At 45.0% G+C, this 144,179-nt stretch overlaps 2 protein-coding genes and 1 non-coding gene across 4 annotated transcripts; 1 reads left to right on the top strand and 2 right to left on the bottom strand.

Annotated features, from left to right (window-relative positions):
• Positions 1-8,886: 8,886 nt before the first annotated feature.
• LOC135373658 (U6 spliceosomal RNA) lies at positions 8,887-8,992 on the top strand. Its single transcript, XR_010416536.1, has one exon. It is a non-coding gene; the product is annotated as a U6 spliceosomal RNA (small nuclear RNA).
• Positions 8,993-23,087: 14,095 nt separating this feature from the next.
• On the bottom strand, positions 23,088-46,335 carry LOC135373645 (uncharacterized). 2 transcript variants are annotated; one of them, XM_064606743.1, is made up of 5 exons: positions 46,278-46,335; positions 45,140-45,269; positions 42,353-42,454; positions 38,074-38,106; positions 23,088-23,346 (listed from the first exon to the last, which is right to left on the bottom strand). In XM_064606743.1, exons 1-5 carry the CDS (start codon positions 46,319-46,321, stop codon positions 23,227-23,229), a joined length of 429 nt encoding a protein of 142 aa, XP_064462813.1. In that variant the 5' UTR covers positions 46,322-46,335; the 3' UTR covers positions 23,088-23,226. The 2 variants fall into 2 exon arrangements, with proteins under 2 accessions (XP_064462813.1, XP_064462812.1); XM_064606742.1 differs by having other exon boundaries at positions 45,140-46,334.
• Positions 46,336-46,638: 303 nt separating this feature from the next.
• LOC135373656 (uncharacterized) lies at positions 46,639-115,824 on the bottom strand. The gene is made up of 11 exons (XM_064606753.1): positions 115,796-115,824; positions 108,526-108,538; positions 100,976-101,061; positions 100,299-100,370; positions 100,163-100,210; positions 92,953-93,095; positions 86,150-86,212; positions 84,977-85,128; positions 84,653-84,693; positions 55,136-55,253; positions 46,639-46,720 (listed from the first exon to the last, which is right to left on the bottom strand). Exons 3-11 carry the CDS (start codon positions 101,022-101,024, stop codon positions 46,639-46,641), a joined length of 768 nt encoding a protein of 255 aa, XP_064462823.1. The 5' UTR covers positions 101,025-101,061; positions 108,526-108,538; positions 115,796-115,824.
• Positions 115,825-144,179: the final 28,355 nt, after the last annotated feature.

Raw genomic sequence — 144,179 nt, forward strand, 5'->3', positions numbered from 1 at the left:
CGCGTGGCACAATAGACAGTCAATGACGGGTTGCGGTCTGAGTTCTTCTGGTGACCCACGATAACGGTGGACTTCAAACTTCAGTGAGTTTCGGCGAAAGCGATGTCTCTGAAGCGCTGGAGAGAACTGTGTCTAAATAGGGCGTTCAATCGCAAATTAGTAATGTTCAAACACAAGTGAGTAAAACGGAGTAGAATGGTCATAGCAACAACAAATTTGGTTCACAATCAACACCGGCCACGAACTGATACTTGTACACTTACCTGACGGAACGGAAAACTGCTGCCGCCGCTCGAAACATACAAAACCCTACAGCACAACAGTCACGGTATGAATACAAGTGATGCTTGATCACACACTTCTATCACACAGCTTAACCCTTACGACGCAAAATGATATCCTCCTTTGTTCTTTTATGGCCTGCAAAAACGAGAATTAAATTAGCAGAACCAACACCGGCCACGAACTGATACTTGTAACTTACCTGACGGGACGAAGACCCCAGCCGCTGCTTGAAACGAACAGCAAAAACCTACTGCACAACAGTCATCGTATGAATATAAATGAAGCTTGATGACACATGATACTTCTATCACACAGCTTACCTCTTACGACGCAAAATCATATCCTCATTTGTTCCGTAATTGACGAGCGAACGCTGTAATGAAACATGTTGCAACCGTCCCAACCAGGTCCCCCAAGGTCGCCATTTTCCCATGTATTTGTTCCTATCCCGATGCGTGCAATGCCGGAGGCCGCCCTTAGATACCCCATTGTTACCAGACGTTGGCTTGCGTGGAATGTAGCGCGCTACAGATCCAGTTGAAGCACAATCCAAGCCAGGCCAAGTAACCGAAGGAGAAATGGAGGAATGTAAACCACTGTTCGAAGCTACAACCATTTGTGCTCGCTTCAAAGAAAAGAATGTTCGAGAGATTGTGGAGGCCTCCCTAATCTCCTCACTGGGAGATAAGTGTGTTAGTCAAACTTCTTTGTCCCTCTTACCAGTCGAGATTGATTATCTTGCAGGAGACTAACTTTTGTTGCAACATGTTTATCCTCACCTTTATCACTATCTGTGTCCTACTTTCTTGCGCCTTTTAAATGACATATTATCAATAAATCCTTTAGTTGAGAGTCTGCAGTTCCGCTGTTGTGTGTTTCTACCGTTGTGTCTTCGTCCTCTCTTTGGCTGCAAGATTTTACTCATGACTCATTACTCATGAGAAATGGACGACTGCAGCGCCTGCGGCGCCTGGTACGACAGGTACGCTATGTGATGCACGCAGCCGTGCACTAGATCCTTCCGATCGCTCAACACGTTTAGAAACGGCACCAAAAAGTGAAACACGACAGAGAAAGTTGTTATACGCGTTTTATTTGGACATATAAAGACTAGATTCATTCACAGAAACAACAAAAACATTTTGCGCGCTGAAGTGATCCCGAACGGCAACAGTGGGGTATCTAGTGGCGGCCTTCTTCGTTCCACGCTTTTCCGAGGTGAGATTGGGGGACCTGGTCCCAACGACATTCCGATGATGCTAATGGCGATGACTCCTTCGTGATGAGGCGAGGGCGAGGCACTGAGGCGCAGAATCAAAATGTGCAGCAAACCTGTCGCATGCGCATGATCCTGATGTGGTCGTATAAGTTGGAACTATATTGTGTACTGAACTGAAGTATAAATAATACGAGGAACCGTCTTTTCAAAGCCATCGAAAATGTATTTAGTGTTTTAATATGTAGTTAAAAGGTGGCAAAGTTGCGTTCAAGCTGCTACATTTAAGTATAAGGTCAGATCCAAATACCGCTTTGTTCAGAGAGCCGATAACACGGACCTCTCCACCTCCCAGAATGGTGTACACCCACATGGTTTTTTACAACATACCCAGAAATTGCTCATATTACCCAGCTTGTCTCCCAATGAATAGAGCAGTATGCCTATATATACATATACCCCCTCCCCCCTCCCTATGGGATGCTCGGTGCCCCCTTGAGGTCGACCTCTGTGAACATTACTGTCCGATAATGCAGTAATTGATAATACGGAATTCATCTATGTAAAAAAAAAACGGTTGAAATAAGCCCTTCCTACATAGGCGCATACAAAGTCCACAAACTGTCAACAGCGACATCTATATACCTTGTCCACAGAAGGTACACATAAGGTAGTTCAAGAGATTGTAAAAACGATGTCAATAGCAATTCCTGTTGACTTGATCAACAAGAAGTTAAAGTCAACACACTGTCAAGACAGGAAACAAGAAGTCCACAAGAAGTCTGAAGAAAGGAAAAATCAATTTTAAAAAGGGTAGTCAAATGGGTTAGCGAGGACACGTGGGATGTGTATTCGTTAGTCTGTGTGACCGACGTGAAGACTGCGAGACCACTTTCAAGAGACCCTGACCTTGTTCAGAGCTATGTCGGAAAGACATTCGACATCGTCTGGAAAGACGGAGAGGAGTCATCGCCAGCTTTCGGTCAGTTCAGTTTCGTTCCTATTGGTACGTAAAAAGTGAGATATTCATGCATTTGATGTTATATGCACTGTTCTTTTCTTTCTTTCCTCATTGCATAAGCATAAGTGAAGGCCAGCATGGCTGCCATGTTTGGCCATATTGTTGGCATTGCTGGTTTCGCATTTTATGCAGTGCTTTGAGGCTGACATGGCCAGGAAATGGCGCAGCATGAACCAAGGGTTATTTTTGTCCAAGGAGCATTTTATATTCACGATAGTCATCGGCACACCGCTATTAAGGCACCAATTGTATATTTACCACTGCATAGTGCTTAGTTCTGCTCATACGTTATCTGTCAGAACTTGCTTAGTGTTCTAGCTCTTAATTATTTTATAGGCGATCAGCGCAAGATGGAAACGAGGTGCACAGAACTGGCGGCAATGACAATGAAGGGGCAAACGCAAGAGGTACATTAATTTATGTTTTTCATTTCACGCTACATGCTTATCTGGAATGTGTCATTTGCATTAGCATGAAGGGGGCTGTGATCATGACCATGAAATGGAGGAACTCAAAAAGGGCTTGGCAGAGCTGCAAGAGGAAAACAATGGACTGCGTCAGGAAAACGTACAGCTGCGGGAGGAACTGGCTAGCACACACAACCAACTGAAGGACAAGAAGGCCCAGGGAGGTATGACCTCTTTTTGTGACTTATTTCGCTTCTGCTATACCGGGTGTTTCAGTTAAGTCCCCAGGCTAAATACCTTGCGAACGGGTGCACCAGTCGAATAACTTATTTTTTTAGAAGTATCTGTCTGGTACCACCTACAAGCTGTGCACTGTGTAAATGAGTGGGAGGAGCTCATTATTTAAATATAAATTCTAATCAGTTACGTCGATATTAAAATGGGCACTACCGCTTTTGGAAACTTCAGCAGACACCTTTTAGAGAAAATTCTGCCACCGAAGCGGGTCATTTCTTGCTGTAATTAATTTGTTTTGGTTTGCATATTTTTGTCGCGGCTGGTCGCAGTGAAGTGCAAAAGGGTGTAATTGATTGGTGTAAGGACATACCTCATTGGTGGAAAAGTGAGTGGAGTAGGTGTCCTTTTGTGCTTCTCCGCGACCAGCTGCGACAAAAATATGTAAACCGAAACCAATTAATGACAGGAACAAATGTCCCGCTTCGGTGGCCGATCTTTCTCTAAGAGTTGTCCACCGCAGGTCCCAAAAGGGGTAGTACCCATTTCAATACCGATAGCACCCTGCTTTAGAAATAATGTTTTTTGACGAAATTCATTTGAATTTTTATTTAAATAATGAGAGCTTCCCACTCATTCACATGGTGCACAGCTTGTAGGCGGTATCGGACAGATACTTGTAAAAAAGAAAGGTTTTGGATTGGTGGACCATGTTCGCGAATTATCTAGCCTGGGGATTTAACTGAGACACCCTGTATGGCGGCATTGATTAGTGCTCGCAACATTAACCTGCACTGTTACACCCAGATGCTGTTTTGAAGATGATTAAAAAGCTGCGCAGGTGGGTCCGTACTGCTAGCAGCTCCACTAATGGTCGGCCCCCCGCCACGGTAAGTTGTCATTTCATGCACGTAATCTGCAATTTTTGCTTCATGGCCGATTTGTCTTCAGTATTGCAGATAGGACTGTACGAATATTACAAATTTTCAATATCAAAGAATATGCCTCTTTTCTTCGCCAAAAGGAGGAGGAAACGCAGCATGAGATACATCTTTTCCGATGTGCTGTTTGCTACTATATTTTCATTCATGTTAGTATTATAGCTTTCAAGAATGGTGATGCTTTGTGAATTTCTCTCGTTTCGTATGTTTTGCAGTTAGTATTGTTTCCTACTTAGTATTGAGGGGGAATCACTTCTGCGCAAGACAATAGAGAAAGTTTGTTCGCACACCGCTCAGAAACAGCATAAAATATCGTAAAAACAAAAGTACACGCCTGTTCGCATTGCTTTACACTCGTCAATGACACATGTAGAATTCCAGGACTGATTTGTATTGAGCCCGAATTCGCAAATATTTTAGTGTGCGACACTCTATCGAGATGGCAGCACATGGTCGAGACGCACCAAACTTTAATTTATTAAAAATCAACGGCTCAACCTTGTACCCTAACAAATATGTCACTGACTAGAGAAAAGCTAAGAGAACACACAAGTACCAATTTTAAGATGACAGTTTACAGCGCTCACGTGTCTTGTGCTGACGAAAATTGCCCATAGATTTATGAAAAAATGATTCCCCCTTAACATATAGCCAGTAGTCCTCAAAACCCTTCTTTGCACACAAGAAACACTTTTCAATGGGTTAACTTGCCTACTTTTCCAGATTTTATGAATACTGCGTACCATTTCATTCAGCATGATGCCGGATGAGAGTCTACTTTTCTCCAAACGTTCTCAGTGTGTCCAAATTTTTCAGTTTTCTATGTGTCTTCACTGTATACAATTTACATAATATATCAATGGTGTAGTGCTTACAGAGTTCGTGCATGATGAATGCAAGCATCAGGGTTTGCCCTAATGTCAAAGACATATAGTTAGCTAATAGTGCGTTTCTCCACCTGAAGGAGGACATTGGAAATGGTGTCCATGTTGGCATCAACACAGTAGAACGCCTAAAGGCTACATACATAGGTGCGGCAGCAGCCCTAAGCTTTGCCCACAACCTACTAAGGGCTGTGTTCCAAGATGATGAGCTGCTTGGAAAATCACTGTTTGGATTGGAATCCAACTTGTGTAAGGAGAATGTCACCGAAGCCGTCTATTGACCCACGGAGACGAGACGCTGCCGTTGGTATGCATCTCTTCATTTTATTGAGGAGAAATATTGAAACAGCAAGAGTGCATAGTGTTTGCTGTTTTGTCTATTCTAGGAGGTTACCGATGCAATTACTGTTGTAAAACTAAATTATGACCATAGGAAGGGAGTTGCCTCAGTACAGGAGCCGCCGATATTCGAACGATATTTCTGGGCACCATGCTTATCATTCGCATGGTATTTAAAGGGTTGGGTGTGACGTGTTAAACGTTCATGCGGATTGTGGGTCAACAGCCCGGAGTGAAGAGAGGGTCGGTACAGGATTCTACGGCCAGAGTGAATGGCTGCTTTGTTAGAGTCTGTAGGGGATTGTGTGAACAAAGTGATCTTGGCTCCAGACCGGTTACAGAAATGGGAGGGTCATGAGCACAGGGACGAAACGGGACAACAGGCAAGAATTGGCAAGCGTTCCGAAAGATAAGGAGGTTAGTGGTTTTGTGGGGAAAACTTCAGAGCGAGCAAATTTTTTTAAATATATATTTGTAATACAAAATTGTGGCAAGGAATAAAGAAAGCAAAAAGCAGCGGCCATGCAGAACATAACAGATGATAAAGGGGACAGAACAGAATAGGTATGAGCATATTTCATTTGTGAAGTGTTTCTAGGGTGCCTTGTGATTTGTTGATACCGGACGGGTGAAGAGTGTTGAACTTCTATATGAGATAAGACTCCCTATCACGTGTGTCACGTGTGGATCTGAACCTGGTTTCTAGAAGATATAGTTTAATGTTGTCAAAATTGTGACCAGGAACGTTAAAGTGTTCGGCTACTGCTTTGGGGAGTTTGTTGGACATGTCGGTTAGGTGTCCGGTAACGCGGTTGTTCATTTGTTGGACGGTTTCACCAATGTATTGCATAGAGCAGTCGCCGCATTCAATGCAGTATATGACATTGGAGCTTGTGCATGTGAATGCGTGGTTAGCGGGGTGGGTGTAATTGCTCACAGTACTTTTGATGGAGTTAGCGTGTTGAACGTGCTTGCATGTTTCGCAGCGCGGGAGGTTGCAGGGTCGTGTTCCAGTGTACTGGGTTTTCGTTCTGCTGATTTTGGCATTGACCAAGGAGTCTTCTAGGTTTTTTGTGCGTCGGTATGTGACCTTTATTGTGCCAGCCAGCCAGCCAGCCAGCCAGCCAGCCAGCCAGCGAGCGAGCGAGCGAGTGAGTGAGTGAGCGAGCGAGTGAGTGAGTGAGTGAGTGCATTGTTTAGTGCAAGTTTAGTGCAAGTGCATTTGTTTAGTTACTCACGTTCTGATTAGGGAGAGTTTACTTTGCCTCCCTACACATGTCATATCACTACAATCAGCTCAATTGCAGACAATAACCTCTTTAGGGCAAGGAACCCCTCTAGTGAGAGAAACATATCGTGCGAATCGAGAAATAAATTTGAAAAACTGACGAGGCGCCAGCGTTCCGTGATTTAGTGAACTGTCGTTTCACCATAGACGATGATAAAGAATGACGCTTTTGAGGTATCTTGCGATCCCCGCACAACCGTTTTGGTACCAGCATAATGACCCCGAAAGTACTTATCATTATGCTTTTGGTGTGCATGATAGGAGCCTCTAACTGCAAATCTTTCGGGGTGCGAGAAGGCCCATCATGGCCCCGGCATAGGTTTGTGTATAAGTGGGTTCCGCTTGAGCGCAGTATGTCACTACTGTCACTCTCTGCGGTATTGCTCATCTTATGTAAGATGTGTTTGCACGATGCGTGGTCGCATGTCTTACCCCCGGGACCAATTATTTGTGTGTGACTTTCACACACAAATTGGTGGTGGTGGTGGTGGTGGTGGCGGTGGTGGTGGAGGTGGGAGGGAAAACCACCACTTGAGTTACTACATTTTCTGCTTTATTAACACATTATTTAGTTTTACTGCAGGGATTCAGTACTTCAGAAGTGTATCGTTATATTAGTCATGTACTTTGATGTTATGAAGGTTCTTCAATGTACAAGGTTCTTAAATATACCTGCAGTATCACTTTTGAAAGGTGTACCTGATGTCAATCTGACGGTGCATTCTGCTGACGGTAAGCTTTGTTAAAAATTATTTAAAGATGCCATTTGAAAATGGTCGATATCAGCCGTCGGTAGCACAAACAGAGCATACAAGTCCCGATATGCTCTTTTTCTAGAAGGAGTTTTCCAGTGAACTGCGAGAGGTGCTCTACCTTGACACGAGCACCTCATGTACAGGTTGAACAGAAAACATGTTATTGAATACTACTACTACTACTACTAATAATAATAATAATAATAATAATAATAACAGTAATAATAATAATAATAAGTAATATTATTATTATCATTTAATATTATTATTATCATTATTTTATTCTCTTCATTCAAATGATTATATCGATGTATATATATATATATATATATATATATGATTGGCGATATGATGATATATATGATTATGTTGATGTATATCTGGGCCATGTTAAGATTGAAATTGTAAAGCTCGTTAAGACGCTTGGTGTATATTTTTCCGAAGACCTATCCTGGGAGTGCCACATATCCCATGTAGAAGTCAAAATATCAAGGTCGATAGGACTTTTGAACCATCTGAGTCATGTCTTGCTTTTGAGTTACTTAGTTACTTGAGTAATTGTATACAAATTACTTGTATACAATTCACTCATTTCTTCGGTCTTGCGCTACTGCCTTTTAGTCTGGGGCACAGGAACGCTGAGAGACATAACTAGCTTACTGACCCTACAGAAACGTGCAGTGCGTATAATAGCCGATGTACCTTACGATGCACACATACAGCCTTTGTTTACCGCTTTCAAGATAATGAAGATAACCTGTATGTACAACTATCATATGTTCAAGGCTTTTCTAGTTGCCACACGACAAAATAGTAATCATATGTTATCCTTGTTTGCGTACGACACTTGTCACAACGTACTCGTCGCTGTGACAAATGGATGATACCCAGGATTAGGACTAACTATGGCCATCAGTCCCTGTCTTATACCCTTCCGTACGCTTTGAACAGTTTTCATACCCAGAAGATATTTATCAATGACTTCTCTTTTTCTTCCTTAAGATCGTTGTTTATTTAATTTGATATTTCGGGATAGCAGCTCAATTTCTTGTTCTTTTATACACAATGTAGTATTGTGCATATTGTATTATGTAGTATTGTGCAGTATTGTACATACCGAACTACACACATTGTAGTATTTTGTCATGGTTGTGTTAATTTTAAAGGTTAGGTAGTTTAAAAGTTAGTTTTAAAGTAGCGTTCCATATTTCGTACTACATAGATGATTTTGTTTATTTGCTGCATGCCGTCGCGACAATCATGTTAAAGGCGTAATGCCCTTGTCAAGCAGCCTCGTGCTGTTTCGTGCTGCTCGAGCTTCCCCCTGATTGTATTCTTTATGTGGAAGTTGCAATAAAGCATCGTTTATCGTTATCGTTAAGTAAATCTAACGTGTTTACTACAGAACAGCTTGTTTGAAGTTAAGTCCTGATAATGATCCACCTAATCTAACGACACCGTCACCTTGGAATCACGTCCCTCATCCCAGTATAAATAACGGATCGGGGGGCCCAGGGTTTTGCTTCCAAAGTACATATACCAAAATTGGAACGATAGAAAGAAGATTAGCATGGCCCCTGCTCAAGGACGCGACGCAAAATTGTGAAGCGTTCTACGTTTTCTTCTGAACGGTCCGCCGAAGCCAATTGCCAGATGTCTTTCCCGAGCCCCCGAGAGAAAAATATGGCGTTCTTCTTGTAGTTTTATATATTTAATTTTATCTATTTTCTTTGTTTTGAGTATATATAGGTATCCGGAGGTTTTTGAGTAATAATTAATAAGGTTAAACTTGTTACTGTGCAACTAGAATTTGTCTGTTCTCCTTGTTTCCGGTTTACTTCGCAGTTTTTTTTTTCTTTTTGAATCCAATGCAACTAATACATTCAGGTGTTGGTCGGGTTATTCTTTCTCTCTCTCTTCCTGTTTGGCATATTGGTGAAACCTGCAAACATGCCAAAACGAAGTAACGGAATACCACTACACGCTACTCCACAAAAAAAGTAGCGCAATGCTGGCGTCGCTACAAGCTTCAAAAGTAAGGCAATACCGCTAACAAAAGTTTCAAATCAATATACGGCTCTGGCGTACCTCAACTCGATTTCTTCAAAGATTTCTACTGTAAGATTTCTTCAAAAGGGTTCAGACGAGAGGCCAACCTGGACATCCACGCGAAGACATTTTTTTTTAAACTTTGGCTCGTTTTTCGTGAAAGACCCTGTAAAGATAAGGTTAAGAGCGACTTCAACACGGAAACGCGAGGCCCTAGAAATTATCGGCTCTCTCCGTGTTGAATTCATAAAAAAACAGAAGCGACCTTTTCCGCCCGACCTAGCCCACCATCTCGAGTCAGGCGCGGCTGCGTCGCCTAGCAACGGGACGTCAATCTCCCATCTCCGGCGGAGAAGAACGCCCAGCCGATCTAGCTCGCAAAGGAGAGCGGTTCAACCCGGTTTTGGATGGAGGTGACTCAACATGGACGGCGAATTCGTGGAAGGACGTGATACCATCAGCCACGTGATACCATCGGCCCAATCACGCACGCCGAACGGCGGCTCCAGCGCGAGAAAGAAATGCGAAACTCTCTACCCCTAGTTAGTGGCTCTAGTTTGGTAGACACACTGAAACCGGAACAGATCGGTAGGGGAGAGCGGGTTCCACGAATAGGCATTTGTTTGACCTATTGAGAGAAAGCTAGGACCGATGGTCGCGTCCCTTTCAGAGACCATCGTAATCCCCGCAAAAACCGTGGCTTTCGGGCGCGACCTTGTTCGCCACTCCCTTTGCACGTAGTTCAAGTCTACGAAGTTCGTGCCGCTTTCGAACACTATGACGTCATTTGTCTACAAACAGAGAGAGAGAGATATATATATATATATATATTGCCCTGTTTCCTATCATCCTTGTCAACGCATAGAGCAGGTATGATTGAGACCCGATATAGCGATGCGGTAACTTTTACAAAGGCCCATCCGCCTGGCGAAGTGCTTGCACTTCTACCCTTCGCCTTTCATCCCCTCGGCACGGTACGGATAACACCTTGGGACTGGGGGCTAGGCTCCGTGGTGGCGCCACTCACCAAACATCAGCGTACGCCTTTCTTAGACTTGGCTAAGTGAACTAAGTGCTTGTCTGACATTTTTAGTGCTGCTCAACACATTTGCCAAGCAGTCTCACGCAACCAGCGAGCAACTTGTGCTTTCCTCTTTAGTGCCTATAGGATTAGACACTTCGAACTCATCAAAATACAATTGTATCACAATTTCGGGGCTTTGTGCGTCCTTTCCAAATACCCTGTGTTGTTTGAAAAGCTCCTCATCGCAGAAGTGGCTCCGAGATGCCGTGACTTTCATAGCATACATCGCGAACTCTGGAAATCAACTGGATCAGTTCAAGAATGGGAACATATGCATAGCTATCTGCTTCGCATGCGCCTGGTATCTGCGGCAGCCTGACAGTGGATGGTTCTACAAACCCCAAGCTTCATTTCCAGTGGTTCTCTCTTTCACGCCTGCTATAAATGATCCTCATTGAGTTTTCACTGACTTCCGAAATTTCATTTTTGTATCTAAATAACTATTCAACCAAATCTTCCGATATCTCACTGATTGTGGAGTCTGGAATTTGCCGGGCTTCTTTCCACTTGAGCAGGAGAAAGGATAATTGATCAACAGCGCTCCACATGCTTGGTTCTTCGTCAGAGTGTCTTTCATTCGGAATCTCTTCCTCGACGTCGCCTGAATAATCGCTGTCAGCGTAGTCCTGCAAAAACGGTCGACCACAAAATCTTGTTGTTCAGTGCCAGTGAAGAAATGCTTGTGGTGTCTCCTTGCATGTTTACTGAAGGAAGCATAACGCTTGAAACTTTGTGCGCAGCCCTCGAGACTACATATCCAGCCTTCCTCACTGATGTATACGAAAGCGAAATGGCGAAAAAGGGACTTGACAGAAGCCCAAGCTCTTACATAGCATTTTGTGCAGGTGTATGTATTGACCTCTGAAATTTACAACATAGGTTGTAAAGTTACAACATAATTTGTTGAGTTTCATAATTAACTAATAAACAATTAGTGAAAGTTCCACATGTTAACTTGAACTTCAATAGACACAGGGACTGGCATACTTTGGTACCGGCACTGTCACAGACACAGTCAGGAACGTCAGAACAGGGAGGGGGGGGGGGGGCGCAAAGCTCCGGTTTTGCCCCCTCCCCCCTTCCACCCACCAACTCCACACACTGACGCCTATCACTCGAATTGCGAACTCTGCGACTTTCAAAAATCGTCGACGGCACGGCGAAGAAGGTTGATAACTGACATAAGACGCAAGTCCTGGCTTGATGACGATAAGTTTATCTATTAGTACGCTGTGGCGACTTTTTCGGGAGTTTTGATTCAGTATTTGGCACGTTGAGATGTTTCGGACCGCACATGTCTCTGGACGGGTATGCTGTAGCCAGAGAACAGTGACGAAATAGAAATATATGAAGACTAGTATGAGAAATGGTGAAGTAGAGACTCCTTCAGCAGGACAGTACTGCAAGTTAAAGCATGTAGGAAGACCAGCTTACCTGGAGGCAGGTAAATGATGCATTCACACTGGTGTAAGCTTGTAACGGGCAACGTTAATTTCAGTCTGGGCACGACGAAGCAGGTAACAGGACGACGGGTCCAGTGTGTTTTTTCCCACCTGTCATCTGCTTCGTCGTCCTCTCTCTAACATCTCCTCTGCATCATGCATGCAGGTTCATGGTAACGAGTATGGCGGGCTAGAATGCTGTGCTTCTGTGCGCCTCGCTTTCCTTTCAGTCTCTCCACAGTCTAATCTGTAGCTTAGTGAAAATATTGTAAAGATCAATCAAAAGAACCAAGAATATTGTAAAGATCAAGAAAAACCAAGTGTGTGAACAGGAGGACTCCTGCTCTTCTTGTTGCATTATACATGCCGCCTCATTTTGCACAGGTGTTTCACCAGGATCTGCAAGATTTCATTGATCTTGAGCCGGACGAAGTGATACCAAAAGCTGCAAAAATCAAGATTGCTCACAAATCACGGATCACTACCGCCACCACGGTAAATTTCAGAATTCGTTTCATAATGTGGCTCTTTTAGTTTATATTGTTTTGAGATTTCATCATTGTAGCATATTACTTGAAGGCCACGTCAGAAGAGCAGCACGCAAGATTTTGAAGACGCAGCACCTCTGATGGTCACGGGTCGACAGTAAAGCACTATTTCTGAAGGTTATGCACCAATTACTGCATGGTTATCAAAGTGTGCAACTTTTGTCTAAGTATCAGAACAAAGCTTACTTCCGGCAGTTTTATTGTTTTGAGTACCAAGTGTTGACATTTTTCAGGCTTGTAGCTTCCCTCGAGACAGCGCACACGCCACTGCAGGACCCGGGTGATTATAAAAAATTCGTCATTCCCGGCTTGGGTAACCAAGAAAGTGTCTTGTCAAAGGGTACTCCCATAAATGGGAAAGCAAGACGCCACATCGTTTCAGAGCTGCTTCAAGCGTGTGCCAAAATTGCATGGTAAGCCACGGCAGCTTAGTCTGCCATCGCTGCTAAGTGTGCTACTCGTATGCTATCAGCATTAGGATTTCTTTTGCTTGTATCTATAGCTTTTTACATTAAAAAAAACGCCTTTTTCTGTTCAGGTTTCCGTCTCCATGCGCACGACAGGGCGCTTGATCTACTTTTGTTGAAGTACCCCCACTTGATGGATACTATTGGAACCTCGAGGGGTACGTTTGTTGTTCCTTACTGAGGAGACATTTAATAGGACTCTGTCAGATGGATACTTCTGACTGCTGTAGAAGTTACTAACTTTACTTATGCTTCCTGTATCTCGCGAAACTTTGTTTATCTTAGCAATTGTGGAAAGAGAACCTGAGGCGAAAATTCAAAAATGAAAGAGCGAAGCTCGATCCAAGTGAGGAGGGAGTGAGGAACATTCGCGAAAAGCATAAGTAGAAGACCAATCCCTGCAGAAAAGGAGAAGATGGGCCAGCATCAAAGATTGTGCGCTAAGTATCCCGCATATGTGTGTGTACAAACCCTCTCATTCCCATCGTGTTATATACAGGGTGTCCAAACTAACGCGCACAAACGGTTTAAAAAAAGACGATGTGCTCCATGTAAATGAAAACCGCTGGGTGTAAACGCAAGTTCTGTTCCCGAACCACCTCTGATATTCTCATTGCGCATAACAAACTTGCAAACTTTGAAATTTTTCACTGTAGAGCTAAGGTGTAGATTGGAAAGTTGTAGAGTGTGTTGAGAAACCGCCATCGCGACCGTTTCCGTCTATGTACGCCCCCGGTTGGCGTTTTTTCCTGCTGACAAAGAAAGCGCGCGATATACAAGAACGTACATCGCCAAGGCACCCAGGGAGCCTTCACATGAGCCTGTTAACTTAGTGAGTTCACTCGATCTGTGCAAATGACATCTACAGATAAATTGGGACAGGCGACTGGTAATATTACTCTGCCCTGCAGTGTTGGTTCACGTAAAGCGTCCTGTCTTCGCTAAAGTAACCCCCCATTTTTGTTGTGTTGCTTCGGAGTGTTCTGCGATGCATAAAATCAGTAGCTGCGAAGAACGAGGTACGCTGGTTAAATGGGGGCGCGTGCCTCTGAATGGCGTCCCCTTCGCAATGCCCTCTGCTCTTTCACTGGGGCACAGCAGAAAACTTGGAGGTGGGCCCGGCAGACCCGGCGGGCCCGCCGTGGGCCCGTGGGTGGGACGGGGCGGCGGGATGCGTTCCCCGGGCGCTTTTGTAAATTTGATTGTGCGGCGCTTACGTGACTCACTGAAATAACAATAAAAAATGCATGGTTCCTCTTGATAAACTTCCTCTTGGAGGGCTAATTTAGATTCAATGTTATGCTAAAAGTCACTTTAGTGCTCCATTAAACCTGTTGGGGCAGTATTAGTCGGGGCACCTTGTATAAATAACCACATGCAATGAAGTATGGTGCAGCTATTTGTGCCGTCAGTTATCATTCACTTCTACTGAAATTGCGGAATTGTAATTTTTCCCCCCACCATCTCCTCCTGAAGTTGTCTGGGCTGTGGTTAAGAGCCTCCTCTCGTTGCACGGAGAGCAAGGGCGCGCTAAACCAGACACGCGTAGGACAGCAGGAAGAACGGCATTTTTCTTGCCACCTGGGTCGTGAACACCGACTTGCATGTGGCAAAATGGAGTGACGTCGGCAGATTCTATCTGGTAGGATACAAGAGCGAGCTTAACTGGACAAATTTCGGGGCTGTGTTGTGATATTTCATGAGGATAAAGCTAAAAAGACGGAATAAATCCATATCAGGATGTGACAAAAGCGTAATAAGATTAAATGTCGTGGACCGTGAGCCTTTGCCGAGTGTACGTTTTATTACAACTTTCTGACGTTACCAGGACATTCTGTAGATGCAATTTCAGGCCAGAATTTTTAGTGTACCACTTGTATGCTGCCATTTGCATTGCACCGACTGACACTGTTGCTTGTCTATCGTCTTTTCAAAGAAATAACAAGCAGTCTTCTGGCTGACCTTTCCAGGATCGTTGAATACATTCTCCCTTGTTACCAATTGAAATCACATACGATCCCTTCGCACCAGTCTGATTTTAATTCACACGAAGCACATAACTTTATTTCAGAACATGGACAACCTTGGAATTGAAGGTGAAAATGGCACCACCATACAGCAACACCAGGAATGGTTACTAACATCAGCGCCCGAGGAAACGGACCACTACAAGGAAAGAATGGTGGTTACAGCAAAGGCAAGGCAAGAACATATCAAGTCCCTGACAGTCCAGGAGACGCTAAACATCTATCCATTCCTCAAGAGTCAGACAGCGGTTAGTATTCCTTGTCACGGGATCCTCAATGAGCTCTTTCCTCAGTTACAACAATGTGTATTCTCTGATTCCAGGCCTTATTGGAGTTCGAAATACAGAGAGGAAACTGGTTATGCCAATCCCGAGTGGGTTGACGACCGTAACAGCCTTCATTAATGAACATGGAAGTGAAGAGGATATCACTAGTGTACAGTATACAGGTAAGCGTAATTCGTTTTGTATAAGTACTACCGTGAGCATTCAGGGAACACCAAGTGTGTGGTAAACGGCCTCGCACACGACTTGTGGCGGCGCCCAGTGCACGATTTGAACAAGAAATCGGTCGAGAGCGGCGATGTCGTGTTTTAATGTTACTGGGTAGTTTCATTTATAATCGACAGGTGCCCGCCGGTCACATTTTTATTTCTTCACATTTCTTTGGCCGAAAGTAAGCGAAACTAGCTGGACCGCGGGTCCGCGATATCCCGTTCTCCTTCTGAAGGGGGTTAAAAAAAGCGCACATTTTTTCGGGCTAAGTTTTTTCCAAGTTTGCGGCGTTGTATCTCTGGAACCGGACGTCGCCCTCAGACGGCAATTTTTGTCACCATAGAAGGGGTGCATGCGTCTCACTTAAGCTAAAAAAAGTTGTGAAAAATGGCCGAAACATATCGGGAACAATTCCCGAAAACGCTCCGAACTGCATTTGTTGCGCAAATTTGCGGGGTTGTTACAGAGCCGCCACATGTCCGACGTTCAATGAAACTGATATTGGATGAAAGCTCATTTTTTGCTCTTTCGTTTGGTATGCGGTTTGTCACGTTGTGGTCATTTACAATTTTTGGTACGGCGCTCTAAACGAGAGGGCCTGCGAAAGAATCGGGTTTTTGGGGAGCGTTTTTCTCAAAAACCCCAGCTTCAAATTTGTTAATATTTTGTGTGTACATAGCTTAAACATCCATCTTTTACCACGTTAAATAAAAAGTCTGCTTATTTGACTCCTAGGGGGCGCGAAATATTTTTAGCTCGCATACTCGCGCGCTCTCCGCGGAAGGCTAAGCGAACGGAGAGTATGCTTCTCTTTTCGGCTGCGCTTTTCTAAAAAAAAAAAAAAAAAAGAAAAAGCTCGAAACCGGCAGATATTTTCTTCAAACACAGTGTTGACACTTCTCTCACATTACAAAATTAAATTTCTGCTTATTCCTACAGAGCCCGCGAATTGTTTTAGCGTGTCTAGTAAATGACTTCAGAAAAGTGATACGAGCACACAAGTTTAATGCATGAGATTTCAAAACAAAAAGGTAAGAGAAAAGATACTTATCTAACAAGCTAGTAATTAGTAGATATAGTCTTATTTATAGATGCTTACATACAACATTGTCCCCCTCTCTCGCCCATGTGTAGCAAGAGCGGAGCTTCGGAACAGGGCGAACGACTGACCACTCGTTTGACTTCTTTGCTTCTCGAAAAGCATCGACGTCCCCACATGAAAGGTATAAAAGAGTAATCCTTTGAAGTTTTGGCTGTAATTTCACGACAAGATCGTTTGCTGTTTGGATAGCTTCTGATGAAGCCGACCGAAGGTTGTGGAGTGAAGCAGTGTGCTTGACGACACCACCGATCCCGTCACAGGCATTTTTACCATGGCCAGGTGCACTGAACAGCCACTTCGTAACATGACGAGTTCTCTGTAGCTCGTAGAACTGGAATCGGTTTTTGAAGTGCGCGGCGGCGCCATTCGATACGTAAGAACATGTACTGTACAAAGGTCCAGTCTCATCCACGTGGTCGTCGATTTTTCTGATTGCCAGAAGTGTCAAAGCTGTGTCGTGCTGCATGTCGTCTGACACAACAGCGAAACACTTGGAACCGGAGAATGTGCTTACCACGCAGGTAAATATTGTACAAGGACCGTTCTCGGCTCTGTCCAGGCTGGCTCTTTATGAGCGTCCAAAGTATACGTCTGTTTTCAAGTAGAAGGAATCAGTCGATGACCACACTCCCACGCTTGGTTACGTGGAGGAAAAAAGGCAAGGGCAAGCAACCGCAACCTTGCCTCCCGTTCTCACGCTTCCCCATGAAGGAACTCACCTTGAAAGGATTAACCTTCAGTGCCATGCGACGGGAAACATACTTGTCCTTCATTTGCCGCATTACTAGTGGTACCTACATTTGCTTTTTGTCGGCACTTGTGAACGATGTTTCGACCATGCAATACGCGTACGGTACAGCTCTAAAGAAATGAAACAAAGACAGAGTGAGAGAGAGAGAGCGGTTTTGTGTACCTGTTGAACAGCCAAGAGCTTACAGTGGGGACGACGTTGAAAAATAATTCGCGGGCTCTGTAGGAAGCAAATAAGCAGAAATTTAATTTTGTAATGTGAGAGAAGAGTGTCAACACTGTGTTTGAAGAAAATATCTGCCGATTTTTTTTTTTTTTTTTTTAGAAAAGCGCAGCCGAAAAGAGAAGCATACTCTCCGTTCGCTTAGCCTTCCGCGGAGAGCGCGCGAGTATGCGAGCTAAAAATATTTGGCGCCCCCTAGGAGTCAAATAAGCAGACTTTTTATTTAACGTGGTAAAAGATGGATGTTTAAGCTATGTACACACAAAATATTAACAAATTTGAAGCTGGGGTTTTTGAGAAAAACGCTCCCCAAAAACCCGATTCTTTCGCAGGCCCTCTCGTTTAGTGCGCCGTACCAAAAATTGTAAATGACCACAACGTGACAAACCGCATACCACACGAAAGAGCAAAAAATGAGCTTTCATCCAATATCAGATTCATTGACGTCGGACATGTGGGGGCTCTGTAACAACCCCGCAAATTTGCGCAACAAATGCAGTTCGGAGCGTTTTCGGGAATTTTTCCCGATATGTTTCGGCCATTTTTCACAACTTTTTTGAGCTTAAGTGAGATGCATGCACCCTTTCTATGGTGACAAAAATTGCCGTCTGAGGGCGATGTCCGGTTCCAGAGATACAACGCCGCAAACTTGGAAAAAATTTAGCCCGGAAAAATGTGCGCTTTTTTTAACCCCCTCCAGAAGGAGAACGGGATATCGCACAGACCCGCGGTCCAGCTAGTTTCGCTTACTTTCGGCCAAAGAATAACATGTAATTTTCCCGGGAAAAAATAAAAATGTGACCGGGGGGCATCTGTCGATTATAAATGAAACTACCCTACTTTTATGTATTTGCGACGTTCTGCATGGCGGGCACGAAGTCATTTACCCTCCGCTCGGTGTTCACGCTCATAATGCTCACGGTAGGACATCCACAAAAAAGTCAGTCAGGAGCGCACAAACACACACGGACGAAGGCACGCAGACGAACAACTAGAACAGTGCGCTAGTGTTGTCTTCTGGCCTTCGTCCGTGTGTTTGTGCGCTTGTGATTATGAGTTACCTATACCAACTAGCCCACCGTCTTTCATGGCTGTATTCTATTAGCTTGCACAGCGCATATACTGATTTACGTCTGAGTTTTGACATGGTAGCTACTGACAACATAGTTTCTGAAACATTCAACACTACCCAGTACCAGCTGCGTTATCTATATTCGCCTTTTGTTTTCTGTGCCAAACAAATTGATCTTACCCCACACATTCATGTCACGGCACCGAACACAAGCATATTCGTGTGTTGGGACACTTGAACTCTTTCTTTTTCTGACCGCATAGCATGGTATATGCACTTACAATATTTATGCTGAAGTCGTAAATGTAAAACCAATTGCCGGCTCGCTTTATGACTTTCAGATGACACAGTTGCTGCAATTGCGCTGCGCTGTGGAGATAGCACGGATACACTATTCACTAAGGTGTGTGCTATTTATTTCAAACTTTATTTAGCAATGGAGACCCACAATGTCACCTGCTTTCATTACCATATCTTTCTTTGTGCTATACTGTGTAATACAATAATTTCAAAGCGACGTCCTACCGCTTCATCCAGTCATCCTGGAGAAACACCGCAGCTACGAGCTCTATGTTGACAGGCAGCTGGTCTGCGCATGTGACGGAGCAGCACAAGCCGTTTCTGCTTTTTTGCTACCTTTTGGATTATTAACATTGTCTACCCTATGAAGGCACTTAACACATTAACATTTATTGAGATAGCGCTTGCTGGGCTCTCCGAAACAAAACCAAGGGTAAAATGTTTGGAATTCATTACCTTTGGAAACCATTATATGACAACAAAATAAATATTCTTGTAAAGTTGCCAATTACGTTTTGTAGTTTGTGCTTGCCATCGATCAATGATACATGGTTCGGGCGTGCGTTTTGGTGTTCAAGCAACAGTATAAAATAAGGTACTGCACAAGCATATATCAACGCTGATGCACGTAACAACAAGTGGTTGTCAAGGCACATCCCAAGCATATCTCATGTACACCATGGAACACCCCATGTTACGTACAGCATGTTACGCACCATTTTGTACGCCCCAAGGGGAATAATGCACACGCTCGAAGAGGTATAATTTATGCACGTCTAAGGTGTGCATATATACCTTCGCCAAGATATCGTTTATATACCCTCGGGTATTCATATATCCCTTTGCAAAGGTATAGTTTATGCACCCCTAAGGTGTTCATGTATACCTCCACGGAGGTATAGTTTGTATACCCCCTATATATTTATATATACCTTTGTCGAGGTATAATTTATATATCACCAGAGGTATACTTCCATGAAGGTATAGACAGTATATGCCTTAGGCGGGGGTATAAATTCATGCCAAAAAAGGTACGAGTTATTGCACGTCCGATTTATACCATTGAAACAACCAGAAAACCAAGAAAATGACTTATGGCGTAGATTACTTAGGGAATCTTCGAAGACAGCTACACGTGGCTATTGAATCAGCAACCCATCCTTTCTGCACATTCCTTCTCCCCGGAGACTAAGCCTTGGGTACCACTAAAATTTTGTTCCTTGTCTGAGAACTCATCTGTTATTTGCGCCTCGTTGTCTGCTGAGGTCGTCAGTATGAACCAGCTAGTCTGCGCCCTTTCATTATCATCACGGGACGTGCCGGTTGCATTGACCTCAGCTCACTTGCTGATTTGCTAGCACTACCAAACAGTCAAGGTGATAATCAGCCATCAACTCTGATTGATACCGAAGCTTTATTGCAAGGCAATTGCACCAAATACTACACTACGTTTACACAGCTAAGCTTGAAACATTGCTTACAGGGTGGACTTCCTTCGTAGTTGCTTACGTTGAGCGGCAGATCTGAAATACTAAAATGCGCGGCAGTGCACACACGCGTACATTCTTATTGTCCTCTGCCGTTTGTCCTCGGCTTGTCGCCTGTCCTCCTGACTCAGCAACGAAATCACGACAAAGGATGTGGTATATCGGAAATATCTCGTTCCAGAACTGCGTATATTTATTACAAAGCGAGCTTCTCTGTGAAGCAATAGGTCGCTCAGATAAACACACTTCTGATATAGTGAACTAGAATTAGAGGTGTGCTGAGCGATGGATAGTAGGCTCACGAAGCCAACTTGGATGTTTTTCAGTCTGCGCGGGGAAGCTGGCAGTTCATCATCCGTATATCACGCATTTAAGGAAGATGGATTGTCTGAGTGAGGCCTCCACTATTTTTGATCATCAGCATACAACATTAACGTTACACAAACAATCTTAACAAAGTTTAACACCGCATAACTTCATTCAATAACGATCATCACATTTACAACAGAGACAATTGATACATTGTCCCATCGCAAACAAACGGCTCAACGGCTGACTACTTATGCTTACTTATGCTTACGGCTTATGTCTATGAAGGTTAAGCATGACCACCTAAAGTATCGTTGACAGAAATAGCTCATCGCGGCGGACGCCGTCAACTCTTTTCATGACGAAAGATAAACATTGTTATCTGCTAGCAGTGACGGTGCCATGGAGGGACTGCCATCCCCCTCAGCGAGGAGAGCAATATATCGGATGTTTCAGTTAAATTCGCGAACCGGTGCACCAATCGAATAACTTGTATATTTGTATTCTTATATAATTACATATGTTTATCTTTTTATAAGAATGTTCATTTGTTAAGTATCTGTCTGACCCCTCCTACAAGCTGCGCTGAATGAGTGGGAGGCGGTCATTATTTAAATAAAAATTCAAATGAATTTCACGCAAAAACATTATTCATGGCGCCGTCGCTTTCGATGTGGCTACTACCCCTTTGGCACCTTCAGTGGACATCTTTTAGAGAAAAATCTCCAGCCGAAGCGGGTCACTGCAGTAATTAATCAAAAGAAAAAAGAAAAATGTGTTTTTATGTTCACGCGCAACCTTCAAAGTTGCGCAACCGCGCAACGGTTCAGTTCTAGTTCAGCTCCAAAACGGCGTTTACGGTTGCGGTTTGGTGCAGTTCCGGTTCGGCCAAAAATAACGGTTAGTAACAGTTGAGGAAAAATACGTCGCCACACCAGCATTGGACAGCTGTTTCGGCCTTATTGGGCCTTCATCAGCAATGCGTAGGTGGGCGACGTTTGAGCGACTGGCGTCGGAAGGTCACGTGGAACGTGATGTCCTCCCGTCAGGGTGAGTGACTCACCTCTGAAAGCCCAGTGCGAAGCCAGTAAAGTATCAAATGAGGAAAAATAGCATACGCTCTTTGGCTGCATGTTGAACATATGTTTGTAAGTCCCAAACGTCGCCACACCAGCATTGGACAGCTGTTTCGGCCTTATTGGGCCTTCATCAGCAATGCGTAGGTGGGCGACGTTTGAGCGAGTGGCGTCGGAAGGTCACGTGGAACGTGATGTCCTCCCGTCAGGGTGAGTGACTGTTAGTAACAGTGTTCGTTTCAGATTGGTTCGACTCTCTGACACAAATAGTCTCAATAAACAAGTGCACGGTTCATAATCTATGCATGGACGTAGGTAAGTGGGACACTTACACTTTTTGTCCTCCATGACGAAGCAAAAAGCTCAGAGGAAGAAAAAAAAGTGCAATGAACCACTCAATAAGTTTGTGAAGGGTACCTGTTATCAGGGCGCAAAACTATTCCACTAGTAAAACCGCGATCTAGCACGTTGAGTCTTCTGACACGGTCACATGAAATAGCTGCTTTGTGAGCTGCACAAGCAAGCTGCTTTGAAAAAAAAAAGAAAAACTTCTACACTGAAAATAGCCACACACTGGAATACTGAGGTCGTCGTAGTTCGAAAAAAAAAAACGCTTTGTGTGCGGCAATCGCATTCTGTCAAAGATCACGTGCCCGGCTTGAATCGAGGGGTACACGCCTGCAATGCTTCGCATAGACCACTAACACTAGTCCACCTTACTGCTGACGTCATCCGAGGAGAACACAGGTTTCCAAGCGGACGATAATGCTGGTGGGTGACGTCATAGTATCCTGCTCCGGACGAAACACCCTAGTACGGAACTTTTGTTTTTTTTGCTCTTCGCATTTCGGTCATCATCATTGTCATTGTCATTGTCATCATTTACGAATTAACTACCAGCGCAAAAAGCATTAGTTTGTTGTATTCGGCATCGAGAAGTGCTCCGTGTTCGGTGTGATGCTCACCTTTACAAAAAAAAAAAAAAATCCTTGCGGAGTCTCCCTTTAACCTAACCCAACCGAACCAGGTGTACAAGTGACAAGTGTTATTGCGTATTTAAAACGCGTAATGTGTCATGGTTATCTCTGTCCTGTCGTTCGCCTTGACATTCGCAAACCAAATTTAAAACCATCCGGATAACCTACACTTGCAAAGTAGTTTGACGGCACTCAGAGCGCGTGATGTAGGATAACCATCCAAGAATCAGCCGCGTTTTGAGTTGCCTCCAACTTTACGCAACCTCACGTTATAGCTCTTGTAGCACAGTTTGAACAATTATCGCACAAGTGGCAAATGAGCATCAATCTGTTATAGAGTGACATATTGAACAGCAATATTGAACACAAGACAGCGGCAGCAGCCACTTAGTCGAATCGAAGTACCAAGCACGACACGACCAGGTAATCTGGAGCAGATGAACGTCATGTCATGGATATTTAGCACAGGCATCCATTTCGTCGTAATGGCTGTCTGGTAGGTTCCAGTTACGACGGGACAGCGCTTTTATCTCGCTGTATTTCTTTGCACATTGCTTCAAGAAGCACAGCTGTAGGAAAAAAAGGAGAAACGATTATTGTTTAGCACGGAAAGTAGAGCGACTTTGTCCATTATGACATTCCGGTTACCTGTGACAATTCGTGCGTAAGCCAGACGGGGAGGTACCTTAATGATAGGCTTATGTAACATGCTACATCTCTAAAATCAGGGACAGAAAACAATTTGGCGCTGCACTCAGGAGCATCTGGCTACTGACCTATATTAGGGAGCACTCGGGTTTTCGCCAGACAGAGAGATCAGTGCACTAGAGCGATATTCGAATCTCTCACGATGCGTGACAGAAAAGAAAGCTGTCAGTGCACTTTGCATTGAGCTTCAACTACGGGAGATTGCCTATCTAGAGGCTTCTCCTGTGTAGCCAATGTGCCCTGTATTCCCTTGTTCCCTCCCATTACCCTTTTATTTTCCTGCGGTGCACAGCATAAACTTCAGCTGTTACTCAGCGCCTATGTTGTGTCGTCGATGGTTGCTGCGCTGTGTTGTTGCGTTCATTAAACAGATCGCACCATGGACGTACACATAGATGAACGCCTGTGTCTGAATCCAAATCGCGGTCCAATAACGTGAATCGTATGAGAGTTATTCAACTTTAGACCCATCGTCATTTCAGCTGAGTCGTTGAAATGAAAGCATCGGCACGCGAATTCGCTTTGTTTTTTCCTTGGCAAAAATAAACATACATGTGATATACGTAGAACTGTACATGAAGACATGCGACGTTGTCCAAACTCACTTGGATAGCCAATGACTTTCCCGTCGTGTATTGTGCGCTATTTGAGTACAAAATGCATCTCCGCGGCTATATGAATCATGAACCTTCGAACATTTTTCTGTTTCGTGCCACGCAACCAGGGATTGTGACGGGAAACAGATGCTGAAACTATGAACGGTATCTACCTGAATTTCATCGGAAACAAAAATAGAAACAGAAATGATAATGGTTTCGTTACTAACACCAGAAACCGAAACAGAAACAAAAATGTATTTTCATTCGTCTTACCAAAATCGGGAACAGAAACGAGAACGGAGCCCGACACCGAAAGAGCTGAGGCACAAAAACAACCGAAATACATCCTGCAGGAACGGAAATCGTTACCAATATTTAATCACCAATGAATGAAAACAGTAAGGAATACAATAAGCGGGGAACTTCGAGGGACAAAAAATGGAAGACTGGCTAGTCGCTGACGGCCGGTAATGACAAAAGCGGCAGTCCAGATTATATCAACATTTGACCAAGATTGATAGTGATGGATAAAGGTATGGAACAGCCGGCGTTTTATGAAAGGCATTAGCTCGGTAATAGGTAGTACGAGCTTGTCTTGGTAGAGCGACTGATTTTCCTGAGAGACTTCAGTGGCAAAGCGTTCCACCGAACTTGCGTAAGATTAATGTAGAAAATGAAAACTAACTTCTTGTTAACACAATCATCCGTGATCGAAGCCATAAAATGACGTAAATTCGTCACGTTAAACTCGCATATATTGCTAATCAGCCTTAGATGGTGTTCCGCGGCGAGGAGAAAAATGTACAAGATAAGGAACTTTCCTGATCTCTAAGAGAGCTTGGGAGACAAGCGCGCGAAAATTCTATTCTGCTCCGAAAAGGAGGTGAACACAACAGTGAGTACTGAACTGTACAAAATAGATGCCGCAGGGAATCGGAACCGACTGAATATGGAACCATCTTGCCCCGTAATAGAGTGGAACTCCTGTCGACCGCGCCATGTCAGGCACAAAAAAATTAATGACGGTGTCGCCCAGCTGGTCGCGTGATGACACAGTGGTGGTCCAGATGATATCTTCATTTGGCCAGGTCATATATCGATGAATAAAGGTGTGAACAGCAGGCGTGCTACCAACGCCGACTTTTATTCAAGTTAGTCGTTATAGAAGATAGCATTAAGACTTTAGGTTCGTAAAGGGTCGAATTAAAGAGCTAGTACATGTCGATGCGTCGATTCTGGCCTATGAAGTCTAGTGGCCTAGTTCATCGCTTTTATGAACACCACGGTGAAAGTGATGAAATGTCAGAGGCAGTGATGACGACGATGATGATGCTCACACAATGTTCTTTTCAGTAACAATCACTGCACATAACGGCAAAGGTGACTTTCTTGAAGGCCAGCTAAACCATACGGACAGAGGTTAGAAGGAAAGGCGGGGAGGAAGACCAAAAGAGGAACTGAGGAAGGAGCTGGACGGAGCTCTAATTTCTCTGTGGGTGGCCGCAGGAAGGCATACCGAATCAGTCGAGGGAACGTAGCGTATTTTTAGCTGGTGAAAGCAGGCGCAATTTCGAAACCAATTGGCAACGCTTGCTCCGAGCTTCCGTTGGCTACGGATTTTGTCACAGTGTGCTTCAGTCGAGGATCGTAGCCAAGGCTAGTTGAGGCAGTTGCGTTGGTGTGGCGGTGGTGGGGCAGTCTGGGATGTGGCATCCACCCATCGAGATTCAAACTTGTTCGACCGCGTTCTGGCGGTAGTGGATGGTTCTGCTGATCATTTTCGAACTTCAGTTTCGCTGAGCCTCTCATTTTGTTATATTCAGCCTCAGCTTCTTAGTATTTCTCTTAAATATATTGAGCAACCAGGCTGTACTGAAAAAGTGTTGTTACATGTATTGCGCGTGTTCTCAGCAGGCAACCAAGGTCCCACGAACGTCCTCAGGAAGCACAGAATATTGACCCACAAAGGCGAAGCATTGCCAGGATTTTCCCCATATTGGCTGAAAGTTGACACAAAGGCTCCATATTGCCGTGATAGGCAAGCCTGAGCGATCAAGACACGTAAACAAACACTAACACGAGGACTCAAAACCAGCAAGACGTTTAATATATAATAACGAACTTCATGAACATGTAGATGGTGCGTGGGAAGACAGAGAGAGGGGGAATATGGAATTGAGGACAAAGTGAGTTGAAGGAAGGTCAGAGGAGCCGCTTGAAGGCCGGGTGGATAGATACAGACGACACACTAATACAATTATCCACACTCTGTATGGCCAATGCTTCTCTCAAAAGACGTTTTCGCCTGTCTCGTTCCCACGCCAGCACCGCCGTCTGGGACCATAGGGGTTGACCAAAGGCGTTAAACGATCTAACCTGAAGTTGTTCCTAGAGAGGAGACGGACCCCCATCTCCTTCGACATAGCCTTCAAATTATGTGATATCTTGTGGTAGTACGGAACTACTGCATTTTTTTTCTCTTTTTCTTCCATTAAACATTTCAGGCGAACTTGAAACGGTGCAAGTAAATTGTGCTGGATTAGCTTAATCTCGTAGCCTGCTCTTTGTAACTTGGCGGTCTGTAGCTTGACAGCACTGAACACGATTTGGAGTAAGACTTGGTCAGGGCACTGGTTATCAAGGAATTTATCAAACTATTTTTCACCAACTTAGAATGGCAACTCCTTCTTGGCAGAAGGGGTTTTTTTACTTGAAGCACCATATTGCCAGCAGTGTAAGGTCAAATATAAAAACTTCAATTTCCCGTCGGTAGGATGCTCACACTTTTGGCATACCCAAGAATTTTCCGATTGGCAACGTTGTCAAGAAGAGAATTCGCTTCTCTTCGGTCAGTCCTCCGTCGCTCGGTTCGCAAACCTACTGTGAAACGCCGTGAAGAGCACGTCCATTCATCAACTCTCTCCGTCAATCCTGCAAGTGTGCATCTGTCGTCGCACCTCACAGACCTCTCCAAAACGCCAAAGTTCTGCCTTAAGAGGGCATACCAGCTCTCCGTCCCAATGTATTTCCTATGGAACATATCTGATGCTTTTTCTCGGTAACTATCGCGCAGATTTTGACGCGGGTGATTTCACAATAAAGAGGAAGACGGGATGAACAGAATAATGTTATTAGGTTTCTCATACATGTCGTATGTACTTTACGGCGACGTCATGAACATGAAAAAAATACACAATTTTTCCCCTGCCTCTTTGGACAGGTTTTTATTAAACTTCTATAGCCATTTCGAAAAAAAAAACATTCCATTTACTTTCTCCCGATATGTTTCAGGAATTGATAGATCGTTTTTATAAAAAAGCATGAAATGTGAGTACGCAAAATCACCCACTAAAAGTCCAGTGAACGGCATCATTCTGACGAGACAGCAAAACCGCGCGGACCGTATCCTTCCGCCGAGCAAGCGTGCGCGTGCGCACCGGACGGCACTGCTGGCTCCTCTCTCCTCATTACTTTCCTGGACCGCTGACTTAGGGCATGACCTTGGAGACCAGAACAAAAGCTTACTTAGCTGGCTCGTAAAGGGATTATCGTCTGAGCCGGCATTGTCGCCAACAACCACAGGCCAACAACCGTCTTCTTTTTTCGGTGCGCGTATAGAGAATTGAGATGAGTTTATTCGCTTCACATGAAACGTCAATTTGCCCGATTTTGCCGGGTTTGTGCTTACTCAGACAACTGTCTCATAAGGCTAACGAGAATCTGCCGTATTTACGATTAGTGGAAGGCCGACTTTACAAATATTCCAGTAACGTTCAACATGACTGCCCTGTAATATGAGAGAACTGATGCTCTGAGGCTGGAACAACATAGTAAGGACAAACACACACAAAGCCTCAATTTGCCTATGAAATTAACGATGAAAGAATGAAGTCACTGAAAAGGTTAGCCAGCTGTAGGAGTGGGTGAAGAAGATGTGGGTTCGACCCCTACAGCTGGCTAACCTTTTCAGTGACTTCCATCTTTCATTGCCCTGTAATGTTCGTAATGTGGAAACAGCGATCAAGAGGATTACACACAAATAAATGTTCCTCAGGATAACTGCATTTAGAACTGCCAGGTTTCTTTGTTCTTCTCTTTCTTTCTTTTATTGATCGATTTATTTTCATTTTTATCTTTTTTTTTTTCGTCAACGCTCCACGTGAACCAATAAGAAAAATCGATCAAGCGACCGCTGCACAATTATTTCCGCCCACGCAATGGGCAGCAGTCTTTTCCGGAACCCAAATTCACGTTCGCGAAACAAGGAAAACCAACGACAATGCTCGATTGCTTGGTACGATGATATGCCGTGTTTAAAAGTCCGACATCACTATTTACCACACAAACTCAACAAATTTCGATGAAAAAATGGCTAGGAAGCAAGCGAGCTGGTGAAGATGATGCATGATGTAAAACCCTGAGACTAGGGGACGCGAAGGGACAGACACAAACAGCTGTTTTTGAGACTTCGTGTTTGTGTCTGTCCCTCCGTGTTCCCTAGTTTTTCGGGGTTTTACATCTGGCATGAAATTTCGATGTCTGTCCAAGTCATTTTAGCGAACGAGAGCCACATTTTTGGCTGCTTAGGCTTAGCGGGGCGGACGCGACAGAACAGCACATTAGGTAGTTAGATTAGTAAAAGTTCGGTGTTTGCATTTTCATGTTCATGTTGTTTATTTTTCAACGGGGACTTCGATCCCGTTATTTGAGATACGGCCAATTTTTCGATACCGGTTCTCTGGATTTTCCATCTTTCGACACTTCTTGCTGGTTCCGCGTTGGATGACCCAAAACCTGTACCCGTCGTTCTTTGCACCGCAAACAAAGGAAAGCCTTCTGAGGAAGATCAGGAAAAGCTCCGGGTCACTGGGGATTCGCCACTGAACTAGTGACTCTACGCTGAACCAGCTGAACGAAAGGTCTGGTGTAATGTGAAGTACCCTGCGAAAACCAAGGAGTACTGAAGTTTCCGGGTAATAATCAGCGCATTATGAGACGGAATTCGTGCTCCGAGACCTCCTCGCGTACATAAAGACGGAGTTCAAAGAGTTTTAAGAGCTTCCTTCTCCTTATTTTTTATCTCTTTTCTTTTTTGAATAGCTGTTGCTAAATGCAATGCATTTATTTAGACTGACTGAGTGTAAGTATTGAGCCATCAAAAGGCCGAAAATGATAACGTCGAACTATCAGAAAGCCGAAAATCAGAAGGCTGAAAACGGAAAGGCCAAAGAGACACGGGGTGAGCACTCTAGTGAATGACCACTGAATGGGATGGTGTTGATTATGAAGTTTATAAGTTTTGTGGCTATTGTATTAGAAATCAAATAACTGGAATGCATAGCATTTCGTGCTCGCAAATAGACTAGCCAGCGAAGATGAAAAACAATAATGTACAACTTGTTTACTACGAAAAGAAAGTGTGTGGTGGGTAAACTGCGATAATTGTGCACTAAAAGCCCCTGAAATATAGATGCAAGTAAAAACTGAAACCTAGATAGTCGATGAAGCACATCACAGCCGACCGAGTGTTATCGTTCGCTTTGCGGATTTGTTGAAATTGGGAGACATAGGGTTCTTCTTTTTTCGTTTTTTTTCACGTATTAATGAATAATTAAATCTACATTCCATTCAACGAACAACATTAAATGGATATAGTTCGCTGCATTAGTGCGCTAGCGATATCGTTCGCTGGATGCTTGTATTTCTCTACTGTCGGTGCGACACAGGTTTTACAGTTGTCCTTACATATTTTTCTGTGCCGATGTTTATGGGTTATAAAAGCTCTACACCCACTTATTCAGTTGTTTCATTGCCCTTACAACTCCGCTTCTGCTGAAAATACTGTACATCAACATCATTGTCTGGCCACCACCACCAACAAAAAAAGAACTATATATGAAAATACTGGTATTCCTGTCAGTGGCGTAGCTACGGGGAGGCTACAGGGGGCCCGAGCCCCCCCCCTCCCCTAACTGCCACTAGCCGACCCACGCAAATACTGCAAATCTGAGGAGCTAGCGTGACGATCGCGAAAGTTCTTACAGTTCATGGCGTCTATCCAAGCGGCACACTTGAATCGTTTCCAAAGTATGAGCTTTTCAAAATCCTTCCAATCTCGTGACACCACCTCATTGGACATCACAGTATAATCGTATTGTGAATAAGTCCGACCATACCCACGTTCAGCGAGCGCGAAGTCAGAGCCTCAGGATAGTGGGCATATGCGTTTACTTTCGTTGGTACGAATACAGAAGGTCATTGCGCTCAGTATTCTGTAGCACTCCTCTTTATAACAGAACGCGGCTACCATTTTCCCAACATATCTGCCAGAAATAAGTAGAAGGCAGCAGGACCTTGGAAAATCACTAGTGATGAATCACTAGTGCTGATGGAGAATCGCTTCCTAATCTTACCGCGTTGTCAGTACTCAGCAAAATTTCCGAGAGAGGAACGGAAAGAACAGATGTAATCGGCACAATGCAAGCGGCGCAGCGGGTGCATTTATGTTCCTTGTTCAATGGTTTTACTATGCGTTAGCATCAATGTTAATTTAAAAAATCCCGTCTCCCAACTTAAATAAATAATGTGATAGAGCTTGATCGGCTATGATCCGTTTCCTCAGCTGTTCACAACGGCGCTCCTGTAATTTCCGGGATACGGCGAAATCGTCCCCAGTGGGAACCTAGTTTAGAACCGGGTCCTAGGTTAGTTTTCAGAGGTTTGGTTAGTTTAGGCTTGTTTTTGACAGTCCACCGTCCGCAGTCCATCGCATCCTCCTCATCACATTATAACTGGATATTCCGAAATCCTAAGCTGTTATTTGAAGAAAAGTAATTGATAACGTACAAACATGAGTAAGAAACAACGTAAACAGCATAACAGCATTTGATCGAACGCCGTTTGGTCGAACGCAGTTTGATCGAAGGCGTTTGAGCGACGCCGTTTGTTCGAAAGATGATTCTTCGAAGGGAGTTTCAAGCTCGCAGCGTGTCCTTAGCACCTCTTTTTCTGTAACTTCTGACTCGAACATACGGAGCAGGCAATAAGTGTTCTCTCCTTCTTTGTTTGTTTGTTTTTTGCTTCTTTTTTTTTTCAGCTAAAGAGAGGAGGCCACTGGTTATTTGCGGACCTTCGTCATTCACTAACAGCACAGCTTCTCGCTTTTTACTCTCTCCCATCCGAAAGGAAACTAAATTGAATGGAACAATGCGGAAGTATCCCGTGAAATTGTAACGGGACCCATTACTTCAGTCCCCACTTCACCTCCAGCAATGCGGTAGAGTATCGCGCCCGGCGATGAAACTCCCCACCTATCATCCTGAAATAAAGTTGTTGTTGTATCCCGCGAACAAGTGGGACGCATACCGAAGAAAATGTCTTCAAGTTGGGAGCAGCCAATAGTGTGTGCTTCTTCTCTGCACCCTTTTCATTGCTGACGACAGGGAACGATGATAGTGATATGTACACGAAAGGCACCCGAAGTCTGAATGCTAAGAAGGAAATTTCGCCATAGTATAAAATAAAGATATTCTATTAACAGTCATATAATACTTTAGTTCAATCTTGTTTAGAGTATGCATCTGCTTCAAACGAACCAATAAAAAATCAAACGACCGCTGCCGTTTCGATCAAACGATGTTCGATCAGATTGCTTTGGACGAAATTTCCCGCGTTCGATCAAACGGCTTTCGTTCTTGCGGAGAAGATTTCTCTGGGGCTTTTCCTGGGGATGGTTCTTCCCGGGGACATTTTTTCCGGGGAGGAAAATCCGGCATCTCGGGCAAGCTTTGAATATAGGAAACGACTTCTCGGTGATCATTCCTTCATTTGGCAACTAGCGCTCATATTCATCTCTGGAAACGCCAATTTTGTAATTGCATCTGTGTTGCCCTACAAGAATAGTGATTTTCCTGTCCCACATGATAAGGAGACCGAACTGCACTTTTTGCAACACTCAAACAAGAACCTGTTATGTTGTCAGGTGACCATTGTTAATATCTTTCTAGTCTGTGTCCTTTTATTTTTTGTCGAATCTTCCTCTTGGCGTCCAGAAAAAAAAAAGTCTGTTGGGAATATCGCGACTCCCGCTGCGAGGCCTCGCCGCTCGACCTTCCGTATCTTCCTTGGTTGGTCGACCCGAAGCCTTTATCGCCCTTCGTCTTCTTTGTACGGTTTTGCAAACTGGCACACCAAGGCGAGAAGAAGGGAGTCCCCTGTTACTGGGGGTTGTCGACTGACATCATTTTTCTGAGCCGATGTAATGTGAAAGAAAAAGAAGAGGGAACATAGGGGAACGGATTACTGAAGTTTTCGGGTAAAGAAGTCTATTCTGCGATGAAAATTTTGAAAAGTATTTTGCACCAACGCCCTGTAAATGAATTCAAATATTTGATAATGCTTACTTACCAGAAATATACATACCAAAATGTCATTTTTGCATGAATAATAGAGTTATTATCAAGGTAAATTGCATGTAAGCGAGTACAAAAAAAAGGGAATACTGTTTCGAGCACTAGATTTTCGTGACTTGCACTGTAAGCGCTGTGTGTTTATGGCCTAATTTACAGCTGCTGGTACATCCAGTTGAGAGCCTCCGAGATACAAACATCTTGGGCGAGCTTTGATAGCATATGAAGATACCTTTCCTTGGCCATTTCCTCATTTCTTAATTGGGAATCGCCTTGTCCTCAGACTCACTGCTGGCAACATTCGTTTATAATACCATCTGTGTGTGTACTGCCCATATTGTCATCCGTATTATCCGATCACACTTGTACGTCGGCATACAGTAAGTATGCACTAGTAAAACAATACGAAGAGCAACTAAAAATTACAGACAACAAACACAACAACAACAACAAAATAAAGTACTCATATAGCAATAGGAGACACGCAAAGAGACGTGAATGTCTCGACTCGAACTGCGGACCTTTCGTGTCAAAGTCCGACACTTTACCTCTCGACAAAGAGCGCAAAGGGTGCGCGCCGCCTTAAACTCGCGACGTGAACCACGCACAATGGGGATTATTTCGCAGTCGTAGGCGAACGGCGTGATAAGGACGGCGACCGTGGCACCATCTAGAATCGAGAAAATCGCGAATCGGAGTTCCTCCCCGACTGGTATGGCCTCTTAATGTGAAACCTTCAAAGTTCGATTTCATCTCCGACGTGGACCTCATAGCTTCTATGCCGCAATGTGGCTCCCAAACACATGCTTTCATTGAAAATTCGATTGCCAAGCTTTCCAATGCACGGGTCCCGGCTACTGTGTCAAAATCCCGTTCTGTGGTCGCGGCACAGGAAGAGTTGCAGGCTAAAAACCTCGTCTTGCTTCAAACTGACAAATCTGGCCGTTTTGGTGTTCTCCCGAGAGAAGAGTTCTTAAAAGAGCGATCGGATGCGATTGACGAGCTGTTAGTGCCTTTCATTGGGAACCTTCGAACATTGAAAAGGGATGTTTCGAATATTTTGAATGAAAACGAAATGTCAACCTTGGTAAAGAATATCAAAGGAACTGCGTCTTGCGCGTTCTCTTAAAAATTTTTGTTGAAGGACCATAAACCCAATCTACCCCTTAGAATTGTACTTAATGAAAATAGCACTTGGCAGAAGTTCGTATCAGCGTTCATCCAGAAATCATTGTCAGTTTTAAATGTACCCAACCCCTTATCTCTGAGAAACTCCGAAGAATTTGTCAAAATGCTTTTGCCATTTCATGGTTCTGAAATGTTCCCGATATCGTTGGATGTCAAAGATCTGTACTATTCTCTTAAAAAACCTTTGCTGTGAAACGCGTTTTGGATCTTTTGGTACGTTTCCAGTCTCACGCTGGCATAGCTATAAGTGATATTTTAGAATTGCTGAATTTGTACTTGAATTCTAATGTAACTTGCATAGATGGCGTTTTATACACCCAAAAGGATTGTGTTTTCACAGGTTCGTCTGTTTGCACCATTCCTATCTGAAATCTATTTAGGCTGCCTCGACTTTCATTTACGTGCTTTTGTAAATTCGTCTTTGCCTGACGCTGTTTTGGTGGCTAGATACGTTGATGGTCTGATATTTATGTCTCGTTCCCGATCCTGCTTGGTAGAACTGCAACGTGTGGCTCGTGAATCGTCCCCCAAATTAACATTTACGGAAGAGCATCCTGCCGACGGGAAATTGAAGGTTTTAGATTTGACATTACACTTCAAAGGTGGGTTATGCTGGCACTATGATGCTTCAACTAAAAAAACCTTTCTGCCTAGAAGGAGTTGCCATTCTAAGTTGGTGAAAAATAGTTTGATAAATTCCTTGATAACCAGTGCCCTGACCAAGTCTTGCTTAAATTTTGTGTTCAGTGCATTCAAGCTACAGACCGCCAAGTTACAAAGAGCAGGATATGAGTTTAAGCTAATCCAGCACAATTTACTTGCACAGTTTCATGCTCGCCCGAAAGGTTTAACGGAAGAAAAAAAGAGTAGGTCCGTACTACCACCACAAGATATCACATAATTTGAAGGCTATGTCGAATGAGATGGGGGTCCGTCTCCTCTTTAGGAACAACTTCAGGTTAGATCGTTTAACGCCTTTTTCGAAACCAGAGCCTGGATGTAATGCTGAACACAGAACCATCAAATTTGTTCCACGTGCAAAAAATGTTGTGTATAGAATTCCGTTAGCTTGTGGCTTTGTATACATAGGTCAAACGTCTCAAGGTTTTAACCAAAGGTTGGGCCAGCATAAAAACAGCCCAGATTCAAATTTGTCGGGCCACCTAAGGCTCTGTAATAATTGTCAACCCCTATGGTCGCAGACAGCGGTGCTGGCGTGGGAACCAGACAGGCGAAAACGTCTTTTGAGAGACGCATTGGCCATACAGAGTGTGGGCAATTGTATTAGTGTGCCGTCTGTATGTATCCACCCGGCCTTCAAGCGGCTCTTCTAACCTTCCTTCAACTCACTTTGTCCTCAATTCCATATTCCCCCTCTCTCGGTCTTCCCACGCATCGTCTACGTGTTCATGAAGTTCGTTATTATCTATTAAACGTCTTGCTGGTTTTGAGCCCTCGTGTTTGTGTTTGTTTACGTGTCTTGCGCATCGCTCAGGCTTGCCTATCATGGAATTTATTCACCAGCTAGCCTGCATTTACGCCATTTTGTCTATGCTCCATATTGCAAAGTGTGAGCAGTAATGGGGAAAATGTCGGTCGGCAATGTGGGCTCATATTGCAAAAATTCAACCAATGTGGGGAAAATGTCAGCAAGATATTACTCATGCCCATATAGCTCATGCGAACCCCCTAATAATGAAAATGCAGATAATGGGACGAACCCGTATTGGTACCTGTTCCAAATGGCGAAGTCGCACGGCAATATCGAAATTCGAAGCGTGTGAAGTGCCCTACTCAGCGCGTCGTTACATTCAATAACTTCGCGCAGACTATACACATTGCTCGAAACAACATATCTGGCAATGCCACTGTAATATGCACTGGAACTCTGCTGGTATACCTGCTGTAATGAGTCACCATCTTGCTTGATGACAATCGGTCGTAACCGCAGAATGAAACGAAGCGTTGCAAACGTCGTTTCAGCGAAATCGCGCTAATTATAGAGGGGCGTAAAAACTTTGTAGCGGTGACGAGGATGGATGTGCCTTTGCAATTTCGCTACACCTGCATTGAGTCAATGCATGCCAACAATAATTCCGACATAATTTCCTGTCAAATACTGTGTTTTTAATTCAGGATGTCAGCTCTGCTGTGATTACCTGCTACGTAGAGCTGTAAGGCCATTCGTCTGTTTCTTTAAGGATGCTACGTAAATGCTTTGCAAAGAGAGCAACACGCGAATACTATTTATTCACGCTGTATCGGACGCTCAGACAATGTATGTTTGCTTGCTCCCAACGCTATCGAAATACTACACAGTAAAATAAGACTTACAGTAAAAAAACAGATTGTATAAACATCCTACAGATCCGTATATCTAAGACGACATCCCCGTGATATGAGTGTTCATATCCTGGTCTCTTGGATAGTCCAGGAGCTTCCCCAGCATATATGAACTGCGCTTTATACATCGGAATGCAAACATCCAGAGCGTGATATTCTGTACACAGACATGTGCTGAGACATGTGTTGTTTACTGGGTAGAATCACAAGGTAAATGGCTTTGTGGGATATCCCCTACATGTCACAAAGATATCTGGATATTCAGGACTTTCGTGACCAGGTAGAGACGTTCCAGGGATATTAATCAAAGAGGTACATTTCGTTGAATTTGAGAAACAGAGAATACGAAGAGGACAACACAGGACTCAAACCAGCTGTGAAGCTTTAATGCAGAGGGTACCGGAAAAGTGGATCGTGGAATATCGTTGTCTCTGGCAAGGCTCGCAACCGTAGGAAACCTAAGCAGTCAGAGCTATATTCTTTTTTTTTACAATTTTCTTCCCCACTTCGTTCCCTTTGTCCGTGTTTAGTATGTAACAGCAGAGCTTCAGGTAATTGTGCTTGTTGATTTTGCGAATGCGTTGCAACTGACAACTTAATGCGATAAATTTCCTCACGCCACTCGGCTCCCCAACGGAGAGTAACACGACATAGGTGCTACGTGGATTGGAGACAGACCCGCTTAGAGCCACAGATGTAGAACCGATAACCGTGGCTGTCGTACGATTTTTCTGTTGCTAAGGTGGCCGAAAGTTTGTAATGATTTCGAGTACTAGAAAGGCGTTAATAAAGAAGAAGAATCGAAAATATATAATTCATAAATAAAATAATAAAATAACTGAAGGACAAACTGGAATACTAAGTGCGAACTAAGTGGGACTAACGAAGGAACTACCCCTAAATTCGCACTTACTATGCTAATTAATTAATTTATTCTATCTTTCAACACGAAACAAAGTACAATACCATTTTATGTTTTAGCATTACAACTCCCGAGTTGGAAAATCGTGACAGTCTGATGGATGTGCGTAGCGCCGGAGAAAAACCTCTCCGCTCCCTTCCTCATTCAATACCGGCATTCCGCCGCATCAGTGATGCATTAATTAATCGTACTTCGATTTTTTGCAGTGAACCCGTTCCCTGGGGTAGCAGAATTTTGTAGCAGAAATTGCGTGTGTAAATAGTGCATGCGTAGTTCAGTTGTTTGAGACACTGACAGTGGTCACACGCACACACACAAATACACACGCGCACAAATTGTTCATCAGTGTACTTGTTTCATGTATTTACTGTTTATTTTCACAGGTGCCTGCAGTATCTTGGATGGCGTGATGAAAGAACGGCGGTCTGTCCATGAAGCGTCTGCGTGCTAAGTTGTGATTGTGAGATCATCCTATCAACTTGGTCTCAGTCAACTCAGTAACTGTCTCAGTATCAACTACGTGTGACTATCGACGTGGTGACTCTCTTGATGTTTCAGTGCCCTCTCGTCCTGGAGGTTTGATCCAAAACAGGTCGAAGTCAGGGCTCGAGTATTTGCCATATTAGCGTATGACAGCCGCGTTGACAGATCCAGGAGATTGGTAGCGGACGAGTGCAAGACATTTTAGGCTATCCTGAGGGTTGTGTTACATGTCCATCACCTCTATATTTAGATATGAGTTGAAGGTATACTAGTCGAATGACGATTGAAGGACAGAGCGAGCTCTGGAAGGGACGACGTTTTTCAGACGCTTGAAACGGGTGCGTGAGCTGCAAGCTGTGTCATCAGAGATGAAACGGGCACTTCTCACTAGACATAAAGAAGCTAGGTGTCTGCGTCGTGTCTGCCTGTGTCTAAGCGTGCGTCGTTTGGATTGTTTTTGGAGCTTTGATTAAAAATTTGGGATCAATGTCCTATAGTGCCAGCATAAAGCATTCAAGAGTGTTTGACGATGTCGAATGATGCAGCCAGTTTTCACGAAAGATTCTGGTGCTTTCTGTCAATCTATCTGGTCATGGCGTAGCTAATAAAGTTGGTTGTCCAATTAGAAGATAAACGTGCACGTACCGCATGGTCGTCGTCGAAGCATGCTTGTCCGGACTGAAAGGCAATAACGAAATGTTAATCAGTTTTGTGTCGCTCTCGTCATTTGGATCAGTTCATAGCACACTCAAGGGTACCAAGGAAATGTTTTTTTCTGTTTTACAGAAAAACATTTTCTCTGCCCCATCGTTTGATAGATACATAATCATACAAAGATGGGTAGAAATCCAGCGAACCGGTGGAATGTAGGAAGGGAGTTGCCTCAGGACAGAAGCCGCCGATATTTCGAACAGAGACTGTTCTTCTGGGCACCGTCCTCATCATTGGCATGGTATTTAAAGGGTTAGATGTGACGTGTTCCGTACGGAACCTTTCTTCCCTCCGGGCTGTTGACCCACAATTCGCATGAACCTTTAAACACGTCACACCTAACCCTTTAAATACCATGCAAATGATGAGGACGGTGCCCAGAAGAAGAACAGTCTCTGTTCGAAATATCGGCGGCTTCTGTCCTGAGGCAACTGCCTTCCTATAATCATACAAAGTTCGGCACCAACCCCTGATATGAGAACAGATAGGGTATCGATCATCGCATTTGTTTTCGTTACGACGCTACGCTACGTAACCCTACGCTGCATGACGATACGTCATCCGTAGACGTCTGCCGTGGTCATGGCCGTGATATCTCGCATAGTAAGCTTCCGTATTCGTGCTACATATTTACACCCTGCTACCCCGTTTAATGTAAAACTTCGTATTGGGTTCACATCGGAGCAAATGTACCCTGCTTAAATTGGGGTATGTGTGGGGGTGTATAGTGGGGTATTGGGGTATTGCGAAAATATTCTGGCACAGCGTCGATGTATTGTGTGTACCGGACTGTACTGAAAAAGCGTTCTGACATGTGTTCCCACTGTTCGACATGGTCCAGAACAGTTTTCAGCACACCACCAACCAAGACAGCACACGACATCGGGCCGATATCGGCAGCAAGTTGGGCATGTCGGCCCAACATATCCCTGACACTGCCAACCTGTGACCGATATACGACAGAAGTTGGCAATGTCGGCTCGATGTTGATGGAAAAACGCGACATCTAGCCGACACTGCCAACTTGCGACCGATATCACGCTGAAGTTGGCAATGTCGGCTCGGTGTTGACCGAAACAAGCTACATGTAGCCGACAGTGCCAACTTGCGACCGATATAAGTTTGAAGTTGGCAATGTCGGCTTGATGTTGACCGACACCAGCGAGATGACGCTGACAATGTCAACGTGCGATTGATATCTCACAGAGATTGACAATGTCGGCTTGATGATCACAGAAACGAGAGACAAGACGCCGACACTGCCAACTTGCGACCAACATCCCACTGAAGTTGGCATCGTCGGCTAGATGTTGACCGAAACAAACGACATAACGCAGACACTGGCTTTCCATCGACCTACTTCGTGTCCCGCGCCAAAAGCAAGTAGGAAACACATTCGTTACGTTGATGTAGAGTTAATATTTGAAGCAATACCTCATTCGAGCCTTGTTTGTATGCGTGAGCGAACTAAAATCAGACACGTCACCTCCACCATTTTGATTCTGAGACGAGCAGGGCTCTCGAATTTGCGGAAGCTCGTAAGACATGAAATATATAGTATGTTTTTGTTTCGAAAGAAATGCCGGTACCTTTTGAAAGCTTCTTGCGCTTCGTTTTTTAAGGAGCTTTCGAACTTTTTTTTCGTCTTGCTTTTGGTAATACCGCGCTCATTGCACGCCGTGGGAAATACGAGAGATAAAGAAAACCATCAGAAAATAAAACGAGTAATAAACAATGGTAGAAATAAAACGTAGTTTCCTCGCAAACAACCAGTCTAACGTTGTTTTCATCCCTACGATGGCCAGCACACGAATAAAAATACAAAATTATGTTGGCGCAACATCGGTCACAAATCGGTAGCATGTCGAAATGACATCGGCAGCATGTCCAAATGATATCGGGCCAATATCCTGACCCGACATCGGCCCAACTCTGAGCGGTGTTGCAAGCGTATGTTAGGCCGATGTCGGGAGTGTCGGCAGCAGCACATAAGGTTTTGCCAGGAGTTTCCCCGTATTGGATTAGACTTGGCAATAGGGACCCCATATTGCGAAGTTTGAGCCGTTAACGGGGAAGTGTCGCTAATATCGCCCTGTATTGCAAGTGTGCAATCCGTCCCAACGTCATTCTCTCGTATGTTTAGCGGCACATAAAATAACTTTGTTCTGTTTTTCTAAAAGCGTTCTGGAATTTTGACAGGACAACACCCAAAAAAGACAGCAGCGTATTCGTACGAACGGCACGATTGTTATCACCCAGCAAGAGAACACTGATCATATGTAATCCATGTGTTCCGCACATGGTGCTAAGGCGTCGCATCGCTAATGACGACAACGGTGTAGAGGAACTAGACGCCATATAACAATGGCACCGGGAAACAATCCGCGCCGGTTATGCTGTATTGCGCTCTTCCAACATTTTCACATTGCGGCCTCTGCCAACGCCACCTAGATACAGAAGGTCTGCTTATTACCTCCTCTCCCTCCTTCTCTACGTGGACACAAAGCCTGACTTCGTCTGATTGCGGTGCGCCCTGTTACGAATCCAATAACTCCGAAAACCTATAGACACGAATCTGTAGATAAAAAGAACACTTTCCACAAAGTTACTGACGATAGAAATATGGGACAGTTTTGAGCTTTATTTTGAAGTTTTCCTGTTTACTACGCCTGGACGGCAGTGGTTCATCTATGTGGCTACGACAGCTAAAAGCTTTGATTTGATTTGATTTTTTTTTTTGTGGCGCATTAGTGGCGTTATTAAGTTTTACCTAGGTACAATTTTTGTGCTTACTAAACCAGTGCTAAGTGCTGGGTTAGTAATTAAAATCACAGATCCTTTAAAAACTCGGTATCTCTAAAAAAACATGTATACCTTTTCAAAGGGTACAAAACTTTCATTGCCGAGCTGAAGAGCCGGGTGCGCAGTGGCAAGAAGTTTCTATTGCACGAAACAAAATGACGTTCACGGAGATGCTGGTAGGCTGGGCATACAATGAGGATGTGAAAGATTGAGAGTTGTTCCCCACAGTCACTGCATTCGGGACAGTCTACTTCCCGTAAGAGATATTCATGTGTTAAATAGGTGTGTCCCAGGCGGAGCGACAGGATAGCACCTCATACAGTTGATTGGATGCAGATGGAGGAATAGGTTTTATAGTGCGTAATTTGTTGCTTGTCTGTTGGTCCCAAAAGCTCTGCCAGTGTCTGCTGCTTTTTAAACATATAGCCCGACATCTTTTGATGGAATGTCAAAGGGCGTTATGTCGTATGTTAGGGCAGCAGCAGCTGCTCGATCGGCCTTTTCATTTTCTGGTATCCCAACATGGCAGGGTACCCAGCAGAAAAGTAACCGATAAACTGTGTGCTTGCTAGGTTCCTTGCACGATAGACAATGGGGTCTTTTGTGCAATGAATGCTACATATAGTCTGTAATGAAGTCAAAGAATCTGCGTATATGACTGATGATTTAATACGATTTTGTAAGATATAATTAAGGGCTAAAATTATGGCATACACTTCTGCTGTGAAGACAGACATGGTGACCTTCACACGATGTGACCTTGTAACAGTGCCAGTGACCATAGCGCATGATACCTCGGAAACACCCTTTGAACCATCAGTGTACTCTATGTGGCTGCCAAAGCTATCCTTTCGCACCTCAAATTCCTGTTGCAGTATTGTGTTTCACAGTTTCACGTTTGTTGTATCTGGAGAGGTACATGTTTGGAGGCGCTGCCATGGATGAGTTTTTTACTTGACTCAAGGATGATAGAGTTGTACTCTGGAAAGCCATAGTGATGAACTGGTTGTGACATTCGAACGCTAAAAGAAGACACAGCTGAATGCCTGTTCAAGAAATGCTGTCTGAACGGTGTGCCTTTCACACATTGATATGTTGATTCTTAATGCATATGAAGGAGCCATTTAAAACCTGCGTTGCTCTAAAGACCACTGATTTGACTAAACGTAGTCCTTGGAGACCTACTGGACCCAGGATTTTAAGTGTTGATGGCCGTGCTGAAACGTACACAGCACATCCATAATCCAATTTGGAAAAAAGAGTGGAGACGCTCCCCGGGACCGGTGAAGCTGAAGGTTCGACCGGGATTTGCTACCGCCGTGAAAAACACTGTTCTGATTGGCTACGCCACATCCACGGGTGACAAGGCTTTATCCATCTAGATAGTGTTGACTCTGCCCTATGCACTTACAGTCTGCGGAGCCTTGCATGGACCAAGGAAGTTGGTGCCATACGAGTGTCCCGAAACCCCACACGACGTGGTACACGATTTGCTCACTGTAGAGCCTTTGCCCTAGAACGGTGACAGACGAGACGTGTATTCATCACTCACCATATCATTGTCACACATCACACATGAAAATGACACCCATGAGCATTTTCAGTAAAGTTTCAGAATCAACAGCATTAGATGAATTTTAACGGGACCCGGGTTTGGACTGAACTATAACGTTTTATTTTTAGTTTACTTCACGCTAGCGCCAGGACTTCACGCAGCGCCTGACGCCAATTGCGTGCTTCGGATCAAGCCTGAAATCAAATGCATGTGATTATCCCTACGGCTATGAGTCTTTATTACTCGGCACCTTATGTGGCACAGTTGTGTGGAGTTTTTTAGTATTCTACTTTCGGCATGGATATAAGGACGGTTCTCGCCGAAGTCGGCCTGACACGCAAGGAAATTCCCCTGTCTCGACGGCACAGTTGCAGCGTCCAATGTTGCTCCATAGACGAAAACGTGCTGGGAGAAGGCAATGCATTTAGGACAGGTCCTGGTCGCACGTCACAGCAAATGTCAACCTACACGTGACCATAAATATGGCCGCACCCGTGATCCGCTCGAAAATCGTTTGTAAATAGTCCGTTTACTCTTTTTGTGCACTGTTCCGGGCGTCTTTCGACCTCGGTAGTTATATTCATCCGATAATCTCGCACTAAACACTCAGTTTTCTACATGAGGTCTCCTACTGTTGACCACTTTCAAGGATGCGATGGCGACCTACTATTACACACTGAGTCGATGCGATTGGCTTAAGCTGAGGGGAAATCTGCTACTATGTCTCGGAAGAAGCATCGTATAGTTGACGTTGCCAAAATACGTTCGTCTTCTGGCATGAAGCCAATCGGAATATGTCGACAAGCGCTAAAACGACATGACCTCAAAATGATGTCTATGCTTTGACACCATGCTTAATGTTGCTTCACGCGTGTTTCCTAACGTGGTGTCTAAGCAGAGGCCTCGTATTCTCCACTTTCGGGGCTCCTATCAAACGCACATGAAGGACACATCTTTCAGAGTGTTGTTATAGCTGAAACCGGTAGTACTCCGTAATGAAGCGTGCTTTTCCTGAAGTGCCTTCAGGTGTAGTAAATAATGTACTGTTTAGTGTTGAGATCCGAAATAGCACAGATACAGTTGTGTTGAGAAAAAAGATGTATACATGCCAGGAGTTTTGTTTCTCTGGTTGCGAGGCGAAGGATCCGCCTGAGGTAGACGACTTGCTTTGTGAGTGACGTATTCATTGTGTCAGTGGACCCAAGCAGCACACAATATTGGGCCCATATTGGCTGGTCATTGGCGATACGGGTCCAGTATGGGGCCTGTTTCGCCAAGAGTTTTCCCATATTGGATGAAAATGGGCAATACAGGCCCCATAATGCCCACTTTGAGCCAATATTGGAAAAATCCTGGCGATATGGGCCCCATATTGCCCGCGTACACCCCATATTGACTCAAAATATAGAAAATTGTACGTACCCGTGTTGCACAAATGCCCAAGCAGCACGTCAAGATTGAACGTTGAACCGTGTGAAATACCCAATTCAGGACATCGTTACATCCAACAACTTCCCGCAGATGATACAGATTGTTCGAAACTGTCAACGTACTTGGCAATCCCAATGTCACGTTCGCTAGAATTCGACAACTCAACATTCCCCGTTCTGGAAATAGCCGCCATCTTCCTTCGCTATCCTTTAAGTAAAAAACACAATGTCTGATAGGAAGGGATGGCTCTTCTGTAAAATTAGGTGCTTTCAAGTTGCTGCAAGCAGTGGCGTATGTCCGTCACCGTCACGAAAGTGTTTCGCTCCTTTGTAGTCTCGGAGCGGGTGGGAAATTTTTAGTTCACAGAATATTGCGATCCCAATGAAGGCTTCTGAGGGATCTTTGGCATTGGCAGCTGCGTGGGATTGCTTGTGGCCTTCAGCAAGGCGGGCGTAGTTGTTCGTTCTTTTTGGGCGATGCCGTGTTTTGTCTGCTTTTTTTGCAATCATGTGCAACGTGGATCAATTAGATCCGCAGAAATAAAAAAGCAAAGATCAGAGAAAAGTATTATTGGTGGTGAATATTATACAGGATAATTCTTTATTATTACACGAACGTGATATTGGTTGGTGATATGACGTTGGTGATATTACAGAAATATTGGCAATATTGGCGCAAAACGGGCTTGCCAATATGTGCACCCCCATATTGGCAGCCCACATTGGGCCAATATTGGACCAATATTGGCGTGCTGCTTGGGAGGTATCACTAATCATATGTGAAGAAGGACACCACGGCAATAACTCCACTAGGTTTGCAACACTGGGTTTCCTTAAACCTGAGTATCGGATCTATTCTTTGGTTCTATCAAGAAGCGGTCCGTCTGTAGTACCAGAGTACCTCATCACTAATAGTCTGCTGCTGAGACGCTTGGAGCTCGCACAATACTAATCAATCATTAATACGATCCATCGCTATTAAACGTTAATGCCGTCAATCCTCGTATCTTCTTTTCATCACGCGCGAAACAATTTCCTTGGAAATGCAGTTACCGGAAAATTCAAAACAAAGTATTTTCGCAGAAAAAAGTTCGCACAATCGAAAAAAACAAGCGTTCTATTACTTCCCAGCGCTACGACCTCGTTTACATTTCAACAATTTAAACAACACGAAAATACGAAATATATGATTTTTTCCCGTAGTGATGCTTACCGCTGTTAGTCCATCCATAGTAGCGCTCGCCTTACAGAAATTATCTACGTTGAATCCTACTACTCCTGAAAATGTAGGCGCATTTTGCGTGTCTGTCGTTGTGTAGCATAGACTTCTATTCAAGTCGTCCCTGTAAATAAACAAATTAGCTTCCAGAAATTTTCGTACAGGCAGAGTAGGTACGCTATTGGAAAAGAGCTGTCCCAAAACAGGAACTAAGATGGCCATCTTCAACACTCTCGGAGCTAATCACCATTGAGAGACATTGTTCTGACTTCTTAGTAGTTGTAAATGCGAGCCGTATTTGCGTCTTCGTGCTAAGCGTCTATGCTCTGCTCTCCGTTGAGGGGCATCAGGCAAGGGCACCAGTGGGCTCTGCGACTGGGACAGGCAACATCTGTTGCCCTGAGTTTTTATGAAAACAATGCGGCTATTCAGCAGCCTTCCTTTCATGTTGGCACTCCGACTCAAGACTACATGCCATCATTCCCATCATTCCATGTCTACCTTCGAACGGTATTGCTTACGCGCAGTGTAGAAAACACGTAGTTTATACGTTAATGTAAGCACCTTCCCCCTTCATGGAGGCCAACTGTCCCATTGCGAAGGTAAGTAATCGTGATCATAATCATAGTTCGAAATTTTTTGTCGCCAGACAAGTGCGATCACGAGCGACGCGAAGACGGTCGCGTCTGTGGATTAACGTTGTCCACACGTTACTTTTTTTTTGCTTTTTTCATGTGCCGAAATCTCGGCACATGAGACACCAGATTTAATGTCAGTCGTGGAAGACTGCGTTCTTCAGCAACTTGTGCCCTTCCAAAGAACTTACCATCGTCATCGGCCTGCTTTGAATCTTCCCAGATAACCAGAAACGTCTTATGAACATCCATAAGACGTGTAGTCCTGGATATTGTGCACGTGTAATAGATATCCATTTTAATCCACTGGATATTCCATGGACGTACTATCAACATATAAAAACCATCCACACCGGAGTTCCTCAGCGATTTGTACCCTTCCAAAAAAAGTAACCAGCGTCATCGGCCTGCTTAGAATCCGCTATCTTTGGATCGGCGCTTTGGATACGCTACCGACTCATCCGCTGAGAGAAGCCATTATGAAAGGTGACCCTTACTTATATGCAGGGATGAGATGTTGGTAGCATTGATCAAGATGCATGTCATCGCATTCACTCGTGTTCGCTATCCTGCAAAACGAGAGTCATATGGTCATGTGAGCTTATTGACTGCCTCTGAGACTTCGTGGCGCACATGTGGCAATCTCCAACTGCTGCAAGCGTACAATACTTTCACGTACATTTAGAGCGTCTTGCTGAAGAAAATGACTTGAAAACAACGGCAATCCCGAAATGTTTAGCGTAGCGGAATATTTTTGTGCATTTGTTTTCTTCCTTCTCAAATATTTTCAAATTCTTCCCTGCGCGCATGATACTGTGATGATGCGTCCACCTGTACGTTGACTTTTCTTTATTTTGTTCATTTCGGATCTTCGGAGACCCGTCTTTCTTTCTTTCCCCAATGTGAGAGGAAGAAAGACCACACTGTCGCCTCTTGCGTCCTGGAAAAAATATTATCAGAAAACAGAAAATGCAACCCAAGGTAAGGGCAGTTCAGATAGAGTCACCCCATACACACGCTTTTGTTTTATTTCTGCAAGTTAAAGCTCATCTTCGATGCATGAGGCGGTACTGTGCTCCTCCACCCTCTCACACTGGGGGTGAAGAAAAGACGCGTCTCCGAAGATGCGCAATGAACAGAAAAGAAAGAACATCAAGAAAAAAAGGAGTTCCTCCACAAATTTTTCGCGGACTATGTACCGAACGGATTCTTTATCAAAATGGTAACGATATCATGTCACCGTAAGGAACAGATGTTCTCTTTTGGGACAGCTTCGCAGCTTTTTCAACGATTCTTAGGTAATTAGTCGCTTGACGGTTGAGCAACATATGGCCAAGAACGCCGCCGGCCCAGAGAGAATAGTGAAAGTAGCATGCCTATCGCATATACATATATATATATTGCATATATATAGAGATAGGGGAGAAAAGACACCAGAGATTGAAGTAGGGAGTAGGGGAAAGTTATTTATTAAGCTGGCATTTAAACTAAGGGTCTGGGGAAGTCTACGTTTCGGCGGAAGCTCCGCCTTCTTCGGGACTGAGAGGAAAATCTCTGTACAAGGTCTTTTAAAAGGTTACAAAAGTGTCGTCACAGTTGGTACAATTCCACTGCGAGGCAGTCGTTAGTGAGTCATGTTCTGGAAGATTCCGGAAGGTTCCTGGGTCATCGGCCGGGGAGATTACGTGTCAGAGCCTTGGGTCGCGCTCGTTGAAAACCTGTTGTCCGGGGTGTTCTTAGAGTCATTGTGTCCAGCTGTAAAGAAAAGAAGAAAAGAGGCAGCGGGCACTCCGAGGACATACAGAAAAAAAGTTATCCGGATATGCTTCTTACAGTTGATAGCACTCCTTTATCCTCATTTATTAGAGATTGGAATTTGTAGATCAAGTACGATTCGCGTTGCTCTCTGCAGCGATCGGATGTGAAATTTGACTCTAAAATAAAAAGTGCGACGTTATTAATGGAATGACCGGGTCGACTAAAATGGCGAGAAACCGGGAGGCTACCTTTTTTCGAAACATCTGATCGGTGGTTATTGAATCGAATCCTAAATGAATTTTTACTTTGACCTACATATTGCGCGGAGCATGTTGTACATTGAATGATATAAATAATGTTACTGGAGTTACAGTCAAAGTCGCCATTGATTTTAAGGGAGAAGTTGGAGTTTGTACTCTTGACCGCTGCCGTGCTTTGCATTGATTTGCATATTTGGCATCTTTTACCATTGCATGGATGGCATCCCGCCGTAGGTGTTAATGGTTTGGGAACTTTGGAGTTGACTAGTCTATCTTGGAGGTTGCGGGCACGTCTGTCGGTAACTCGTGGCTTCTCGGCAAATATTTGTCGTGTCCGTTCAGATTGCAGAAGGATGCTATGGTGGCGGTGGAGGATACTGTTAATATTACCCGCGCCTGCACCAAAGGTAAGAACAAGGTTTACGCGATCGCCCTTGGGTTCGTCGTTGCGTTTACCGAATAAGTTCCTCCGGTCTGCTTGTCGTGCTTTGGACAGGGCGTCTCTTACTAGACTGGGTGGAAAATTACGATTAACGAAGGTCTGCTCTAATTCCGCGAGGTTTTTGTTTAGAACATCGTCGTCCGAGCAGATCCTCCTGTATCGGAGTGCCTGGCTATAAGGAATGGCGAGTTTAGTATGGCGCGGGTGGCAACTGTTAAAGGAAAGGTACTGCTGAGCATCAGTTGGCTTTCGGTACAGGTCAGTGGAAAAACCCTTCTCGGTTAAGGTTACTTTTACATCTAGGAAATTAACAGTCGTTGCCGAGAAGGAGTGGGTGAACTTCATGGCGGGGTGTACCAGGTTGAAATCGCGAATGAATCCTTTGAGATCTTCTTCGGAGTGTGGCCAAAGCATGAATATGTCGTCCAAGAAGCGTTTGTATAGACTAGGTTTTTTGTCGCGCACGGCTAGAAATTTTTCCTCTAGTGCACCCATGAAAATATTTGCGTACGTTGGTGCCATCTTGGTTCCCATAGCTGTGCCATTTATTTGTAGATAGTGGCGGCCGTCAAATTCGAAGTTATTATTTTTGAGGATCAAGTTGAGTAGAGTTGGTAATACAGATGGGTCAACCGCGCGATCGGAGTACTTCAGATACGCCGCCTCCGCTGCTAGCACGCCATCCTCATGTGGGATGTTAGTGTAAAGGGAGGTAACGTCTAGCGTTACAAGCAAGCTTGCATTGGGTGGTTCACATTTGCTAAGTATTTCGAGGAAATGGTTGGTGTCCTTAATATATGAGGGTAATCGGGGAGGTATATCTTTATGGAGGTGGTCAACGAAGCTAGAAATTTTCTCCTTGGCGGTGCCGATTGAGGAAACTATAGGTCGCCCTGGGTTTCCTGGTTTATGGATTTTCGGTAACATGTAGAACCTGCCTGGTTTAGGGTTTTGGGGGGCTAGAAATTCATATAGGCAGGAGTCGATTATTTCACGCGCTTTTAGGGATTTTAGGGTTTTGGTGATTTCGGCAGCTATCTTATCTGTTGGATCACTGTCAAGCGGCTCATAGAACGTGTTACAGCCCAGTTGTCGGAAGCCCTCGTTAAGGTAGTCCTGTTTGTCCATCACTACGATTCCCCTCCCTTGACTGCCCTTTTGATAATGATATCGCCACAGTTCTGTAAGTCGGAGAGGCTGCGCTGCTCAGCTGCTGTTAAATTTGGTTTAGTTTTGCGGTTAGATGAATTGTTGTATGCGTCAAGTACATCCCTTTGAACAGCCTTGATGTACATATCCAGGGCTTTGTCGCGGTTGGCATCGTGTGTGAAATCAGAAGTTGGTTTAAAGGGATTCGGATTGGAGTTAGGTTTGTCGAAAAAATATTCCTTTAGGCGCATACGTCTTGCGAAATTGTCCAAGTCAAGATGGAGTTGGTATTCATTTAGTTTAGCGTTTTTGGGGCAGAATGACAGACCCCGATGGGCGTCGGATAATGTCGTGACATTATCCGACGCCCATCAAGAAGAATTGTCAAAATTTTGCAGGTCCCGTGAACAGCTCGTATCGAGAACTAAACACAAAAAACTTGCCAGGGACGGAGTCTGCTCACCTATTTTAGCTGATAATAATGAAACGCCTCCAGAAAGTATCTCGGTAAATAAACACCCGGTCACCTCTACACAATTATTACTGCCCACTTCAACGTGATCATGATGGTGAATTGGACGGTGCGGCCTGTTCCGTCCAACAACGTGTAACTGTATCACAAAACGTTGTGAACTTGTCATCCCGCACCCTCACCGACTCAGAATTCTCACTTCTGAATCGGGGTCTGTCATTCTGCCCCAACAACGCTAAACTAAATGAATACCAACTCCATCTTGACTTTGACAATTTCGCAAGACGTATGCGCCTAAAAGAATATCTTTTCGACAAACCTTACTCCAATCCGAATCCCTTTAAACCAACTTCTGATTTCACACCCGATGCCAACCGCGACAAAGCCCTGGATATGTACATCAAGGCTGTTCAAAGGGATGTACTTGACGCATACAACAATTCATCTAACCGCAAAACTAAACCAAATTTAACAGCAGCTGAGCAGCGCATCCTCTCCGACTTACAGAACTGTGGCGATATCATTATCAAAAGGGCAGTCAAGGGAGGGGCAATCGTAGTGATGGACAAACAGGACTACCTTAACGAGGGCTTCCGACAACTGGGCTGTAGCACGTTCTATGAGCCGCTTGACAGTGATAAAACAGATAAGATAGCTGCCGAAATCACCAAAACCCTAAAATCCCTAAAAGCGCGTGAAATAATCGACTCCTGCCTATATGAATTTCTAGCCCCCCAAAACCCTAAACCAGGCAGGTTCTACATGTTACCGAAAATCCATATACCAGGAAACCCAGGGCGACCTATAGTTTCCTCAATCGGCACCGCCACGGAGAAAATTTCTAGCTTCGTTGACCACCTCCATAAAGATATACCTCCCCGATTACCCTCATATATTAAGGACACCAACCATTTCCTCGAAATACTTAGCAAATGTGAACCACCCAATGCAAGCTTGCTTGTAACGCTAGACGTTACCTACCTTTACACTAACATCCCACATGAGGATGGCGTGCTAGCAGCGGAGGCGGCGTATCTGAAGTACTCCGATCGCGCGGTTGACCCATCTGTATTACCAACTCTACTCAACTTGATCCTCAAAAATAATAACTTCGAATTTGACGGCCGCCACTATCTACAAATAAATGGCACAGCTATGGGAACCAAGATGGCACCAACGTACGCAAATATTTTCATGGGTGCACTAGAGGAAAATTTTCTAGCCGTGCGCGACAAAAAACCTAGTCTATACAAACGCTTCTTGGACGACATATTCATGCTTTGGCCACACTCCGAAGAAGATCTCAAAGGATTCATTCGCGATTTCAACCTGGTACACCCCGCAATGAAGTTCACCCACTCCTTCTCGGCAACGACTGTTAATTTCCTAGATGTAAAAGTAACCTTAACCGAGAAGGGTTTTTCCACTGACCTGTACCGAAAGCCAACTGATGCTCAGCAGTATCTTTCCTTTAACAGTTGCCACCCGCGCCATACTAAACTCGCCATTCCTTATAGCCAGGCACTCCGATACAAGAGGATCTGCTCGGACGACGATGTTCTAAACAAAAACCCCGCGGAATTAGAGCAGACCTTCGTTAATCGTAATTTTCCACCCAGTCTAGTAAGAGACGCCCTGTCCAAAGCACGACAAGCAGACCGGAGGAACTTATTCGGTAAACGCAACGACGAACCCAAGGGCGATCGCGTAAACCTTGTTCTTACCTTTGGTGCAGGCGCGGGTAATATAAACAGTATCCTCCACCGCCAACATAGCATCCTTCTGCAATCTGAACGGACACGACAAATATTTGCCGAGAAGCCACGGGTTACCGACAGACGTGCCCGCAACCTCCAAGATAGACTAGTCAACTCCAAAGTTCCCAAACCATTAACACCTACGGCGGGATGCCATCCATGCAATGGTAAAAGATGCCAAATATGCAAATCAATGCAAAGCACGGCAGCGGTCAAGAGTACAAACTCCAACTTCTCCCTTAAAATCAATGGCGACTTTGACTGTAACTCCAGTAACATTATTTATATCATTCAATGTACAACATGTTCCGCGCAATATGTAGGTCAAAGTAAAAATTCATTTAGGATTCGATTCAATAACCACCGATCAGATGTTTCGAAAAAAGGTAGCCTCCCGGTTTCTCGCCATTTTTGTCGACCCGGTCATTCCATTAATAACGTCGCACTTTTTATTTTAGAGTCAAATTTCACATCCGATCGCTGCAGAGAGCAACGCGAATCGTACTTGATCTACAAATTCCAATCTCTAATAAATGAGGATAAAGGAGTGCTATCAACTGTAAGAAGCATATCCGGATAACTTTTTTTCTGTATGTCCTCGGAGTGCCCGCTGCCTCTTTTCTTCTTTTCTTTACAGCTGGACACAATGACTCTAAGAACACCCCGGACAACAGGTTTTCAACGAGCGCGACCCAAGGCTCTGACACGTAATCTCCCCGGCCGATGACCCAGGAACCTTCCGGAATCTTCCAGAACATGACTCACTAACGACTGCCTCGCAGTGGAATTGTACCAACTGTGACGACACTTTTGTAACCTTTTAAAAGACCTTGTGCAGAGATTTTCCTCTCAGTCCCGAAGAAGGCGGAGCTTCCGCCGAGACGTAGAGTTCCCCAGACCCTTAGTTTAAATGCCAGCTTAATAAATAACTTTCCCCTACTCCTTCTTCAGTCTCTGGTGTCTTTTCTCCCCTATCTATATTCAACATCCTGGTCGTTCGAACCTAAATTTTGTAGCGTATTGCATATATATATATATATAGAACAAATAGGTTAATATATCAGACGGCTATGAAGTTGAATAAAAGTGAAATAATAAGACTTAGACTACAGATTACAGGAACGTTAACAAAAACTAATTTATTTAATGGGCAATGTGACACATAGATTAAAAAAGAATGGTCGACGTTTCGACAGTGGCACTGTCTTCATCAGGACAAAAAGAGACTAAAAGAGACAAAAGAGACAAAAAGAGTCAGGACAGAAGAGAGAGAGAGGACTTTTTGTCTGTCGAAACGTCGACCATTCTTTTTTTAATCTATGTGTTAAATTGCCCATTAAATAAATTAGTTTTTGTTAACGTTCCTGTAATCTGTAGTCCAAGTCTTATTATTTCACTTATATATATATATGTTTATAAGTCCCAAACGTCGCCACACCAGCATTGGACAGCTGTTTCGGCCTTATTGGGCCTTCATCAGCAATGCGTAGGTGGGCGGCGTTTGAGCGAGTGGCGTCGGAAGGTCACGTGGAACGTGATGTCCTCCCGTCAGGGTGAGAAACTCACCTCTGAAAGCCCAGTGCGAAGCCAGTAAAGTATTAAGTGAAAAAAAAATAGCATAGGCTCTTTGGCTGCACGTTGAACATATGTTTATAAGTCCCAAACGTCGCCACACCAGCATTGGACAGCTGTTGTGGCGTCGTCTGTCCAATCCTCCTGTCCAATCCTCGTCTGTCCAACAGCTGTCCAATGCTGGTGTGGCGACGTTTGGGACTTATAAACATATGTTCAACGTGCAGCCAAAGAGCCTATGCTATTTTTTTTTTCACTTAATACTTTACTGGCTTCGCACTGGGCTTTCAGAGGTGAGTTTCTCACCCTGACGGGAGGACATCACGTTCCACGTGACCTTCCGACGCCACTCGCTCAAACGCCGCCCACCTACGCATTGCTGATGAAGGCCCAATAAGGCCGAAACAGCTGTCCAATGCTGGTGTGGGGACGTTTGGGACTTATAAACATATGTTCAACGTGCAGCCAAAGAGCCTATGCTATTTTTTTCACTATATATATATATATATATATATAAAGCAAAAAAATAGCCGAAGCTCTGTAGCTGCACGTTGAGCATATGTTTACAATTTGATCGTGCACTCCCAGCCAGGGACAGCTGTTTCGCTCTACTTGGAGCTCGTTAGCCTGGCGCAGCGCCAGGCTGACGAACTCCAAGTAGAGCGAAACATTGGGAACCGCATTATTACAGGACGTCTTACCTTGCCAAAAAAGAAAAGTTTTAAGGAAGTGTATACCGGAAGTCGCACTGTGTAAGCCACAAGACAAGGGTGTAACAGCTGTGTTTCAAAAACGCTATATTCCTTGTGATGAAATTAAGGAGGTGCATCATACCAGAGCATGCTGGTAGTACAGTTCGGATAATCGTCCCAGTCGAAAAAAAGTAAAGGGTCCAATTAGAAAATTTTCAATTGGATCAAATTTTCGATCAGTTGTGCTTTTGCCACACATTGGACTGAAAATCAATGAACCTATTCAAGAAGCAGTTCGTGCTCCCATTGCATGGCCAATTGGAGTTCAAAGTTGAAATATCTTTGCTGAAGGCAATGCATGCGTTACGGATACGTATTCTTGTCGCCCGCATTGCGTTGAGAAAACAGTTTTTTACAACGAAACACAACAACAACTTTGTAACAAGTACAATGATGTATGTAACTACACAACACAGGCTGGCGTTGTGTTGTTACGTCGCGTCCTTGTCGTTGTGCTTATAAGGAAAGATGACTGCAGTGCGGGTAAACCCGCGGATAGCCGCGGGTACCCGCGCAAGTTTGTTATTTTCGAGTACACAATTCCGTGTCATCGCGGGTTGCGGGCAAGGTGCCGGTAGACTCGCACTGCCTCAGCGGATTACGGAGGTATACCCGCAGTACCAGCAGGCGCAGAACCAACCCGTTGGATTGGGGTGTATGACCCGATTCATTCGAACATTTGGCCCAAAATACTTTACAAGACGTTCCACATCCAATTCGTCATCTCAAAATAAAGTTGTTGTTATTGTTTGCCACATAGGGCTAACTTCGGCTATCTTTCGACACCAAGACTGGTACACTTCGCATCAGTAAGCTGGCAACCATGTCCGCAGTGGCCACAGCGTACGCGTTGGAAAAATGGCTCGCTAAAGGAAGGACATTGTCCTCAGTATCAATAACTCATTTCGTGCCGTCACGATCATGTGGCATATAATTCATATATGAGTACGCATTGGGCTGCGGGTATATCGGCTGGTATGCGGATAGGCGTCGGGATGTTCGGGTACGGATGCGGGTTGTGCGGTTGCGGTACGTGTGCGGGTACGAACTTTCGTGCCCGCACTACCTATAAGGTCATGCTTCGTCGTCATGGACCCCATGGGCAAGCTTTTCTACGCATGTCCTCTTATGTGTATAGTGTGTACTTAGTGTATACTCCACTGAATTTGCGTATTCCCGCATAAAAGACGTACCTGACCAGGGTGTTGGACCACATACAATTTGTAACAGCTAGGTAGGAAAAGGGAGGGTCGTAGTAGATGTTGGGCAGCAAACGTCCTCCACAGGGTCCTGTTTTATCTTCGTACCAGTCTGAAACAAGTGAGCACACTTAAACAATGAAGGACATAATGAAGATATCATGATACTCTATCGACCACAATCGAAGAATCACATATTTCTGTACTAGAACGGCCCGGCAGAGACAGCCGTTGCAGTTCCGCCAGCAATTCACTTCGCTAGACACACCTTGCCTGACGCAGACAGACTCTGCAAGCTCTACACTCTAAATCATGTGACGGACATGTGCCAGTTAAAAAAGCTCCCTCAGAAAGTGCAGCGGGTACACAGCCGTAACCGTCTGGAAACAGCCGTAACGGTAATCAAATAGCAAGCCCAGCGAACCTCATCGCCAAATTTCAGCAGGTACAAAGCCGTCACGTCGGTATGAAACGGCTTTGTGCCCTTTGAATAATCTGTGTGCCACCTGAACCTCGTACTGGTGTGCTTGTTGAATAATGCGTGTGCCGGCTGAATATGCGTGACTTCGATGGAGCGTACTACGTTGCCCCACGCTCCTCAGGTGAGGAGTGACATGGCACAACGTATTCTCCCGCAGTACGTTCCTTCCCGCCCGCTGTCTGCGTTGCAACCTCGCTTTTGAGAAGGATGACACCTTGCTTTTTAAGTACAGGTCTAATGTTTTTTCAGGGTAAGTCAACCTAGCTGTGATGCATCGTACGACACCTGCGTTTCACTCGTGTTTGACAATCGAAGTACATTCTGTTGCAGACGGTGGACGCATTGCAAATGGCGGCAGGAGAGGATCGACTGCATCGGTGAAGCGACGATGTACATTACAAGCGAGGTTAATAGTCGAAAGATGAAAGTCACTGAAAAGGTTAGCCAGCTGTAGGGATCGAACCCACATCTTCTGGATTACCGGTCCAGGGCTCTACCAATTGAGCTAAGCTAACACGCCTCTCCAGCGACTTTCGGGGTGCGTCATCTGAAGGGACGACAAACCAGCCACTCTCTCTCACTCATCCTCCTTTCACTATTACATTTTTGCTTACTGATACACATTCATACGACGGAAATCGACGCAAGCGGCACCTGTTGAACAAGAGATAAACTGATGTTCTGAGACTGGAACAACATAGAAGGGACAGATACAAAGCCTCAAATTGCCTAAGAAATCAACGACGAAAGATGAAAGTCACTGAAAAGGTTAACCAGCTGTAGGGATCGAACCCACATCTTCTGGATTACCGGTCCAGGGCTCTACCAATAGGGGCGCGCGCCTGGAGTTTAGCGGAACGACGCCAGCGCCAATTTCTCCCCTGTCGACGGAAGGCGAAACTACCGTCCCGTGTATGCCGGAGTGTGCTGCTGGACGATTCCACGCGAATTGATCCAGCTGACCTGGTCGGCCCCCACAAAACGATCCGAATTTTTACGAAAATTTTTTTAGCAGTCGCTAATAGTGCAAAACGACACACCACGAAACATTTCTTCCCAAATCTCAATGTGGCGGGTGCTAGACACGAGTAAAGTTCGCAGCGCTGGCGAAAACCGTGCCTGGCGTGAACGGCAGGTGCGGCTCATAGAAAGCACCTAGAACTGTGTGGTTTTCTTTTGCGGATAGAGGAAACTATGCTCTACACAGCATCCAAATCCCGGTTGTCGTGCTGTAATCGGTTCAGGGATACAAAGGCCGGAAGTTTCGCAATTTTCCTCCTACTTCGCGATTTTTTTGTGGACAATCAAACCATTAAACTTTAATGAATATTTTTTTCCTGCCAAGGCCCCAAGGAATACTTCAACAGGAAAAATCGCCAGACACGTAACTTTCACAGCCATTGCAGGAAAAAAAGAGGAAGTATGCGATTTTTCCAAAATTCGCTACAATCGAGCGTAAAACACGCAATGAAGAGGTTGGAAGATACGGCTGAAACCAACGCAGTTTTATAGAACGAGCCTTGCTCTACAACATACTAAAACATCTCGAGGGTGTTTTTTCGTATACAGGAGAAAATGTTTTTTTGTAGTAGAGGGTATTACGACCACAAAAAGAAAAGAAAAAGGCCAACAAAAAAAGCTGTCACCAAACTTCATCCACACGGGCGACTTCCTGTCTTTCGTTCTGACAGTGAAAACCCCGGAGCGGCATAGCTTTTGTAGCGAGGACAAGTCCTGAGCGTCCTATCATCAACTCGTGCACTCCAGTCCAAAAAATGTGTCCCAGTGCAGTGAATATGTCTCTAAACCCTATGGAACGTAATTTCAGTGGGGCTTTGAAACAACAGTGTTGGCACGAGACTGTCCTTTTAACCACTGAAGTCAGTAACGCACCTTTGGCTTCCATTTGAGCATCATTTATCCAATTGTTAGAACATTGCTACAGAATAAAGCAAATGTTGATATTCAAATAATATAAGCCACAAGTTTATTCGGTCTCACTGAGCTCATTGAGGAGATAAGTAAAGTAAAAATAGTCTAGCTTTGGGATTAATTCTGAAAGAAACGAGTCATCCCGAGTGACTACCACAGTCTGTGTCTCCTTCGGACTGTACACAAACAAAACACCCCTGGACAGGTTGAGAACATATAACTGGACTTGGATTTGAGTGTAGTAGCAATGTTGATTCCTTAGTGATACCTGTCCAGTACACAGCTCTAGATATTCTACCAAACATCGCGCACCATCTTCAAAAATAACGCTCCTGTGAAGTATGCTTCTACGTTCCCCACCTTGCCGAATCCACAAAATAGACGCAACATTGCCATAGCTAGGAAAGCACGGCGGCACAACGCAGAAGTAGCCGTTCACTTGCTTTCGCTGGAAACAGCTGCGCCTATGGCCTGGCTGGCGCGAGACGGTAATTACTCCGCCACCGCGAGTGGCGCTGTACGCAGTGAACTTGCACGCCACCTGGCCGAGGCGTTTCACCCTATTCAGCTAAGCTAACACGCCTCTCCAGCGACTTTCGGGGTGCGTCATCTGAAGGGACGACAAACCAGCCACTCTCTCTCACTCATCCTCCTTTCACTCTTACATTTTTGCTAACTGATACACATATTCATACGACGGAAATCGACGCCAGCGGCACCTGTTGAACAAGAGATAAACTGATGTTCTGAGGCTGGAACAACATAGAAGGGACAGATACAAACAAAGCCTCAAATTGCCTAAGAAATCAACGGCGAAAGATGAAAGTCACTGAAAAAGTTAGCCGCTGTAGGGATCGAACCCACATCTTCGGGATTACCGGTCCAGGGCTCTACCAATTGAGCTAAGCTAACACGCCTCTTCAGCGACTTTCGGGGTGCGTCATCTGAAGAGACGACAAACCAGCCACTTTCTCGCACTCATCCTCCTTTCACTCTTACATTTTTGCTCACCGATACACACATTCATACGACGGAAATCGACGCAAGGGGCACCTGTTGAACAACAGATAAACTGATGTTCTGAGGCTGGAACAACACAGAAAGGACATATACAAACAAAGCCTCAAATTGCCTAAGAAATCAACGACGAAAGATGAAAGTCACTGAAAAGGTTAGCCAGCTGTAGGGATCGAACCCACATCTTCTGGATTTCCGGTCCAGGGCTCTACCAATTGAGCAAAGCTAACCTTCTTTCCTTTCGTTATAGGTGACCGTGGGACTGTATCGATTACGAGGAGGTGAGTTACAAAATGGAATACTATTCCAGCATTAACGTTGGAACAATACCAGCGTAATATTCACTTCGGTGTCTTTACAGGTTGTTTCCTGTCTCAACGGTCACACATACGCGTTCAAGATTGCAACTGCTTCTCACATGGAATTGGTGTCTGTTTCCACTTGTTGGACAATTGTTCCTCGGTCATTTCGTTTGAGGAACTGTCGTGTTCCGTGTTCGAAGTTTCGAGGATTGTGTGTTCGGCATTTGGAGGACTGCCTGGTGCATCGGATCATCGGATGGGTTGTGTGCCCGTGCAACGTGTGCTCCATATGTGTGTGTTGGGATTAGTGAACCGTGTATGCTTTCCATTCGGCAAAGGATTATGTACTGGATGCAATTTAAAGGTATGTGCAAGCCAATAAAATTTGGTGTTTCATGTTCGATGTGCTTGGAGCATTTTCTGCTTTTTCTTTTTTTGCGAAGCGTGGAGGTCATTTTTCTGTTAGGGAACTCGAGAGGCGCAATGTGTTTCGCGTATTAGGGGGTACAAGTAACCCTTCGATACGTCCGGTACACTGTGGCTCCTGGCGTCAGCAGGGATGTCGTACCGGTTGCTTCAGGGAGCATATGGCACCCGCAGCTCTCGCAGGCACCGCGTGCCCCTTGAAGACATCTGGCACCTTTTTTTAATAAAAATGTGCCAGTTGATCACACGGCAGCTATCCGTCACTGGGTTTAGAGTGTAGGCAACATTTTTGCATTTCAAATTGAAATTAGGAACTGAACGAACTTGAAGATGGCCACTAGCACCTTTGTAGTGCTACTGAACACTATGGAGACCAGGCCAGGTCAGAGCGAGAGCTCGGGCTGAGCGAGACAAGGCTATTTATTATTCGCGCCTTGATGTGATGGCGCTGGATATGCCGCCACACCTTCAAGTAACGGAGTAGTGCGAGAGGTCAGTGAAATAGTTGCTATCTGTATTTCACACTTTCATTTTATTCTATTTCTATTAGGATGGAATTAATCCGAAACAGGAAGGTTGAGAGGTGATCCCAAACATTTCTCTCTCCCAAGGCCACCGCGTACAAGCAGTATACCCAAGCAGCTCCTGCCTGCTCAGTGACATATATAAATGCTTTCAAACATGAGTAACCCGCACGCTTCTCTCCACCACTACGTGGACTTTTGCCTCTACTCCAGACTACTACTCCAGACTACGTGGTCTTTTGCAGTCCGGGATGAGTTCTACGCTATGGAGGGACGTGACGTTTAAAATTTCCAGCCAATAAACAGACTTCATTATCAGCTGTGAGGCGGATTGGTCCGTTTGCTTCTGTAGAAGTACATTTCGCCCTCCGTCGTTCTGAAATTCAGCGTCATGACATCTCTGACATCTCCGGCTCGACTAAACAATACTAAGCGCCCAATGCCGAGGCGAACGTCAATAGTTGGGCTGGCGCGATTCCCACCCGGTACCTCTCAGATACAACGTCACATGGGCAGCACACTAACCACTGAGCCACACGAGATGGTGACGCGATGCCGCGTGGTTCAATCCAAAGTACGTCAGCCCAGTCGTCCGAACCATTCGAAGGTGACCAAGACGACGACCCATCGCTTACCTGAGATTCGGGAACTGTAGCGCCGTATATTCATTCGCGCTTGCGGTGTTCTGCGTGCTAGAAAACGTGGTGCAAGTGTGATAGCTAAATTGAATGCATTTCTTTTCCAGTTTGATGTTTGAACCGTTTAGGGCTTGAATGTAATATCATTAACATTCATCTAGTCAATTTCCGTAAGTGAAGTAAAATCATTCGTGGAACCCTTGATTATAATGGCAGTTCGGTTTCCGAAAGAACAGATCGACTGAGCTGGCTGTTTAGTACAGAAAGGAACCGTACTAATAAAACACTGAAAAGAAACTCATTACTCTGGGAATTTTTATTGATTTCAGCAAAGCATTTGATTCGTTTTCACACAGGATACTATTACTAAAACTGTCGCGTTGTGGAATCCGGGGCCCGACACTTTCGCTGTCCTCGTCATATTTAGATAATAGGCATCAGAAGGTTGTCATTAATGGCTACTCTTCTGCACTGCAGCGCAAGGTAGCTTATTTGGTCCTTTGCTCTTTAGTGTTTATCATACCATATAGTTTATCATACATGCCGACGATGCGAGCATCTTTTTTCACGGTTCAGACCCTGACGGGATAGTCACACATGCAAATGAGGTACTGGAACGGGTAAAGTATTTGGCTGATCCTAACTGTTTGAACACTAACGCCAGTAGAACTAAGGCGGTTTCCTTCAACGCAAAAACAAGTTCAGCCCTCAGTAAATCTTGAAATAGATAACACAGTTGCCGACATAGTAGGAAATGCAAAACTCTCGGTGTAACTTTTTCTTCTACACTACTACTTTCTTGGTCATTGATGACGTGCATTCCAAGGCATCGCGATTCTTTGGTTTTCTGTATAGATATCGTAAGCATCTAACCAAACGAGTTATGCTACTTTAAAACTCATTATTGTACACACATTTTAACTACTGCTTCTTGGTATGGGAACAACCAAAATGTCCAACCTACATAGGTTGCTTGTGTTGCAAAATAAATTCCCCCGAACTTTGGATCGTCCACCATATAACCACACCACAACTGGTTTGTTTGAACGGTACTCGCTGATTATTGTTAATAACCCGTATCGATATAAACTTTTGTGTTATTACCGTACTGCTCATAAAACGTCCTTAGATAATATCTTATCACTAATTCACCTCAAAGAGCATAGTTATTCTTATAATAATCGCGCCAAGAGGTTTCGGCATATCCCCCAATGTAGAATCAGATATGGTGAACAGAGTGTTCATATATATTGCCTTGCATCTTGAACGAGCCCCTATTGATTCATTTTGACAGTGTCAAAGAAAGATATTCATATTGCATGCATTTATAGTTTACCTTCCACGGATGCTTTTCGTCTCGCTTAACCAATGTCATTTTGTACGGGAGCTGTGAACCCGTCAAGTCGTTACTGCGACTTTTTTTTTTCAAGGCTCCAACCACGACTTAAAGTGGGAATAAAATTCATTCATTCATAATTGGTGAGGAAAGCCCCAAGTCAAAATGACGTCAAGTGAGATCACAGGGTGGAGCTAAAAAGCGACAGAGTGCATTGAATATGTCATCCACATCCAAGCGCCTTTCGGATTTCAGCGATAATAAGTACAGCGAGCTTTCACTGCATAAGTTGCGCTGATATAATGCAGAGAAATGCACACCTTGTTTTACTGCCCCTTTAGAGCAGCATGGAAAGCGGGGAAAAAAGTTCACTGCTTGACCGCGTTGAAATACCCAAAGACATTGCGTCCTATGCGAACGTTTGATTCCCCCGCTCGCGCGAACCTCTCCGCTTAGTTTGCGCCACAGAGGCGCGAGACGTGACTGCAGTTCCTTTTCCTACGTTCGGCCTTCGACCAGTAAAGGCGTTCTCTCCCCCTTACAGGCTCGTCCCTTCAATCGACTATATCATGTTCCCAAAAGCAAGACGCATAAAAGCTTCTACATGCCTTATCATCAACCAGAGGCACCTAAACAGATCACCTTTCGCTCATCATCCGTCCAGTAACACGCTCTGAACACAATAGAAGCGGCCGCAATGTCATTTCATGGCGTTCTGCGGCCGCTATACGCCGGTGACGCCGCGTGAACTGGAGTCCGCGGCGATATGGGCTGGTTTGGAAATCCGCCACTGAGCATCCCAAATGGTCTGACCCTCCATAGACCACAATATGCGATGTGGCTTGGACCCCTTTTCAACAACCGTTCAAATTAGTTACAGACAACGTGTGAGCCTATACAGTTTGAGCATCAGCGCCAATTTCGGAATTTCAGTATTGGGCTGACCACCTCGGTAGCTCAGAGGCTAACGTGTTGACTGGCTGAGCCCAAGATCTGGTTCAAACCCGGCCGAGTGGGGCAGGAATGTGGGGGAGGGAACATTGCAGTAGTAATTATACAACCCAAGCTTTACACAGAAAATCCATGGCAAGTATTGCACTTTTTACTTTCAATTATATTAAAATATTTTTTACTTAAATTTTTTAAACTTTTAAATTGTGCAAAATCTAACTCAATGCAATACTTGACGTGGATTTTATATGTATAACTTGGGTTGTAGAAAAAAAAACTATATAGAAAGGAAGCAGACAGTGGGAAAAAAGTTATTTGAAAATCAACGACACCATCTTGAAGAAATCACGCCGGTGCGGGCGACTGGGGCACGACGGTTGCAGAGGCAACACACCAGATGGTGCCAGCATCGTAGCTCTCTGCGAGAAAGACAGAGAACAACAAAGTACTAGCGGCAAGTAAAAATGGCAGCACTGCTCAACAAGTCTAGGCATGCAAGAGAAAAGGCCTAACCACAGCGTCACCACACAACACTACACTAAACAAGTCTAAACATGTGCGTACAGCGAGAAAAGGCTTAACACGAGCATGGTAAAAAAACAAGCAAACGTCGGTAAATCACTCACCTTTTTCTCCTGCGGCGACGGTGCGACTGCTCTATCCGAGAGCCACTCAGAAACTGAGAGGGCGCGGGGACTGGGTGTTAACTAAACTGGGTGTTAACTTAACTGGGTGTTAATTAACTGGGCGGAAAATTGGGTGTTAAAAATGACTTCTGTGGTGCCTTAAGAGATAAAACAGTGCGCCCGAACCGCGCCCCACGCGAGCCGCGCGCGGGCCCGTTCTCGCTCTCGAGTGAGCGCACTGTTTTATCACTTAAACAGCAACAGAGCTGACATTGTAGTACCCTCGCAATAAATATTATATTCCGGCGACAGCAGAATGTATTGCTTCGTAATTGTATGTATGTATTCGTAATTGTATTCCTAATGTATTGTATGTAAGGCTTCGGGTGTGTGTGTGTGTGTGTGTAAGGCCAGTCCAAGGCGCGTTGATGGGAGCGCACTGCTCTGTTGGGTACCCAAACTTGCAGCCAGCGATGGTGAATGATTATTTGATTTGATTTGATTTAGAGTCATTATTGGCTCACCTATTTAGTGAAAGCCTATGAACACATGTTAAGTGGTTTAGTTTAAAAATGATGAGAGCTACAGTGTGTAGCGAATGATGTTCACATTTACACGTTCTACTCTATAGTATTCTTGCAAAATATATGAGTGCAAGAAAATGAAAGGAAAACGAAGTGAATTCACTCCTGTATAATGATCGCTGCGCAGAAGCACGGCACCGTTTTCTTCGTGGATGTATAGCGAACATGCATTCCTTTCTTTTTTTTGGTTCGCGCCGGCCGAGTGACGATATCCTATTACACCTGGAACGAAGACCTATTGTTTTGCGTTCGCATATATATATGTGCCTTCTTTTGACGATGGTAGGATGATTATTGATAGGATTGCTGACAGGATCATTATTAGGACCTGAGGAATAATATGGATTTATGTGGTTGTGAAAATAGACTGTGTTTATGAGTGTGAAAATGTGAGTGTGTGTCTGTGTGTCTGTGTGCTGGGACCCCACTTGATAAGTAAGTGCTATCTGTTTGCCTTTTCGTGCGACACGAGTGATACATTTATGTACTATCGCGTGAAATAGTTGTTTAAAAAATAAGGGCAGTCGCGTTTGCATTGCTATATCTAGGATATCTAGGATAGGACGAGCGTTTTTAATGGAATTGCCTCGCGAACCTGGTGAAGTCTGTTTTGGGCAGGGTATTTTATGAATGCCCGACGCCGGTCCTGTTGTTGGAGTTTTGTTAGTATGTATCTGTCTGTGACTGACTTTATGGTATTAAGCTGTCGGAGTAGAAGTGACTTTCCCTGCTCGCTTAAGATAAATCGTGTGTCCTTTTTCTGTGCTTTCTTCACGCAGGGACAATGCAAATGAGTATTTAGCATTATGCAATAATTATCTGATAGCAGAAATGAATGTCTTTGTCACAGTTTATTAGCCTGTGCCTCGTTATTTTATTTTGTTCTCTTTTCTCTAGCTATGCGAGCAGAAGTGCGTGTAATTTTTTGCTGCTCTTTTCTTATTTTCTCTACGTTTACGCAGAAGAAAGCCTCCTGGTAAAAGCTGAATATTGTTCTATCAGTGGAAGTGGGGTTGTTTGTTTGATTTTGTTGGGTGTTCGATATCTTGATGACGTAAGCAGTGCTTAATTTCGCAGTCATGGTTTTTTGAGCAGAAATGCTGGTATCTGAGCACGGAGTAAAAAGTCCTATGTTTCTCTGCTCCCTAAGAAAATTTGTGCGTCATTTTCCAAGCAGACCGCGTTTAGTTTACGCGAAATAGAAAAATGAAGTTCCGTATGCTCTATGATTTTCGGTCGCAGGCTTAAGCCCTTTTCCCGATGAGCAGTATTTTGTATGCGATGTCGCATGTCTGAACTTGTTCAGTAGTGTTGCAATATTTACCCTTCACTAATATCTTTTTGCTGTCATGTTGTGCTAGCCGCGTAGCAATAAGCGGGGATTCTCCGAATATTCCTGAGCGGTTCGACCTAAGCTTTTTCCCTGCTCACTTAAGGAAATTTGTGTATCCCTGTCCTGTGCTTTCTTTACACAAGGGTAATGCGACTGGGTATGTGGCATTATGCAGGAATTATCTGGTGGCAGAAATGGGTGTCTCTCAGTTTAATAGCGTGCGCTACGGTTTCTTGCAGTTACAGCTATTGGGACACAAATGCGTGTAAATGTTCGCATTTTTTTTTCTTCTTTCACTGCTTTTACTCAGAATGTAGGTGAGGGGAAAAAGTAAGCATCTAGGTAGAGCAGGAGAAAGCCGCTCGGCAGAGGAAATTTGTTTTTTGTTATATGTTTTTGAGTGTCAGTACTCACTTTGCTTGGTATGTTGATGGAGTAAGCTGTATGCAGTTATAAGTATTTGCGCAGAAATGCTGGTATGTGAGCGTGGAGGAGAAGTTCCAATAAAGCACCACTCCTTGTGCATTCCTGAGCTGCTGTGTGTGCGGGCGTGCTTTTTTTCCTGGTTTACGACGTCATCATGGCATGTTGGGGCTTCTTTAGCAGTGTTGCAATTTTACCCGCCGCTATGATCTTGTTATATTGTGTTAGCCGCTTAGCGATGTCCGGTGACTCTGCTATTATTCCTGGGCACTCCGTCTTAAGCCTTTTCCCTTCCCGCTTAAAGGAATTTGTGTGCCCTCGTCCTGTGCTTTCTTTACGAAGGGACAATGAGGCTGTGTATGTAGCATTATGCAAGAATTATCTGATACCAGACATGAGTGTCTTTTTTTTAGTTTATTAGCATATGCTTCAGTTTTTGAAGCCAAGCACAAGTGTGCGCAATTTTTGCTGCTCTTTCCTCAAATCACTGCTTTTGCGCAGAAGAAAGTCGCATGCTAAAGCTGAGTAGTGCGTTTCTCTGCTTGTTTGTTAGATGTTGTTAGGAGCTCGGTATGTTGAAGTAGTAAGCTGTTATAGGTATTCGTGCAGAAACGCTTGCATCTGAGCGCAGGATAGGAATTCCTGAAGCACGGCACCCTCAGTGTAAATTAATTATTTTGGATGTGAGTCTGTTTCACTGCATGACAAGGCTGAAATGGGAAGAGAGAAAAAATTGGAGTGCTTCATTAATAGCGATGCACCTAATAGGCCAATTATAGTTTCCATAGAAAGTAGAATTTTAATAGGCTCCTAAAATTATAGTTTTGTTGTAGTTTTTCTAAACTGCAATGAAATGATCATTAATATGGTGGGAATGCAATCATGTTCCCGTAAAGGCGTTGTGTCTAGTCCTCCGTCGAGCGCGAATAGGACTTTGCCCCCGGCTTTCGCGCCTTTTTGCTCGCAGGTGTAGCCTCAGACAACGAATGTGTGACCATAGAAAGGGTCATGTATTACACAAACCTGGTTATGATATTGAGTGGTCTCACTTATTATTTTAAAAGGGCAGTGGTAGTTTACTGGTGTTGTGATTCTAATGACCATGATGAGCCTTTGGGGGTGAAAATCGCTAATATGCATGGTGTTTTTTTTTGTGTTGAATTTTGTTGTGAAAATGAACGTTATTAACAGTCTGACAAAGGAAATAACCTTGCGATTCAATAAAGAATAGGAGTGTTTGTCTTTGCCACTGTCTTCTTCAGGCAGGATGTGATGATGTCATGCAGTCTGTAGCAATGCATTGACCGTTACTGGAAAAAAGTGTAGCAATCGAAAAATGGTGTGTGTTGTCCTGGACGGATTTATGATCAGCACTGTTTTTGAATAAGAGGAGTCCGTGTGCTTAGAAATACTTTGATGCTGGTTTTCTTCTTTGTTCAAGTGTTTCTCTTTGCTCCCCCCCTTGTTGTTTGACAAACATGCGCTGACATGCCCTGACCTGTTCTGTCATGTTTTCCTTCTACATGTAGTTTTTTTCAGAACGAACATTCTTGACCATGTCGATAGTGCTGTCTTGAATGGGAGTAGTGCTATCCTAAATAATTTTGCGATTCATTTAGTTCAGAGAGTAACCAGACGGGGGACAGGTGCATGGCTTTATCCAGTCGAGGAACAAAGCGACATTATTCGGTTAGCTGCCTGGCTCTCGGAAAGGATGGACATGTCTCGATTAGCTCATTGTATGTAGCCATTGTAGGTGTTAGGATATTTTGTTCTTTTGCAAGTCTAATTTAGTAAGACTTTGGTAATGAAATGCTTAATTCCTACAATCACCTCTCATGTATGGTGTTTTTCTGCGATAGATCCCAATGCAATCATTATAGTAGAATAAAGGAAATTGGGATAGTGATTCAATAAATAACAGGTCCCCCGTCTAGAGCGTACGCGTCCTCGAGCCACGCAGCTGCATGATGACGTATACCGCAGCACTATTGCTTCACGTGGACCCCGTTCAGAGGAGCATTAGTGAAAAAAAAACAGTGTAGGCCTGAGACAATAGGATGACGTCACGACCAATGAGCATAGCCTGCAGGGGGTGCAGGGATTCACTCTTCGACACTGACGGGTGTGGACGCATTAATTATGTTCCTAGCAATTTGTTGGCCGTTAGTGGAAGGGCGTAGCTTCGGTGGGGTTCTGTCTGCTTCAGATGGGGTGCCGATGTGTTGTTCATCACTGCTGAATCGTGCATTTTGTGTCGAACGGATTTACAATGAGGGAATGTAGTGTACGTGTCCGATGGTGGTGAGTGTTCGCTCTGTTCAAGTGTTTTTCTGTGTTTGCTTTCCTCTGTTGCCCGGCAGTTGTGCGATTTGTCCTGACATGCCCCGACATGCATGCTTTCCTTTGTTGACGCTTTGTATTTTTTCTTTTTGACAAGGAACATTCTAGTCTTGACGATGTCGATAGTGCTAGGCTGAATGGGAATAGTGCTATTCTTAATAATTTTGCGATTAAATTAGTTCAGAAATCAACCGCAAGAGGGACAGATGCATGACTTTATAGAGGAGAAAAAGCATTACGATTCAGTTCCGTGCTTGGCTGTCGGATGGAGTAGGCGCATAGTTATGCGCTCCTTGTTACCCGTACTCTGTGTTGATTTGTTGAGTGTCTAGTCCTCTTCTTAGCCATTGATGGAGTTACGTTTTAGGATATTTTCTTCTTTTGCAAGTCTAATTTAGTTAGACTTTGGAATTCCTACAATCACCTCTTATGTATTGTGTTTTTCTGCAACAGTTCCCTATGCAATCGTTATAGTAGAATAAAGGACATAATCTTGGGCTAGTGATTCAATAAATAACAGTTCCCGTCTAGAACGTACGCGTCCTTGAGCCACGCAGCTGCGTGATGACGTAATACCGCGACACTATTGTTTCAGGTGGACCTTGTCCAGAGTAGTATTACTGAAAAAAAACAGTGTAGCCCTGAGACAATAGGATGACGTCACGACCAATGAGCAACGCAAGAAGAGGGCGCAGGAATGCTCTTCGCTCGTAGCCTCTCGTAGGTGGTCACCGCGGAGGGCGCTAAGGTCGCGCGGGTATGCGTAGCTGCCGCGGCGCGGCGTCCCAGTCAGTTGCTCGCTGGCTCTCGCGGAGAGGAGACGTTCGCTCGGTTGCTCCGCAGTCGCCGCGCCCGCTCAGTTTCTGCCTGGCTCTCGGATGGATGGCTCTCTCATCATCGCCGCAGGGGAAAAAGGTCAGTGATTTACCGATGTTTGAGAGTTCTTTTAACGTGCTCGTGTTAAGGCTTTTCTCGCCTTACGCGCATGTTTAGACTTGTTTAGCTGTGTCCAGTACCAAGCCTGTTGACTCTCGTTTACAGTCGTGTGGCTAGTGGTTCCCGCCTTGTGTTAGCCGCGTAGTGTTGTGCGGTGACGCTGTGGTTAGGCCTTTTCCCTCGCATGCCTAGACTTGTTGAGCAGTGCTGCCATTTTTACGTGCCGCTAGTACTTTGTTGTTTTGTCTTTCTCGCATAGAGCGACGATGCTGGCACCATCTGGTGTGACGCCTTGCAACAAGGTGGCTTCCTGCCTCTGCAACCGTCATGGCTCAGTCGCCCGCACTGGCGTGGTTTCTTCAAAATGGCGTTGTTGATTTTCAAATAAATTAGTTCTCACTGTCTGCTTCCTTTCTATCCCTGTCGAAAAAACTCATATAACTCTCTATGTGAAAAGAAATGAGCAATATGAGAAATATAATGAGCAGTATGAGCAATATGAGAAATACAATGAGCAGTATGAGCAACGTTATGCGCAGTATGAGCAACGCTATGAGCAGTATGTGGAGGCCAATGACGCCGTATATGTGCAGATATGAGCACTGTCACAAATGATATGAGCAGTATGAGAACGTTATGAGCAGTACGCGAAAGCAGCAAACTGTATGTGCAGGGAAGTGAGCACTACCCCGAGCGAAATGAGCGGTATGAGAGTGGAGTGTTCAATGTACAAAGATAATAATTGTGGTATGAGCAAAGGGTAAGCATGAAAACCTACAATTTTCTTGACTTAAGAAGCTATGTGAGGCCGTACACATCAAAGATCAAGGACGCAAGTTATTCCTACCATGCTGAAATGGCACTGAAACCAACCTGTCAGGTGAGAAAACAAGATGAAAATTTGCACTAGTCAAATATGTAGTTTATTATCGTCACATGTCAACTCAACGTGTGAGTGCCACTGTATATATCAATTCGAACATATCGAGTTTAGTATAAATGACACTGAAGGTGGCTTCTTCCGCAAACATACAGTAGAGCAGTAACTAATATACAATTAATTATTACAGTCAATTAGGTTATAATTTGCAACACATTTATAGTGACATTACATTTGTTTACTGAGTGGAGGCACCTGAAGCACAGCTTCTGTGGTGTAATACAAAATAAAAGAATATGCATAGCATGTCACGACTAGCCACAACGTCACAATGCTTGTCTTAATATTCACCCTGGAGAACACTATAACTATGAAGTAATTTCACTGAAGTACTGTGGAAGTGTTTTTTTGTGTGTGTGTGGAACCATCTTGGTTTGCGCCTTCAGAATAATGTATTTAAGTTACCACAGAGACTCGCATAGTGCTGAAAGCATTCTGCACTCGATGCACTCTCACTCGACTGGTACTGTGCTAGATGATTTAGCAAGATGCAGCAGCCTATTTTAACTCATCATGCACAATAACAAATGAAAAGTAATTACACTTTTTTTTACTGCCTTTAAAGGAGCAATGAGGCGACATTTAACATGGCTCGAAATGCTGCCTCGTCTGTCAAGCTGTCCACCAGGAGTCACCATGCAAATATTTTCACTCTGCGGTACAACCGAATTTACAAAAAGCACTCAGGGGAAGCAGTGGCAGACGGTTGACACAATGCGCTTGAGACATAGTGAACGCTCTGTGTCTTGTTTGTTTGTTGTTTCTTCGCAGTACATATGCTTGAGCTGCGCCACTGTACGTCACGAAGTCCTCTTGTTTTGCAATGTGCTCTGTTCACAAGGAAAATAATTTTTCAAACGCGTGCGGAGCAGAGCGCTCTCGCTTTGTGGGTCACCTGTGCTCATCGTTCTTTGGTTTTGGAATTTGTTGGAGAACACTCTGCACCGGGAATCAAACAAAAATTTCTGGGTCACCTCAATGCTCCTTTAATAAGCCACTTACAGGGAGCATTATTGCAAGTTCACCACACAGCCTTCAATCCTGCCTTCTCAAATCGAGATTGTACAACAGCTGGTTGCTGCTCGAGTTGTACACGTTCATTAGCTACGAAGGGTGTTCGGCTTCTGTGTACTTGTGCGTGCTTCCTCTATGCCAAAACCGAGTGCTCCTGAGAACATGTCTCGTAAAGTTAAGTTCTTGCAAATTATCCTTCAATTAAGTTCAGCTCAAAAATGCAAACAGTGTTAACACATGAAAAATAAATTTAAAAAAAAGTGCTTCCACAGCAACTTCACTTAGAGAGATTTCAGTATAGTTAGACAGTATATGGACTGTTGCTGAATACAGTGACTGTAACACAAGGAGAATCCCAGCTCAGCATCAATGCTCAAAACTATACAAAAGAAAATTGCAAATCAGTTTCAGTCTCTCTCAACAAGGTTCGGGAGATCGAAGACATAGCTGGTATGTTCTTGCGGAAAATCTACAAAGAGGCACACTTGTGCAATATCATCAGCGGACAAGGGCTGTAAGCCAGACAGTGGCGATATGAAACACTTTTTCATGTGCCTAGGAAGTGGTGCGACTGGCTCTTCTACTACAATTTCTTTGCATAACAGTACTGTTTTGTGTGAGCTGCCAATGCGAAAGGTCAGTATCCTCTCAATTCTGACATACTCTCCGGATTTTGTCATGCACACACTGCTGTCGGACTTTTCCAGTCGTTTGTACGCATAACTGTTCAGTATAGTGCCATGCAGCACAAAGCGAAAGTACTCATGCGCAGACACAAGGTCAGAACCACACACAGAGTTGAGGGCACTGGTTTCCTCAGCTGTAAATGTGTTGACAGACTTTGGGGCACCAAGGAAGCACGCTTCCCCAAAATATGCATGGCTGTTGAGTTTTTTCTGTCCAAGTAACAACTCACAGAGTTCTTGCACTCTGTTCGACAAAGGCAAGGACAGCATCAAGACGTCTAGCTGTTGCTGTAGAGCGACCCTCTCCAAAATCTGTGCTGGCACGCCATTTGCAGCCTTGACCAATTTCACAATGTGCCCATTTCCTGTTTCAAAGGCGAAGGCAGAGTGTGCCCACAAGGGGCCGAGGTCTCTCACAGCATCTCTTAGGTGCAGGAGCTGGTGTACATTGAAGGTCATCGCAGCTGCACCATACAGTTGCTCCACCTTATGCACGAACTGTTGTAACAAGTCACCTGGAAACAGAGTGAGCCAATATTAGGAATGAAAAGGTACGCACCAAGTGAGCTACACAACAAAGAACAATTAATTTGACAAAAATCTTAATTTTAAATCTTCAGTTAATTAAAAATTTGAATATTTATTTCAATTAAAGTCTTAAATACAGGGTGTTCAAAATTATGCTTTCACGAGCGCTACGCAAACACAGCGATGAGAGGAAACTGGATGATAACTTTACGCTACTTGTGTCAGAAACAGGTGCTGCTAATTATGTAGCACCCCAAAAAATTGTTTATGTGTTTATTTCTTTTTTGAAGGGCACACCGTATGCACAATGTGTTTGTGTCACCGAGTACTCTCTGCCAGTTCAGTATGCAGTCAGCCAGCTTTCATGGCACAGTGTTAATTTAAACAAATTCTTACCAGCGTGACTGAGCGCAGGGCGATCGAGCTTCATGGAAAGAAGAGTTGCAGAGGCCTCTGAGAGTTGTTTCAAGTGCTTCCAGTACGATGTTGGTAACAGCCCCAGTGTACAGGGAAGGGAGTAAAATAACAGCCAGTGTCGCCACTCACTGGCTTTCCAGTCTGCCCTGTCCTGTATGCGGCGGGGCAACCGTGTAAAGACATGAGGCGGGCGGATACTTCTTAGTCGTTTGTCCAGCTTGGAAAGAGTCGTGGGGTCGCCTGTTGAGAAGTAAAAAATTCAGTTCTCTTATCCCGCATTCCAAAAGACACAGGGCTGTAACATTATACGGTCCCATTGTACTATAAACATACCAATGTAAAACTCATTTCCTGAGTTCGACGATGACAACATCAACTCAGTGAGTTGCTTGGTAACACCCAGCAGGAGGCAGTGCATGTATTCTACAGACTGTCCTCGTACCACATCAAAGTGTGGCAAGTTGAGCAGCGCTGAAGGTCCTTTGACCCCATTTACTTGCACACCATACTGGACGGCCCACTCCATGTCCCTCGCCATCATTTCATGAGTTCTTCTAGTCTCTGGAACTCTAGAACAGGGAAACTTTGTTGCCCCTGAAATAAAAATGTATGTAAGTAAGTTGCATTTCATCATTCCCATTCCAACAGTCAAAGCAGGTATATTTGATTATATTATATTACCCATCAACATTTATCACTTGAAACAAACAAGCTTTGGGCACAAATGCCCACCAGAATACTCGTCACTTACCATTTATTCGTTCTCCTCGGATGAGGCACCTCGAGCATGAGAAGTAACCAGTATACTGGTTGTGGTTTTGAATTGCTGCTCTTGCAGGTGCATCCACAGACGAGCACATCACTACCACCTTCGACTTGATTGTTTCGTTGTTGGACCTCCAGGAGACATGCCTGATGCTACAAATTTCAGTAACAAATTTGTCCATGAATAAACTCATGTTGGGATGTGTTCTTCCGAACCAGAGGCCTCCTAACATCACATTTTTGAATCTGTCTTTCGCAGGGAGTTCATTCACAATGAACTGTATGGGCCACACTGACATTTTTGAACTTTTGAAAACGGGACTGCCGTCAGTGTTCATTGTTAGAGTAAGATCAGTTCGTTTTATGACACTACTCTCTCGCAGCTCCCTATAGAGTCGCCCATCTCGAATGTCCCCAAGTGTACCGCCACTTTCATCTTCGTTATTCATGAAATCATATACTTTCGTGGCATTCTTGTAGAGCAGGTGCTGCAACTGCTGGTGAACATCCAGGATGAAAAAGAAGGAACCATCCTTCCGCAGCTGTGACCGAGAAGTCCTCCTGTTGCATACTGAACACTGTACTGTGTCTGCGTTTTCGCTTATATCTAACAAAGAACTACAATCACTGCAGTAGAAAAACTGTTTAGACAGTTTCCTTGCCTTTGCACACCACAGCTTTCTCAAGAGGTACTTTGTCCGTGGGATAGCGTCCGTAACCCCAAATAGAACATTTATTAGCTTAAGCAGGTCGTCCGCTGCTGCCCATGAAATGTTGTGTGAAACAATATAAGCCATCACCATAACAACAGCTTCACTTTTTAGTGTTGGCGAGTTCGGCAAAGTTTCGTTTCCGAATTCTTGGAAAAAATTGAACAGAGCTTCCATCTGACCAGGCAAGAAACTGTCACTAGATTCACTGTCATCGTCCCCTGCGGAGGTACAGCTTTCATCATCGTCGTCACTTGGCGACTGGTCGATACGTATCTCTTCTTCCTCCTCTATAGATATGTCGTCGATGAGTGTCTCGTGATCGTCCCATTCCAAGTTGACCACCTCCTCCGTTGCGGGCGATGGGCAAGCAGCTTCCGAGCTTCCAGAACCACCACTTCCTTGTTGTGACAGTGCACTATTGAGAATGTCAAGAGGGAGATCGTGCGTACCACGGCGTTCAGAATTTTCACGGTAGAGCCTCGTTGACGCTGGAGGATCGAATGCATTACCTGGTGATAGGTATTGCTTTCTTCTTTTCGGGGTTCGAGAATTCATGTTTAGTTTTCAATTTGTACAGTACGATTAAGGCGGATTAGCGACCTGTACAGCCTTTCCAGAGCATCACCATCACATCGCATCGGGTGGACGAACACCGCACACTGTCGGTGAAGCGGAAGCGTTAAGTTTTGTGGCTTCTGTGATGCGGTCTTTTCTTTTTTTCTTTGTGACCCTGTTTTTATCAGTACTTTAAATTTGTACGAAGGTGTATATATCTATATATATATATTTTTTTTTTCATTCCTGTACATACCATAAAGCCACGACTTTAGCCAACTGAAAAGTCAAGAGCCAGTCAAATCCGTTGAGACTTGAGAGACGTCGCCAGTGCGCATGTGTGATCTCTTGCATTGTTAGGGTGACTGGTTAGGCTTAGACCTGGTAAAGCGTGGTCGTGTCTCTGTTACCATGTTAGCATACGTCAAGTATTTTGACGGAGAGAATGGCATTGTGCCTTGCTCCCTTGTAAAAAACTTCACTCCGACAAACGTACGGGACTTCAAGAAGGGCGAAACCAAAAAAGCGTTTTGGTATAGCAAGCGTAACAATGACATGCAGGGCTTCTACGATGCAGAAGTGAAAGTTCTGGCAGGTAACGTATACCACTCCAGTACTATATTGCTCGGTTTAATCAATGACGTTTAGCACGGGAAACGACATCGGGATGAACGCGGGCCCAGGCTTAAACACTCCACTCAACTTTTCACCAGTGTTACTGGAAACCACGTTGTCAGAAACTAACGTCTTTAGAAAGGCACTAATTCACTAGTTCATATGAAACCTTAATCTCTATGTATTGTTGAGCATACCTTGGGGTTGTTTCAATGGTGCTACTGACTGGCAATTCAATGGCGAGCCGGCGTCGAAAGCTGCCAGCGTTCTTGCCTGTGTATTCGAGCGAGCCCTGTACTGAGTAAAGACTGGTTCTTCCGCGTATTGCTTCTGTGTGTATGCTGTTGCTCTGGTAGTTAATTGTCATTATTTCGAATAGAGAACATGGGATCACTACTGCAGCAACTGCAGGAACAAAGACTCCCAGTCCCCACCGGAGATTTCATATTTGACGAGGGAGATTTTAACATGGTAGCGGTAAGTTGCATAGAACAGGAGACATGATTGCTATAGACTAGGTTACTGTAGCAGCACAGTTCACCAAAACTTGCTGGACAGCTATTGTCCTTTATTCTTTCTGAAGCTTGTTCATTGACTTGTATAACGGTCGTGGCAGTTAGCTTATATATCTAAATCATATCGCGCTCTTCTTGTAACGTTTGTTACTCTACTGTAGTGATTTCAGACACAATTTTGATTATGTTGTGGTTAAAGCAGAGTGCACATACAAAATATCTCACATTATAGAATATCATAGAACATCTGAGACGATATGTTGTACAGTGCTGGACAAAAGTTTACGGAAGTTTGCTAATGTCACGAAAACTTATCAGTTGCCATTACTGGAAGATAATAATCTATTTGCGCAACAAAACTGATTGAAATTTGATAAACAGCAGCTAAAGAAAAGATTCCACAAGTTCGGTTCGAACCCACATTCTCCGGATGCCATAAGGTTGCTTGTGGGTTGAGCTACCGAGTTGCCCCGTGTGAACGCCGGCTGAGCCAAGCCAAAGTTGCTATCGCGGGAAGGAAGTCTCTCCGCTACCATAGAAATAATGGGGTGCTGCTAACATGAATTGAGACAAAACAGGCTACAGTAGCATAGCTTTTTTCATCTATTTTTAATCGACAGAACAGGAGAAAAGATTGTGTACCCTTCAGCACAAACAAAAAGAGAAAGGAGGATACGATACTCTTAATACTTTGTCGGCCCCCCTTTCGCAGCAATAACGGAGGCCATGCGTACAGGCAGGGAGGCGTATAGCCGACGGATTAGGTCCACATCTTCACATTGTAAGGACCAGTCGGCTTCTATAAATTTGTAATAAATATATAATCCCATTCTATTCTTAAGGATTTCCCAGGCGTTTTCGATAATGTTTAAGTCTGGGCTCTGCACAGGCATGTTAGCTGCATTACACCGATGTCGTCTAGAACGCATTGGACAATATTGCTTCAATGGACGGCGCCGCTGTCGGGGAAATCATAGCACCCATCCGGGAACGGCCTGTCCAGAGCATAGAGGAGCAGCGCCCTCTTGGTGACCTCTGCTAAACGCAGCTGACACTGCCTGCGCAGAGTCCGGCCTCAAACATTATCGAAAACGCCTGGGAAATCCTTAAGAATAGAATGAGCAATAAACGGACCCCTGTAAGGAGCAACGATGCACTCTGGGAATTTATAGAAGCAGAGTTGTCCTTACTATGAAGACGAGAGACTCCCTTCCACTAAAGCAACTCTCGCTTGGTGCAGAAGAGCGAAAATGAAACCATTTCAAAAGCATTGTTACCTCTACTACCACGGCTTGTCGCCACAACCGCACTCTGCCATTCCTCTGAACGAGTGAACTCGCCCGCTTCAGCTCACCGCTGTTGTGTTTCTACCCAGAGAAAATACACCGCTCGCACATTCCGTAAACTTTTGTCTAGCACTGTACTGCTTGCAACGTACTTGTCTGGAATCCCCGGCCCATGACTGCATAGTCCCCTGTCGGCGGTGTCGCATGCGAAGTGCCTGTAATAATATTTCTACAGGGGGGGTAATCTATAGTTCGTGAAAATAAAAGCCTGCAGCTGGAACGACTGCAACACGTATGCTTGTTTACCAGAGAGGTTGCTGACTTAACCAAAGCTGCAGGTTGTAAAAGCCTTACATTCGAATACCGGCCTGTTTTCCCCCACATGATCAATTGGTCAACACATGGTTCACATTGTACTGCTTGTGACATACCGGTCTGAAATCCACAACCCGTGGCCGGCCTGCGGCCCACGTAGGGCGTCTGAATATTAGCTAGTATTGAGGCACCCTAAGGCAGTGTTTCACACAATGCCACCAATGGGGAGAGATCATCTGTGATACTGGAGAGCTTAGCACATCGTCTGCTAGCATTCTTTCTCTTACGTGCTAGCAGGCGACACCCTAATATCAAATGATATCTTCCGGTTAATGGCACTATGTGAAACTGTTAATGGCGTTATATGGCGACACTGCCGCGGACAGGTGGGCTGGAGATTCCAGACAAGTATGTCGCAAGCAGTTGATATCTATATACCTATAGTAGTCTCGTCTGCTACAATGGAGCTCACCAAACAGTGCACACATACCTGCACTTGTTCCTCATATTGCCATGTGCCTTTAAAGGGACGGTCTCTTACAGCCGGGGCGATTCCGAAACTTAGCCAAAACTAGTTTCACCAGTACTGTACACATACAACCGTGAAGGTTTCATTCGGAATAACTAAGTCGTTTCGAGGAATTTATCGAAACGTGCCGTAAGAGCAGACGACGAAAGCTGCGCTTCCCTCATGCATACGTCACGTATGACGTCGGCCTGCGGGTGCGTCGTCGTTGTCATGGTAATTGTAACTTGCAGAAGTACCTTGGGGTGAGTAATCCCCTTTGCTCTCGAAATGGGGACACTCAGGCATATACCTCTGCGAGCGGAGAATGTAGTCAGAGCGTTGACTGTGGGGTCTCCCATAGTGTGGCGCACAATCGGATACGTGGAAGCTAAGTCACGCGTCAAAAAAAGCTTCCAGAATGCGACGAAGCAGAGCGCTAGAGGTGCAGACAGACGAAGGCTGGTGGCATCAATAGTGAAATGGACGCGGCTGCGTGAAATGCAATGTTGGAGAGCCTGAGATGGCGAAGTAACGACAGTGCGGCGCAGCTACACCTGATAGTGGCTACACACCACATAGAGGAATTGTTCAAGGACTGGTTCAGGTTTCCAGGGGTCTACTGCATAGGCCATGTCTCAACTAGAAGTCATGGCATATACAGTCAGATATAAAGTCTGCTGCACCTTGGCCACCGTCACCCCTGAAGAAGGAGCAAACTTGGCTCCGAAACGTCGGGACCCTCTTTTCTGAGCTAACCTTGGTTGGAGACACGGTCATCCACTTATGCCTTACCCAACCAGACACAGTTGTGCCGAATATGTTCATGTTTGAACTATTTTTATTGTATTATTTTAGCAGGGTACAACTGAGAAACAAAAAGGAGGAAAGAAGGAGGCAGTGAAAAATGCAAGAACTGCTAAGAACATCCAGCTGAAAAGCATCCTTGAAAAGAAAAAGGATGTGTCCGAAGCAGCTGGTGCTGCAGCTCGGGAACGTGTGAAGTGCTTGGAGGCGGAAAACCGAAAGCTGAAGGAAGAATTGGAAGTGTGCCAGCAAAGACTTCTTCACGAAGAAAATGAGAGAAAGAAGTATATGGACTTATCACATGGTTTGACAGAAACCCTTCTGGAAAAAATTGGTAGATGATCAAATGTGCAAGGTCTCTGTTACACAGTATCTTCTCTCAAATTTCAGACAGTATTGCTTCACGTGTCTGTACGAGCAAATCTGGATCGGCTGCTGAAACAACAGTCTCTCTACAGACTGTTGCCATACCAGGTGATACGGCACCTACCTGTCAACTGGACTGCCAGGTGAGTAAGCTTACACAGGTAAAAGGTTATGCGTCTAGTTTCTTTTTTTTTTAATGGGGCAATAAACAGGTATGCAAGGTGCACTTTTTTGTAATGGTTTGTGATACGCTGCTGACGGTGAACATTTTCCATTAATTGTTGTCGCAAAAACCTGAATAATGGCTGAACCTACCGAATATTCACTGCAATGTTTTGCGCTCATGCCCCGCCATGCGATGCCCATGGGACATTAGCCGTGCGTCATTTTGATGTTGTGTACTGTAAACCATTGGAAATTGCGGAAGCTTATACATTGATTTTGTTGTAATATCAGGAAGTTGGGTGAATTCTACAGTCGAGCCCGTTTATTACAATCTTCGATAGAACGATAACTCCGATATTGCAATCGAATTGTTGGTTCCCGTCAGATCTCCCACTGAACTACATATAAACAAAACACGATATAACGATCGCCGCCAAAGCGCTTGCTCGCATAGCGATGGGAATTCTCCTGACGGTTGGTAAAATGCGTGAAAATTAGAAAGCAAGACTGCACCATTTCACTGAAAACAAATTACATTGGCATTTTCAAGAGCCTTCACCTCCGTGCCCGCTAAAATGAGAACGCAGTGCGTTTATACGCGTATGACTGCCGGGGATTAGATGCGTGCGTTGAGAGGCACGCGGAACGAGCTCGTCAGCTGCGTCAATTTAAAGCTAGATAAAATGCCTCTGTGCTCCCACCAAACGTTCATGTTCAGCGGCGTTCTACTTGTGCTGTATGGGATGTTAGTTCGTTTCAGTTAAGTTTTCAATTAAGTGGGTATAAATATATTTGTGTGTGTGTTCAATTAACTGGTTTTTCTTTTTTAAAGCAACCTTTAGAGTACACTCACAGTCAAGATGATTCCGAGGACTGTGACACAGTTCCGCTCTACGCAACGATAGACAGTGAGGTTAGTTGTTGTCATCCTAGTTAACAGTTAGCCTTGATCACGCCTACTTGTGAAAGTTCGTAACCTAGCTGCAGAAACATATGGTTTATGTCAGTCGTTCACAACGTTATTGCTCCATGCATCGTTTTGTAAGAGCCTACCCCCCATTCCTGCGTCCCTGCCCTGCCCTGATCTAACAGTAAAGCTGTTGCACAACTCTTAACTTTTTTAGGGCCATTTAAACTGTTTGGATGTATTGTGTTGGAAGCATAGAGCGTGTTAAGGTGCATAGCAAAAAAACTACACGAAAAAAAAAATAGGGGGAAAATGTTGCTTTGTTCAGCCATCAGTCACGTAGGCATCCTATAACAAATTGGGGACAAACTGCATTTTACAGTGAGGATCTTACGTACATTTTTCAAAATTTAATCGAAACACTCTTTTCTTTGGTAGTGAGAACAAAAAAAGTGAACTTGGCAAGGCGTGCATTTATCCAGTGTTGCTTCGCAAGTCACCTAGAGAGTAAATGTAAACAGTTTGAATGACCTGGAAAATTGCAGAGTTCTATTAAAAAAAATAGTGCTCCAGTTATTTCTGCTTTCACGTTTCAGCAGCACAAGCATTTGTGGATTTTTTTATGACCTGTGTTGTCGATGTGCCATTAAAACTCCAGTCATAATCATCAGCAGCAGCATTCGTGGATTTTTGTTCGAAGCAAGCCTGCATGGCCCAAAAGGAAACATTGTCGAGAAATAGAAAAAAAAGAGATGCAGCATCATTGACCTCATACTTTTCTTTTGTTACCATTGTATAACAGAATTGTTAGTATGATAGGGAGTTGCCTCAGGATGAGAGCTGCCGATATTACGAACAGAGACTGGCCTAGAGTTGTTAATATGGTTGCTTGAACATCCCACATGTACATGGTTTTTGCCCACAGATTTTTATAAAGCTATGATAGCAGCAACGTCACCATTTCTGTTGGCATGTTATGTGTCAGGGCGGACGCTTTATTGGAGCTTGTAATTACCCAAAAACTAAAGCTTTTGTTTTGTTCTTTGACTGATTAAAAGAGCAGGGAAGTGACCCCAAAAATATTTTTAGGTTTTCGCTGTAACGTCTTCTACAATGCATAAAATGAGCTGCTGTGAAAGAACAATGAGCGCAGATAACCCAGACAGCACGTGCGAGGCTTTGTTCCACACACCTTTAGAGAACCCTCCACATCCGAAGAGCGCCGAAGCAAAGCCGAAGGCTTCGTGACTTATCACGGGCTACGGTACGTGACCAGCGACGTCCAACGGCATAGCAGAAACATGTATAAGCTGCGCTTGAACCAAGATGACAAGACAGAGAAAAAAGGCGCCGAGCAGCATCAACGTCACGTGGGGTTCGCCGGCAACTGCCGTTCTTCGACTGTTTATCGTAAATTTTATTGCGCACTGATAATACTCCGCAGATCGGAACTATTTTGCATGGTGACTCCTTGCGGAGAGCTGCACAAATGAAGCAGGATTTCGAGTCACGTTCATTGTCACTTCCATGCTCCTTTAAGTAGATGGCAGCTAGGAAATGTGTGATAGCAGAACTAGAGTCACTCATTATTCAAGTCCATCGTCCTTGTCCGTAACTTGTCGTAGCACCCTAAAAGCGACGGAAATGAATGACGATCAGGTTCGGTTCTGCTGGCTTTCATTTCCTTGAAGACGTAATTAATAAGTCAGTTGCAAAATCTTAAGTAATTAGTCATTCACTTAAACTATTTCTGGCAAGACTGTTGCCTGGCCGCCTATCCCTCCTACACAAATGCCATGTAGCTTCTGGCCGGTTTCACGTCAGTTCAGGCAGGGAGGTCCCATCGACCTCTTGGATTTTCATTATTTTTTTATATTTAGAAGCTCATCGTACATGATGACCAACAGCGGTAAAATGAATAATTTCTACGGAATAGTTTTCGGCGGGGGAAAATCCAGAAAATCCGACCCTGAATTAGAGTATTTCAGTTTTGCCGTGTTTGAACGTGTATATCCGAGTCTAGAAAGATACTACAATGACATTTTTTTATGCTTTAGTATGCCTACAGGCCAGCAGTTCAAGCGCAAATTTTGGCGCGCAGGAGCAGTGCTTTCTGATATAAGAAATGGCGAACGTGCTCTCTAGTGCGGTTTTGTTCCAACGTCGACGCATGATTTCTCTGACTGTAGATATTCCTCACCACCCATATTGGTATCACTTCACTGAGCTTTTAATGCTCTTTCATCTGGTATATATATCGTGCGTGTACCCCCACAGGTATCTGCTGAAACAAACAAATGTCAAGGTATATTTAGAAAAAACGGATTTTGTGTGTCCGTTTCTCGAAAAGGCCCCTTTTTATTTCATTTATATTTTGCCAGGACACGGCCCGATGTTAGACCTTTTCGTCTGCGCGCCAAAATTTGCGCTTTGTCTGCTGGCCTGTAGGCATACTAAAGCATAAAAAAATTTCACTGCAGTATGTTTCGAGACTCAGATATACACGTTCAAACATGGCAAAACTGAAATACTCAAATTCAGGGTTGGATTTTTTGGATTTTTTTCCCGAAAACTATTCCATAGAAATTATTCATTTTACCGCTGTTGGTCATCATGTACGATGAGCTTCTGAGTATCAAAAAAATAATGAAAATCCGAGAGGTTGATAGGACCTCCCTGCCTGAACTGACGTGAAACCGGCCTGTTACAGCTTTTTTTGATGAAGTATCTCTAAAGGATGAAAAAAGCGCTGCACATGTCACGATTTGGTCACAACTTACTTGTGAGGACTTGAAAATGACCTTTCCTTGCCCTTTTTGCAGATCCATTTGGGCAACAACATCTTTATGCACACAGAAAAATTCTCGTGGATGCTACGTTCAAAAACGGATGCTAGGTTTTGCAAAGACATGGCACGCTCCCTTTGGGATCTGGACACGCTCAGGAACAGGAGTGTCACTGGCATTGCGTGCCGACGTTTTTCTAAGATGGGTGCCACTGCAAAGCAACCACTAACTCCTGTGAAACTCCAGGCGCTTTCAAGTAGGTATCCAGCATAGGTGACATTTTGCCTAGAACACAAGATATACTTATGTTGGGGCTGTAGTATCTTTACAATTGCTTGTGGCTGTGGGCCATTAGCAGCATCACTGTAAAGTCGTGGTCTTATGGTGTACTTATAAGGAATGGGGCCACCAACCATAAAGTGGTTCATACCGAGGCTGACTTGGTGAACCTCTCATTCTGCATGGTTATTCCTGTGATAAAATTAGTCAACCATCATTTCATGAACAACAAGCTTTGTCACTCATTTTAATGCAGGTATTGGATATACCAGCCTTAAAAATTGCGATCACACTTTCATATTAAGGGCTGAAGTTGTGCACTGCATCTTAGTGGCCATAATCAACTGCAGATTGCCTATACTGTATATACGCTGTTTAGTCAGACTGTAACTGCCCTAGTGGTTTTTGGCTTCTCTGTTTAAGTGACGGTCTAAGTTCTCTATAGTTATAGTTGGTTTTAGAGTGTATCCTGTACACTGCGTTAACTCTGTGCAAAACAATAAGCAAGCGTGTAATTCATTGTTTCCTGGCACAAACATTTTGTAAAGAATTAGAGAACACAAACTGAATGCATGGCAAGGCAAGTAAAAAATTGTTACATTTATTGTTGTAAAAGTATTGTTACAGCATTTTAATTAGCACCACCCTTTTCGACAGACGCCTTCGTCAAATATGCTACGAACAAGCCCTCCGCGGAGGCCTCCCTGGAGAAGAGGAAGAAGCAGGTGAACAAGCACCTCGCGAGCTTCCTGAGGGATCTGAGACGCGGTCCGCAGTCCGATGACACTTTGTAAATATTGTCAGGTGTGTTAATAAAAGTCCTCTTTCAATATTCCTCTGTCAGTCATTCATGTTAACGGACAATGACCTAGGTCATTGAACCAGCTGGTTCAGTGATGCTCACACATATGCATATGAGGTTTGCACATAAGCTTATGAGAACGTGCTCGTAACCATATGTGCAAATCTCATATGCACCTGGCATATGAGCAAAACCAGATCTGCTCATATTGCTCATATTGCTCATATTGCTCATATTGCTCATACACTTGTATGATTGCTCATACAATAAACACATATATCAGCCTTATGAGCATGCTCATACAGATTAGCTTATGAGTTTTTTCAACAGGGATCTAGTTTTTTTTTCTACAACCCGACTTTTACATAGAAAATCCACGTCAAGTATTGCATTGAGTTAGATTTTGCACAATTTAAAAATATTCAAAATTTTAAATTTAAAATTATTTAAAGTAAAAAGTGCAAAACTTGCCGCGGATTTTCTGTGTAAAACTTGGGTTGTATAATTAATTGTTGTATAGTTAATTGGTTGCAATAATTATTAGTTCTCACTGCCTATAGCACCATGCGTCGGAGGTCGGGAAGCCCAATATGTCGCCGTATTATAGGCCGCCAAGCCCTACATGTAACATAATTGGCCCAATGTTGTCCCTGCTAAGGTGTGGTTATTACTTGCTCTGCCTTGTATACTTACCCCAACTAGTCTGTTGAGAACCTTCCTTGCTGAGGAGCTTTCTGAAAACGACACACGTTAAGTTTCGATGGAGCCATTTTGATGACCATTAGCTGACTTTCGCACTGAAGATCGGAACGATAGCAGCACACCAGCAGAATATATAAACAGAACTATAGCTTTGGTGAAAACCTAGATAGTAAGCACGTTGAACAATGGGCAACTGTTTATGCTAAAACACATTCTCTTGCATTCGGCGTGAAACGACTTGCATTGAATTTTCTTGTAAGGGGTCTGCGATCTAGGAGAGGCATCTTGCGTCGTGTGTTATTCCCTCGAACTCACCTCGTAAATACGTAGACGATGTCGGACTCGTTGACCCCAGGGTATTCAACTATTCTTCCCTTAAGTCTCTCAGAGGTTCTCTCTAAGTCAATTGACTGAAACTGTCTCCCAGGAATTTCCACGAGGTGGTTTCTTTCCTGTTCCTCATTCAGCTGGAAATACACACGGTTAACAAAGTCATGCATGTGTCCCTATGTCATGAAATTCCGTTGCTTTCAATATTTATCATCATCAGTGCCGCCAGTGTGGTCGCTCCGTGACTTAGGCTCAGATTTTTTAATGGGACTGTCCTTCCGCTGCTTTCGTTTTTTTCCTGAGGAACCCACAAAGCTACTCTCGACAGAAGGTAGTCTTCTTTACCTAGTTGAACTCGGCTTCAGTTTTTCTGAACTGCTTCCAGCAGTGAGTCTGATTGCAAGAGTACAGAGCATAACTTTACTAACCGCGGCTTAAAGACAAGCCATCGTCCTATATTTTGAACCTAAAATGTTTAGAATTGCACTACATGGGTTTGAGAATGGACGATTGCAAGAAATCAGAGTGCTGAATGAAGCACGCGTTGCGCCATGGGAGCTTATTGAACTGAGAAAGACAGAATTGCCGATTGTGTTTCAGTTTCGATGACTTTGACACGTGTTAACTTTCACGTAGTAAGGATACCCAAGCTATATCCACTCGGTGTATGCTGTCAAATGTAGCAACATGAACACTAATACGCCATAACAGATGAGGCAGTGGTCGTGCTTGAGCCAATAATGACCTACAAGGCCCTGCTGTAAAACAAGAAAACCGATAGCGTGTCGACGGAAGGCGAGACTTGAAACGAAATGTAGCTCATCAGCAACATTTGTAAATGCGGCCCTGTAGTGTCTGCGAAAGTAATACCAAAGGGGAAGGACTGTCTGAAACTGGGTGGGTTCTCTGTCGGAGCGAAACACGGGTCGGAAACGAAAGTAGCCTTATTTTTGCCCATTAATGATGTACTGAATTTGAAACACAGAACACTGCGATATCAACGCCCCTTGCAAACATGTTCCAATAATTTGTTGCTGCTATGAAATTGCCTTGCCCTCAACCTGGTTTCATGACAGGACCTTGGCTCAGTGGTTGCCCTCTGTATGAATAGGCCCACTAATGCTAATGCATGTCTGGAAGCCGAGTGTAAAATCGTACCACATAGGTGTCGTATACTTTCATCTTCAGCTTGATGTTATTTTCTGCAAAGGCTGCATTGATCTGGAACATAGGAAGAGAGATAGACAGTGTCCGTTAATTCGTATATTATGCAGTGTTTTTGCCATACCCGTCGAATTTTGTCATACGCGTCGAAATTCGTAGATTCGAGCTTCGTAGATTACATAGCGGTAAAAATTACAGAAAAGAATTACCTTCGTCCAAGAATAAGTTCCAACAACATCGTATAGTGTGGCTAATGGCGAGTTCCACGCAGAGCGAAAATCATTTTTCCAACCATTGGGTGGGGTTTAAGCAGTGTTGTACAGCTTGGGGAAAAGAGTGCACGGGACAGCACCGTGCCGCATGTCTACATTGCAGTGACATCAAAACAGGAAACAAGGGCGGACACACATACTGATACATGAATAGAATAGTCAGTCACCCGTTTTTGACTGGGAGGTGTTGGGGTCGAATCCTACCGCCGACTGTTCTGTCTGAGGTTTTCCCAGGGTTTTCCTGAGACTTTCCAGTTCCCCCTGAAGTCGGCCCAGCACGCATAGTAACTCCCCTGCCCCCAACTTCTTTATGCTATTCCCTGTTCACCGGTCCACATCTGTACGCCGCTCATAGCCACAGTTGCTTCGCGGCGCTAACACGGAACAACAAAAAAGTTTCATATTCGACCTCTTCCTGGTATAATGCAGACGACCTCTGCGATGAAGACATGCGCCAGTGCCGTGCATGTCAACTATTGTCTCAAGCTGTACATGGCAGTACCGGACATGGACATATACAGTGGTGGCTCTGTGTTCAGTTTGTGAGTAGAGATCTCGCAACGTTGCAACATTTTCCGCTGCAAATGTGGGTAGCTGTGGGCTCTCTCAGCGACTTTCTGCAAAGCACATAACTGAAAAACAGCAATGAAGCTTCCTTTTGAAGCTTGAACTTTCGCGTGTTGACCACGAGAAAGCTTTTAATTACGTTTTGGAATGCCCGTTATCATTTTTGAATTGTCCTCTACTAGTTGACCTGATTTTTCCGGGTGAACCGAGGTGTACCTCATCTACTTCATAATATGGAAAATACGGGGCACCCAGGACTAACGCGATGGCAATCCTTGAACTTCAACAAAACAAAACAAATAAAATGCGAGGACACCTTGAAATTGCGTGTAATGCTTTGCCAATATGGGTCAAATGTAGGAGCTTACTAGAGAGGATAACGCGCTGCGGGTTTGGCATTAAAGAGGCCATGAAATGGTTAACGCGAAATCTAAGTACTCTGCAGGAAATCGTTCTCATGATCCATAACTATCGTACGACACGATCGACATTTACCCGTATTCAGTACAATGGAGGCGCAGTTACCAGGCAAAAAAAAAAAAAAAATAGGGGTGCGTGACAGCCGGATAGATGCCTTCGAAACACCAGCTGAACAGCTGGCTAACCTTTTCAGCGACTAACTTTCATCGTTGATTTCTTTGTTCATGTGGTCTCTGTAAATCTTTGTTCCTGCTCTTGTTAATATTGTACTGTTATTAAATTACTAAGGTTAAACATTTCCCTATGTATTCCGTCATCGCTCTTAGACTTGTTGCGGCGAATCACCTCATCCCATTGTCATTCATGTAGTTGTTCTTAGGCAACTAATAAATCAATGAATGCATTTCAAGGTTGCATAATACGGCAACTGTTCACCTTCAACCGGGAAACCAAGTAAGTGGTCATTTTTATCCTGTGGTTTATCCCAGATGCCCTAAATCACCATTTTCCGGTTGCTACAGCAGATGCTATGCCCGAGAACACGCACGATCCTCATGACGTCCTCACAGTGTCATCATGTATCGAGCTGTATCCCCAGAACGTCCTAGGGATAACGCTCGTGGACTGTTCTTAATTCAGATTCGTCCTGTGCCCGCCCCTATAGGTGGATAGCGGGGCGAGTAATGATACTTCGTTTAATTTACATGCTCAGACTCCCTAACACATTTGTTCTGTTTTGCTTTTTCCGGCCGATCCTGAGTCATGATAGACATTTCTCTTAAATAAAGAGTATTCCAACGTACAACTCTCTGGCTTCAAAAAGGATGACTGAGGATACATGGAGCATTTCTCGTGGAAAGGACAGCAACGCGCGGTTATGTTGCACTGCAAGAAACATAGACATAGTGATCCAGAGCTAATACTTCGATCAATTCCTCGCTTCAAGTATTTCTTTTTTCTTTTCGTAATCGAAAGAAACATGTACAGCTCACCCTTGGTTTTGTGTCGCAGGCGAGCAGGCACTCGAATTTACGGTTGGTCGAGTTCTAAGCAATTAATAGGATCTGTTTTGGCTTCGGAAGAGAATAACACTGAAAACACCACTTGGCGCTTGTTTCTGTGTGACTCCTTGCTGCCCGTCCTGTAAAACTTTGCAGCACTTTTTGCACCTTATTCCTTTTTATTTTATTCGACAGAAGGCCATGTCTCGTTCGGCTGACACTCATGAATTTTTGAATTGTGTGAGCGAGAGCTTACTACAATCTGTTAAGGGAAGGGAGGAGAGCGTAGCGTGAGCCTGGGAGAGGAGATGGTAGGGTTACCGTAGTGCATGCGTTATCCCATCAACCTAAGAAGATTAGTCAGGAGCAGGATGCGTCAGTGGTGCAGGCTTCATAGACGGTGTCGAGTTTTTAACGCCCGTGTTGCGGGAAGAAGCATGCAGGGGATTTTGTTTAGTGCAGAACAGGAGTAGTGTATTAGATACAACTGTAGTGTGGATGATGCTATATTGGCCCGCTGCGAGGTGGGTGAATGACAGATTAAGAGAGCATGCGCTTGGGGTTCGGTCGGCCCAGTCTGGCCATTGCGTAGTTCACTGTGCCGCTGCACCTGTCTCTCCAGTGGGTACGACTGTAATATCAGCTTCGAGGGCTGTGTTACCTGTTACTTTCGACAATACCAAAGCCATGTAGGTACCGCAATACGTGTTTGAGCGCGCCCGCAGACCGTGTATCACCAGAAGCACAACCGGAACCATGTGGACTCGGATTGGATTAGATAAATAGCGTAGTATGGCTTGAACTGTCTCGATAGTCGACAAAGCCACTATTGTTAGGTGGACGCGTGAGCTAGGCTATCGCAAGTGCAAGCACGCACTTCTGTTTTAGTATTGTTGCTGTTCAATATGGGGGGGGGGGATAATTGGTGCACAGCGGCGCAGGAAATTAAATATTTTGACTTTTTTTAACAGAATGTAGCAGGACATCGCCCGGGCGCAAAAATGCGCAATCGGCTCAGAAATCACACCCCTGCAAATATATAAGGTCAAGAGATATGGAGCGGGGAGAGGAAGTCGCATAGACAGCTCTTCAGAAGAGAATATGTCGCCGGATATGGTGATTCATTGAGCTGTTAGAAATGAACAAAACACGGAAGAAAACTCCGTGGCAGACAAGGTTGTTTTACGGTTTTGTTTTTCGCTTCCCTTATGGTACAGTTATTCCCCGAATGTTGAAGTAGAAAGAATAATCTAGTGCAGAGAGGGAAATCTGCGAAACATTCAATTAGGACAGAATAAAAAGACAAACGAAGTCGCGAAGCACCCGGGGCGAGGACCACAGAGAGACTGACACAACCTGCCTGACACAACCTGCCGTCGACACAATCGCCAATGCTATGCGGAATTTTTTTTCATTTCATTTCATTTATTTCACCTTAAATGCCCATGCGGGCTTTACATAAGGGAGTGGATAAATTGACAAAATATGAACATTTACAAACATGATGCAAACCTGAATTTACATGAAAAAAGAAAAATAATAATTCAAAATAAATGAGAGCCACAAAAAGTACACCGTACATAATAAGCCATTAATGCAAAAAAATATGAATACAAAAGTGAACATCGTAGTAAAAACACATTAGCAAAGGAGATATGATGACAACTGTGAGCCAAATGAAGCACTGTCCTGATATGTTTAATAGTGATTCGGGTAGACCATTCCATTCGCTTATTGCGAGAGACAGAAATGAGTTAGAGTAAGCTAATGTTCTGCATTGAGGACGTCTTATTTTGTATGGATGATCAATGCGAGATGACACGTAGTCAGGCGGTGTTATGAGGATGTCCTTAAGGAATGGAAGGTGATGGTAAATTCTGTGCAGTAGTGTGAGACGTGCGACCTTGCGACGGATGTTAAGTAGAGATAACTGAAGACTAGATTTCATTTCTGTTATGCTGGAATGACGAGAATAATTAGAGCATATGAAGCGACAGGCATGGTTTTGAACACTCTCGAGCTCACGCGAAAGATAGTCTTGGTGAGGGTTCCAGATGGATGAGGCATATTCTAACTTACTGCGGATGAGTGATTCGTAAGCCACTTTCTTTACTGTGATGGGAGCATGTTTAAGATTGCGCCTGAGATCGCCGAGGGTTCTGTTAGCGTTGGCGGTGAGCTTGGTTATGTGTTCCTTCCAGGACATATCAGAGGTGAAGGTGATTCCAAGATAAGTTAAGGAGGTTACGGACTCAATGGGGAGGTCGTTAATGTAATAAGCAAAGCTAGGAACGTTTTCTCGTAAAATGAACGACCTTGCACTTCGAGCTGTTTAGTTTCATTTGCCATCCGGAACACCAGTTCTGAACGCGGCGAAGGTCGTCCTGAAGCAGTGATTGATCGGAGGAGTTAAGATATTTTTCTGTAAATGACACAGTCGTCGGCAAATAGACAGACCATCAGGTAGATCGTTAATGAAGATCAAAAAGAGGAGTGGGCCCAAGACAGTTCAGTGGGACGCCTGAGATAACGCGTGACCCAGGGGAAGAGCAATTATTGACAGATGTGTATTCATGTCTGTCATGGAAATCGCGAATCCAAGCAACGACGGGCGGGTTTATACGTAGGCGGGCTAACGTGTAAAGTAATCGTTCATGAGGCACACGATCAAAGACCTTGAAAAAGTCTATAAAAATGGCGTCAGTTAGGCAGTTATGATCCATGTTGGAAAGTAGATCATTAGAAAAGCTAGATAATTGTGTCTCACACGAGTAATTTTTGCGGAATCCGTGTTGGAATGGTGAGAGAAGGTTATTAGTTTCCAAGAATGATATTAGGTTTGAAAATAGGACGTGTTTCATTATTTTTGAACAGACATTAGTAAGGCGAATGGGACGATAGTTCGTCAGCTGGTTACGTTCGCCAGATTTAAAGATCGGGGCGAGCTTGCCTACCTTGCAGTCGCTGGGCACGGGTCCAGTTAGTAATGATTGGGAGAAAATGAGGGACAGGAAGCTACTGCAGGGGTTTTTAATGCTGTTGAGTACTTTTGCGTTAATGTCGTCAATACCTGCGGCAAGGGGGCTTTAATCTGTCAATGATATTCACTATTCCATCAGCATTAATCACGACGGGTGGCATCATTTCATGAGTAAGAGTAGGGAGAGACGGCACAGAAGACGCGTCCTCACGCGTAAATACAGAAGCAAAGAACTTATTAAATGCAAGAGGTTTTGTTTGTTTGTCGATGGTCTCATGGCAAACAGTACTCGTGTTAGTCTACATGACCGGAAACTTAGATGATGAAGGTAGACATCGGAGTTTCTGCATTTCTCGCTTCGTTTATGGTCAGGAAGCCGGTCATTAAGACAGCGGGAAGTCAGTTGCACATATATCGTCCTACAGGAGAAAGGGTGTAGAGTAGACGGCATTCTTGCAGTGCGGCATATACCGGTTGTTTCACGAAGGTCTCCAGGCTGGATAGTTCGTAAAGAGGTGGGGCCATCGAAGAAATTTCTTTTTCGTAAACATGCTTGGGACATGGGTCATCAACTGAGTCGTGAGCGGATCATATGGACACGCTCACTAAGTAGTCAATCATCCTAATTTTTAAAGTTTACTTTGCACGCATTCAAGACAACTGTTTCCCGTATCGGCACCTTCAGCGAAACATATTCAAAGAAACAAAAAACAAACGTGTCACGTTCATATAGAATGCCAAGCATAGCGATGCGTATCTTGCTGCTGTTCCTAATCTTCCGTCGCCCCGTGTTATGTACTAATCGGATGAACACGACATAGACAGCCGGATAGCTGATTGAAAGAGCACATTGGTGCACTACTCCGCGCAAGAAATATGTAAACCGAAACCGATTAATTGCTCGAAAAAGTCCTATGCGTCGACGAGTTTTTTTTTTTACGAATTTTTCTCGCTGAAGGTCCCCATACATAAAACAGATATACCGTAGGTGTGTGAAATAAAATTGAAAAATGGGATGTGTATTTTATTCGTGAGAGTATGCAAATGAGCCGCTCACAACTCAGTTCACGGCAGATGTCTTAACCAAAAAGAAAGGTCCGCTTTGGTACCACCTGTTTACGAATTATTCAGCCGAGGTCCTTTCGTTAAACACCCGGTAGAGCAGACGCATCCTGCTACACCTGACTTTAGGTACTCTGGTGTTTTTTTTGCATAGTGGAGGGCGCGTATTTGGCTGGGTAATCACCATCATCATCATGATCAAATCAAGTTGTTTTCCTGAAACGGTAGGACAAGCAGGACAATCACTCAGCAAGTAGAATGCATCCTAGTTGATGAATTCGGGACAAGTTCATTTTGTTGAGTTTGGGGTCCGGTGAACCTCAGGAAGTGGACTCAATCAAGTATTTCGTATCCATTTGCTTAAAAAAAGTACAGAGTTCTATAGCTTTCACAGCAAGCTCTATCATGAAGACAACCTCTCCCACAATGTGAGAAACATACCCTCTCTCTACACATTCCCACCATACGCAGTACGTACATCTATTTCACACTTACCATATTAAGCTGGCTTTGTGCATATATCAGGAATTGTTCCTTCGATATCGTACTGTAGCTGTGGTCACCGACGAAGAGGACTGTGATCGGACGCGTTTCAGCCAGTTTAGTCAGTTCTTCGTCGGTCAGGGGACGCCTTGTAGCTGTAATTGAATATGAAAGCATCAGTGGCACTCTGCTCATATTTACGTGTTACTCTAGCTCCTATTTGTTTGCCATGTTGAAGGTTAAGTGCGCCTCGTGAAATGGATTCAATGGGAACTGTGTGGGGCCAACGTGCATAAACAGTTGTACAGCAGCACAACATTTGTACTCTCCCGCCATTGGTGCAGGATTCGTTCTTATGCAGATATTAGGATTTTTATGACCGGAAGTGAATTATGAGTTAAAATAACATTTGGTATGAGTTACATTGATGCGTTAATTTGATGGAACGGACTACAGCTAATCGATATCAATTTCTATTGCCAAATAGTAATTTTTCAGTTCATTTACTTTTTGCCATCGTCTTACCAAGTGATCGGCATGTTTTGCGTCTAAAGGCGCATAACGGGTGGAGTTGTGCTAGCCGGCGATACTGAATGGTGCGCGTTCCCAACCCGCGCACGTCAAAGAGAGAGACAGTATGGGTGTAGTGGCACGAAAGCGGTAAAGGGAAAAGAGTGCTATAACTATGGTGAGTGTGTGAGAGATGAGGATAAGAGAGAGAGAGGGGAGGATGACGATAACAAGTGAGTGCGGCAGTTAAAAGCTATCTACAATTATGAGCAATCAGATGATCCAGGATAACAGATTTACATGATGAGTTAGATGACAAAGACTAAAAGCGGGGCAATGCTGAACATCTACATCTGACACGAGTCAGTACGACTGAGGTTTTCGAGTTTGGAACCGCACTGCGAATAACTTCATTTTAATGAATACTATCAGTCAAAGTTCCTTGCTTCATCTGCTACTGCAGACGTTCGTGTGCTACTCAGTCTGTGCAAGCATCTGCTGGGACTTCGAGGCTCTTTGTGCAACGGACTTTTGGCCTTTAGCCGGAAGAGATGCCTTCACGTGTGCCTCCTTCATTTTTGGAAACACGCCAGTTGTCGATTGGACAATTCGTAGCGATTCTAGGGAGCACAGAGTGTCACGGTTCGAGTCTCGTTGATCCGTCCGCAAGTGATGAGAGAAGTCCCATCGAATATTTCCAACAGACGTAACCGGGCATTAAAAAAACGTGTAAAACTTTGAAGATGAAACGCCATTGTCTTTGCATGCAGCGGTCCGGCGTAACATTATGCGAATACAAAAATAAGACTCTTGCACGTTCCGTGCTTTTCACGGCTTTCATTACCACTTTACAGGATCAGCGACTCAAAGCTCGCTTTGCTCAACAAGTGTCGTTGGTATCAATAATGCCTTACGTATCGCCGAAGCCTTTCTCCAGGCAGAACGAGAGCCTCGTCAACGCGAACAACACCCACATCAACACATGTAAGTAAAGTGCCAAGTGCCGATATTCGGGAACACAAGAAATGTTCCATTGTCGAGTGTTCCTGTAGTTTCACAAAGGAAAGCTGTACAGTTGGTTTCTAAATGGTACATAGCCAACGCGTGTGCAGAAGGGAACTTCTCATGCGTTATATGGCCGTCGACAGGTAAGGACTAGAAGTAGGACGAATCCACAATTTTACCAATCCAAATCCAAAGACGGTTCTGCGACTCCACCACGCCTACGATTCTAGAATCTACTTCGTAAATGTAAACTATGACGTTGTTTCATCGACTGCAGGAGAAACTCCCGAGTATGCATTGTTTCAATAAAAGTAACAAACGATCAAAACCGAAACCATATTGCCTTTAAGCGTGTAATGGGAGAGTTCCTTCCTGAACTCCTTCAGTCCAGAACAATGCAACCACACACCACACAGATCTATTTGGTTTTCTGTGGACACCGGAGGCGCAACCTTTAAAAATATACAAATAAATGTGCTTGGTGGATCGAAATGCTCTTATTCGCCGTTTTGGGCAATGGGATTCGAGGATTCGGAGATTCTATTGGTCCATCCCTTGCGAACACTGTGATGACTTTTCGAGATGAGGATCAAGTATTGGCATAAACGTCACCGTGACAGAGGTTCGACTAATGGTCGACACACTATTACTGTGTAATATAATGGAGGGATATATGACTTAAGCTGGGAAAGCTGAGCCTAGATCCCACTGCTCAACAACTCTCAACAAAGACACTTCCTAATCATTCGATGCCGTTGAAATGTGAGGGTTTGATGGAAGTAGCAGCTAGTTCATCAACTCTGCAACCTGAAACGCTCTTCAACGACTTCAAAAGCGTCAGTAGAGGTCAAACATCTAGGACAAGTCGCACAGGCAAAGAAGTTTCAGCTATCACCGCATATGTCTTGGCATTTGCTAATATGCGAGCGCCGGAAACCGTGACCGAGCTTTATTTTGTTCGGTACTGCGGATAGTGAAGAGTACTGTGAAGACATTTCCGAATCTCTGGAATTATGAGATTGCCTTTCACTTGCATGCGCTAAAGTCCTTCAGGATAATAGACGATATGTCTGGCCTACCGATCCTTGGACACACTTCGACCCCACCAAGACCGTCTACTTGGCGGAGGATGCACTTAGGCATTGGTGCGGTGATCTACTACAAGATTAGTGGCAAGGATTCATTAGTGGCAAGTCATTCGTCCACGTTTGGCAGACAACAGAGCGGTTTAGCAGGTCGTTGGTAACGTTGGTAATGTGACTTGCGTCGAATCGTATCAACCAGAACCAATCAGCGGATGTGTTTCTGAGTCACGCACCAGTGCAATTGATTCCGATAGGCACGATAACCTTATCAACGGCATACTAAAACTCGCATGCCGAATGATGCGAGTTATGAGCCGAATGATGCCACATGCGCCGAATGATATTAAGCCCACAAGCAGAAGGAACCTCTTTGCATGATTTTTAAGCATAAAGAAGTTGCACCATCACAGCTCTGCCAAATAGTTCGTTCTCTATTCGAACCACAAGCCATTTACCGCAATTATTGGAATACGTCTGCTTCCAGTCACTGCGGCAAACAGCTAGAATGCTGTGTTGGGTTCTTACACTCCGGGGGGTTCTATGTGGAATCACGGGTTCGTTTGGAAATTGGGACAGACTGCCAAGACTTCTGCTGTGTGTAGGTGGCCCGCCCACTGTTCCTTCTTGTTCCTTTTTTGTATATTTTCTTCCGGGCTCAATATGTGTATGGACCGGCAGCAGGATCACACCTTCTATGTGTTGCAGTACTTTGTTGGCGACGATTACATCAGTTGCAATGGTTATGCTCCTTTGAACGTTCCTGAAGTTGTGTCATGGTTCTGCTTGGCCAACTGATGGCTTTCCACACAAATCGGCAACGTTCTTCAACTGCGAGGTTCTCACACGGCCACGTTTGCGGTTCAAAGGTGTACTTTTTTGCTCGTTTGTAGACCAATTGACCAACTGACCTAAAAACAAATTCAAGCGCAACACCAGCGCAATGCGAGGAGGAGGTGGATGAGGCGCTCTGGTTCTACGACAGTGGATCGAAAGCCCACAAGGGGCATCCATCCGCGATGCGGGCCATTTTGTGGAGCAAAATGTAAGTAGTCCAGCTCTGCTCTGAGGGAGTGTATTCTATGTATGGTATTGTTGTTCAGGAAGCGATAGCCACTGTCGCCGCATATCATGCAGCACAGGAACAGCCGTCCAGCAACCACCGCGATAGCCCAACTACCTGCCTGTATAGCACTACGTCCCCACCTTGTACAGCATCGGACAAGAGAGACCATGAGCGTCCTCGTGAATCGAGTGACCGTGGAACAAAGTGCAGGCATCTATCGACGAACTCTTTTGTACGTATTCAATAAAGATGTTTCAGTGAAAGGGTCTCGTCAAAGTTATTCGGACTGTTTAATGCATTGCATGTCGATAACCAAGTGGTATTTCAATAAGTCGGTGACAAAGTTCACGATGTAGACTGCTTGCAAATGTCGCTGTTTCCGCAGGGCGTACTTAATATGAGGAATGGCACGAGCGAGAAGGTCGACGGTGTCTGCAGCGATGTAGTTGAATTCTGCATTGGCCAAGCTCACAAATTCGCTCATCAGTCCCAGGGGTCCGTCTGGAACCGTTATACAGACGTTCTTGTAACGGGCGTAGATCCGACGCACCATCTCCTGCAGCGGCCCCGGCGAGATCTCTACTATATTGCCAAAGCCTACCCTGTCTATCACGTAGCGAAAAGCAGTGATGACCAGCTCATTCTGGGGACTTTCGCTTTTGAAACATACCTTCTCCACTTCTTCCGAAGAAGCATGGGTGCGGGAACAATTTTGAAATGAGTGATAGCTGAACATCTTCACGTATTGATGACGCGAGCGCGGTGTGCGCTGCCTTGATACAGATAAACGCGCGCAAAGAAATGAGAGCGAAACCGAAACGAAGAAGCCACCCATCGTCGCTAGGAGCGCGCGCGCGCAGCGGGAGGAGCATAGAGTGAAACCGAAACCACCTGCGGTGGGTGGCGCAGAGGGTGCTAGGAGCGCGCCCGTGGGTAGCTGCTGCGGCGCGGCGTCCCAGTCAGTTGCTCGCTGGCTGTCGTGGAGAGCAGGCGTGCGGTCAATTGCTTCGAGTCCCCGCGCCCGCTCAGTTTCTGCCTGGCTCTCTGATGGAGCAGTTGCACCGTCGCCATGGGGGAAAAGGTGAGTGATTTGCCGATGTTTGCGTGATGTTTTGCCGCGCTCTTTTTCTCGCATCTTTGCCGTGCCCCGTGTTTAGATTTGTTTAGCGATGACCAACGAGTGATTTGCCGATGTTTCTGTGTTGTTTGACCGCGCTCGAGTTAAGCCTTTTCTCACATGTTTGCCGTACACGCATGTTTACACTTGTTTAGCAGTGAGCCAGCCTTTTGTTCGCGTTGGCGCATGTTTAGTGATGTGTGCCCAGTGGTTCCCGCCTTGTGTTAGCTGCATAGTGTTGTGACGCTGTGGTTAGGCCTAACCGATCGCCCCTAAGCCTTTTCCCCGATGTGTAGTTTTCCCCGTGCTGTTTAGCAGTAGCGGTTAGACCTTTTCTCTCGCATGCCTAGACTTGTTTAACAGTGTTGCCATTTTTACCTGTCGCTAGTATCTTCTTGTTTTCTGTCTTTCTCGCATAGAGCGGTGATGGTGGCGCCATCTGGTGTGATGCCTTGCAACTAAGTGGCCACATGTCGTCGATCTCTGCAACTGCCCGTTGCCAACTACCAACATGGCGGGCGCTTCGGAGCAGTTTTCTTCGCCACGGCGTCGTTGATTTTTGAATAACTTGTTCCTCTCCACTCTATTTCTATCTCTTCTTTCTTCTTTTTTATGGACGGAGGTTGCCGCCAACTTACAGCTTGGTCTGGACACGAGATACATGCTCCACAATTAGTGTAATGACTCCCTGGAGGGTGCCGATGAATCTGGGGGTCCCAATTAGCTCTAATTACTAATTAAATCGTGTTTAGACGAAGTTATGCGTTGGCTGCAGTCTGTGTCCAGTTATTACTACTATCGGCTGCCTTAGTTGCGAACCCGACAAGGTAGCCCTGAATCACGCGAAGGCAGCGTACGTCTGCACCGTCATTCCCTCGAACACGTACTCTGAACTTCCCATTCCTTCAGCCACACTGAAGCCCGAGGCCTACACACCTCGAAAGACTGTGACATGGTCCCTTTCTTCTGACCGTCTCCAGCCGGACGACACTCTAGATGGGGGAGCCCTGTTGCACCCTCTGTGGACGCCATCAAGGTGACGCCGCCGCAATAAACGTGTCTGCCAGTTGCCACCTGCCTGGTGCACAGCACAGACCAATGTTCCTTCTTATGTACCCAGAGACAGTGTCACAAAGGACACTGTCAGACTGAACAAGGGTACTCTCAGATAGACAAAGAGGCTATAAGCATTATATTCGGTGTAAGCAAGGAGCTTCCTCCAAGTGCAGATCAAAAGCCTTTGATCTCAATATTTGCACGAGACAAGAACATCCCTATACTAGCGGTTGCTAGAATGCAACATTATGCTCTGTACCCGCAAGGGTTTCAGTAACACATCAAGTACCACAATACAAAACTGCATGGCAGCGCAAATGCCCTGTCGCGACTTCCCCGCTCCAGTGAAGGATTTCCACAACTGGGTGATACTGAACTGTTTGAACTACAGTACGTTTACAGCCTACCTGTGACCTACAATGAAATTGCCTGAGCACAAGAAGGACCGAGAACTGCAAGAACTAAGCCGTGAACTCAAAACGGGCGTCAACAAAGCCAAGAAGTGGAACTGGGGTGGTGAAGAGTCCACGCTGCAACAGGACTGCATCCTTCGAGCACACAGAGTGTTAATTCCACCGATCCGTAGCAGCAGGGTCCTCATGGAACTGCACCGAGGGCACTTCGGAATATCACGAATGAATGCACTCGCTAGAAGTCTGGTGTGGTGGCCAGGCATTGATATAGATGAGATGGTCAATAGCTGCACGGAGTGCTTACTACACTGGGAAACGGCGCCCTTGTGTCAGGAACTTCGATGGGAGGAGCCGGAAACAGCATGGCAAAGAGTGCATATAGACTATGCAGAGTCCAACAGGAAGTAGCTACTCATCTGCGTGGGCATTTTTTTTTTCAAAGTGGCTGGAAGCCTTCAAGCAAGGCTTCAAGCAAGGAGCAAGGCTTCAGGCTTTTTCGATGAACAGTGGAACAAAGGAGATTGCAAATTCACTAAACATGACAATGGCGATCTCAGTGTTCATCGGGAGCCGAAATCTCCATGACGTCAGCTGCCACGCCGTGTCGCGTCTTCCGGTGATGCAAACCAAAGCCATCAAATGCGTTTCTCTGGAGTGTCTGACTGACAACGTGGATATTTAGGGTAATTGATTTTTCCATGTTACTTTGGCGTTATGAGTGATGGTATTCTCTTTACATGCTTAAAATTCAATCTTAAAATTTGCATAATGTAAATACTCGAGACTACGGACCACCAAGGGACAGGCACAACACCAAGTCTCCCTTCGTCTTCCCTATATGGTGTCGGGGTTTCACATAATGTTCATGACCTTGTTGCTTCTTAGCCATTTTTTTCATTGTCTTAAAATTCGGATGTCAATATTTTCTCTTATCCCTACATACGCAAATGTTTCAATTGATGTTCATACTTACTTGTTGTGGTGGTTGTGCTACGTGTGAGTTTTGGCGTCGTCGTATCCTCTGAGGTTCATTTGGGATTGAATTTCGGATGTTAGTATTGTCTGTGATCTTTAACTCAGCAAATTTTTCAATCGATGTTAATACTTACGCGTTGTATTGGATGTGCCATGTATGACATTTGGCGTCGTCGATGGGACTCGATGATGGATGTCTCCTGAATCTGTAAAGACGAGCAACTCTTACAAAAATCAGGACTTGGAGCAAACGAATCGGAACTGTTGCAGAATAAACGTTGCCGCTAATTTTGAGTTCGAAACAGACAACAGTCTGATCCGTCACAAAATTTGCCACGAGGGACGAAATGTTGTTCGGGAAATCTTATTTGCGGCTAACATGCCTATCAACACGGCAGAACGACAGTCGTAGAAATGGGGAGCAATTAGTAGAGAAACGCTTTCAGCAGATCAGTTTCAGCAGACACATGAGAGACAAATAGTGTATCACCTGCATGATTCTAAACGGATCACTCTTGATCGGATCTCTGCTGTGCATTCTCTGCACTTACGCACAGCCGCCTTGTGGTTATGACTGTGATACATGGAGCACAAGCCAGTAAGGCTGCACTTTTCAGCACAAAAGCGGAAACAGAAAAAGGGTGGTTAGCTAAATAATGATACTGACTCGGCAGTCGGATACACCAATATATCTTGCTGTCTGAAATTTGGCTTTGGCATAAATACGCTACAGGGAGGTCAGGAGGTTATATTATTTCACATTTAACATGCACATACTGGTTGAGGAAGATACTATTTCCAGTGTTCCTACCTTGCTTGAAGAGCATCCAGGTTCTTGCGGCGATGACGAGGATAACCATTGCAAGAAGAAGTAATACACAGGCCAACACCAGGCCTCTGGAAACGAAATAAGCAACAACAAAACGTTAAACATGCGAACTTCTCGAGTTCATCGAAGCTTAGTGGGAGACGCTCTTTAGTTGGTGAGTTCTTACTGCCGCAGTACCGTGGAATAGCATATTTTTTTCCCTTGTGCATTCTCTTTCGACGGTCAAAGTAGCGACACCTAATTCGCATTAATACACGTATGTCTATGGTCCGCCAGATGACATTCTGGCAATGCAACCACGACCGTTGCACCAGTAGCACTAGCTGTGCGAAAACTATCGTAATTAGCCTTAGCTCCATTTCACGAAACGCTTCAAGACATTATTCGCGAGCGAGATATATCAGAGAGATCAGATATACCACAGACATATCATATATGTATGTCAGAAAAGCTCACACATGGTGTCTCCAGAAAAAACACGGGTCGGATTCGATTAGGTTTCATTTGATTTTTGCGACGGACCTTCCACGGATCGGCGATCTAGAGACTAAAGCGTTGCAGCAGCTGTGCAAGATCATGCCGGCTTACAAGCTTCAGTGGTTTAAGAGGGTATCGACATTGCCTTTCCGAAGCTATTTCTGTTCGCCCCCGATATAGTTCATATTATTCGCGACATTAATTACCTTCCTATTTAATGTTATGATGGAATGCGAAAAGTAACCACTAAAGCAAAGTTTTTGCTTATAATACCAACCAACATACTCGACGTGGTAGTGATACCATCACGTGTACAATATCATACGCAGCAGAAAGTACACTTTATTCTTACTGGTTTAGCGATACACTGCATTTTGTTGATTTTATTTTTGCAGGGGTCATCAAAGGCAGCATGTAGTCAACAAAGTTTCATCGAGGTGCCATCCTGGTGTCTATACCGCATGTAGCGATGATTACGCTGTTCTCAAAGGGGGTGGAGGTTCTATTTATTTTCACAGGAAAAGTCAGCCGGGGGGGGGGGGGCTGTCTTGTTCTTCCTCATTAAGTAATTCCTTAGGGTGTATTCTTGGGGCAGTTAAGAGTAAGGCGATGTGGGGTCCGAGGTCATAAGTGTTGTGCCGTCACACACGCGATGTCACGGACTGCTGAAGAGACCGGTATCAGGAAGGTAGTGAAGAAGCACAGCGGTTACACCACTTCTCCGCGTGCCAATTAGTGTCGAGAGAGAGATGGAGTATCCGAGGCTGGTCAGGCGAGACTTGAACTTGTCGCGAAAGGACTTGGAACGGCGGCATTCGAGAAGAAGGTGACGAATATCTGCCTCAACGTTCCAGATAGAACATAAGGGTGTGGCTTGCTGATCCACTTTGAACAGCAGTGAAGGACTGCGGCTGACGTTGAGGCGGAGGCGATGCGTGACAGATTCTTCCCTCCTTGAGACACGCAGATAGTGTACTCCATTGTTGCGCCAATAAACCTCACTAGTCTGTTCTTAAGGGGATCACGCTTTCTAATGGAAAAGTACTTTTTGTAACAGTCAACTTTTTACTGCACAAAATAATCGAAAACGCAAAATAAATGAGTAAACTGGCTGCAGAACGGCTAGCTCTGTGGTTTTTGATGGGTACGGTGTATTTAGGTTGCGTTCCGGTTTAGATTTGTTTTGGGATTTGTTTTGGTAGCACTTAACATTTGTGTGTAATTTCCGTAGGCTTTCATGCATCTGCTTGTGACCGCCATTGAAACCGTCAGATTGTATTGATGCAGGCGTAAGATATTCATTTTTACTGGTTATCATAGCTAGCCGAGAATAGTAATTTTCTTCATTGTTGCTTAGGATGTCTCAAGTATATTCTGTTCATTTTTGGGGGGGAGTGGGAAACCGTATATCTATTGTTGCATTTGGTATAAAGGTGACCATACATGTAGAGAAGCTCGTCGTATGCCTGGAAGGTTGAGGCTCAAGCCTAGTTCTCACATACGACAACGGCGCACGGCAACAGCAACGGTGACGTGCCGTTGCTGCCGCCGTGTGTGTCGCCGTCTCTCCACCTCGCCGTGCTGTCGTGTTCACGTGATGTCGAACATCACGAGCCGCGGCGAGCAAAGATGGATTTCCACGTGTTCTCCTTGCACGTGTTCTCTGTGTATCCTTAAAATCAGGATGCGACAAATCATACAAATAAGGAAACCTTCTCACAAGTTCAATTAATTTCTCGGCATCAAGCTGAGAAGCCGCCATCTTCATTGGTGCGGGCCGTTCATTCGTTGGATGTGATGTGGGCGGGACCACGGCACGGCAGAAGTTGAGCATGGCTCAACTTCCTTTTGCCGTGAGACGGCGGCCAGAACGGCGCCATTACGGCGTCGGAACGACACAATTTGCCGTGCCGTTCGCCATTGCCGTGCGCCGTTGTCGTACGTGAGAACTAGGCTTCACAGCCTTGGCAATTGCTTCGCCCTATTTTGCGAAATGAATAAGGAGTCAAAAACACATGGACTTTTCAACGTTGACAAGCCTACAGTTTAGTGAAAGTTGCAGCATCGAGCCTGAAGCATTAAGCAATATCAGACGTCAAGGAATTACCTCAGCAGTATTATGAGCGGACAAATTACTTTTCAAAATAATTGATAGTGTGCAATAGTGAATGAAGAATCATGTTATACAACCTGAATTCGTGTTTCTTTTCAGTTTGTGGGGCGCTGGTGTATGTGAATCATAAGGTTCTGCTGGTTCGCCTTTTCAGGCTAGAAAGGATGGCCGCGTGGGTAGGAAAGACGGCAGTCGTTTGCTGGCTCTGGAGGCAACTCCCTTCATACTTCTCTACCGGTTCGCTGGATTTCTACCTATCTATACATACAAAGTTGACAGTACTTTATTCTTTATTTTTTTCTGCATTAGGCTGACCGTAAACAGACCTCAATTTTCTCTTATTTTTCTTTTTTTATTATTTTCCCTATCTTTCTCTTACCGTACGGACGGCGTCTGAGTAATGTTTTCATTTACCTTTTTCCGTAAAATAACAGACATGTTTAGAGTGTAGGAGCATAGCACACACAACATGTGTTATATATTCTTTTTTTGTAACTTGATGTTAGTCTTGCAGCCTCTGCGTGAAAGTATTTTCTCATTAAAATTTAGATGCTCTCAACCATCCTCTCTTTGTTGTACAAAATAATTAGAAACTAAACATGACTATCCATTGTCATTAAATTCGTTTCGTAACACACAAGGAAGAGCACGTTTCTGTCGCGGATGACAGCGTGGCCCTACACGAAAGGTGAACAAAATAACAGCGTAGCGTCAGTCTGTGGTGTACACGCATTCTGTATGCACCTGGTGCCTGCTTTTTCTTCTTTTTCTTTTTTCTAGGACATATATTCATATACGTACTGTGGTACACAGCTAGCTGTTCGGTATTTTCTTTGTCTGTATTTTCAGTGTATGCACACAATCATAATAAAAGGTATTGTATGGATATGTGCTTGATTGTCGCCTGACCTCATCAGTCTCTTCTCTCCACGAGTTCCTCCTCGTGCGAACGGCAAATAACATACAGCCGGAAAATTAAGTGCAATTTATTTGGTGGTTGAGAGCTGATGTACATGATTCTAGTTGCAGGGAACTATAATCGTGTGGTCTACTTTATATAGGCCAGACGGGTCGGTGTGCCAATATTAGGCTTCGAAAACATGCGTCATCTTTGGGTGGCACACCCTCGGGGCATCTGGTCCTGCACTGAAATAGATGTGGGTACAGTCCGACTTTTCAAGATACGGTTGTTGATGTGGTACCACGCAACACAACGAAAATTGTAGAGGCGTAGAAGTGCTTTAGTCAGCCGTCCGTGGCCTTATCGGGGAGGGAAGACTTCTTCCTTGATATCAGCGCATGGAAACCCCTTATCCCTGTATGGGATGACCCTGATTGAGGCTGTTGGTTTCTGAAGGTGGCGGCCGTGGCGTTCCCCAAGCAGCACAGAATGCTGCATATGACATACCATACTGGCTGGTCATTGGCGATACGGGTCCAATATTGTACCCATTTTACCAGGATTTTCCCCATATCGGCTCCAATTGGGCAATATGGGCCCGATATTTCCCAGTTTGAACCGATATGGGGAAAATCCTGGATATATGTACCCCATATGCCCTGTCGTGTCGAGTCCCTACAGGGGAGAACCCTGTGGCGCAACGCTTCAACGAAGTTGGCGCCACGCCTTCTCGTGGCATGTTTTCACTATCTTCCTTTTTCCACGGATCTTGCCCGACAGAATAAACTTCAGTTCCTACTCGGCACTTCCTCATCACTTCAGTGAACACTTCTTTAGCTTAGCCACTACAGGGTAACTCCCTAGAAGGGATTAATTATTGACTGTAATGACTTTTTTTAGACTTTTGAAAGTATTTCGACCACGTCTCATATAGAATGATATTGAGTAATCTGAGTTGTGTCTCGATAAACGACCAATTGATAACTTGGCTGGACCATTGGATGCTTGTATCAGTACGTCTCTATCGGTGACATTCAGTCCGAGACATTACCAGTACCATTAGGATTGCCTCAAGGTTCACTTTTGGGTCGACTTCTTTCTTGGGGTGGGGTTCGCTTTTTTGTCTTTTTAATCTTTCTCAACATTTTATTAGGTAACCTCACACCTACATGTAACTTATACGCAAATCACTTAGGGCTATTGACGACCAGCCACGTCTCGATGGTTCCTTACACGTGTTTTCTCAGTGGGCGGATATCTGGCAGGTGCAGCTGAATGTTTCAAAGTGGGTACCAATGTCCTTTACTAATAAGAAAACCCCATTACGTCATGGATACTACATTCACAATATCGCGCTTAGAACGGTTCATGAAGTCACGTACTTCGCTGTTACACTGACTTCGCAACTGCGATAGACCACACATATAGCATTAACAACAAACAGCTAATCGGAAACTGTACTTAAGGGGCACCTTGCGACAGTTCACACAAGGAAGTTAATTATCTGCTTATGTATCCCATGTGCCCTATTTTAAAATACGCCGACGTAATATGGGATGTTTAGATGCTTACACTATGCCTTGCGCATATTTACTTCAAATGACTTAAAGTAGGGCAATTCGATTAACCACCACCGCATATGGACCATGTCTCTCCTCTCTTCGCTGAACTCGATCTTCCATGCTTGCAACTCACCGCAAAATACACAATCTGAAGCATTCAGTTGGTAAGTAATTGTTTCAAGCGTGTCGGTAAGGAATATATCCCATTCAATGGGTTACCACCAGACCCTACTCGACACCACTGTCATGTCAGTTTCCCAAGGTCACATACTAATGCGCAGAAGGTTTCCTTCATCCTGAGAACATCGACTGAACTGACGCATAATGTCGTGGATAGCAAAACCGTTACGAAGTTTGTTGAACAGATTGTTGCATGCACTCCATCGCGCTGTATTGTATCCTATGCGTTCGTTGGTTTAATGTTGTCTTTATTGCCTTGCCTTATGTCGATGTTGTTGATGGCAAAATAGTTACCAAGATAGATGAACCACGCGCTGCATGTACTCCATTTGGTTTGGATTCTATCCGTTCGTTCCTTTAACGCCAGTGTCATACGTATCGCCGTTACAAGTAACGTCGTTACAGTAAGCGATAGTTGCTCGGTATCGGAATGCGTATCGTGATGCTTTCTTAAGTCGGTATCGCAAAAGTATTTCCGTTACAAATTTATGGTAACGCGATCTCTGTATCGTTCCCGGTACCCATAATTCTTAGTGCCCCACCTTTCTTCACTGACCACATTTCTCACTCTTATTCATTCTCATTGGTCCGCCTAGCCCTCGACAAGAAGCTTGCAGAGACGCCTACGTGCTTCGTATCCGGAATTATGGAATTATACCAAACACGTGTTCACCGTTTTTCTTTGAAACTGAAGGAAATAACCACAGTGGGTTCAACAAAAGAGTTTAGGTCAACGAACAGAGGTCAAGACTTCGACAGTGCGCTCTGGATTCCACTGCTAAGCTGCCGTTTCGCACTGAGTCAGGCTCACATACTGTGACATTGTTAACTTCGGATATAGCATTTTTTGGGCATTGGATTCCATGGTATGTGTGGGCCTGACACTAACGCAAATGTCACACTGGCCTTTGTCAGCTGCCGGAGAGACCACGACTTGCAAGGATGGCAGAGAACGATTTCAAGAATCAGCCACTGATAAAAGTCAAGCATAACGTTTCCGAGCAACATATGAAATATGTTGTCTTTTAACTGCAAAACTAGTCACGTAGGCGATATTTCTAAGTTGCGACATCTCCGTATTTCAAAGAAAAGTATCGCCCAAAGTATCGCGTTTCTTTTTCTTACTAACGGTAGCGGTACACCGTTACTTTAAATAAGAAGTATCGATATCGCTATTTCGATACTTTTTACTCAAGTAAAGAGTGTCAGCATCGCGATACCATATTTCGGTAACGGGTACAACACTGTTTACAGCTCACTCTTAATAACTTGTCTTATGTTTGTAAAAACCCTGATGCATTATTCATGCCTTGACAACCAAAAGGTGGTTGATTTTGTGTATAAATGAATAAATAAATAAATACCCTAGATATAGTAATTCAGCAATACTGTGCAATGATACGGCAATTTCAGCTTACCTACATTGTATTATACCGGGTGTTTCACCTAACTGTTCAAAATATATATAAATTTACTTGCCCAAAAATCATGTGGTCAACGGTATTTCTGTTCCACAAACTTGTGCCATGACCCAGAGGCATTTTGATCAGTTTTCAGTAGTGATAAATCTAATTAATTGAATCCAACCCCGAAATTTACCAAGCCAATGTCACTTTAACATGCCAATGAGGTGTCAATGGCAGTGTTGTTCTCTTTTCCTTTTTGCCACAAACAGAAAATGCATGTCGGATATACCGTGTTCCATCACAAAATAAACTGCCCTGCTATAGTGGTAAGACCTCGAAGAAAGAAAAAAAAAAAAAAACGAAACTCGTCGCTTCGAGAGGCAGGAACTGCCGGCTGCGCCGGTGACACCGCCCGTTCAGTGCCTTTTTCCATGCTTCTGATGATAACGGCAGCCAGAGTTATCTAAAAAGGCACTGAGTAGGAAATGAAAGAAAGAGGACAGTGACTTTTTCTTCTGTTTTCGCGTAACTCTTGCCTCTCTGGTGGGACACCCATGTTGTGATCGTACGGGGCAGATCCAACATGCGCTGTTTTTGGCAAATAAAAAACAACAACGTGACATTGGATTCGCATATTTCGGAGTTGAATTTAGAAAATTAAATTTATGGTGATTAAAGCGATCAAAAAAATTTATCAAAGCGATCCTGCGTCTTCGTAAAAGATTGCGGAAGTGTCCCGTTGAGCCGAGACTTCTCATGCAAGTAGATTTTAACACATTTTTGTGACACGTTAGGTGAAGCACCTTGTTTAATGTTGCGAGTGTGACGCCACAAAAGTGTAGGAAACAGTAGTGTTGCGCTGCTCGATCTGGAATGCGGAAGTGAATACTTACTCTGATGAAGTCGCTGGAAAGTGACACCGACCTCATGTCAAACACTAGCAACAACTTAACAAGTGGTTCAACATGTGCCCTTGTGCATGACCATGGTTCTTTCGGTATGTGGCCAACACTCGCACATTCACAACATTCGCAGGATATTCACTTGGCAATATTCCAATTTTTTTTAATATCGACGCGAATATTTATATGTAGGATTATAATTCCGAAGCGAATACGAATTTCGATATTCGAGTTGCGAATCAAATCGATCCAATCCCTTTCATACCGAATACATTCGAATACTCGCCGGGAAAAAAAAATAACGCAAGGACAAGCGATGCCGGTGTGATGCAGCGAAATCACCACAAACAGTGTTTGAGTGCACTAGTAGACTTATCCTATCACTTTCCTTAAAGCGACAGTCCGGACCTCCGCAGGGTATTCGGATTCCGACTGCATGCATTCGACTGTGTTGTCGTCCACGTAAACTGTTAAGTGTGGAAGCTTCCCCGTTTAAGAGAAAATAGAGAGTTTTAGTACATGGTTACCAAAAGGCGATTCCGTTAAGTAACAGCGTTGATGGTCCTGCGCACGCCCACAACAGAGAGAGAGAGAGAGAAAGAGAGAGATTTGCGCACGGCGCATAACCACCAACGCTATCCGTTACGTACGCAAAGGTGATAGCGCTCGAAATACTAAATCTTACTAATCAATGACATCGTGCGCTTAACCAATATCCGATTTTGGTTTCCCTGTGACGTCAGCGGTGTTCTCGACGTCACCATTGAGCCAAACAACAGAAAGATCGGCGCGTTCAACCCGAGCGCCATGAGCTTGCGGGTATAGAGAAACTGGGTAGTTGGTAAGTCATACTTCAGTTTTGTTTTCTTTTTTTTTTCAGCAGGGAGACAAGGACAGAGGAAACAGACAGGAAGGCTGCGTACTCACAACTAAAGGGAAATTTTATTATTGACACATTTAAATAGGTAATTTCAAAGCGTAGGCATGTCATAAACACGTGAGCACTAGGAACATTAGAGCACGTGAAGACTAGGAATCATTATCGAGATACATTCTCTCAGCTTGTTTGAGATCAAGGATGGTGTGCTTAGATTTATCACTAGCTTTGTTAATCAAGTAGGCTTCAAGGAGCTCCCTATCCACTTAGATGGGTAGAAATCCAGCGAACCGGTAGAGATGTAGGAAGGGAGTTCCCTCAGGACAGAAGCCGCCGATATTTCGAACAGAGACTGTTCTTCTGGGCACCGTCCTCATCATTGGCATGGTATTCAAAAGGGTTAGATGTGACGTGTTTAAAGGTTCATGCGAATTGTGGGTCAACAGCCCGGAGCGAAGAAAGGGTCCGTACGGGCTTTGACGGCCGGAGTGAATGGCCGCTTTGTTAGAGTGTGCAGAGGATTATGTGAACGAACGTAAATAGAACGAGCAAAGTTTTTTTTTTCTTCTCTCTCCATTATCATCGGTTATGTTCTGCATGGCCACTGCTTTCTGCTTTCTTTATTGCATGCCACAACTTTGTATTACAAACAACTTTGCTCGTTCTGGAATTTTCCCCACGTAACCACTAACCTCCTTATCTTTCGCTATGTTTGCCAATTCTTGCCTGTTGTCCCGTTTCGTCCACGTGTTCGTGAACCCCCATTTTTCTGTAGCCGGTCAGGAGCCTAGATCACTTCGTTCACATAATCCCCTATCCCCTGCACACTAACAAAGCGACCATTCACTCCGGCCGTAAAAGCCCGTACGGACCCTTTCTTCCCTCCGGGCTGTTGACCCACACTTCGCATGAATCTTTAAACACGTCACATCTAACCCTTTAAATACCATGCCAATGATGAGGACGGTGCCCAGAAGAAGACAGTCTCTGTTCGAAATGTCGGCGGCTTCTGTCCTTTCCTATCCACTTGGTTTTCAAAAGTACCAACTATTGTAGTTTTGTTGTTTTTTCACTTTTTTAAATAGTGGTTCACATCCGCAGTTTTTGCAGTGAACTGGCTGATGACCAGACGGGGTGCTAGATTTTTGTGCAGCAGAGTGTTCTCTCAACTTCGTGTTTATACATCTGCCCGTTTGGTCCTAAATAGATTTTACTGCGTGACAAAGGGATAATGTACACAGCCCCTTGTGTACATTATAGCCATTTATTATTGTGTTGTATCTGACAACCCCTGATTTGTTGACAGTTTTGTTTATGGCAGGGTATCTTGAGATGTTTATTCGGTGCCGTGATCTCGATAATGATTCCTGCTCTTCGCCTGACCTAATGTTCCTAGTGCTCACGTGTTTGTGACATGCTTACGCCTTGGAAATTACGTATTTAAATGTGTGAACAATACAATTTTCCTTTACTTGCGAGTACGCAGCCTTCCTGTCTGTTTCTTAACTTAAACTTAAGTGTGAGCCTTGCGGGGAATGAATAATTATATTCTTGCAGTGAAGACGACCTGTTTACTTGCTGGGCGAATGATTGCCTTATAGACGATCGGGACGCACAATGCATTCCCTGTCGTACCTGCGCGTGGTTGAGGCGATTTTCAGGTGAGACTTGACCCAGTCGAGATTCGCGATTTGTTTATCGTTACTCTGAAGTATGTAGCGTGTGACACTTGTTATGCGGGTGTTGCTGCTGTAACTTATGTTGCGTAGGTGACCAGAACGATATGGACACTTAGTAACACTTCCTTGTCTCTTTAAAAGGCTTGATACTGCAGCCACCTTCTACCCAGGACGGTGCATAGTGTCTATCCGAACTGTTTTAGGTGCTCGGTCTCCACTAATCGGAAACGCACGTTGTTTTTCTTGCCTTCACGGTGCACTAAACAGCAACCCCTCATAGCTCAACAACAGCGTCGCATATGCAATAACCACGCACTGCCACTAAAGAGCAGGAATGCAATACGTATTTTGGATACGGCATCCAGGAACGGCGATGCACAAAATACAACAGCCAACACCGCCTAGACAGACAAGGCCTCTCCATGCTTCCCTCTCCCGCGCCCTGACGTCGCGAAATCCCGTCCTGCAGCTTCGTTTGCTGCAGCGAGATTCTACATTGCTAGGTGCCGCGTCCCACTGCGTGCGTTATTATTTTATGAGTGAATGAGCTTACATTCACTAAAAAGCAGGAAACACACACAAACACAGAGCGCTACTTTCAACATTTCAATGCATACACGCTGAAACCGCTGTTGTAGCGAATGAGCTTCTTAGCAATGTAGCACCTTTGACCAACAAGCCCGTGAGCAGGGGCAATTATGAGACGTGTCCGACATGAATTAATTTCAATCCTTCTGAACCATCAAAAACAAAAGTAATCAGAAAAGCTGTCAATGGTGTCCATGATATTTTCTTTGGTGTTTAACAATCGCTCGACCTTGCCCATTGAAGGAGATGCACACATATATCAATACGTATTTAGTTTATGAAGCACAACAATGCATACGAGGCATCGTTGCGAAAATTCGACATTTCTGCATAGGTTTGCGAACTTGATTTTAAGACAGAACCAATGTTGAAAGGGACGAGGCACGCAACGAAAGTAAGAACAGCTTTACTGACTGAAAGCGAAAGCGCAAGTGATCATAAGAACTGGTGCGCGAGAGATGTGCGCGCCAAATGTCAGTTGTCGTCGTTTTCCAACACCCTCCCTCGACAACTACTCTCAACAAGACCCATGCGATCTCGTAAGAACTGTAGCTGCTGCCGAGGGAGCAGTTGAGTCAGGGCATCAGCGGTCATCTGGGCTGTCTCGCAGTATTCCAGGCTGACCACTCGGCGTTGCACCAAATCCCTAATATGGTGATGTCGGACGTCGACATGTTCTGTGCTCGCGTTGACTCCTTCAGCGAGTGCAAGTTTAATGCAGCTTTGGTTGTCTTCAAATAAGACGGTTGGCTTAAGTAAGCAAATACTGAAAGACGGTGGAAGTTCTTGGAACTATAGCACTTCTTGTGATGGTAGTGCTGCGGCGACATACTCCGCTTCTGTAGACGATTGCGCAACCGATGCTTGTTTTCGGTGACCATGAGAAAGGGCTCCTTCTAGTTGTATGAAGTATCCGCTGGTGGACTTGCGGCCCTGCTTGTCTCCTGCCCAGTCAGCGTCCACAACAATTCATCTCAAATTCCGTGTTCGGCTCAGCCGAAAGCTCCAGCTCGAAGTCTCTGGTGCGCTTCAAATACCGCAGAAGCTTTTTCACAGCATTCCAATCTCGTTGATGTGGTTTGCTTACACGCCGTCACAGAATCCCTGCCGCGCATGCAATGTCTTGTCTTGCCGTCGTACTGAGATAGAGTAGCTCCCGAACCGGCTCGGTGATATATGTCGTTGCTGGGAAGTAGACCTTCGTCTCCCGTGAAGTTGAGATACTCTGCATCCATTGGTACTGGACTGGGTTTGGCGTCCTGGAGTTCGTACTTCCCCAGCAGCGCGTCGATTTTGCTTCGTTGGTGAACTAGGAAACAGCTATCTTGCGGTCTTTCCAACTCTATTCCTAGGTAGCGACTGACTTTACCTAGATCCTTAAGTTCGATGTCCCTCCAGGCTTGAGTGATGACTGTGTCGTCTTTGTGACAAATCAGCATGGCATCTACCTACAGCAGTATGTACAGGCGTCTGTCTCCTATGTCCTTGAAGTAGAGAGAGGAATCCGCTTAGCTACGGCTGTACCCCTCTTGCAGAGAACGGAATTTGCCTTCAGGTTCCAAGCTCTTGCAGCTTGCTTAAGTTCAAAAAGGGACCTCTGGAGCTTGCAAACAAGCCGTTCCTCCCCATCTGCAATGAAACCTTCCGACTGCTTCATGTAGATATCTCCTTCGATATCTCCGTTCAAAAAAGCTGTTTTCACATCAAAGTGCCGAACTGTTAAGTGTTCTGCGGCAGACACCGTAAGCAGAATACGTAGGGTGGTAAGTTTAGCAACAGGAGCGAACGTGGCATCACCCATACTTTCCCATACTTTTGGGAACATCCTTGTGCGACGAGCCTCGCCTCGTAGCGTTCCACGTTGCCATTGTTATCCAGCATTGTTTTAAAGATCCATTTGCACCCAAATCTACGAGCACCCACGTGTTTAACTGTTCAAGCGATATACTTTCCTCATTTGCAGCTTCGATCCACTTCATCCTTTCAGAAGGAGGCGACAACTGGACTTCTTCCCAACTGACAGGATCAGTGGACGGTGCTGCACGCGCGACGTACGAAAAACGTTTTGGCGGGACTCCTTTACTTACGGAATAATTGCGTACACAGCGGCAAGCCCAGCGACTTACAACTTAGCAGCGGTGACAGCGCTTCGTAAAAGTCCCGAAGCCCGCTGAGAAGAAGAGCAGCCACTTGGAAATTGGTGATTTCATGCGCGATGCCTCTAAGCCGCTCTACTAACTCCAGAATTCGCCTGATGTAAGTCAATATATCTTCATCGTTTTCCACACGTGACTGGTATAGCTCTCTGAGTAAATAAAGCTTGTTGCTTAAGTTTGCCCGCTCGTGAACCTTCTTTAGCTCCTCCCACATCTGCTTCGCTGACGTACAGTTACAGACGTGCACGATCTGTCCGTCATCGATGCTCAGGGAGATTGTGCTCTGGGCCTTACTGCCTCCGGTGATCAATGCAGGCGTTGTATCCGCTGCGACGTCACTCGCAACGTACGACAAGGTGCCCCCCGGATGAGTAGCATTTTCATCTTAAACTTCCATACTTGGTACTTGCCGTCAACGAGCTTCGCCACAGAGAATTTGCTTCATTCTGCAATTTCCAACTCGACGCAGCAGGAGATGACGAGCAGACCCGGTTGAACGATTACCGACGATCAACGCGCCCTGGGCCCATAACCTGTTGAAAGGGACGAGCCACTTAGCGAAAGTATGAACAGCTTTACTGACTGAAAGCGCAAGTGATCAGGAAGAACCGCCAAATGTCAGTTGTCGTCGTTTTTCCAACAACCAATCACAAAACATCACGCAGTGTTGACTGCAAGACAGGGAAGGAAGTCGTAGTTACTGAAGGACACACGGCTGACTCTTGATGGTGTGTCCCGCACCTGTTCACCACTTACACCAGTTGTTTGTCTACTGCAAACACGTCCACAATAGGCACCTGAGAAGAAAATAAAAGCGAGTACTGAAGCAAATGCAAGAAAGTCAGTGCGGGGAATGATATTACAATGTTCTCAAATGTATCAGACAAAATGTAAATCAAACTCTTCCTTTTTTTACATGTATAACCCATTCCACCCCCCACCCACCCCTAAAGTGTACCTGCAACAACAGGCTTAACGAAAAGAACACTCTAAGGTGTTTCTTCCAACCAGCATTCCCTGACATTGACAGGGGAGTCGACGTTGAACGAGCATCATGTAGTGCACTGTATAATTACTATGCGCTTAAGAGAAAGAACCTAAAAAAGCGTGCTACTGAATTTACATTCGAGGCCCTCAACGAAGCAAACATTGAGCAACAGAATGCGAAGATTCCCAGCACCTTTGTAGCCGAAACGCATACGTTTGTTGTCAATGCTGCTCTTCATGAATCGTACTTCGACAAGTTCTGCATGAGAAAAAAAAGAGACAATCAGAAAGAGAGATCCAGCGTCATTGCTCAATACATTCGGGAGAAAGAAGATAGCTATAGCAATAGAAACTTCCGTTTCAACACGTTCTAGCTGTAAACAGGCTGTTGAACAACATTAAGCTGCGACAGATCAGTTGCACAGGGAGAAGCAGCTTCTCAGAAACAAAAGATAAAATTCTACAAGGTGAATACCAATGGTGCCATTTAATAATAGTAATAATGATTGGGGGTTACGTCGCGAGGCAACTCAGATCATGAGCGACGCCACAGCTGTCGGTCTGTGGATTGCGTTTGCCCACCTGAGGGTCCTTTTAACGTGCGATGAAAGCTCATCACACGGCGCCCCTTATTTAACGTCCCTCTCGGAAGACTGCGTGTCTAAGCAACTTGTACCCTGCCACCGAGTTGCTGACGTCCTCGGCCGGGTTCGAACCCGCGATCTCGGGATCAGAAGGCGAACACGCTACCGACTGAGCCACCGAGGCCGGTAATGGTGCCATTTGATCACAGCGTTCTATGGGTGCCCTTCATAACGTAGTCAATGTTGCATCCAAAACTGTAATTGTACGCCTCAAAGTACAACTTTTGCACGTATTTTGAAGTATGCTGTTGCAAACAGTTCTAGAACTGTTCCTGAGGAAGTATTCAAAGCTACACCAGTCCAAACGAGTAGTAAAGCTGTTCAACTCACCTTTATTCGTGCTTTCGTGTACTCTTAGCAGCAGAAGTTGTAAGTCGCTGGGCTTGCGCTGTGTACGCAATTATTCCGTAAGTTATGGGCACAGACACTGCAGTAGGATCCCATTCTTCGGAAGTACACGCTCGTTCGCTGTTTCACATCGAGAAAACGGGTGAATTCGTCTTCGAAATAGCATCGCTGCCGAACGCAACCACAGCAAGCGGACGCCATTGTTGGCTTGCCGACGGACGGCATAGGGTGACGTCACGGAGCTGCGGAGGGGCCTTGTGTATGTAGGTGGTGTTGACACAGCCCGCTCAGAGGAGCCTAGATGATGCCGGAACAGAACGCTCCTGACGTCACTACTGTTCCAAGTGCGGCTTTCAGTCGAGGGCAAGAGATGCAAGTTCGGAATTGCATTACAAATCTTGGAGTCGAATATAAAGGAAACATTTTGCATGGTACATCGGAACGATATAAGGAATCATCTGACAAGGCCTGTTTTACTTCACATTTCGTGTCAAGGTTGGACCTTTATTATGTCAGAACAATGGTGGTGAAATACCATTTCGTCCTCACCTACCTCACTACCTTCTCAATAGATACTAACAGAGATTTGGCGCTTGTAGACCTATTTAAACATATCATTTATCTGCTACATTTCCGTTCGCTCTTGATTTCCACTCCGCCTATGCGGGCAAACCGGTCCCATTTTGCAGCTTTCACTTCCTATTCGCTACGGTTCTAGACTTATTCGCTTCGTATTCGATTATCCAAATCAGTTGTTCGCTTCATATTCGCTTCGGTTTTCAACCACTCTTTGCACGGGAGAGTTAACATGCAGGTGGCGAAGATGTTACACTGTATGTCGTGATGTAGTAGGGCGATAAGATATCTAAGGGAGTTGCTCACTGAAGAAGTAGCGATAACCATATTCGCACTCACGTTCATCGACGAGGTTTACTTCATCAGGACGTTCAGCAGGAGCGGGAGCAACTTCTGCGGTACAAATGCAATGCATTAAGCAACACAGGTCAATGAGTGAGTCCAATCAGAACTTGTGGACTGCGCACAGTCTGCAACTCTTCTAACGTTCCATCAGCGTCATATTCTGATGGGACCATTCAGCCGGCTGTGGGATATGAGCCATAAAACGGCCATAATGGCAGTTATCAATTGTTTTTGCGAGTATATATTTCCCGCTCAACATATGCTGCTTGCGCAGAAATGCTACACTTCGTAGAAGCCGTATGTTATTTGAAAAACACTGCATGGACCGCTGATCTGTGCCGCAATCGGTAGACGGTTTCAAAACCATGGTCAACATGTCAGTAGATAATGTCGTTAAGTTAATATATTGTTTCATAAATGTATTGAAATGCAAGAGGCAAACACGTACAAGAACAGCACAACACACTCCGAAAACACTGATGAAGCACTCCCTCAATCCCTTTCTTATTTACATCCTCGACTCGTGTAATACTGTGTCCGTCCATGGGACGTTTGCTGTGCGGTCATACGGCGTATTTCGGAGGCGATGCCTGGTGGCATTCTTCTCTCTTCTCAACTGTGCACATCATGACAGTGCACATCTCATCAGACACTATTGCTACACTATGGACCTTCACGGTGGGATGGAATGAAATGGTCGCTCAATCGGTGCATTGCGTCTGTCACCATTCTGACGTAGTCAGATAATGTGCATCCTGGCGCGACTACTAAGGGAAATGGACCGACATATGTATCAAAAGCGCCCGAGGAACACCCAGGAAAAACGAAATGCCATTAATTACTAATGTTCTGCCATTGTCACGCAGACCAGTCATTTCGCTCCACGAGCTTACATAGCTCGAATTTTGAGTTCACAATGACATTCAATAAACATACAGCACTTGATGCATATTTCCATTTCGACGCCACGTATTGCCTTTTTTTAATTCACCGGAGCACCAAACCTCATGCCCGGCGTACCCCCAGTGTATTTGCTGTTGCATGTTATCTATGTGTCTCCTCCCTGTCCTTCCCAGAGTTTTTTTTTCCTCATCCTTACATATCCTCATGGTAGTCTGTCAAGTCAATATGTACCGTAGCTTGGAGTTGATAAAATTCCTACTCAGTTAGAACCTATGCTGACACAGGTTTCCTAAAGTGTAATGTAATGAGAGGAAAATACAAGAAGAGCGCAACACCCGAATCAAGCACTCCCTCAATAGCCGCAATCCCCCCTTATTTACTCTCTCGACTCACGAAAGTCCCAGTTACCCCTTAGTACCCTGAAGATGGATGCCATGCTTGTTCATGGGACGTTCGCTGTGCCGCAATGCATCTCGTTTTCTTTTGCAGCATGAAATGAACTGACAAATTTACGAGTGTGAGGTCTTTCGTAGTTTTCTCAAATGTAAATTTCACTTCTTTAGATGGTATATAGTCGACACTGCCGATGTCAGTACACGCTGTCGCTACACTTGGGACGTTGACGGTGCAATTGAATGCAATGGCAGCTCAATTGGTGCAATGAATCTGTTACTGCTGGCAAAGCCAGTGAGAATGTTTGGGGACCCCAACCCCCATCGACAACCGTGCCTTTGGTAGTGCGCTTTCAGAAAACGAAATGAGGGTGACATCCTCATTTCATGTGCACCATTCCCATAGAACCCCTCCCGAAATATATTTGCTGCTGTCCATCACGTACCCGGGCCTATAACTGGCTCCGACGCCTGAGCACTTGCCGTTCCTGAAATATGAATTAAAAAGACAGAGTGTCAGCATCTCCCTGAACGCGATGTCCATAAAAAGACGCAACTGCTATGCCGCCAAGTTGCAGCGTTCAAAACTCAGGGTCTCAATCCTAGAAAGATAATGGGTCTGAAAATGACCATGTTTCAAAACACAATATTACTGAGCAACGTGCCTGTTTCCTGTTGTTGGTTATTATGTCCGTTCAAGTCGCTTTACCAAATGAAATATAACTTATGTAATGAATGAGCTGTTATCTTATTTATGCAAATGTAATTAATGTGACTGGCGGAGCGGTCGCGCTACAGCACCGCAGTGACAGCATTGGGGAGAGTCAACTTGTCTCAAGCGGTAACGCCACTGCGCTGTAGAAAACCACACCAAGGCTTATTCGATTAACTAATGCAGCAGCTTGGAGAGAGGTATGTCCCGCAGAGCGAACGCTGCATTAGCTCTGCTCAGCGTAGCTGGGGGAGAATGTCAATGGTCTATTGCGGGGAGTCCAAGGCGTAAAAGTACGGAATGACGATCTCCTCTCAGCAGCGCGATACGCGTCCGCCTCCTAGACGAGACAGCTGCTTCTGCTGTGCTGTCGGCCTGCTCATTCCCTTCGACACCGCAGTAGGCTGGAACCCACTAGCCAGCCTGTGCCCTGCTTCGTAGACGAGCTCGTAAGACATTAGCAAATCTATCACCAAACAGAGCGGGTGAGTTTTTGACGCCAGATTTTGAATGGCTTGCAGCAGATTTAGAGCGTGCCAACATATGCCTGAAATGGTCTGAAGGAAAACCATAAAAAACGTAAGCCAATTACTATATTAAGCTCCTGCCTGTGTTACGCAGACCAATCATTTCGCTTCATGAGCTCATGTAGCGAGAATATTGATTTTGAAACGACATTCAACAAAGTCAAAGCGCTTTATGCGTGTTTCTATTCCAGAGCCACAGACTGTTCGTGTTTTTATTGGGTGGTTGTGCGTGGTGTTGTAACTGTTGTTATAGGCTGCTCACAAAAGCGCAACACCACAAAGCACTTCCTCAATAGCTCAAATCCCCTCTGTACTCTCGACCCATGAAAGCCCCAGTTACCCGTTGAGACAGTCAATATGCGATGTCATGTCTGTTAATTGTGCGTTTGCTGCGCGTCCATACATTTCGTTTGGTTTTGCAGGTTGCAATTAAATTCCAAATTTGATAGCCTTGTCTGTTTTTTCTTCATTTCCCCAACTGTGAATTTCAACTCCTTACATGTGAAATAACCTGCAGTTTCTCGTGTCAGTAGAACTGTCGCTACAGATTGGACGATCACGACGTAATCGAATGGAATAGCCGCTGATTCTGTGCAAAGCATGTGTCAACGCTGACGTAGCCAGAGGGGAAGTTTAGGGGATTTAACCCCTGATCCGAAAACGTTCCTTTGGGAGTGCTATTGGGCAAGGGAGATTAGGGTGACATTCCCCTGTCCCCATGTAGAATTATCATCAGGTGTATAATCAGAATTAGCATGATGTCTACAAGCTAGCGATAATACCACAGCATCACTCCTTTCGTTGAAATATCAGACACGACTGCACTCGATCACGTGTTAACCAAGAAGTGAACGAAGAGCGAGCTTCTCGCGCCTCCTTGTCCTAACTTTATTTTTCTCGTATAAATATTGTACCGAAGAACCCATGGGAAACATGCCCCATAGACCCCCCCTCCCCCCCAAAAAAAAATCATCGCTACGTCGCTGTTTTTCACATACCCAAGTCGGAAGCTGCCGACACCTGAGCGCTTTGAGTTTCTGAAATAAAAATTAAAATGAAAGCGTCAGCATCCACCAGAAGTGATGACCACAGAAGAAGTCACTGGTGTGCCACGATGTTTCAGCTTTAAAAATCCAGGGTTTATATCTAAAAATGTCTATATATCTGCAGGGTCCGAAATGACCGTGTTTCAAAATAGGACATCACTGAGCAACGTGTCTCTTTTCGCGTTTGTCGACGTCCGTCCAAGTGGCTTGAATCCACTTCCAAGAATGATCCAAGAAGCAATGGTTGATGTACGACGAAATAAACTAAAACTCAGATCTGAACAGCAGTGGTCCAGAGGATAATTTTCGTCTCATTATGCAATCTCTTCCATTTCTAATGCGAACGAAACGAGGAAACATTAATCTCCAACATTTCGTTGCAGTCAAACGTGATACTTGTTGTGTCACTATCGCCAAGCACAACACATCTCACCCATCATGTTTGATGCCGAGCTCAAACGACCGCCCGTTCAGAACTTTTACCTTCAACACTCTGCATACATCGTGCATCGGAAGCGAGACGGCTGTCGCAAGGTGTCCAGTCGGGAGGGCTCTCTTGAAGAGGTGCGTATTTTGAAGAAATAAAATGAGAACGATTCTTGCCGAACACGCATTAATTTACAAATAGAAGGTCGTTTTCATCACGGTAAGTCATAATATGGGAAGTGAGGTTCAGCAAACTTACTCAATGATATTTGGCGATAATTTTCTACGTTTATCGTGTCAGTTGTTTTGGGAAAAAGTATCACGTTTGCATGAAGCCAGTCGAGTACAACGTTTTCTAGCGATCCCTGACACAAGTGTTGTGTAATATTTATGCGTAATACTCCGCAGCACGGCAAATAATTTACTATATATATAATACTGTAGCGGCCGCCTGGTTGCGAAATGGGCGTGATGAACATCGCGAGTACGGTGCGACGTATGTTTCGTGACTCAGCGCTCGTGCTAGATTCAAAAAAGGGCTTGGACATCCCAGTCGGACGAAGAATAAACCCACAAGTTTTTCGGCTTGCTACATTTTGGTGGCAGCGGTAGGATTCCTCTTAGTGACATGGCAGCTGAAAACACGTCAGTACTTCAGCAATTTCTTCTACCCGACACATATTCTTGAGATGGGGACTTCCAATCCTAGGAGAAGCACCTTCTCGCCTGAGCTCCAGGTAGTTCTTGGACCGACGAGCGGAAGTTATTGCTCTTCCCGTTGTTCGCCGCAAATGAGAGATAACATGGTACGAGATGCGTTTATTCTTGGCTTCGACTCTGCCACCAGAGACAAGGTCACCTCTGCTATCCCTGGAACGCTTGGTGATGCTTTTCAAATAGCCGATGCTTTTCTATTAGTCTTGCCAGTTCCGCCCATTTCCGCTATCTCCTTCCGCTGCATCGCACACAGTGGCGTACGTGTCACAAGCCACACCCACGACAGATCCACTGGCGGGACTTGCATCAGCGATAGCTGGATTGGACAGGAAAGTTGATGCCCTTGCCACCTCTGCAAATTGCACGCCCTGCAAACGTCCCCGTGTGCTACCGCTGCGGCAATCCGAGTCACTTCGCATGCTGTTGCACACGGCGTACACGAGGATGAGCCAAGTCCCGGTTTTCCAGATATCCGGCAACAGGAAACTAATCGTCAATTCCTTGTTCGGCCTCGCTGGGAACGGCTATACAGTGGTCCACCGGCAACCTGGGAGGTACCTCAATCATGATTACAGGCGCCGTTGAAGGATCGCCAGTTAGGATGCTGCTAGACTCGGGATCCAGTGTGACTGTCCTCAACTACGATGTCGGTGCAGAAACTGCTTAGGCGTTCCCGACCCAAGCGACTGTACCCCAGACTCTTTACGACCTCAATGGCAACCCATTGGATGTTCCAGGAGTTTATGACCTGATGATATCTGTCCCGGGAACTACCAGTACCGTTCTACCTGGTTTAGTTGTCCGTGGTATACCGCGTGACTGCATTCTCATCGCACACTTCCTCGTCAGACACCATTACATCATCGACTTCGGCTCTCACGCCCTCAAGCTCGCTCGAAATACCAACAGCACCACAGGGAATCGTACGTCAGCCACTGGACCTCTGCACAGGGGTCACTACTATACTGCAGCCACATACGGGTGACTCAGAGGAGCATGGGGTGTTGCGTGTGGGGGTTTCCGTGAGCAGCATTTCAGACACGATGTACACCCGCCGGAGACGCTGGAGTTCATGGCGATGCAAGAGAACCTGCGTTTAAGTTTCTCGAAAGTTTTTTTTTTCCCTACCGAGGTGGCCTACGAAGGAGATGTCATGTGCAGATATGAGCATTTCGGCAACCAAAGTTTTTGGCTCTACAGGGACGGGAGGACTGGTGGGACTCTTCTTCCACACTAAACGGCTGTCGAGAATTTCCAAACAATGTTTGTGGCGCAGGTAGTGCTTAGATTCGGCCTGAAGAGACGGCGCCGTGACGCCGTCCGACTGGGTACAAATCACCTGAGACAGAACTGGGTCACGCATCTGGTGCGAACATAAATCGGCATGGGACAGTACTGTGGGCCGCGAATTCGCAGACGAGCCAGGCATTCGCGGCAGGGCGTCGGCATTACGGTGCTGTATTCCCGGTTGGTAAATAACACGAAAATGAAACTCATTGAGTTGTTCGAACCAGCGTGCAACCTGGCCTTCTGGTTCCTTGAAGAACCGGGGTCATTGTAGTGCACTGTGGTTGGTCCTGTAGACGTACTCCTTGCCGTGAAGATAATGACGGAATACGCGAATGAAATAGACAAGTGAGAGCAGCTCTTTGCGTGTGGGTCTGTACTTCCTCTCGGGCTTGGTTAGGGCTAGACTTCCGTAAGCTATGCCTCGCTCGGTCGCGTTTCGCTAATGATAGAACAGCGTCTAAACCGCTGTCGCTTGCATCCGTGTCCACAATGATGGGCAAGGCTGAAGTCTCGATAGCGATGACTGGCGCGCTTGTGAGAAGGCGTTTAAGGTGGGCAAAAGCAGCCTCACAGTCCTCGGTCCACGCAAAGGCGGTGCCCTTTTCGAGCTGACGATGCAGTGGAGAGGCGATAGTGGCGAAATCTCTGGTGAACCGGCGTTAATACGACGCTAAACCCAACAACGACTGGAGCTCCTTCGCGCTGGACGGTGAGGGCAAGTTCACTACCTTGTCATTCTTGTCCGGAGCGGGGGAATGTGTCGTGATGCTTCATCCAGCTTCTATTGGCCATAGCCAGAAACGAGATCCAACGAACTGAATTGCCTGGCACCCTTCAAAAGTTCGACTGTAACGTCGATACGTGGAAGGGGGAGGCGTCTGTACAAGTAAAGTGGATTCCTCCAGCAGTGCGTCCCCCCCCCCCTTATTCAATATATGTTTCCCTAGATCGCATCGGCAAAGTACCCAATTCTCCTTCTGACCGTCAATCTGGTACGTATGGTACCGGATTACTACCGCCTCGATGATACGCGGCAAATTCCTCTTGATACCCTTCGCGGGACACGAACATCTTTCTGCAAGGGGGAATAGTGCAGCGGCCCATAGTTGCGGAATGGACGTGATGAACATGGCGAGGATGGTGGGACATGAGTTTCGTGACTCAGCGCTCGTGCTAGCTTCGAAAACTTGTTGGACATCATCTTATGAAGAATAATCCCTTATGTTTTTCGGCCTGCTCCAGTACAAAACATATATATGTTCCTTCCGCGAGATGCTCGTTTCGACCAGTTACACACCGACCTAGTCGGCCCTCCGGCGAAGGTCTAACGCTACCCCCTGTCTTGCATCGACCGGTTTACGCGCTGGCCGCAGGCTAACGCTGATTCCTGACGTCACGGCAGAAAGAGTGGCCCACGCATTGATCTTCTCCTGGGTTTCCCGATTCGGCGTCCCGTCCACTGTCACCACGGACAGAGGACGCTAGTTAGAAGCAGCGCCCTGGTAACACATCACATTGGAACCACAGCCTCCCATCCTGCTGCCAACGGCCTGGTCGAGCGCCTCCATCGGCAGCTCAAGGCTTCCCTGTGCGCCACTGACCACGGCGACACAACATGGTCCTTGGGCAAAAGCAATCCACAGACTGACCGCTGTGGCGTCGCTCATGATCTCAGTTGTCTCGCGACGTAAACACCCAATTATTATTATTATTACAACATGGTCCGTACGTCTTCCCTTCCTCTTGCTTGACCTTCGCGCGGCGATCCGCCAGGACGGCTGCAGCGCGGCCCACATGGTCTACGACCGCTCCGGCTTCCCGGATTCACCGTTCCGTTATTCACCCCCTCGGCTCCGCTCTTGCCCGACCCCTCCTCGTACATGGACCGTTTCCGCCCGCTCGGGCACCGCATCAGGTATATTTGTGTGTCCCGCGCTTCCTCAATGTACCCACGTATTCTTCCGTCGGGACTCCATGCGCGCCAACCTGCAGCCACCTTACGACATCCCCTACAGGGTCATCTCACGAGCGGGCTAGTTGTTTCAGCCTGGACGTCCCGCTCGGACCCGACACTATGGCCATCGACAGGCTCGAGCCCGCATTTCTGGAGTCGGCACCGCCTGTGTCGACCGCTTCGCCCTCCCTCCCTATGCGCTCAACTTGTGTCTCCTGCCTTTCACCCCTTCACGTCGAGCACACTGGGCCCAGCAGCTCGAGCAGTGCGGGCCGCCCGCCGCCTCGGGTCCGCCTGCTGCCTTCCTTGAGTCCGGCGCCCGACCTTCCCGCTGCCCTCAGCCCTCGTCGCCGGCTTTGTCATCCGCCACGGGGATTGCGCTGTAGCAGCAGCGTAATCTTCATCACCAGCGCCGCCATCCGTTGTGCGCGACCTGAGCTTTCGTTTTCGGTTCATCGCCATTAACCGTCACTAAACCTAGCACCCGCAGTTCAGCCTGCTCGCCCCTGGTCACCACTGTTTTACGCCGACTCAGTGCGCCAATTTTCGAGCGAATTTTCTGGACATATCCGCCGTACTACATAACATATTTTGCAGTGGGTGTGGCTGATTCAACCATTGTCTATCTGATATAGCAACAAAAACGTTATTTACTAGGCAAGTTTTCGAGTTCAATTCTAAAAATTTAATTCATTTCAATTAAAAGTCGTCTAAAGTAATTTTAGTAGGTGGCAGATGGCATGCCCGGAAGGTAGCCGCTTACCCAACTATTTTTCTGTTGAGCCGTTTTGTTTTTCTACTTTACAAAGTTGAAATAACACGACATGTGACATACCCTGTATAATGTATGTTTCAACTGTCGGAGGCTGCTTTGCGGAGTGTTTTAGAAGTGTCGGTTCTGTGGCTGGTAAGGCGGTTGTTCAATGATTAGCCGGTTTCACCAATGTATTGCATATAGCAGTCGACTCATTCAATGCGGTATATGACATTGGTGATTCTGTACATCAATGCGTGGCTAACAGAGTGAGTGTAATTGCTCGCAGTGCTTTTGTTGGGGCTACCGTGTTGAATGTGCTTGCATGTTTTGCAGCGTGGGAGGTTGCAGGGGCGTGTTTTGTTATACAGGGTGTCCGTTTTACTGATTTTGGCGTTGACCCAGGAGTCTGCTAGGATTTTTTGTGCGTCTGTATTGGATACTCCTAGGTGAGTCACCGCACTGGAGGAGCCGCTCGTGCTTCCGTAAAATGCCGTTGATGTTTGGATGTGCTTATAAATATCTAGTGATTAAGCTTACTTGGCTCGTGTTAGGATCTTTGCGGTGTTCCTTAACCTCGTTTCAGTCCAGTGTGAGTGCCTTACGACGGAGTTCGGATTGAACGAAGTCTGGGTGGTCACTTTAAGCAAGTGAGCTTCTCAGCATAGTCTGAGTCATTAGACATTAATTCAGCGCAGTTTTACACTCTCTCCAATACGAGTCCCAACCTTACAGTGGCGCGGGTCGTGACTGTTAATGTGAAAGTGTTGTTTGTTAGTTTGCTTTTCGTGCACGCTTGTGTTGAGGTTGTCGTTCTCTAGCGATATTGTGTTGTCGTGAAAGTCGACTGAGTGAGTTGAGTATTGTGATGTGGTTATTATACTGTTGTGCGCAATAGCAGATCTACGAACTTTTGAAATTTGAAATAATATATATACAAACGCAGGGGTATCATCCCCTGCGTTTGTATTTATGTTCTTTTCATTTTTACCTGTATTTGCATCCTTTCCATGAACCTGTTAACCTCTTATGCTAAAACACCCCCGTCAACTTTATATATGTTCCTGTACCATGCTCGTATTTTTGTAACCTGAAGTGCAGTCTCGTGCACGAAAGTCTTGTTACCATGTGTAAATAAATAAGTCTGTCCTACCGTTTAACATCACACTTTTTTTCAAGGTTAGCTCAATGATAAGCTGGTCCGTGTAACCCTTTGATTTTATGGCAAACCTCCAAAGCGATGCTACTTGCTTACACGTCGCACCGAACATGACGTGCACGCTTATAAATATGTTCAAGGGAATTTTCAGTGGTACAGAGCTCACCACCCATGCTGCAATGTGGTACTTTTTTGAAGGGGGGAGGGGTTGGACAGCCCTGTATGAGGATGTAGATGGCGATGCTCCTAAGTAAATCATATTTGGCACAGCCAAGCAGATTTATCCGCACCTACAACACTTCCAACACCCACAAATGTTTTGCAACACCACTAACTTTTTTTTTCTTGTGTACCACTCTTACAATGTACCTGCACCCCTATCTTCGTGCAACTCTCCTCCGCACCCAAGAGCTTACGGTTCGGAATAAAACCGTCGAGCGCAGGCAGGGGCCATTATACTGTCGATATGAAGGGGTACTTACCCAGTGCCGCGGTAGAACCGGACATGGCTGTCATCTGGTTTGCAAAAAAAAAAGAAAGAAAACAGTTTAGGGAATTGGTTTTTGCAAGGCAAACATTTAGTGTCTGAAGGCTACGGGTTAACACACAGTAATGGATAAGCAAGACCGAAACGGAAGAACTATAGTGGTTTAATAAATAAGTCGAGATAATGATTAGTGCTTCGAATAAAAGGTTTCTTGTAAAGGCTTATAAGTGTTTCTGGGACGAGGTCATAACTTGCTAACAATCAGGTATTGAGGGTCATGTAATTTCAATGAACATGGACATGGTCGGAGTATTCTATTGCCCCAATATGTGTTTAGTCGAAACATTTCAACTGCATTCCACTGAAAACTACATCCATGAAGTGTCGAAGTGTAAAATTTCGAAGTGTTGTAAGTGTGAAGTGTTCGAGGCTCCAACTCATTGTTGAAGAAACCCAAGGACAAGCACTGTTTGATAAAGATTGGATTAATTAATTCAGATTGCTTGAACAAACAAACGAATCACAAAGACAGCGACTGAAGCGAAAGCTTCTCAAGACAAAAACAGGATGAAGAAGATTCTATAAACTCCATGGTCGTACTTGAAGACACCAAAGTGAAGTAGAAAGAAGCCAAAATAATTTTAAGCGTGAAAGGCGACGAAGGAATGATGAAGTTCCTTCGTACTCGTCCAGTGCTGAATGCATTCAATGAAAAGTATTTGCCAAATTGAAGCGAGTAGAATAGGAAGGTATCCTGACAAATGTCAATGTCAGTGAATGGGCTACTCCCATAGCTTTTGTAGTAAATTCCAATCGGACAGTCAGGGTATGTGGAGATTTCAAGATGACCGTCAATCAGCACTCAGTTGGGGATCAGTATCCTTCACTATTGGTTGATGACATTTTCGAGAAATTAACTGGTGGACGGAAATACACAAAAATTGACTTCCGGCAAACATTCCTACAAATGGAATGTGGATGAGAACTCAGGAAATTTTCTAAACATGAGTATGGGAAAAGGTACCTTCCGGTATAACAGAATTGTGCTTGTCATTGCTCCCGCACCCGCGATTTCGCAACGCACCATCGAACACGTTCTACGGGGCGGTCTTATGACACATGGAACGCAAGAAGACATATCAGCGAGTGGTACCACTGAAAATGAAGATCTACAAAAATCTTTCGGAAGACCTTAGGAGCTTGGAATCGTTTAGATTGAAAGCAAACCTGCAGAACTGCTCCTTCTTCCAGGACAGCATTGTGTGCTGCGAATACAAGATCAGCAGGGAAGGCTTAAAGACAAGAATCGTGCTATACTTGAAGCTACAACACCCCAAACGTCAGCCAACTGCGTTTTTTGTCATGCTCATCAATTACAAGGTAGATCTTATTCCGGACAAACAAGGGCCAGAATGGAAGGGAATGCAAAGGGACTGGCAAGAGTTGCAAACCTTTTCGGACCCTTGCACGCACTTTTCCAAAAATCTGCAAAGGCGAAGTCGACAAAAGACTACAAGGTAGCTTTCGGAACTGCTAGAGAAATTATTGCATGTGGCACTCGTGCACTGCAATCCGCGGCTACCATCCCGACTCATATTGTGATGCCAGACCAAGTGGCCTCGGCACGGTCTCACGAAAGAGCCTGATGGGACGGAAAGGCCAATCGCATTTTTCTCGTCAACTCTGAAAACGGCGGAAAAGAACTACTCACAATTCAGCTTAGGAATTAGGCTTCACAATTCACAAAGAGGCCTTAGCCATTGTCTGGGGTGTGCAGATGTTCTACGCTTACTTATAGGGCACACTGCAGACTTCCAACACATCAACCGTTGACGCAGATATCCTTGCCAATGAAGGGGATATCTGCAATCTAATGTAACATCCAAGCAACACCCTTCTAACAGCGGAGTCAGAGGCGAACAGGAGTCAGAAGCGAACGGCAATGCTGAAATTCGTTGCGCTTATCTATCCCAGATGTTCCACCGGTGAAGCTGAGCTTGAGCATTTAAGCCACCTCCTGTTAACTTCCTGTTGCTCAAGCACAACTGCGAGACGCTACCCGACGAGATGTGTCCAAGATATATTTGAGATATATACAAGTGAACATTTACCTGATGACACAGTTCAAGTAAAATTTCAAAAGAAATGTTCGAGGCTCCAACTCAGTGTTGAAGAAACCCCAGGACCAGCACTGTTTGATAAAGAATGGATTAATTAATTCAGATTGCTTGAACAAACAAATTAATCACAAAGACAGCGACTGAAGCGAAAGCTTCTCAAGCCAAAAATAAGATGAAGAAGATTCTAGAAACTCCAAGGTCGTACTTGAAGACACCAAAGGGAAGTAGAAAGAAGCCAAAATAATTTTAAGCGTGAAAGGCGACGAAGGAAGGATGAAGATTTGAGTGTCACGAATGGCTGGGACAATTCTAACTCGGACCAAGATGTTGTGCTTTACAGCCAGTTCCAATATCTCGTCGTCATATATGTCGTCTCTATCAAGCTCGCTCATAACCTCAGTTGTCTCGCGACGTAGACTCCAAAATATTATTATTTCTCAAGCGTCGACGAAGGAGAAAGCCCTTCCTTTTCGTATTTAGAGATAACCGCTATAAATTCGACTGGATAACTTTCCACGACCGCGTTCCCTTAATAAATTAACCAATGACTTCGATTGAACTTACCTTTATGTTGAGGCGAATATTTCTACAAAACGAGGTCGCACAATGAATCGTACTACATCCACAGAATGAAAGATCATGAACGCGTGACGTACTTCTTCTGCTTCATCCCATGCACGCCATGTATGAGCGCTGTGGAGAAATTCAATCTTCCAGATAACTTTACTGAAGAAGCGGGAGATATTTGCGCATCAGACACGACTGCTGCATCTAGAAAATTCACGGGCAACGCAATATGCTAAATATATATATATATATATATAGAGAGAGAGAGATTAGAAGCTTAGGTGGGCGGTTGACCACGAGAATGAAATAAGCAGGAAAAATCAGAAGACGACAAAGAGCTTACAGGAAAACACAAAGGGGAGTTTATTAACACATATAGGGATAGGGGACGACGTTTCGGCAGTCAGCGCTGCCTTCGACGGGTCTGGGGTTTGGTGACAAGAACAAGCTTTATATATGGGAGAGGGTTATGTACAAGGGAAAGAGAGCAGCGCATGCGCTTTTGTCATGACTAACACAGGTTGGTGACTAAGTGAAAGGGGAATGGCCGGGTTGTGCAGCAGGACCTTGAGGAAATACCCGTGAGCCTGAAAAAGAGACAAAAGAGTGTATGTATTGTGCTGGATTAGGAAAGCAGGTTGCGAATAGTAGAAAGGATTCCTGGATCTTCGTTTATCTGACACTGGAATTTATGAATGAGATAAGATTCGCGCTGTTCCCTGAGCCGTTGGGAAGGAAAGCCTGACTGCAGGATGAAAATAGATATATTGGTGATTGAGTGTCCTGGTTTACTGAAATGGCGCGATACTGGCAGATTAGGTTTCTTCGCGACGTCAGATTTGTGGTTATTGAATCGCGTTCTAAATGACGTAGCTGTCTGTCCGATGTATTGGGCGTTGCATTCATTGCATTGAAGAAGATAGACAACATTGGAAGAATTACAGTTAAAGTCGCCATTAATGTTGACCCGATAATTAGACTTGGTACTTTCTGCAGAATTAGCGGCCTGCATTGATTTACAAATTTGGCATCTACTTGCATTACAAGGGTGGCAGCCAATGTTATTTTCTGGAAGTTTGTTAATTTTGGCATTTACTAGTCTGTCTTGGATGTTCCGCGCCCGGCGATAACTTACGCGCGGTGGATGTGAGAATATTTCCTTCATCCGATCAGATTGTGAAAGAATTGTGTAGTGGCGGTTGAGTATCCGGCTAATGTTTGGAACGCTGCCATTGAATGTGACAGTGAGATTTACTGCAGAGTTTCCATTGGTTCGAGGAGATCTTCGGAGCAATTGTTGGCGATCTGTGGATCTTGCCCTGGCTATAGCGTCTTTCACAAGTTTGTCCGGGTATTCACGATCAATGAAGGTTTGTTCTAGTCGTTGGAGATGGTTGTCTAGTTCGGCATCGTTAATGCATATTCTGCGGTAGCGCAATGCCTAACTATAAGGTATGGCTAACTTAGTATGTCTTGGATGGCAACTGCGGAACGATAAGTACTCCTGAGCATCTGTAGGCTTCCGGTATAAGTTGGTTGAGATACTGCCGTTTTGTAACTTGACTTCCACTTCCAAGAAGGTAACAGTGGAGGCGGAGTAATGGGAGGTAAATTGAATGTTAGGGTGAATTTGGTTGAAACGGTTGATGAACGTGAGAAGGTCGCTTTCAGAATGAGGCCATATGATAAATATATCATCTAAAAATATCTTGTACACAAGTGGTTTAAACCACTTGTGTACATTGGAATTGCGGAATTGGGCTTCAACTGATGATCCTGTATCGATATCTAACCGTCTAATCTGTCGCCGGTGTTAGGCCTAGCGAACACGCCGATCCGATCGCTGCAATCACAGCGAAATTAGAACAAAAAGAGCACTTTCCTGTCCAATCTTACTGTAAAAGAAGTTAAGGGTTCTGGCACGCATCTCATGGGCTCGCGGTGTTGGCATTCTGCCGCCATTGTCTTTTCCTTGCCATTAAACACTAGGCACTCCACCCTTACGGACGTTTCCTCCATCTCATTTAATATTGGCTTCTCGGTCAACATACTGCTCAGAAGAGAGGAGCTACAGGGTGCTACAGCCTCGGTTAGCAGCTATGGAAGACTTGGAGCGGCCCAAGAAGCAACGGAAGTCCGAAAGGTCAGCGGTTAGTCGCACCATCTCCGACATCAAGACTATTTTGGCTGTGACAGCTTCATTGTTGATCAGCTCAATTTTAAGTACAGCTTTCTGGAAGGCAAAGCGAATACTCTGTTGCAATTGAACCGCGAGATCCAGGCTGTCGCCCCTGAGGATTTACTGGAAGCCGAATGTGACGACTGCGACAGGTATCTTGAGCCCATAACAGAAACTACCGTGCTTGTCAGAAGTGCTCTGGCCTCAATCGTGTTGCTATCGCCTGCTTTACCGTCGAGCACAACCAGTACTACTCCACAGCCACAGTCATCGGGCGACACCGCCAACTCCTTGCACACCCCCAATGTATCGGGCGACGGAGCAAGTTTGCCGAAGCTAAGGATCGATAGTTTCAATGGTGATGTCTCCATGTGGCAAGGATTTTGGGACCAGTTTCGTGCGAGCATACACAACCCCAGACTTTCTGCTGTCACGAAGCTCAAGTACCTGGTGTCTCTTCTCACAGGACCGGCGGCTCGATCCATCGCAGGTTTGGCAATCACCGACACCACTTATTCAACAGCAGTCGACATGCTAAAGAAGCGATTTTGTAGGGATGACCTTCTGATCAGCCAGCATCTAGACTCGCTTTTCGACATCAAAGGTCCAAAGTCTATGGATGACGTGGCGGGGCTGCGAACTCTGCACGACGCGGTATCCATTTGCATTCAGGGATGGCTGCTGCTGCATCGTGGAACCATAGTGTACATGTCGCGAGTAGGACGCTATATCTAAATCATTGCTGTTCCTTTACTCACGACAAATAATACAGTAACAGTCTGAGATGCTCTTCGACAAACTTTGTTGCGGCAAACACTTTCTTTGCAAGTGTAGTTATGAATGACGCATGTTTGAACCACATTGCAGAGAACGTTGAAGCCTGTTTTTTTATACGCATGTAAAATAACTCAGTTATCGTCGCGTTGCATTGCGTGTATTGCATTTTTAGCCGATGTTAGTTGTCCTTGTTTTATGATAATGTGTAAAACTTTGTCGATGCTTCCATGTTATGTTTTGTTCTCTTTTCTCCTGTTTGACGTCGATGTAGTTATCAGTGCTTTATGTTAAAGTGTAAAACTGTTACTGCCGTGTAATTCCTCTGTTCTCCTAGAGTGATACTCTATTTTTGAAGAAAGTGTCGTAGGTGGAAAGTGTTACAGGGCTAACGTTTCCGATTGCCACAGTGTTGTGCAACGTGCATGTTACAAAAACACTGATGACTTGACTCGCTAATAAACACTAATTATAATTAGTGAAAGCCAAGGAGCAGAAGGGGTGGGGTGGGAGAATCGGCTCATCGTAGACACAGGCGTCGTCACGACTATAGCCAACGAGCAGGAGACAAAGGTGATACACTGATTGGGTGAATCGGGGAGGCTGATCGTGTCCATGTTTTTGTTTTCTGTTTCATTGTGTAGTTACAGTTACTATATTACAGTTGTCAGACCGACGACATGAACTAGTAGATTCCTATTACATAAAGTAAGTGGGTGGATGGTGTCGCTACGTCATCTGTTGCGTATGTATTTTGATTTTCAAAAGTTAACCCAAACGATATGCTGGGTTGGTTATTTTTTATTCAGGAGGGATTTTTTCTAAAAAAAGTTATTACTTCAACGTAAATTTTGCTATTTCACTTGAGTTCTCGGCTGCCATACTCTCGAAGAAAGTATGCATACAACAAGATGATTGATTACCTAAAATTTGTTAATAAATTCCCGAAATAGGCAATTTCGGGATAAGGCGAGATAGCACGGAAGACAATCCTCGTTGAAAGCCATTCTAGCCTTTCAAAACTCAGACAAAAAGCGCGTGCAGTGAAATATCCAGCGCTAAATTTCGGTATGCAAATGAGCACATCACCCTCGCAAACAGAGGCAGTATCTGGACAGGAAAGCGGTTTATTGCGTTATTATAGCTTGCCACCTACTACAATCATCTCCATCGCTCCAAATCACGTGTCCCTCTGACGTCACAAGACCACCGCGCGTTTCCTTCCAGAGAACGTGGCCCCCCTGCGCGATCCCGCTGCGAGGGGAGAATCCTGTGCTTCGATCTGGGGCGCCGTCAGTTTGGAGTACGAGCGTCTGAAGGGGGAAGTTGTCTCTGATGGGTTCGGACGCTAAAAGTTTGTTTCGCGGTGAAGTTATCGACAGGTGTTGCGGTCGAAGACCGAGGCGTGAGAAGACATGCCGTCGAGAAAACAGGAAACTCAAAGACAGTGTTTCATACCAGGTTGCGACAGCGGCTGCAAGAACTGCACGGAGAAAGGCTTCGCTTGTCCGTGCACCATCCTCTCCGGGGGGGGGGGGGGGATATACTTATTATTACATTTATTATAGTATTAAACTAAGAAACGGTGAAACAAGGATGAGATGGATTACCGAAGAAGATGACTTAATTAAAAAAAAGCACGAGGGTAATGCGTTCAGGGTGAGAGTGGGACACTGAAGAATGAGATTGCACGACTGCAGTTCACAGGCTTTTCATGAGACCTCTTCAGATCTCTCTGCAAAGTGGTCCCGTGCCATTCCAAGGGCTGACAGAACCCTACAGGAGAAGTCTGCAGTGTGTGAAAGGTACTTCGATGCAAGGTATGTGGGGGTTTTATCCCGGTTATGTCGGTTATTATCGCGGCTTTTATGGGGTTATAAACCATGCTAGATATGCAGACCAATGCAGTGGTGCACGTTTAGTGTATTACATTGCAGAATATTGCAGAAAATTTTACTTGTGACAAGGGAATGTGCCTTAGAGGACCTGCCTGCAGAAGCCCCTAAACAGTGGGACGTGGGTGGACTGCTATACTCATCTCCATCGCTGTATGCTCTAATTGTGATGCTAGAAAATAGGATAACGCATTGGTTTAGCCTCACGCGGCTGCTAAATCCGTTACCGGTATATCGCTGCTTACAGGCATGTTCTGCATATTGGCTGTCACATGCACTCTCCTAAACTCACCAAGTCAGTTTCAAGTTTTTACTGCATTACACTAATTCATTTTTTCCTTCAAGGCCAAAGCCAGAAAGAGAATGAAAGCAAATCCAAAAGGGCTAAACCGCGTTTGCTGCAGTGCCTATCCCATTTTTTCGATGTTCCTACGGTTTCCGGTTTTGAATATTTTTGTGCCGTCTATACATATATATATATATATATACATTTTTTTAATGGCTTTTCCCCCTCTTTATAATTCACTGTTTTGCACTGTGGCATTGAGGAGTGCTCAGTCACCCTCCCAGGTGTATATCGCTCGCTGAGTGACCCCTGGTTTGCCAATCCCGAACGATGCGCAGCTACCCAGGGCCGACGAGCCGCAAACACGGCGAAACACGTGTCCTCTGGTGCTGTCGCATCGTTCAATGAGTATCTATATATATATACATATATATATATATATGAATGTATAACTGGGTACAGATGGACGCGAAAACAAATAGACTACAAGTAATGAAGAGACTTGGGAGGCCGTATAAGGATTAAAAACACCTGCTTGCACTAAAAACACACCTAGACAGCGGGAGTTCCGGTGTCTAGTTGCCATAGTACAATCCGGATTCAAGAGCGATAGGGATCGTGAAATGAAGGAATCATTTTTAATACATAAATTCAATCCGGCACTAAACGAACACCTGGGATCGCTGTCCACTGTGAAAAACATGAAGAAATAATAACGCCTACAACACAACAAGAAGCTACACCCGTTTACGCGACGCAAACGAGTCCTTTCCACACAAATGCGTCTTAGGGAAAGACCCCCCCCCCCCAAAAAAAAAAAAAAAACCACCCACGTGCGAAACACACTCGACAGGACCCCGCACACAGAATTTATGACCTCCCTTCGGCAACCTCAACGCACTGCGAATTCCCTGCCCCCACCACTGTCGAAGCACACGAAAGTGAGTGTTTTCTGTTTGACCAACTCATTATATCTTTTCACTTGAAAAAGAACGGTCCACCGTTCGAAACGTCGTGTCTGTGTAATTTCAAAATGAATTAAATGAAGTCATATGAAAATATTCCTTTGGTGGTTCTCTGTGCGAACTTATTTCTTCTGTGTATTAATACGGCGCCGTCTGAATCCTCAAGACCTTCAAGAATATATATATATATATATAGTTGAAATAAATGGGAGACAGAAGACGAAAGTAGGGGAAGTAACAAAAAAGGGGTTTATTAAAACTTGAAAATTATAAAAGTTAGGGAGGATGTCTACGTTACAGCGGACGCTCCGCCTTCTTCGGGACAAAAGAGCTAAATGTGGCCACAGACGGACTGGACGGACAACAACAAGTTGAAGTCCTCTGCGATTATCTGGAAGGGGAAACCTTCCGCTGGTACCTCAGTGAGATATTCGAAGTTTGTGAAACATGGGATAAAGTCAAGCAGTCTATGGTTATCCATTTCGGCGTTGCGGTCTTGGAGCCGTTCCGGTCATTTATCCACTGCAGACAGAGGCGGGAGCAATCTGTCAGGGAATATTACCAGGAAAAGAGACGATTCGGTGAGTCCGCCGGGTTAAAAGCCCCTCACATGATCGCCTGCCTCAATACGGTTTGCTCCCCGAACTCGAACGTCGTCTCGTTGTGACGGAGCCTAAGGACCGCTGGAATGGTTGGATAACGTCCAGAAACATCAACGTGCTTCAACAAGGACGTCGCCTCCGACGTTTAGTGGATCTCGGGACGGTAATCGCGGTAATGGTGGCCCACAAGCCCACCCCATCGCTGGCGAAGCCCTTCCTAACCGAGCGGGGACTTCGCGACACGTTCTTTCCAGGGCCGAGTGCCGACACTGTGCGAACATCGGTCTGAATGGGCAGCTCCCCAGTCAACACCGACTGTTGGTGGAACGTAGAATCTACGTTGTCTAATGTTGACTAATGTTGAACAATGTTGAATGTAGAATGATAACGCTGAACCAACGCTGTTTTAACTGTACTTGGTCAATGGTGAATTGTGAACGTAAAGAAAAACGTTGATTTTTTCATGACAGAATCAACTGTAGTTATACGCAGCAAATGGTTCTATTGGTTCTACATTGTACCTTCAACATATTGTTATCCTTTATCACGAATGGAAACCCGTTGCTTCTTCAGTGCGCACCCAATTGTTTCGCACTGTATTTTATTTTTACGTTCCATTGTGCCGTTCGCGTGTAGAGTAAGAGCTATAAGACGTGGTATTTATATCATTCATGCTGCCATTACTAATAATATTTATTTATTTTATACAATCATAGCATTACACTTTTTTACCCATATTTGTAAACGACTCATCATGAATCGCACATATTCAGTAAACAAATAAAAAAAACATTTTACCTTTTCCACGCCATTATAATGATCGGTCACGGAGGTTGAGGGACATAACAAGAAATCAATTTCCCAACAAGCGCGAGCCGAGTGCAACTACGTCTGCCTCATCGCCATTGACATTCTCCAACCGCAGTTTGAAATAGTCAAGGCGTCGAGGCTGTCAAGTGGCGAGGCGCGGCGTCAGTGGAGTGCAGCTGTAGCTTCCACAGTTTCGCCACGAAAACCACCGCCCCTCTTAACCACGTGATCATCCGTAACGAATCACGACAAAATAGCCGGAAAACGGCGCCAAAAAGCGCGCGCTGGCTGATCGAACTGCGCATGTGCACTGCGTGCCCTCTCCGTACCCTCTCACTCGAATTCTCTCCCCCCACCCCCACCCGGTTCCGAGCGCTTCGCCAGGCCATCTGCTAATATTATCGGGAAGCAGAAAATGAAAATCCAGAAGACGAAGGAATTCACGTGTACAAATTTATTGACACGGTAAACATATAAACAAGAAGCAACATTTGAATGCAAGTAAACCTACACGATTATTACAGAATAAATAAAGAATAAATAGTGACGAGCAACAGAAAGCGTGACTATCATATTATACAATCATTAAGGGAACCTATTCTGTTTGGAGAAAGTAGATATTACTATACACATATAATAGCACGTGATGAGTCGCAGAAGCCATCCGCTTCATCCCAGCACAACTGTAGAATCTTCAGGTGACAGGGGCCACATGTTCGCGGATCGCAGGGCCACGAACAGGTGTCGGTGTCCGAATGAAAAGAAAAAGAAAAAGAACCTCTTAATGATATGGTGAACCCGAGCACAGGCAACGTTAGTATTCTGTATACGCTATGTAAGACATGCAATCGTTACGCGCCTAATGTCGACTAATGACAAAATTCGAAGAGCCCTGCGTACGCGATGCACGCTGTTTTCCTTTACATGCACACCAGTGTATTAAACATCGGACACATTCAAATAGCGGAACAAAACGCGACAAGTAACGCCACGCAGAATCATAAACCAGATCATGACTGTTAACCGGCAGAAAGTGATGTAATACGGGACAAGGCGTACCTCCATGTACACAGTTCGGCGACAGTATTAAACGTCTGATCACTGACATGCATCATACGTTTGTCTGCTTACCTTTCATTCAGGCGTTCGTCCATAGCTCGAACATCTTCGAAATCACCGTCTGCCTACATAGACGCCAGCTACACAACGGTCAGACGGGTCGGCGCCTCGGAGAAACGAACGCGGGCGAATCCACCGGTTAAATGAGCCTCAGCCAATCATGATCGAGAAAGGTCACGTGGGGGACCGGAGCCAATGGAAAGTAAATAGCCGGAATTTGGCGGGAAATGCCAACGGCGACACTATTGTCGCGGCGGCGAAACTCGCTTACTGTGCCTCCTCTGGCGGCGTCGTGGCAGTTCGGTAGGACGTACATTCATTTTGTCACAGGGAAAGGTCTTGGGAACGTCAGCGTCATGCATATTTTGTACTGCAATCTCTGGAGCATCGAGGCAGTACTGGCCAATGCGGTGAACAACTATGTTGAGCGTAGCAGCGAATGCCGCAGTGTGCGAGAGGCAGTGTTTCTTTGCTCTCCGCCCTTCAAGTTTCACAGGTGAGTTTTCTTTCTTCACTTTGCCTCACTTAAGATATGTGCGTCCTTGTTTTCTCAACGAGCACATGTGGTAGAAGTGTGGTGCATAACAGTTTAGTATCCGAAGTAAACAGCTTTGCGTCATTTTCTGTACCTACAGAATGTGGTTGCCTATCACTGACAAATTTATGCGAACTGTGGGACTGTGTGTGGTGTGCGTGTGTGATATGTAGTTTGGTATATCCGAATGTTTATTTAATATGTTCTGATAATATCCTACTGGGGTAAGGTTTAATGCTGTCTGGTCTATGGCTGCTGTAAATTCCTTCCGAGTGTCGACATCAGTTTGCAACGGAGCTTTACTCCATTGTTGAAGTCGTAATGTTCACTGACGGGACTTATATTGTGAGTGTGTTGATTTATAGGCGTGCAAATAAGCTGATCTATTGTACGAAATAAAATACGTAATACGTTTTACTTCGTAGTCTTTACTAGGTTAGCTTAAGTACGTATTCTCTATGCAGGAGGCGTTGAATGTGGAGTGTTTCTCTACGCATTACATGTTAATTGCCGTCATTTCACTGAAATTCTGAAATACTCTTTGCATCTCCGTTCAGTCGGTTCGCGTTGTGATGGCGCCGCACTGGAATCTTTTAGAAGAGTGTGTCACCGTTTTAAAGACATTGGAAATTTCAGTAACCGTTATTTCAGCGTCACTGTCTTTTTCATGCCATGTCATCTTCTCTCCAATTTTACTGGGAAGATGCGTCCAAGTGGGTGCACGCTTTATTAAGTAGTGTCGTCCCAATACTCCATACCGAGCGGGCTAAGTCGTCCGCTCGTTGGTGGGGAACGAAGAGCTGAGGAGTCGGAAGTAGTGGGTTCGAATTCTGCCACAGGCTGCGCTGTTTGGGGTTTTCCCTGGTTTTTACCAATACCTTGCAGATAAATTTGAGCAGAGTTTCATCTCAAGTCGGACCAGGACGCATACTAGACCCATGTCCACCACTCCTTCCTGCCGTCCTCTCTCCATCTGTCCACGTCTGTACCCCGCTCATAGCCACAGTTGCTTCGCTACGCTAAAAATGAATTAAAAGAAAATGGTACGCCATATTATGCGGTTTTGTGCGATTACAATGTTACGTCGTCACCACCAACATTTATTTCAGTTTTCCAAAGGGAACGCCGTCTTCATTGCGTGCTTTTACGGTGCCGGGAGGGGCGAATATCTTTATTCTTAACGCTTCCGCCACACCGGCAAACTTGGATATCTGGCAGACAGGACATCCAGCTTTGGCCAGAGTCAAACAGGTTGCTTGCGGCGACGTTCCAGTACCTATTTCATATCCTTGATTTTCTTCCACGATGATGCCAATACATATATATATATATATATCCTTGGTGCTGTTCCGGGAAGATCTTTGCTTCTTGTTCTTGATCTACGTTTTTAGGGCGAGGGCAGTACTATTTTTGAGGCGAGAGGCGAGAGCTTTCGCTTGTCCCATCGTACAGTTGGCAATACGACTGCTACCAGGGGACTACCTCCATAGGTAGCTCTCCTGCTTGATGACAATACATATCCTTACTGCAACCAGGGGACTACCTTCATAGGTATATCTCCTTCTTGATGACATTACATATTCTTACTGCCCTGGTCTGCTCTGGTCTTCCGCCTCGATGCCAATACACACTGCTCTGGTCTCCCTTCAAATCCGGGTAAGCCGTGGAGGGAGGAAAACGGGAGCTGATCCCTCATATACCGGAGAAGGGCCCCTTGATAACGCGGTCCGCCTCCGGGTAGGCCGTGTCTTTTATTGCGCTGCCCATAAAACGGTCGTCAGGGCAGTAGCGCTTGCGGTGCTGTTCCGGGAAGGTATTTTCTTAGGTCCTTACTTCGCTTCGCAGCGCTTGCGGTGTTCTGTCCGGGTACGCGTGTACCCATCCTACAGTTGCTGTCGGTCTATCGCGCAGTTGGAGTTGCCCGCCAAGAGCAAATTTTGGTTGCCATAGAAAAAAGGATCAATTGTGCGAAAGAAATCTGAGCGCTCACTGGGACGGCTAGGGGCCTAAACGTCAACAATGCGAAAATCACTATTGCTGTACTCTAATTCAACCGCCACTTCCTTACCTTTGGTGTCTGTGTAGCTCCATCGGACGGTACCCCGGAATGACAGGAATATTAAAATACCCGTACCTACCCTGTGTGGCGAGCAGTGGGGTAGCCAGACCTCCAAGGTAGGGGGGTGCTCGATACAAAAACTCCCCCCCCCCCCGCTGATCCTGTGTCGACAACACACACATACCTGTGCACACTGCAAACTGAGGATTAAAAAAAGGAACAAAAATAGTTGATTTAGACGTTCACAATACGATTACATGTATAGGCTGTCATGACCAATGAGGTGGTGTCATGAGATTGGAAGTATTTTGAACAGCTCATACTTTGTAAAGCATTCAAGAGTGCTTCTTAGATAGACGCCATGAACGGCAAGAACTTGGCGAGCTAAGACTGAAGAAAGCTCTGAGTCATGTGAATCTTCGAGGGACTTGATCGCGCGCCAGGAAAGGCAACCAGTCTCTTGAAGAAGGAGGATGTCCACAGCTGCCAACTTTGCCCAATCGACAACCTCCACCTGCTTCGCCTCCCTGCTAAACCCTCAGATGTTTAAGGTTGCAAGACTGAACAGAGACATTAAAAAGAAAGGAAATGCAGCGAATTTAACCCTAGGACTCATCGCCCATTTGAGGGTCATCATAGAGGACTCACGCACACGTTTAGCGACAGAACCAATAAAATCAGTATAACTCACGTGCACTATCTTAGGGTTCTCATCAATCACGAAGCGCTCGGAGTCTGAGGACACAACACCGTCGTCATCGTCCCCGAAAGCCTTGGTAATCTTGGAGTTACACCCTGCCACAGTGCCTCCAACTACAACACTCGCGTTCTCAACTGGAGAAACATCTCTTGCATCAATAGCACCGCCACTGACGACTACTGCTGCAACACTAACTGGACTAGCAGGACCGGTAACGGTGCTAACAGCAGGGATCGGCACCGTTCACCACTAACTGCATCTCCACTAACATTATAGCTGTCATCACTAACAGCGAAAGGCTCTACCGCCACATTAGTGGTACGGTGAGCAACTCCCGCTGAACATACGACCTCAGCACCCTCATCCGCACTCTCATCCGCCAGCACATGCACGGGAGGCGCTCCAACGGAAGCAGTTCATAGCATATCGCCACCAGAAACACGGGAGGACACCATGTCATAGCCAGACATTCGAATACAGCATGATCCTTACGACAGCGCTTACATGAAGCATCGCACCTCTCATGCCCAAAATCACCACAGCGAGCACACACCGGGACCGCACAGTCTTTTCTTGGAGTGGCCCTCTGCGTAACACCGCATACAAACCCGTCGATACCGTCATAGTTACCGTTATGGAACGCGCCACCGGTGGTTTTTCTCTGTGAGAAGGGCGTAATCCACCAAAACACCCCGATCACGTGATCGGGGTGTTTTGGTGGATTACGCCCTTCTCACGTGTGTAGCATGGTGTGTAACGTAAGTGTACACTTACGTTACACACCATGCTAAATTTTGGAACACTGATGTTGCACTAAATCCAACTTTATACCGTCATAGTTGATGGTAGTTGCCCATCATAGTTGTCGTGTTACCAATTGTAGGATGGGACAAGCTAAACCTTCTCCACAGCACATTTAAAAAATACTGCTGCTCTCGCCCTAAAAAGGAAGTTGTGATGTAGTAAAAAAATGCTTATTGAACAAGTCGTATTGCCAACTGTAGGATGGGACAAGCGAAAGCTTGCCCACATCACATGCTTATTGAACAAGGGCCAAACGAAGCAATGTTACTGAGAAGATGGATACAGTGAAGACTACAGTGTGATCACTGCTACATAATCACTGGCAATTGTCCAAATTTGCCGGTGTGCGTAAGCTTTGAGAGTGAATCTGTTCGCCTCTCCGGACGCTTAACGGCACGCAGTGACGACGACGATTCAGTTTTAAAACTAAAATAGTAATGGCGCCGTGAAAAAAAGAAAAAGAACAACATGAGGGGGTGAGCGCCAGAGACTGCCGAGGTTCATACACCCTAGACATCGTAGTTTCTAGTTCGCCCTGAACTGATGCGAACGGAAGACCTGACAAAGCGTCTGCATTTTCATGTACACTTCCTTTCCTATGAATGGTGCTTACATTGTAACGTTGGAAGGCGAGCGACCAACGGCAAGGTTTAGATCCCTTGGGTGTTGTGCTGGTGAGGTAGGCAAGCGCGTTGTGGTCGGATACCACAGCAATCTTTGCCCCTAATACCCAGTAACGAAATTTCTTGAGACCTCAGGTGACAGCAAGCGTCCCTAGATCTATCGCAGCCCGTAATGCCTCCGTCTCCGAGAACCTCTGGTCGCGAATGAGGTTGACACTTATTTGCCGTGGTCGTTGATCTGGGCTAGACATGCGTGTATGTTGAGGCGTTCGCAAAGATCCAATACGGCTTCTCGAGGTCAAGCGTCGCTAGCGTAACGGCCTCTGGGAGACTAACCTGAAAGTCTGGAACGAGTCATCGGCCTCATTATTCCCAGGAACCGCGTTGGCTACCTTTTTCCCGGTTAGCTTAATGCCCAGTTAATGCTTATAGCAATTCTTGCAGAGACTTTCACGTACTCCCCATAGTACCCGCATTGTCCTAACAGATTCCTGAGCTCTTTCTTCGGTGCACGTCTCCTTAGGCGTGCAATTGGCCGTTTTTTTGCAGAGTGTCTTGCTTGGGAACCTCAGCCTATGACGTGTTCCAGATATCGGGTCGTGCCACGGGCAACCTGAAAACTTGATACCTTCACTGTCTGCCTCGCATATTTCGGTGTGGCTCGTACGGCTCTCAAATGCCCTAAATGTTTATCCCAGTGTGATGAATGTACCGCTGTATTGTCAAGACAGGTGGACGCATGGTCGAGGTCTTTTGCAAGTTTGACATTTACAGTTCGCTGAAACGTGGCTCTGGCGTTCTTGAGACCGAAAACCATAACGCGCCAAGCGTACAGGGTTCGCGTCATCCACTGTATCGGTATTTAATCCCCTTTAATCTACGCAGAGTCGTACACTGCCGTCCTTCTTGGTGACGCAGTCAACGGGGTGAGCATATTCGCTCAGAGTCGGGTAAACAAACCCTTGATCCATGAGTTCACACACTTGCCTGTCTACTTCTTTCCATAGAAGCTGATGTGTACGATAGGGGCGCTCGTGATT

This window comes from Ornithodoros turicata, unplaced genomic scaffold (assembly GCF_037126465.1).
Source record: "Ornithodoros turicata isolate Travis unplaced genomic scaffold, ASM3712646v1 Chromosome28, whole genome shotgun sequence".
Classification (NCBI taxonomy): domain Eukaryota; kingdom Metazoa; phylum Arthropoda; class Arachnida; order Ixodida; family Argasidae; genus Ornithodoros; species Ornithodoros turicata.

Coding starts and splice junctions, on each gene's coding strand:
- LOC135373645 (XM_064606742.1), bottom strand. CDS start 45,367: ATGGCCATCTTAGTTCCTGTTTTGGGACAGCTCTTTTCCAATAGCGTA. Junction 38,107..42,352: donor CATGCAAGGCTCCGCAGACT/GTAAGTGCATAG, acceptor ATTGCCTTTCAG/TCCGGACAAGCATGCTTCGA. Junction 23,347..38,073: donor GCTTCGACGACGACCATGCG/GTACGTGCACGT, acceptor TTTTTCCTACAG/CTGTGCTTCTTGAAGCAATG.
- LOC135373656 (XM_064606753.1), bottom strand. CDS start 101,024: ATGGTTATCCTCGTCATCGCCGCAAGAACCTGGATGCTCTTCAAGCAA. Junction 93,096..100,162: donor TAGCACAACCACCACAACAA/GTAAGTATGAAC, acceptor ATTCAATTACAG/CTACAAGGCGTCCCCTGACC. Junction 46,721..55,135: donor TGGTCCAACACCCTGGTCAG/GTACGTCTTTTA, acceptor TATTTTTTCCAG/GACGCAAGAGGCGACAGTGT.